We start from the raw sequence: 134974 nt of genomic DNA on the forward strand, positions 1-134974 counted from the left end.
AAATATCACATCAGTTCATTTTATTTCTACTGATAGGTAAAGGGAACTTAGAGATAGTTGTAACCTTAGATTCTACAGGCTTAGCTTGACTATGTCACACAATATGTCCTGAAATGTGACAAAAGCTCGGCAATACTCTTTTACTTAAATTACTTATCAAATCTGCATCACTCAAGCGAACGAAGATTTTCTGGATCGTTTCTAGGTAATCTTTCCAGAAATCGCTGTATATAATGACGTTGTAGATGTACGTATCACAGCCATCTATACCTGATGTTAGCGTGTTCTTTAAGCGCTGGAAATTTGAGAGAGAATTTGTTTCATACCAAATGGCGTCACTTTGTATTGGTATAGTCCATCTGGAGTTGCCGAAATTTATTTTGCCATGTCCTAAGACGAGTCTGCAGGAATCGTTTTAACATGTCAAACTTGATGACATATTTCACAATTCCAGTTCTGTAAATAAGTTCATCAATTCTTGGCATTGGAAATGAGTTTTGGTGACACTGTTCATTTTTCTTAGTAAGTAAACATACAGAAAGAATTATCTGGTTTCAGCACAAGAATGCACAGAGAACTCTGGTTACGTTTGCTTGGTTCAAGAAAGTCATTCTCCAACAAATATTCAATTTCCTTTTTCAAACATTCCTTTTTGAGAAGATTCATTCTGTAAAGGAGTTGCATACAACATCGTTGTAGATTTTATTTGTTTGAGATGGAACATCTGGGAATAAGTTCTCATATTCACATATTAGCTGTTTTAAATCATTCTTTTTCTGTGGCTAAAGATGATAAAGTTTATTGTCTAGACTCTTTAATATTTCAGAATTTTGCAGACTGGTTGAACCAAAGTCACTAAAATCCGGTTGTATGCCATCATTTAAATCATCACTGTCTGGGACAACTAAATTTACTGAATGATTTACAGAGCCATCGTGCTCAATATACTCCTTTATCATTTTTATAAGACTGGTGATGTAAGTATTTTTGTCTCTGCTTCTCAGGAGTGTTGATATTTAAATCACTTTCTTTTTAACTTTATAATGACCATAATACCTTAGCTGAAGAGGATTTTTAAGTATTGGCAAGAGAGACAGAACTTTTGTTTTTTACCAGGTTGAAAAGTTTTTGCCTTTGTAGTTTTACCTGCCTTAATTTTATTTTTGAATGAGTAGAATGATGATATCTTGCCACTTCACAATCAAAAATATAATCTGAAATTTGTCCAAAAACAATAGATCTACAATATTTGGAAACATCACTTTCTATTTCCACTGAACAGTCCAAACAAATCATTTTCCTCTCAGATAATATCTAAGTACACCATAAAACACTCTGCAGACTTGACTTTACCAATGGAACAAATGAAATAAGAATGACTACAAAATTAGAATGAAATTTGATTTCTCAGTTATACATATTCTATTATGACTATATTTCACGACATACTCCCAAGTTACATATCATATTACTCAATACATTTGAAGTACTTATTCATGTGACCTAGTCCATCCAATGGGAAATTACTTAAATCTTCTAGAACTGTCCAAACCCCACCAGCCCATAATTAATTAAGCCAAAGTCATCAAGAAGTCTTATAATTAAGATTATTATTAGTAACTCTCAGCACAAATGTAAGTGGGGCCCCGAGTGGCCAAGTGGTCTTAAGCACTCACCGACATCTCATCTCTGTCTGTGTGGGTTTGAGTCTCAGGCTTGACCAATGTTGGTATGTGAGAAAGCTTGCCAGTAGCTTCTCGTGGGTCAGTGGTTCTTTCTGGGATTTTCCTGGGTTCTTCCTCCACCATTTATACTGGCCACCAGTTATAGACTATCTTGTGCTGAAAAACTACATTAAACCCTACAAGAACAACACACGTAAGCATCTATTTACAGATCCTATGTAATTTACATTCTTAAAATTCCTAAAATAAGAAAAAATCAGGGCAAAATCTAACTAAATCTAATCACTACAATTTACAGTTATGAGCAAAACTTTACAAAAATTAGACAAGGAGATACAAAAAGATATAGATATAAATAACACGAGACTTTATTAAAACAAATATATTGTCTAACTGTAGTCTTAGCCTGTATTAGTGATATCTGTATTGTGTGATTAAATCTGGTTTGCTGTCTGAGTAAATGTTCATAGATGACATATGGATATACACAAAATTTGACTAGATTTACTGTTAGAAAAAGTAACATTATGTCTTCACAATATTTGTGGTGAGTTACATAAATATATGCTTGAGAACTCAAGGAATGAATAACTTTGTACTGATCTATGATTGCTTAGAATAAAACAACACAAACTCTGAAAAGTGAAATTAATTTATTGATCTTTTGAAACATGCATATAAACTTATGACAGAAGAAATATGAAAGAAGAAAAAAGCTGGTACAAATATCAAACAAAACTACCATGAAGGGTAAGTTATTTACCTGGTCTAGTTTCATAGTCCCCAATGCTGGTACTAGTTGGCCATGTCTGATTCCAGATATCGCTGACCACTGGGTCCAAAAAGAAACACTTGCTTTACAAAAACCTTTGCTTTCTTGCTGAATTACTATGACCTTGACCTCTGATCTTTTGACTCCAAAATCTAAAGATTTTGTTCTTACCCTAAACGTAAGCCACTGACAAACTTTGGTCAAGGAGCTTAATACTGAATAAAAATGTGAAAAACATAATGACCTTTAACCAATTTTAATTAATAATCATCTTTCTTCCCTTTACTGCAACCCTTACAAACTTTGATCAGTTTAGGTTGCCTAGAACTGAAGTTATGAAAAATTTCTTCTTTCAGTCAATGACCTTGATCTCTGTCCCTACAATCAACAGGTTTCTTTCTTACCCAATCAAAAAGCCATCTATAAGTTACAATCAAGGTGCATGGTTGAGAACTTGTGTTTTGTGCAGAAATCATTTTTCTGTTTGACTTTTTGATGCCAAAATCATTCATTTCTTTCTTACTAAAAGTGCAAGCTGTGTAGAAAATTTAATCCAAGTCTGTAATGTAGAACTTAAGTTACGGTGCAGAAACCTTTATTCTTTTGTTTCTTCTTTCAGTTAGTGACCTTGACATTTGATTTTTTGACTCCCAAATTAATAGGCTTTCTTACCCCAAGTGAAAGACATCCACGAAGTTTGGTAAAGGTTGATGGTGTAAAATTGTTATTGTGCAGAAACAAATAAAGAAAAGACAGACAGTCTGTGTCTCAACATTTTATGTTCCAAATTTTGGTGGGTGTAAAAGAAACTGTAATTAATTACTGAAAGAATGTTTCAGAAGTTTATACAAGATTGTGTAAAAAGGCAAAAATGATTACAACAAAGGGAATGTTATTACCTTCCAATGTTGCTGTGCATAAAAATACTAACACTTTAAAAATACTTAAAAATGTACAAGAAAGGTAAGTAAAATATCATACTCACTTCTTCAAGTTTATTCAGTGATATCTATTATCATAAAGGAAATTCTAAAGACAAAGATCTATAGAAGCTATGCATAATCATTAAAACAACTGACATATCAGGCATAAATTTAAAACATTTTTAAACTGCATAAAATAGTCAAAAATTCAGAAACAAATAGTATATGTATACATTGATGTTCCAGGTAAGGTAAACATAGGCAGTGACAAGTGATCAGAGAACACAATAAGTAATACCTTTATATTTGGGTGTTTTTATATAATTTCAACAGAGTTATCATTCAACTTGCCTGAGAAGAAATTGTCAAACCAACATGGTAGCATATTATTTGCCACAAAATTAAATAGATTCTCAAGAATATTTAAAACAACAAGAGGAAATGATTTCTTTTTCTCTTTTTCTATACAACAAGACATTCATGGAGATCAGAACCTGCATGTCAATAACAGCATTGCTGAAAATCTCAACCAAAACCCTACCTGCTGAAGACTGCTTGGCAGAAAAATGATTGATATGTCTCACTTCCAAATAACAAGGGTCTGACAAACATAAGTTAAACTGAGGGAAGTTTTTGTATTTGAAAAAGGTGATACCATATATTGCATTCAGTTATTAGTGTCTAACCATCCTGCACCAAGGTTATACATGTACAAGCACAACTCTCCATTTGTGATTACATGGCAACCATCACGCATTACGGTTATATATGCAAAGTATAGCTCTACATGTGTAATTACATGACCATACTACATCAAGGTTACACACGTACAAGCATTACACTTCATGTGTGACTACATGATAATCATCCTACACCAAAGTTACACATGTACAAGCATTACACTTCATGTGTGACTACATGATAATCATCCTACACCAAAGTTACACATGTACAAGCATTACACTTCATGTGTGACTACATGATAATCATCCTACACCAAAGTTACACATGTACAAGCATTACACTTCATGTGTGACTACATGATAATCATCCTACACCAAAGTTACACATGTACAAGCATTACACTTCATGTGTGACTACATGATAATCATCCTACACCAAAGTTACACATGTACAAGCATTACACTTCATGTGTGACTACATGATAACCATCCTACACCAAAATTATACATGTACAAGCATTACACTTCATGTGTGATTACATGGTAACAATCCTGCACCAAGATGTTAACAAGCATAGCTTACCATGTGTGACTACATGGTAACCATCCTACACCAAGGATATACACGTAACAACATAGATCTCAATTTAAGATTACACGATAACCATCCTACACCAACGTTATACATGTACAAGCTCTCTATGTGTGATTATATTACATCTATCATGCACCACGATTATACATATGTGTACATGCATAGGTCTCCATGTGTAATTACATGATAACCATCCCAGACCAAGGTTAAACATGTACTAACACATCTCTCTATATGTGATTACATGTTTTTCACACATACTACAATGCAATTACTGCACATAATCACTTTCAATTCATGAGTATTAAATTTAGTGGTTTGGTTACAAAATGTATATTTGTGGGTACATGTACTTCATTCTGTAGACTTGTCAATTTGAACACTAACATAATGATACAATAATTTGCAATTATGCACAAGTTGGTATGAAATTTTTTACCAACATTCAGTTCACCTGATTCACAAGTAAACAATCTCAACTGCAGTAATTTGAACAATTAGGCTGTTCAGTGCTAACATTTAGCATAAATGCAGAGATCCTTAAATAAATGTTGATATCATTTTACATCCATGTACATGTATAAGCAATAAAGTTGAATTCCACTGCTGTTACGGTAATAGATAGATATGAGGGTGTTTCAGTGTTATTACAGACTGATATATAAGCATAAAACTCCAATCAATTATGGATTATGCACTAAAACAAATCCAATTACATTCAACTTCATTTCTCAAAATGCTTTTTGCCATATATAAACAGTCCTATTATAATTCAGTTTCACTCTCTGATGTATCACAATGTCTATGAGTATTTAATGAGTTGAAGACAAAATAAAATGATATTGGCGCATGCCTCCATGATTCTAATATGTTCTCTAATAGGAGAGACTTCTTTCCATGAATAGTATAAATGCTGCTGTTGAAACTCAGGAAATTCCAGCTTTAGTGTCGATGAAAATGAAGCAAGTAATACATTGATCAAATTAGGATGAAATTGTGGGACACTTATTTGAAAATAGAGTTCTCAAAGCCAAAAAAAATATAGTGCTGAACTTGTGAGGTATGATCATTTATATTAAGCTCATGAAAGCCAGTAAATGGTTCAAATTTTGTTGGACTGCATGCGGTTGCAATGAGTATTCATTATTATCAAGAGATAAAAGTTTTGGAAAGTAAATGATACAAAATGTGGAGTTGATCTACATTTATTACAATAACATCTGATGGAGTCATTGCATTGGTACAAAGCTTCAATGGAGTCATTACACTGGTACAAAGCTTCTTCATTAAATTATGATAGAATCAAATTACACTCAATCAATTTCAATATTCATCATTATAGATAAACTTATTATGAGAACTACATACAGACATGGTATTACAAAAAAAATATCCAATACATTACCACTGAATATAGTACATGTATATGTGGGATTGGGATCTTCTATATGTGTTACATCACTACTGCATATGGTATATGGTGGGGATGGGGAATGTCAATAGGTGTTACATTATCAAGGTATATGGTGGTGATGGGGAATGTCAACAAGCAATATCTTACCACTGCATATGCTATATGGTGGAAATGGGGAATGTCAATAGGTGTTACATTATCAATGCATATGTTATATGGTGGAAATGGGGAATGTCAATAGGTGTTACATTATCAATGCATATGTTATATGGTGGGGATGGGGAATGTCAATAGGTGTTACATTATCAATGCGTATGCTATATAGTCAAAATGGGGAATGTCAATAGGTGTTACATAATGATAATCAATGCATATGGTGCATCATGGAAATGTGATTGTCAATAGGTGTTACATTATCACTGCATATGGCATATGGTGGTGATGGGGAATGTCAATAGGTGATATATTAACACTGCATATGGTATATGGTGGGATGTGAACTGTCAATAGGTGTTACCTTATCACTGCATATAGTATATGGTGGGAAAGGGGAATTTCAATAGGTGTTACCTTATCACTGCATATTTTATTATGGTAGTGGTGAGGACTGTCAACAGGTGATAACTCACCCCTGTATATAGTATATGCTGGGTATGGGAAATGTCAATAGGTGCTACCTTGCCATTGATTATGGTATATGGTGGGGGTGGGGACTGTCAATAGATGTTACCTCACCTCTGCATATAGTATTATAGTTGGGGTGGGAAAAATCAGTTTTGTTCATATTTTGTTATGGCTTTAAATTTGCAGCTTATCTCAAACACAAAACCACAAAAACTGGTACTCCATGAATTTAAAGTGATTCACAATAAACATCAGGCTATTAGAATACATTCAATAACTGAACGACAGCAGCTGAAACTGAAAACTTGTTACGTTCCATTTCTTCCATTTTACACCTCATCATCTAAAGTATGGTGATCATGTATATAAACAATGGAGACCTTTCCAACCTTAATAATCAGTGGTCATTTATGCAACACAAATTATCCATAGTATAACAAATGCACCTATGTGCTTCTTCTTCATGTGTTGGTTTCATTTACAAGATGCAAATAAAATCATATACAAATCTATGCATGCTTAAGGCTATCAGAATATAGTCTATGTAGGGGTTCACAATAAGAAAAGGAAATACCATCCATATTGTCACACTATCTATCTTCTGCAATGCTCTTCCAAAGAGAAGACATCGTAACTCTAAAACTGATTTCTCTGTTGCAGTGTCAACCCCTGCATAATTAATTTTTCTCATCCATCTGCTCTTCAAATGGGAAAACATTTCTCACCCATATTCCATCAAATCATTGAGACACATTACAAACAAGAAAGACATGTTGAACATGATGTCATGAAAGTGGGTACCATATCATGACATCATAAAACTGTCCTGGGATAATTTACTGAGGACAACCAGACCAACTCTCAAAGAAAAGCAAGTATCACAAGGCCTATCTGTCACATCAATGAGAAGGATTTGATTTATATACATATGTTCATCTATTTCCAAGAATGTGCAAGAAACTTTCTCTGATTATGATTTATATATCATTATTTACATGTATGAAATGTATGAACTGTTTGGAAAGTACTCATCGGAAAAGGCAACTCTTCTAGGTCTAAACTCCTTAATGTCACCAACAATTTCACAAAGGACACAACCACACTATACAAAGACTATAATTCAAGCAAGCCTGATAAACTCTGTACTCTAAAACAAATAATAAATGTTTTTATTCAAGTAAACAGTTCTTAAGTGATGAGCACCATTTAAAATGTAAAATATGGTAGGTAATAGCTAAATTATTGTAACAGTGAAAATTCTAAAACTCAAAGTTCCCCAAGCCTTCAGCATTTGCATGTTCCAGCTGTGAGGATGCAGGTAAGAAAAAGCCAAAAGGCAGAACTAACAGAGCCATGTAAGTGATCCAGAGTTACAGTCATTATTGTGTTATAACAAGTTACTTAGTTCCAACAATGAAATTAACTAAAGTTTAAGGAATGTGACTGACCCTGTCACCTCACATTTTATCATGAAGAGAAAGAAGAAGAAAAATCATTTTGAATTCAAAATCTTCTTTAAAATAAATGAACACTTATGAACAGCATTTTGTTCACAGCTTGGCAGTATTAACACAAAAATGTTGAGGACACAGTGATGGAATTATAGGCAAATAACATTCCGAAATACAAGAAAAGTAAATCATCTCTGACATAACAATGCCTTCATAAGTGCACATCCTGTTTTGGGATCAAAACTACACACGTCTCAATTCTGACATGCTTATTTGAATTGAAAGAGGCTGCAAAAATTCCATTAAAATACTGATTTTATAAAAAATCAACCACCATACATGCTTCATGTATCATCATCACTTTACTTTGTGGGTTAAATCCATGCCAAAAATGGATCTGATGTGTTTTATTTGGCACAACCATATTTAGAAAATTTAAAAACCTCCAGAATGGAGAGTTCCCAGACAAGTGGAGCAAACTCTTGTAGTATGTATGATAAAGACACTGTTTATGAAATCCTTGGTGTGCACTTATAATAAATTTTAGCCTCATGAAATGTAGCCAAATAAATACATTTGAAGCACAAAGTGTTCGTCAAATAGGTAATGGAAATAAGCATTATCTTACCTGTAAATTTATGATCATGTTTGATTTATTTTTCTTATGTAAAAAATGTACTACAAACATTTCCCACTCAACATGTTCACAATTAAATGTAAAACTACAAGTAAATAACATTAACATTAACAACATTAAGCTCAAATGAATATAAAAAAAGGACAAATGCATATATGTGGTGGTAGAAATAATTATCTTTTAATAAAATGGTTGGCAGAGACAGTAAATATGAATAGCAAACAAAAAATGTGCTTTAAATATATCAATGAGTGACCAATTCATATTATCAATTCCAATTAATTAAATTATGTAACACATTCATAAGTGGCATCTGACTTCATAATAAAAAATGATGTACAAACACAGTAACTTTTGGCAATGCAACAAGCCTGACTGTACTCGACCTCGAGAAAACCATGGGTTTGGATGAATGCAGTGTATCACACATGAACATTACTACAATGTAATGTCTGTAAATTATCTTCATTTACTTTATCAATATGAAATTAACGAATAGAATTTAATCTTTTAGATCAACTTCAACAGCCTTTAAATGAGGGTAAAACAATAACGTATTACACTTCTCCTTTGACAATTTGCAACTGATGTTATCAAAAAACCAGACAATTGCATAAATACAAGAGATAGCAAGGCCAAAGTTTGTTTAAGAGTTGGGTTGAAAGAGGATGAATGATAATTGTACATCCATCTGTCCTATATAGCTAGCTATCTAATGGATTTTACAATTTATACATCTTAAGTCAGAAAATGTAACATCAAGTCCAATAATTATTTCTTTATTTTTGTTTTAAAAGTTTTAAGAATAAAAATGGGATCTATTGGATGATGCTTTGAACAGGATTTTGAGTTATTTGGAAGAAAATTAACAAGAAAGTTGTGCAACTTGGAACAGTAATACTCTATCAGCAACAACTAATACAATTTAAAGAACTGCTATCTGTCAGTGAGCAATCTACTTTACAGTGCAATATCTCCAGCTGTAAAGTTCAAAGAAGTGAAGGACTGAAGGAGTAAAGATTGACAAGGTGATGGAGCGATAGTGATGGAGCTTTGCTGTATCTTTGCTGTGTTTACACTGTATTGAAGTTGTTTCAGTTATGGTGCTAATTTGGGGTGGTATATAACCAGTGTCCTGCTGTTGGTGGTGACGTTGGCCAGTGGGAAGATAGTGGTTATCTCGTGATGAAGGACCAAAGCTTTGGGACCAATGGGTCTGCAGGGAACAAAAAGGGTCCTAACTGGGACGGGCAGACCATTTGTGGAAGCTCCTAGACCATCCAGCAGAGAGGTGGGGCTGAAAGTTCCTTGCAGTTGTGAATAGATGCCACAAGATAGATGTCCCAATTTATATAAAATCGTTTATCACTATCTGAGTGAAAACTTATTGTTTGTTTGAAATTATTTATCACTATTTGAGTGAAAACTTATGGTTTGTTTGAAATCATTTATCACTATTTGAGTGGCAACTTATCACTGTTTAGAAAATCAATATTATCATTAGTTGTGTGGAAATCTATCACTGAGAAAGAATCGCCATTATTAGCTGAGTGAAAAAGTGATCTTATCGTTGTTTGAGTGATGAATCAGTTTCTTTTTTTTTGCATTTAATTTTCTGTTTAATTCATTCATTATTGCTGACTATTCATTTTAAGTTACATATTACAATTCATCCCAGTTAGGAATCACATCATTTGTTTGTTATATCAGTTATTTAGCTCAGTGCACATACTTTGTGTTAAAAATCCAAAGTTAGAATTTATGCGCATGAGTTTAGTGTAGGATTTTTCTGTCTTTAATCAAAAAAACATTATTTTCGTTATCATTCTTAGTGTCTTCATTGTATTAACCTGACCCCAACCTGATTGATCTTGTTACACTATTTCTGCATAATATTTAACCCTGAAAACTGTATTTATCAGGGCACTTGTGCTAGAATTAGCATCATATGTACAATCTAATAACAAATTAGGCCTAAAATTAATCTTATGGAAATCTTAATACTTACTCTCATCTGATAGGAATAAAATTGGAGGAAAAACTATGACAAGGATGTTAGCACACCAGTACAAGGAGGACTTACTGCCAGTTTCAATTTTCCCAATTTATGAATCCCAAAATCAAAGATAATCAGGCCTACTGAACATTTTACCACTTTATTTGAAAGCAACTTTTGGCATGCAGTAAAAATTGAATAAGTTGGCAAAAAACTGCAAAATTGCAACAGTCTGAATTTGTATATGATGTATACGACCAACATAGATGTTATCAGATTATCACACAGATGTTATCAGATAAAAGACCATCCACAGATGTTATCAGTTATTAAATCACAGATGTTATCAGTTAATAAATCACACAGATGTTATCATTAATAAATCACACAGATGTTATCAGTTAATAAATCACACAGATGTTATCAGTTAATAAATCACACAGGTGTTATCAGGTAATAAATCACACAGATGTTATCAGGTAATAGACCACCTACAGATGTTATCAGGTAATAAATCACACAGATGTTATCAGGTAATAAATCACACAGATGTTATCAGTTAATAAATCACACAGATGTTATCAGGTAATAAATCACACAGATGTTATCAGGTAATAAATCACACAGATGTTATCAGGTAATAAATCACACTGATGTTATCAGTTAATAAATCACACAGATGTTATCAGTTAATAAATCACACAGATGTTATCAGGTAATAAATCACACTGATGTTATCAGGTAATAAATCACACAGATGTTATCAGATAAAAGACCACTCACAAATTTTATCAGTGAATAAATCACACAGATGTTATCGGGTAACAGATCACACAAAGATACTCTAAGGTGGACTGCAGTTCATTGGAACTTTGAATAAACAGCAGCTGATAGGTAGGTCGAGCTTGGAGATTTGTCAGTTGACACAACCTGGTCTAAGTCACAAAAATTTAACCTCCCAAAGTCTCAGAACCTTATGGAAATATTTCCATGTTTATGACATTTACAACTCACTTTAAACCAAGTGTTTCTTCTGCTATCAAGGGCATCATAGCATGTCCCCACCCCCCCGAAAAAGACATTTTTCCTTAAGCACATTTTACTAAATTTCATGAAAAAAAGAATGATGTATTGTATATAAAGGATGAAAGCGTCTTTATAAGACAGGCTGGATGATCTGCTGCAATTTGACTACACTGAATAGTCATTTCAACAGTTTTACAGAATCAACATCAAACATCAGAAAAGACTGGATATTTCAAATTACAATGGTATTACTCTTTTCACTGTCTGCACTGAACCATGCATATCACTTATTCTACACCTCCTTAAAACCAAAAGCCCTAAATTTTAATTAGGCAAAAATGAAAAAGTATAAAGTCCAGGTTATGTTAAGACTTTTGCCAGGCAAGTCAAATTGTCTATAATTTGCTTTTAATCTTATATACAATGTGAAGAATGCTTTCAGGCAACTTTCCTGAAATTTGCATTTTAAGAACATAGAAAATTTTCATATTTTTCCTGACTTGGATCAGGTTTTCCAAAACCAGTCTTTCATAATTTTGATGCTGCTGTGACACCATGGTTTTCTTGAGTTGATACTCTTGTTGTCCTTTCAAAAACAAATCTGGGAAAATGTGCCATTAAAATTAGTGAATATGATTTTAAATACAATCAGGGTTTCCAGCATAAGATGATTCTTGAATTCTTAATTCAGAAACCTGTCACACTTGTAATGAGATGTAAAGATATAGTGGATAAATTAAACCCGATTCCAGCAGGTGAAATTTCTCCTATAAAAACCATTGTAAAGCTGCAAAAACTTATATGACTCAGATGTTGCTCAAAAAATGTTTTACAGTACTTATTATTTCCCATGTGAATTTCTTTTTATGAAAGCTGATACAGCCAAAATAGTAGGAATCTAATAATCCAGACCTAATTTGCAAAACAAGTAGCTGGCCATAGTGTGCATGTTAGGTGCACCCTACAGCTTTGGGTAAATTGGCATTGTAAACACCAAGATGTCTGTATCCATGTATCAAGTAACATGACCACATCAAACTTTGACCAAGGTGAGCTCAACTAAAATGGAAATGCAACACAAGTTGTCACTACAGAGTGACCTTGGGATTCATGTATTATCAGAAATTCAAAATCTTTTAATGTACTTGAATGCTTATGTAGCCATGTTTTAAAAAAGGCTTTAAACATTGTATCAGGATAATAATTACATGCTACATCATGTATTTGTCATATTTTGTCACAAGCACTGCAAAAATTCTCGATGCCCAAAGCTGTATATTTTGGTTGAGACGAAATTAGCATTTTATCACTTTTTCATACTTTACACATTTATTTTTATCAGAATAAATGAAGTATAAGAAGGATTTTACAGAATGCTGTTTCTTGCTTACCCCATAAAGCCATATTTAAAAATACCCAGCTAAGATACTGGCTCACGAAATGTAGGTGACTGTGGCCTTCTTTTGCATGTAATGAGCAGCACCCTACACAATGAACACAACTGTCTAATTTCATGACTATACATACTGAGTATTGTCAGAGAAATTGAATGATATGAAAAGCTTATGTTGCCACCTATGCCAACACCATCCAAAAGTGATACCCATATCTTGCTTATCATTTGATGGCAAGACAATCTGAGCTGCACAATCAACAATCATCTAAACAATCCTTATTTCAAAAGATACCGAACACATAAATACTATATATATATATATATATATATATATATATATATATATATATATATATATATATATATACCAATTTTTTGTAGTAAAATGATTCTTCAGTAATACTTACCCAATCATAATACCCTAGGAGAACTACTACAATATTACTGCCTTGCAAATTCAGCTACTCAGCACAAGCAGTGATAGTACCTGAAGTATTCACAGGACTTAGTGCCAATCCATGTATCACAGGAGATCACTCTGACACCTATGTGGGCAGATAACTTGTAACATTTTAGCTAAAAGGTTTTAGCCTGAAAGGGCAGGGTTTGTGAGGTAGTTTGAATTAGGCTTCATGATTAGGTAATGCATTTGAAGAAGAAAGAACACACTTTAACTGAATTTACATTTTCCCCAGAAAAATGTTTCCACACATACATACACTTTTACAGACCTGCTAAGCTGAAAAAGACCTCATCAGCAGGATACTCTGTATCTATATTTTTCCATAGGTGTAATCATATAATATATATGGTAAAAATATTGACTTGAAAAACATGCATCTGAAAAACTTTTGACATGTGGTCTGATGCAGGAAAGGCAACACTATTTTCAAATGGCACAATTTAGCTGTGATGTTCTCCAGTTCAGTTTCAGAAAATGTACTTCAAACCATTGATGTTAATGACATTTTACTAGTTCTCTCAACTCAATGCAAGCATTATGTTTGTTTGTTTCTTTGGTTTCCTTTTCTTTTTTGTTCAATTCATTTGCAGGTGGCCATCATCTCTCCTGCTGTGAGTGATTCCCAAATCTACTGTATATACTAAATTAGTCAACTCATTTTACTAAAAGTTTTATAAATGTAGAGATGGGGTCATCTTATATGTGAGACATAATTTTTTTTACAAAATCTAACCATACCCACTTAACTTGTAAAGAATCGGTGTCAGAAATTGAATTAGACCAGGAATCAGAATCTGATAATGTTTACAACAACTGTATGACAATTGTAACTCTGATGATGAAGATGAATTCTTGCGTTTGGATCTAATGATATTAGACAGTGACATTTATAGGATCATGTGAATTCTTTATTAGGAGACTTTAGGATAATATTACAAGATATTGTGAATTGCACGATTCTTGACTACCATTTATATACTTGTATATGTTCTATAATTCAATGCTTGGATTTATTATATAAATGGTTTCAAAATGTTAAAGGTCACTGGCCACATGTATTGCACAAATATATAATATTACTACTGTCATAAAAAAACACCTTTGTTATGTATGCACACCATAAAAAAGTTTAATCAGACTTTAAAATCTGCTTTTTTAAATGAAAAAATTATTCAGCAATCTCCATAAACAATCAGTATTTTTCGCGTGGCAAAAATGGCTATGCCATACATTTATCCCTTCTATTCAACCTAGCCATTCAAGTGTTTAATTTCCCCACGTAAATGTCTATGTGATATATCTTACGATTGTGCTTTTGTACAGCAAATATGGTGCACTGTGTTGCATTTGTATGTAACCAAAAGAGTAATGATGGGACAAAAGGGTTCTTTCTTTTTCTTAAAGATCCTGTTTACCAGAAACAAGTGGACTGAAGCTGTGGGATCGAATAGGGTGAGTGATGGGAAAGCTGTACGATTTATGCCAGCAACAACATCCCGTTTGTGCATACAGCATCTTGAGGATAGTTGCTTTTTACACCCTCCTTTGGTGATTAAATCCATCGATGTACAAATGAAACTGAATTTGTTAAAGACAGCAGTGCTTACAATTTTCACAGAGACTGTCAAATAAAAGAAAAAATCCCTTCTGAGATCCGAGAAATCTGGACTTCCTAAATCTCCATAGAAAGCTCTATGGTGCATATGAGAAGAGGGATAGAAGTGCCTATGTAAAAGATATCAAATAAAGATTACAGTAATGTTACTGCAGATGTAAAATATTAATGTTTAAAATAATTATACTTTTTGAACATGCAGAGTGTAGACTTTCATCCAACTCTTTATTATGCATTATTATAACCAATATGAACTCAAAAGGGATTAAAAAATGAAACATGAGGTATTACTCTGGTACGTTTATCATTTATAGGTGTACAAGCCTGTTTGAATATATATATATATATATATATATATATATATATATATATATATATATATATATATATATATATATATATATATATATATATATATATAACCTTATTTACCATATATATTGGGACACAATAAAAAACAATTTTGTTCCTGTCCCAGAACTTATAGTGAATCTTTTTATCATCAAGGTATATGTCCCAAGACCTAAGAAACAAAATAATTTTGTGTTGAATTTGTGCCCTCCCCCCCCCCACTGCACAGTATAATAAAATAGAAAACAAAACACTTATCTGGAAATTAAATGAAAGAAACTAACTTTGCATTGTTATCATTTATTCCTTCTTTTTATCATCAAGTGAAATTTATTAAAGAAAAAAATATATCCACGAACTGTGTATATATAGCCAGTGCCATCTGGTGTATGCGTCCTTACTGTAGTGTGCATTGCTTATGTCAGATAACAAAATCACAAAAGAGACAGGAATATCACCCGATTGTTTGAAGGCACCTGCCATTCACACATGATATGTTATAAGGTGAAAAATGACAAAGAATGTATTGTATCCAGGTTAACTATATATGATGGTATCTCACAAATAAAGGGGCTCCGAGTGGCCGAGTGGTCTAAAGCGCTCACCGTTACGTATCACTGCCATCTCATCTCTCTCTGCGTGAGTTCGAGTCTCAGGCTTGGCTTATGTTGGTACATGAGAAAGCCTGCCAGTAGCTTCTTGTGGGTCGGTGGTTCTTCCCAGGGTTTTCCAGGGTTATTCCTGCACCAATTATACTGGCTGCCATGTATAACCTATCTTGTGCTGAAAAATGGCGTTAAACCCTACAACAACAACACAAATAAAAATCATTATTTGAAAAAACACTGACTGTGAGTGCAAATGATAACTTTTCCACTAGCATGGGTTGTAAAAGTATTATTAAAGCAAGAAAGCAACACAAACTAGTGCATTGTGCACACACATCAATATAAGGCTGAACAGTAAATTAGTTTTCATTAGTTTCATATAAATGTTCCCTATCTGCAGTTTATAGTGTTTTATTTTTTGAAAACAAGAAGCATGTACTTTGTCTTGTGGGGATAAATGTACATCATTTCCGGCATCCTCTATAGGTGGAAAATTAAAGCTAAGGGGGAAGTAACATCATTGTATATTTCCATTTCAAGAAATTATTTCTTCTTTACGCTTGATAATTTTTTTACAATTTTTGTGTGGATATAACTACTTTTAATAATGTAATACAAATCTGATGTAAAAATAAAAATGTTAGAGTATGGCCGATAACCTTTAAGCATTATTGATTTCATTACATGAGGATGGACAAAATGTAAGTTGTCAACATACTCAACTCAATAATAAATACATACTTATTCTACATTGGTTTTATCTTTATTTGTCCTTTATCTCTATCTGCCTACATATCTATCTACTCTGACTTGTTTATTTTTCTGAAGTGCAACTCTAACTCACTAACAACATGTCACCCCTTGCAGATAGATCTAACTTGCAAAAACACTCCAACTTACTGGATGGTTGTAGGGAAATTAGCTTTTTGCAGCCTTAAAATGTGGTGTATTGCCTTACAGTTGAATTGACTCAAAAGTGAGTATACAGAGTATACAAATTTATGTTAATGTTGCCTTTCCTGCTTTTTCCCCCCAAGTATGGGCAAGTATCTAAACACTGATTTTTATGTGCCAATTGTTTGGACTCTTTAAATGGCAGATTCAACTTAATGTTCTCATTTTGTGGATGAAGACTATGCAAAAGCCTTAACATTTAGGTACTGAATATGTGTGGATTACAGCATCTAATGTCTGGTTCCCTGACCCAACCTGTTGAGTCTCAAATCCAGATCTGGACCCACACAAGTCAAGATCAGGGTTAGACTGAGACAATTATGTTTTCCTGTTTTTGGCTATTGCACCATTAATCCATAGCTAAAGGGTCATTTGAATGTAAACTGTAATGGTTAGCATGGCATAAATCCTTGATCATATTTATGAACCATTTTGGATTGCCATCAAGTTCTCTATATTACACAAAAAACATCAAACTTCAGTGTGTGAATACAAAGTGAATTATTCATGCTGAACTTTCAACTTTCAACTCGCTTTCTGCTTGATCACTTTCTGTTTTAGCTGCCACTGTGCCAGTCGAGCACAATGGAAAAAGCAATGAGATTAGCTCATGCCACTCCTCTTCATCCTTGGCCTGGAAAACAAGACATTTTTTCCCTCGCACTTTCAGGTACACTCTCTTCTTATGGGCTGAAGTTTGACCTTTAATGTCTTGCAATGGATTGATGGCTGAAATGTAAATAAACTGATGATGACAAGAACCCTTGCCTATAAAATCTGGAAGTTCAAAGTCTTCTTACTCTCATACAAAATTGATCTAAATTTGGCTCATGGAATGTGTGTGTGTGTGTGACTTTGATTTTTAACGTAGCTTTAACAATTTTTCAGTCATATCGCTACGATGTCTGCAGTGTGACAGTTTAAAGTGATGTCTAGCAATGGGGCATCATGCCGCTGACATGTAGCATGATGTCCCACCCAGTAACATTATTTTGACACCAGGTCAACCAGTCCTAACACTAACCTCTTAATGCTGAGCACCAAGTGAGGCAGCTGTTAGTATCATTTTTTAAGTCTTTGGTATGACTCAACTGGGGATCGCCCCACAACCTCCTGCATCCGAGGTGGACGCTCTAACCACTAGGCCATCGGAGCAGTCATTAACATTGTCAAAACTGTATCCAAAGCAGTTTACCATGAGATTGGCATGTTTCTATAGAGAGATTAATATATATCACATCTGCCTCCATTTGAAAAAAAAGAATATAAATCACATTTGGGACTGACCACTTCATTGGGGAAATGGAGGCAATACAATTTTAAAGTTTCATGAGGGCCTTCAGGTAATACAGCACAAATAAACACCTTGTCCTGTAGGGGTGTTAGTATTTTATCAACACAAATCGACTGTGCAAATATGAGCATATGCTTATTACTGTCTTTCAATTAGTCTATTTCATGGCTAAAATCATCCTGAAAAGCATGGGTCAATTAATAATTGGTATTTTAACAAGATTAAGATAACATAATAATAATAAAACGAACAAATCTGAATGGTCAAATCGGCATGTCGAATATGTTCTTTGTCTGTCTCAATGTTACATACTTATAGTGCTGCTATTTCAACTGGTGTCATACACTCCAGAATGAGGTAAATCAATAGTTTTTTTTACAGAATGTGCAAAATATTAAAATGCCCCCCCCCCTTCCTGCTGTGCTTCACAGTCAAACTCCATCAAACAGGTGTTCTGAAATTTAGTTTTCATGGGTGGTTTTTGCTTCCTAGGTAGCATGTTGCTTTCTTAATCACACTAAATGCATTAAAATTTAATCACACTCGAACACTATTCTGACTGAAATAATCATACTATGATTTAACACATGGAGTAATTTAACACATGGAGTAAAATCCGACTTTAAAGAAACAATGCTACAGTTAAGAGACTTGCCAATCATCAGTCTCAAATAAGGATGGCTTAAACATTCTCATTCAAGGCAATGATGTGCAACAGCTTTGTTCTTCAACACATATCTCTTTGATTTACCAATAACCTAAAATGAATTAGGCTGTTTCATTTTGTGAACTTTACCTCTGCAAATTAGCATAATGGGCTCCTCCACAAGAGTCTTCAAAGGACTCAAAATATCACCCTAGTAATTGTCAGCCAATTAAGTAATGTGTGAAATGGGGTGGATGTTTATAACTGACCACCTGGCCTTTTACCTTGCTACGTGTTTAGGCTCTAAAAAACAGTAACACAGAACGAGTGAAAACAAAAGCTTTTTTAAACTTAACAAATAATTTATTTCCTTGGAAAAATTCTGTAAAAATGAAAAAAGGAGAAAAACTTGTGGTTTCAAGATTCAAATCCAAAAATAATCCAAGAATAATCCCAAAAAATAATGGAAAATCCAAGATGGATGATGAAGACATATGCTGTAGTCTGTACTGTGTTATTTTTGACAATTCTTTGTTGAAATACAAATAATGACACTCCAGTGTTGGGAATCCAAATTAAATTTGTAAGCAATGTCTTTCCAAAATTTTTGTGTGAGCACTCCTCAAAATATTTCCAGAGAAAAAAGAATTAATCCTTTTGAAATCCAACTGAGCTGAAGAAAATTATAACTCAAAATCTGGCTATAACAAAATAACTTGACATCAGTGTAAGAAGCCCAAAACTGAGAAATCTCTCTCTATGCATCTCTATTAAAACTAACAAATGCACAGTAATGGAAAAACTGGAATTGCAAAACACAGGGCCACATGACCGTGTTTACATATAAAAAATTCACATACACAGAATATGGCCTTGATTAGATCAATGATTTTACTCCGAGAATAAAAAAAATAAAAATGTTTACATCTTAAATCATGACCTCGACAACAACCAATCATTTTAAAATAAAAATAGAACTTATTTACGTGGTTGCTACTAATTTTGAATCAAGGTCAGGATCTAGTCAACACCTGGTCTTTACGAAAGAATAATTCTGGTCAACTGATTTTCTGGAAAAATATCATCTCCAGTGAATAAATTTACATCTTAATAGCATATAATAGAATACAAAATTTAAAACTGACAAACAATTAAATTAAAATAAATATGAATTAAATCAGATATACGTAGCAAATTGCATACAAGCCAGACATAATAAAAACCCTTTCAGCAAAGACCCCATGTTGGTATGACTATCTATTCTGGAGGAGTAGCAATAACAATATTTTCAACATGGCAGTCACAATAGATGTCGGATTAGTACCATTTTCATATAGAAGCAACTTGACATCACAAGAACTCTTTCAGCAAAAACCCCCAGTTCATACGACCATCTGTAGTGGCCATACTGAATGTTAGATTGGCACCATTTTCACTTAGGACCAAATAGACATGACACGAAGTCTATTAGTGAAAATCTAATGTTGATATGACTTTCCTTTCAAGAGTGTAGCAATAGGAAGATTTTCAAGGTGTCTGCCAACACTGCCATATGATGAGTTAGACTGACACCTCTTTTGTTTAGGACCAACTAGACATCATCATATTTTACTGAAAACTAATGTTGATATAACCATCCATTCTGGAGGAATAGTAATAAAAGGATTTTCAAGATGACTGCTGTTGTGGCTATATTGGACATCTGAGCAACACCATTTTCATTTAGAACCTTCTAGACCATGGGATGAATGTGTTTGTAAAGTTTCATGGAAATCTTCCAATTAGTTTCAAAGGAGTACCAGTAACCAACTTTTGCTAATAGATGGAGTACCAGTACCCAACTTTTGCTAACAGATGGAGTACCAGTACACAACTTTTGCTAACAGATGGAGTACCAGTACCCAACTTTTGCTAACAGATGGAGTACCAGTACCCAACTTTTGCTAATAGATGGAGTACCAGTACCCAACTTTTGCTAACAGATGGAGTACCAGTACACAACTTTTGCTAACAGATGGAATACCAGTACCCAACTTTTGCTAACAGATGGAGTACTAGTAACCAACTTTTGCTAATAGATGGAGTACCAGTATCCAACTTTTGCTAACAGATAGAGTACCAGTATCCAACTTTTGCTAATAGATGGAGTACCAGTAACCAACTTTTGCTAATAGATGGAGTACCAGTAGACAACTTTTGCTAACAGATGGAGTACCAGTAACCAACTTTTGCTAATAGATGGAGTACCAGTACCCAACTTTTGCTAATAGATGGAGTACCGGTACCCAACTTTTGCTAATAGATGGAGTACCGGTAACCAACTTTTGCTAATAGATGGAGTACCAGTACCCAACTTTTGCTAATAGATGGAGTACCGGTACCCAACTTTTGCTAATAGATGGAGCACCGGTAACCAACTTTTGCTAACAGATGGAGTACCAGTAACCAACTTTTGCTAATAGATGGAGAAACAGACAATGGATAGAAGATGGATAACAGATTATCCCATAAGCTGTTCTGGTCTCTGACCAGTCAAACCTATAAAATACTTTTTCTAATGAAACTGTTTGCTTTTCTGTATAAATCACCATAATTTTCAAGATAGCCAAATATGGGCATGATTGTTAAAAACATACTCCAAGACATTTTGACACACATTACATGAACCTCCAAAAAGAATGTATATTAAAGTGACTGCATTTTGAATGTGAATGAGGATATTTTTAATAATTATTGCTGATTCACAACAAAACAAGATTTCTTTTTTCTTCAAAATTGGGATATTTAGTGCAGGAAATAAAAACCATCATATCACGATACATAGCCCAGATTCTTAATTCAGGATGGGTAGAAACTAAACACTGCTGTCACAAAATTATAACCTTGAATCTATAGTCAAGATGGGCAAGTACTACACACCGTTGTTACAAAAAGTATAGCCTAGAATCTATATTCAGGATAGGCAGGTACTACACACTACTGTTACAAAAAGTATAGCCTACAATCTATATTCAGGATGGGAGGTCCTACACACTGCTGTTACAATATGTATAGCCTAGAATGTATACTCAGGATGAGCAGGTCCTACACACCGCTGTTACAAAAAGTATAGCCTACAATCTATATTCAGGATGAGCAGGTCCTGCACACTACAGTTACAAAAAGTATAGTCTATAATCTATATTCAGGATGAGCAGGTCCTGCACACTACAGTTACAAAAAGTATAGCCTACAATCTATATTCAGGATGGGCAGGTACTACACACTGCTGTTACAACATGCATTTGAAGCCATGTTTATTTCTGGATGTCTTGTATTAATAGAATCTATCATACATAAAAGCAATAAATTCACAGTATTTTAAATCTACCTGTATTTCCTCTGCTGGAGCTAGTAAGGAAACAGCAGTTTAGGTTCCATATCTTACCCGGCACTGCTTCTGATGACGTTTCCTGAAGAAATGGTTGGTTTATTTAAATTGATGTATTGTTCAGTTCAACCTACAGACCATAACTTTAAAAAGAATTAAGGAATTTGACAGCATTTGGGACACTATATTCATTGACAGGACAGTGAATAGCAAACTCATTTGTACTTCAAAGGCAATATACATTTTTTCACAACCCGACATGGTCTATCTAACAGCTGTCCATTCTTATCTGCATTTTTAAAAAAAAGAAATTTCGGTTTTATTCCAATCACCAAGCACTAATGGCCACACATGTTTCACTCATTAAACTAAATTACTCATTTTTGTTGTATAATCAAAAATAAAATAGACTGTGTAATACAGTAAGCATCTGGGGTAAACGACCAAGGTCTTTCCACAAATTTTGTTCTAGTAATGAATCAGTCATTGCAAAGATCATGCCTTTAATTTAGCAGACTAACTTTCTCTGTCAACATAAATCTATTCTTTGGACCTAATATTACTTTTAATATCTGGTCCATATTTTCCAATATTTGAAACATGTTTCTAATCAAAATAAATAATAATTCTGGACACTATCAAATTCAAAAAAGGACATTCTATTATGGTGGCCAGCATATACAGCTAATAACAGTATTACAATATCCTTTATGAGTGTAACTGTATTACAACATCCTTTATGAGTGGGGGCCGGTTTAGGAAAGTCACATTGTGTTTCTTATTTTTTATGGGAGATATTATTTTACAGCACATTCCTGAATATAACAGATGTATGTATTATTTCATATTTATAAGCATGGCTGAAACTTACATGTCTAAAAGGATGATTATAAAACAATATTCCTTCAAGAATTAAACAAGTGATAAACTGCCCATAAAATAAAATCAACTTTGAAAGTGGAACAAAGATAGCTTTTGCTTACTTTGGCAAGTATGCTTTTAACGGCAGCATATTCCAGTGATGATGGGTTCTCTCTGGTACAAACCCTTACAACTCTCCAACCATTTCTAAGGGATTTCTGAAAAAGAAAATGATTCTGAACCTTAAAATCACTGTTGTTTTCCTTTTCCTTGTGAGTCTGTAGCTGAACTTTTAAGTGAAAACAAACTGAAGGTCTGCTATATGAACCAATGCTGCCAGTGAAATGAAAAGTAGGCATAACAAAGTCACATGGACATAAATTTTGTCAATTATATTTAAATTCTGTGCATGGTCAGCAAACCAACAAGAACAGGCTATAAAGAAACCCAACAGAGACTTACAGATTGAAATTAGATGATCAAATGTTAATTCTCCCACAAACATTTAATACTTTGACATAACGAGCTAAATTTATGGCAAATTATAAAACAAACAAATCTAGAGCTATTAGCAATGGGTGCAACAGAAACCCATGTCAAGAGAACAACAATCAGGGGTCATAAATTCAGTAAATGATGTCTTGGAAAGATGGCAATCATATAAAACCACATAAATCTGGTTGAAATCCAAAAAGCCCAGTAAAGTTTTTCCGCAGAAAATCATGAGGATTGTATGAGATGATCAGATGATTCCAGTCAAATGAAGTCCTGGAAAGCTTGAATTCAAATTCAATCAAGTCTCAACAATATAGAACTCCATGCCAAGTTCTGTAAAGTTCAACAATTCCTGACAAAGTTCAGCAATGGAAACTCAAATATTTTCTAGTAAAGTATGTTTCTTCAATAATACTTTCCACATCATAATACCTAAGGAGAACTACTACCTCGCAAATCCCTCCCTCCCAGATTAAAACTTTTTAGCTAAAAAGCTAGAGTCATCTGCCTACCTAAGTGCCTTGCAGCACTATGCATGTTAGGCTAATCCATGAGAGTACCTGTATAAACCATATGTAACAATAATAATAATAATAATAATAATAATAATAATGACCTTATTTAAAGAGGGTAACACAATTAGCTAAGAACTAATCTACCTTGAGGCCCTCATACAAAAGAATTTATTTATTTTAGCTGTATCTCTGAAGCCACTGGGTTTGGAAAAAGGAAATAGAGTGTGCATTTCTATTCTCAACTTCAATACTATTCCAGAGCAGAGTTCCAGAGTATTGGAAACTCTTTTTAAATAACTCCTTATTTGCTTTGAGAATTTTATACTGTTTGGTAGACATGGATTGCAGGTGGGGAGTATTACCAGGTAGCCTATACTGGAATAATAATAATAATAATAATGAGGACTTTGTATAGCGCCTAATCTTTAGAAGCTCTAAGTGCTTTACAACATTAGACAACACTTATAAGATAAGAAACATAATAATATTATTACAAAAACAAACAACATGAAATTAGAAAAACATTAAAAAAAATAAAAAAACATGCTAAGAATCTTTCAGGTCGGAAACATTATTAGGTCTTTAAGTTTGTTCTTGCAGTAAAAAAAAAATGAGTTTTGAGAGCACTCTTGAATGTGATCACTGTGTCTTTGTGTCTAAATTCAGTGGGCAATTCATTCCACGTTGCTAGGCCTTGGTATGCAAAAGAACGCTGTCCATATGACTTTGTTTTCATAGTGGGAATAATGAGTATATGATTGTCAGAAGAGGAGCATAAGTATCTTGCTGGTGTGTACACATGGGTGAGGTCAGATAGGCATGTTGGACTAGAGTCTGACAGTGAAATGTAGCACAGAGAACAAATTTTGTGTTTGATTCTGGATCGAATGGATAGCCAGTGTAGGGTACAGAGCAGCGGAGAGGTGTGCTCTGATCGTGGTACTCTAAGAATGATCCAAGCAGCTGTGTTTTGAACTTTTTGAAGTTTCTGGAGTAGATATTGAGATGAACAAGACAGAACTGAGTTACAATAGTCCAGTCTTAAAAGTACTAATAAACACACAAGTGTTTTAGTGGCATCAACTGAAAGATATTTGTGAATTGAGCTGATGCATCTCAGCTCAAGATATGCAGCCTTGCATATGTTCATGACATGTTGGTGCAATGTGAGAGTACTGTCCAGAGTAACACCTAGGTTTCTTACTGATTGTGTGAATGTAATGTTGGCGTTGCTGATATTTATTGTTTGAGGTAAAGGATGTGAATGGGAAAGTCTTTGTGTTGTGATCAGAATGGCCTCAGTTTTATCATCATTCATCTGCAGCTTGTTACAAGTCATCCATGATTTCACATCAGAAATGCACCTCTCTACACCTTGGATGGTAGCATCAACTTCAGTTGGGTGGCTAGATTTGTATACAGTGGAGCCTCGTTAATCCGGACACATTCGTTCCCAGCGAATATGTAAGGATTAACAAGTTTTCCGGATAATTGAATCATGCACATTTTTTATTTTACGATATCATCACACCGTATATATGTACATGTATATGCTAGCTTTAAATGTAATGTAGTGTATATTCAATAATGGTTGAAATAAATTAATGAATACATCTATTAATTTGTGTTTATTTCACATTATTATAACGTGCTTGTAAGTACATATACAGTAAATAGAAGTTTAGACAATTAACACATCGAACACATCACACTATGTTCATGTACATGTATGTACTGTACATACATTTATTATGTCAATTTTCCTGAAGAAGTCTGTAACCTTTGTTTGCCTGGATTCTTTGAAGCCCTATACTGTCCACAGCTTAAAAATGTCAACTGTATTTGCATAGCAAACAATAAACTGTGATTGTTACATACAATTGGTAAACAACAAAGAGGCTTAATGACACTTTTAATTTATTTACCATATGTTATGTCAAAAAGCGTGGACGATTTGATCCCAGTGTGTTTATTTAATTATTAACACCCCCGTCGGCGACTAGCTAAAACAGACATTGTTTATACAATCGCTGGTTACAATATGGTCATGCTACTTAGTTATTGATAGTGACCATAGATTCTCAAGGGCTTCACTACTGTGTTTTATGTTTATTCTTCTGATTGTATTTTCACATACGATTTTTCGAATTTTCTTATTTTTGGACAGATTATTTCCGGATTATCGAGACAAGTTTTAATGTAATTTTACACTTTGGTCCCCGATTTTGATTTCCAGATCCGGAACGCAGATTTCTTGATTAACGGAGCAAATTAACGTTTAGGAATTCCATTCCCGTTGAATTGTGTCCGGATAGCGAGGTTTCCAGATAAACGGAGTCCAGATTAACGAGGCTCCACTGTATTTGGGTGTCATCAGCGTACAATTGTTGAGACACTGGATGATGATCTATGACACTTGAGAGCAACTGAGTGTACCGAATGAAGATAACAGGTCCAAGAACAGACCCCTGTGGAATACCACAACATAGATAAACTGGGCTGGAGTGTATTCCATTTGCAGATAATATTTGTGTCCTGTTGACCAAGTAGGACTTGAACCACAGTAAGGCTAACAGTGATTGTAAATATTCAGGAGCACTATTATGGATATCCTGTACATTAATTTGGCTTTTCTCAAACCAATTCAGTCTTTAATAGGTAATATTTTTAACTTACCAGCTAAATTGTTGACTGCTTTCTTTCTGGATTGATATTAGCCCAATGCTCTTTTTTGAAGATGAGCCAGCTTTGCTATGTTTATGTCATTTGAATTACCCCATACTGTGTATTACAATAGTCTAAATAGGGTTGTATGTAACTGTTATAAAATAGTTTTCTGTGCCTTTCAGGGAGAAAAGGTCTTATCCTACTGAGAAGCCATAAACTTGAATTGACTCTTTTTCTGATATGTTTGATACGTTCAGTCCATGATAGGTTATTATCTACAGAACAACAACTAGTCTATCATGAAAGACCATTTGCAAATTTTTATCCTTCCATGTCAGACATAGTTCATCACTACCAAGATTTGTCCTTGCTTGTACGAACGAGTTTTGCAAGACCTGTCTATCCCTAATGATCATGCTACTCGGCAAAAGCACAAGTAGTAACTGCCACCTAGGTGGGCACAAAACTTTTAGCTATAATCTAAAAATCTTTGATCTGGGAGGAATGAATTTGCAAGGTAGTAGTAGTTATCCTAGTATGATTGGGTAATGTATTTGAAGAAGAAATAAAAGTAAGCATAATACGCATTCAGTGGTAATAACTCTTCTAAATTATTACAGAAGGCTGGAAAGAAATGGCACATTGAGACCACTAATGGCTGGAAACTCCATTCAGATCTCATCAATATAAAACCGCATACAGAATTAAGTTAAAATCCAACAAATAAATTTAAACTTGTCTTAAAAACATTTCAGTGCATGCAAACAGATGGACTGATGGATGCATGGATATTGTTATTAAAGGCTTCAATAAGCGAAGCTCTAATTAATACTGGGGTAAAAAACATACAGACAGACAATGCAGCTGAATGTAATCAAATAATAACATTTATTCATTAAAAATCTCCTCACAAACTTCAAGAAACCAGGAATCTGCTAAAAATCTTCAAAAATGTAAGCAATTTGTTAACTTGTTGTTACTGACAGAATGATTCAAAAACAAACATGAAGATCGAGTAATCTATATCACTGTACTTGTCAAATTGCATAATGGCAGACAGGTGGGATTTCTTGAAGATTTCTTATTTAGGAATTTCCCATTCACAAATTATACAGGAAGTGATAGACATCATGTGTGTGCCCTTGATTAATTTGAGTCAATGAAGATGGAGAAAAAATTCTGAAATTTAAGAATTTCGAAAAGCACAAATCTAATATGCATATAAACTTTCATTGGATATCTCCAGCACTTTTGTATTTTTCATTCAGAAAACAAAGTGTTTCTGATGGTCAGAGATAAAATAAGATGATGAAGGTAATGATTTTTCAACAGATTAGTCATCTATATTTACCTAGAGATCCAAACATTTACTGATCAGCTTATGAGTCTTGCTTCAAGAACAAAGTGTTAATAAGTTTGGTGGATCAACAGGTTTATGCACAAAAACAAAAGGCTATTTAAACTGAAGTATTCCTAACAGCAAATGGCACATCGAGACCACTAGTTAATATGTGTATAATGTTTACAGAGACATCCTGAATGATTTTTGCTCTAGAAATAATGAACTGTGAATATCAAAAGGCACACCTAGACCACTAGTCTAATGTGTTTTAAGTTTCTGAGAGATATCTTGAATGTATTTTCATTTTACTCTGCAAATAAAAACTTCAATGATCACCAGATGGAAGAAAACGCTAAAAATATAAAACTGATGAATTGTGAAAAGTAAATGAAATATCCAAATAAATAGTTTCATATATGTACCAAATTTCATACAGACATCTTAAACTGTTTGGTTTGTCTGGAGATGAAAGTGTGGATAATGGAGATTTCTTGTACAGTTTCGAGTCACACTTCAGAAATGAAAATGTGACACACAGACTGATGGGAGAAACCCATTTCTAAATCTCCTGACAATTTCATTAAGTTTGGGATAACATATGAACAGACATGTGTACAAGAAATAGTTTCTCTCAGTTTTGTTTCCGTCACTTAATTTAGACTGCTAAGTACAAAGATTATTGCAAAATACTAAACTTGAAGAACCTGCTTCATACAATTTGAAAAAGTCTATGATGCTGGTTGTCTTCAAAGAGTGTAACAATAAGAACAAAAGAAGTACTGGCATATGGATAAAGATACCAAAAATATTCCCACACCTCTGGGAAGAGGTGTACTGTATGAGTACTGGTAAAGTGACTTAAAACAACCTTGCTATAACCTCTCTCTCTCTCTCTCTCTCTCTCACACACACACACACACACACACACACCACACAGCCACACACACACACAGGCACAACAATTTTCTTTGACTTGCCTTGCAAAAGCTTTAAAATCTTCAAATGAAATCTCAACATTCACTCCCTTATATCTGCCCAAAGTGACACTGACACTCACTAACAGGACTGAGACAAGGTGATGAAATACACCCAGTAAATTCCTTCAATATATTGAGTGATTACAGAATTACTATTATTTTCTGCTAATCAAACAGGATCGCTAATTTTCTTTTCCTGTTTTGAGACTTTCCTAAAGCATGTATTGATAGACAACAAATACATGCAAAATATAAAACACTTTTTTAACAATCTTACTATACTACCTTTTTGAGAAGGAAACAGCATTTGATCATTTTTCCCTTCCTTAGTTTATCCTGCACAGTATTCTGTTCCCCATCATCAGAGATTGTGGAGTCACTGTCTGAGCTGTCAAAATAACTGTTCCTCTTCACTCCCAAATTGAGTGAGGTCTGACAATAGTAAGAAGACAATTTGTAGAGAACTATATTTTGCCTGAGAACTGCATTAAGATGCCTCTTCCACTGCTGTTATCATTGTCAGAAGGTAAAAGGCAAATAACAGTAAGACAAAAATAATGGTGACCAGTATGCTGATAATGACAGTCTCTAGTAAATGCACATTCTCCATGTTACATTAAAATACTTGCCAAAGTCTTCTTTATCTTTGAAAACAAAATTTCTCTAACTCTTAATTCTCTGCTTTATAAGGAAGCCATAATAGCACAGTTGGTAGGGCACTGGACTAGTAAATCCAAAAGCTGCAGGCTCAGTACCTATGATAAAATACTGAGTTCCCATGTCTCATGCATAATGTGCTCAAGGTACTGCTTAAGTCTGACCAACCAATTAACAAAATTTAACTTTGAGATAATTAGCTCTGTAAACCTGATATATACATTTAAACAATTTGCTGCCATCCACAAAGTTTTAAATTTATAATATACAAGCCACCAAACTCACATCTCGAATATGTTGTTTTTTAATCAATACATTAATAACATTATACAAATTTATCACATAAGATAACATTATTACCCCAAATTTATTAAAAAATTTCAAATTACTAATGTTAGTATAGTGTACAGGTTTCAACAGTTATTGAGTATCCAAGCCGGCAGAAGACATACTTGCAGTCAGTGATGGATTTGTATAAATGAAGATACAGCAATGATTTAAGATTTGAATGCTAATATGAAACAAAGCATTTCTACCAATCAACAAATGACACTATTATGTACAGCACATCTCAGTTTGGGATATCAATGAAGCCATGTTAATTTCACCTAATTATTCGCAATTATGAAACCAATTTCAACAAAGCAAATGCAGCAGTGAAACATGGAGGGGGGACAACTTACAACCCTTTCCTATCCCACAAAAATGTGTTCACTTCCATTCAGTATAAATCTGGTTTCCTTTAAAATGTCTGCAAGAGATGTTTTCTGCCATTTATTAGTTAGTGTTGGTACTGTCCATCAGAATGCATACTCCTTCAGCTAGCCTAAGTTTTTTTCTTCCCAAACTGCCTTTTAAACTGCCTCTCAATTTCAAATACTGACCTGACATAATTCTATAAACAAACAAATATCAAAGATAAGTATGGGAAAAACCCAATATATATATATATATATATATATATATATATATATATATATATATATATATAAAGAGAGAGAGAGAGAATTATAAGTATATACCAGACAGAATGGAAAGTGCTATCCCTGGATTCCAATAGAAGAATGCTTGATAATAGTAGGCAGAATTAATATTTTAATACATATAATACTATCAAACAGGTTAGAGAATTTTTATTTCGTACTCTACCTAATGCCTAGCCTAGCATAGCATATATGTGTGTGTTGACCAAAAATGCATTAAAAAAAATTAAAACAAAATTATGTTGCATTCAAGTTGGGTTTTTTTCCTATCACTCAATACAAGTTGTTGTTTTAGATTTCCAAGAACTGATGTACATTTGGCAAAAACCCATGAACATCATTTGAGAAATTCAGAATTTGAATTATCATTCATCCAGAAATGTGCAGCCTTTTCAACTGCTCAGTTTCTTTGGGTGTTGGAGACAAAAAGTATGTTCAAAGAATCCGATAACCAGAAATCCCTCTGATTTCAAGAAATCTCTAGAAATATAGTATACTGGGAACCAGAACTGTTCCAGCAGTCAATGGAAATGGTGCAATGGTGCATGGTTTACTAATCAGACTAAGGTTAACATGTATACAAAACTAGCTGCTAACTGATTACCTTTATGTCTGTAATCTGGAGACTTTACCTTTATGAGACTTTAAACTAAATGCACAGAAACGGGGGTGTTGTTTGACATGCTATAAGCAATAAAGAAATCACAGGTGGTCCATCATGGATTCTAAATCTTTGATTAGAAATTTGCATCCTTTGGTTGCAGTGAGATAAAAAGAGAAATGAAAGACTGGCCAAACATTTATTTCAGCAGGAGCACTTTAGTAAAATATTTCTGAACTACGTTTATTAGCATCACTGGCAAACACACTATATGACAAGAGAGATGACGTGATTTTATCTCAGATATAATGTAGGGTAATAATGTGCAAATGATCAACTTGGTAATTTCTTATAAAATCTTTGTGGAGAATTACTAAACATACTGTTGCCTGAGCAGCTCATGCTTCCTGGAAGATTCTTGCAAACTTTGTGGATTGCGTGGATAGTGTGTTTTGTGGATTTTGTGGATAGTGTGTTTTGAGTGTTTTGTGGATAGTGTGTTTTGAGTGTTTTGTGGATAGTGTGTTTTGTGGGTTTCATCAGAAGTATTTCAGGCATTGTGAGCTGCTTGCTGGATTCATCTCAGCAGCTTACAACTCATTCAGTCAAACTGACTTTTTAAAAAAAAAAAATTATTTTTTATTTTTGTTTAACTTGTGGAAAATTTACAAACTTTCAATTTTTTTCTTTAAAAGTTTATTTAAGCTCAAAGAAATATTTATTTAAAGGATCTTCCATACTTTCCTCTCTTCAAAATGATACAAATTCTATTAATTTCTAATGTATTTTATATGCAGACTATAGAATACTGGGCTCAGAATTATTGTTGATCAGCTATTCTGAGTTTAGTGACTTTTGTCAAGAGTCTTTGTGCATGTGAAACTAGCCTGGTTTACTGGTCCTGAACATTGATTTCTACACTGATGATAAGAAAAGATGCAGGATGTCAGGCTATAATTGGACAATTGAATAAATAATCCAAAGCATACTGAATAACATACTATAATACTGATATCGTTATTAACAAATATTGATATCCTTATAGACGAACACTCAATGCATTGTGCAGTAAAAACTGTAAAGCTGTGAATGTTTTTTGCAATGTGCACAGCTGCCACCAAATTGTGAGATCATGACTGCAAGTATGATCCAGAGGACAGAGTAAGAAAGTACCAGTAATTATGGAAAAAAGCATACGAATTAAGTATGACCCAGAAAGACTGTAATGTTGTGAACTTTCTCTGCTGATTATCTGATAAAATATGAAAGTGTGTGTGGTGCTTCATTTAATAATGTTTGTAAGAACTCTCATAAATTGTCAGTGAAATGACACTAATTTTGGGGCATCTTGTCTCATCATTGATGGTCATAGAGACTCCATCAAGCACTTGCATGTTGATTGACCAAGAAAAAGAAATCACGAGACTTTATAAGCTATATTTGATGATGACACAGAAAATTAATACAAACTTCAACTTTCAATTAATCTTATTTATGAAACACAGTCTCTGCTGTAATGAGGTGATATTAATAAACGATAAATAGAAACTTATTTCAATTTAATTTTAGCAAAGATCAGTGATAATTTTATTTTGGTGAAAACACTGAAAAAAATCTTTACTTTAAGCCCAGTGATTGTTACATTATTTGTTAAAAGAACTGAGCTGCATGGTCAAAATATGTGTTGCCCTCACTGATCAATGAGGATAAATAAGTTATTTTATTTGTTAATTTCTGTCTTTAGTTACATTTATGAAGCTTCATGCATCTTTATGATGTTATTCTATGCTGAATTATATCCATTTTAATTCCATTTCTGAGAATTTTTGTTATGACAAATAGATTATTTATTTCTTAAAGTATAAATTTAATGATTCCCATGACTGACACTGTATATCTTACTCCAGTTCAATTCAACAGTTTATGAACATAATTCTAGAATTTTCATATGAAGCTGGAATGTCCAAGTAACAGAATCCTCACTGATTTAACATTCTCAATAGAATTTTACCCAATAATTTCTCACTCTGACACTTCATAAACATGATTTCAGAACTTCATAAGAGGGTAGAATGTCCAAGTCACCGTGAACATCATTCTTGCTCGATTCAACTTAATATCAGATTAATTTCATCCTTCACACTAATTTATTTAATTTTTTCATAATTTCCAAATAAGTTTGTCCAAATCACTGTGTAATCTTCATGGACTTGTTAGATTTGTTTCTGCTTAATATCAATTAAAAAAGAGTACTTAAGTGAAATGTAAAGTCAAGTGAGTGTCCTACTTGCAGATTTTAAATTACAAATTACAATCAAGTTATATCTTCTCTTCTGTGGTAAACTTTGTCCCAAATGAAGTAAAGTCATAGTTAATTGTATACAATTTTTGCTCTTCAAAAGTGATATTAATATAACAAATTAATAATAAGGTTCTAATATTTCAGATGACCCTGAGAGAAATTATCACATACAGAAATGTATAGCAAGAAAATGATAATATTCTGGTCTTGTATAAATACATGAAGACTTTTATGTCAGATTATGATCTGCATCTTTATTGATGTGTTTGCTAATAAATGAATCACCCTGTATTCTGGTGGGGAAAAAAACAACAACAGTTCAAGTTTCCTACATTCTCCCCTCTTCAATCTTCAGATGAGAAGCAAGCTCATCCCTGATGTTGTACTGTGACATAATATTATCCGGCCCGAGGTTCACCATTACAATACAAATGAGGTAGAATTATTGGGACCAAGTTTGGCTGTTACAACACATATTGTGTGGTATTATAAGGCAGGACCAAGTTTAGCCACTACAGTACATAAAATAAAAAGCATACTCATCCCTGGTGCTGTACCATATAATATTATTATCAGGACCAAGGCTGACCATTTGTAGAATACATATGATATAGTATTATCAGGTAGGACCATGGTTGGCCATTATATTACATATTATGTAGTATTATCAGCACCATGATTGGCCATTACAATAGATATGACTGAGGCTTACTAGCAATAAGGTTCTTTTGTTTATTACGAAATTGTTAGCAATGTCTCGGTTTTCAATTTTTTGAAGAACAGGATCTTGTGGTATAAAATTTCATATAAAGACAACTAGATTTTACAATGAAATATATTAAAAAATTATCTTCATTTAGCTATTTCATTATGAAGAAGAAAAAGCTGTTGTGTCGGTAGCAGGGAAGTGGGGAAATATGAGCTCCCTGAAATTCCTGCACTGGGTAAATATAGCCATCAAGCTTCAAAACTGTACAAAACAACAACAATATATATATATATATATATATATATATATATATATATATATATATATATATATATATATATATATATGTATATATATATATATATATATATATATATATATATATTTTTATATATATATATATATCACATATATACAAAGACAGAGACAGACAGATGGAAAAACAGATAGACAGAAAGGGAAGGTGAATATAGTCATCATACTTCAAAACTGTACAAACAACAATATATATATATCACATATATACAAAGACAGAGACAGACAGATGGAAAAACAGACAGAAAGAGAACCATAAATGGTACATTACATGCCTGTCATTATTACAAGTTATTGTTTATTTTAGTCAGATACTCACATTATATATGTAGTATTCATTTAAACTGTTTACTGTGCCACTTTGCCGTCACCATGGTTTTGTACCTCTTGACCCTAAAATCAATAGGTTTTTATCTTTCCTCATATGCAACCAGCCAAAAATGTTGGCTAATAATTACTTTTGGAATAGATAATGGGCATAAATGTGATATATTGTGACTGTTTTTTAGTTCCACTCCCTGTTATTTTGGCTTGAGAACTTTAAAGCCTAAATTGATACATTTCTTTCCAAATGCAAGAACTCAATTTTACAAAAAAGGACCAGATGCACAAACTATGTTCTGACTTTTTGGACATATAAAAACAAAGTATTCACTACTTTGTAAAAGATAGGCTGCTGTAACATACTTCTGCTTGCTGTGAGTAGTACCCTTTTAGTTGAAAACCCCAACAAACAGAAACAGTTATATCAAGTTATCCCCTTGAAAACAATCTCTGAGGGTAGGGATTGACTCCCCGGGGATCAATGTCAGTTGCATACATAAAACTGTATTTTTATGCATAGATGTTGTTTTAGGATAGGTGTCTCACAGTTTTCAGCTGAAGACAAAGGGACTAAGTCCCTTGGGGTAGGGATAAATAAATATGCCTTTTCATGCCCTGTAATTATATATATTGTTATTGGCTGGAGATCTCATTAGTCTTCATATTACTATCCAGTGGCTCAATTCTTGGAGGCAGGAAAAGACCTCAGAGCATCACCAGTGACTAGACATACTGAATGTGTTGACACCTAAGTCACTGACTGCATTTGCCAATTCTATAACATTTGATACATACAGCTCCAGCATTATGTGAAATTTATATGGAATTACAACTATCTCTCTAGTCCCACTCTCCAGCCTGTGATCAAAACAGAAGCGCTGGTAAAATCTACACCTATAGAACCTTCAATAAGCTGTTTCATGTGTCTAGCTTAAATGATGTTGGAGAATTGTTTTTACTTCTATCTTATTGGGAAGGCATATACATTTCAGAACTCTTTTTTGATCAAAGGGTTCCAAAGGACATTGTGTGTTGCTTGCAACATATGTTATTATGAACACTGCATGAAACAGTGAAGGACAAAATATGTTTAATACCACCTCAAGAAAATGTGACGATTGTGTCTCACTCTGCAAATGAAAACAAAAAATTTCTCAAAACTTACAAATCGATAGAGTTTATCACCATCACTGAATCTCCAAGTCACTCCAGCTGTCCCATCTTCTAGATCAACCTCCTGAATGTGTCCAAGTAACAGAAGGGTCTGTCCCATGGCTTGTCCATCCTCACGTTTTCGTACAATGGACCAGCGTAAAAGCCACTCCACCAGATCACTGCCTGTTCATAAAAAATATAATATTTGTGCAAATTCAGTGTATTCATTATCTTTGCAACATGACTTTTTATCAATTTTCTAATTAACAATGTCTTAACTTGCTAATTTGTGACAATATAATGGTTGTGAAAATTGTATCAATTAATGTAGTTACTACAGTCTTATATTTGGTGCATAAAGGACACTTGGTTTAAAGCACTGCAAGAATCTTTCATATGCATCAGTGTGGGATAGGAAAATTCCACCCAAGAGGTCACAAGTTTTGTCAGTCATTAGCCTTTGCAGTGTCTGTCAGATACAAATTTTTTATCCTAAGAGTATAACCTTCCTATCCAACAATGAAGCATAACATCAAAATGTGTTTTTAACACTTTGAACAAAAAATAATAGTCCAAGACAAAATGTTAGCATACTGTAAACACTAATACAAGTGACATAAACTGACAAAATGTTGAATACTGCCAAAACTGATGTAGTGCAAATACTGGTACAGCTGATGTCTTGTGAATACAGATACATCTAATGTTTTATTTTGTTAATACAGTGGTCCCCCTCTTATATGGCCACCTCTTCTGCACTGGGAAAGTGGCCTTACAAGACGGGTGGCCTTTCCAGAAGGGGACTACATTTTTTGTGAGAAGTATAAGTAATGTACATAGTGAGAAAGCAACATACTTCAAAACATTTAATATCTTTATTAAATATCTTCATCTAAAAGTAACATTAATTATTAAAATGTTCTTCTTGTTATAATAATAGACTTATTTCAACTGAATATACTTTAATAGTTCTTATTCTTGGCTTAAGCGTGATATGCAAGCAGGTATTGTTGTCATGCACATTGCAAAACCATTCAAAAATGTCATTTAAATCTTGGTACATACATAATTCACTTTCCATTTGCTCCATTCTCCCACTGCTGCTGAATAACATCCTTATGGGTTACGATGTTTATTTGAGTCTTTTCAACATAAAATTATCTTATTCTAGGATTTTCTACGTAAAATTGTGCGGCAAGTCACCCTGTCCTACATCATCTTATGTTGTCGAGTAGAATAGCTGACTTATAGCTGACTTTCTTCTAAAATAATATGTCTCCGTTTATGTTACAACATGTTAATGTTTGATAATGATGTATTCAGATGTTGCAATTTAATTATGCAAACGAAACTTTTGTCGAGTGGACGAAATGTCTTCTTTGTAAAAAAAGAGATAAATGTGCTGTCACATGATTTTTTGGTCTTTGTCTGGTACCCTGTTTTGTGCAAGGTCAAGGTTAATTTCTGTGTGTGTGTGTGTGTTAATGAACAAAATCTATTTTTAGCCTATGATGACCCTGTTATGACTTGACAATTATGTCTGGTTGTAATCAACAAAGAGAAGAACTCAACAGATGTGTGAAGCCCAAAACTCTATCATAACATTGTTGAGACCATTTCCTGTAAACGTCAGCATTTAAAGACAATGACACGATACTAATCTTACTGTTACATGTACTTTAGTCAACACTTCTTTTAGTAACGGAAACATGATATTGGGACACACATATTGACGATACAGATAATCTGATTACTTACCTTACATCACGATATGAATTAATTATTGGTTCTGGATACATTTGAAGAAAAAATTGTCGATCGTGAGGGGAACATTTTACATTTTTGTACTAATATGCTGGCCACTGGTTGCGTTACAGGGGTGGCCATTTTTGAAGGGTACTTCTGAATACAAATTTGTTGGTGCCAAGGGATTCTGGCTGTAAGAAGGCCACTGGTCAGGGGGGCCGTTAAAGAGGAAGACTGCTGTACAGATACAATTTTAAAACCGCTAAAACCCACTAATAATGTATTAACCTTAAGATAAGAGCAAACAAGGTTGCTTTACAATAAAAGTATGTGTGTGTGTGTTTTGAATTTTTAACATAGCTTTAACAATTTTTCAGTCATATTGTTATGATGTCTGCAGTGTGGCAGTTTATAGTGATGTCTAGCAATGGGACATCATGTCCCACCAAGTCACATTATTCTGGCACAAGGTAGGCCAGTCCTAACACTAACCTTTAAATGCTGGGCACCTAGCAAGGCTGATGTTCAATAATAAAGTAAATTCTTTTAGTAAATTATGTTCTCAAATAACACTTACCTGATTACATTAACATTAGAAACTACCCTCTACTACGTCCAAATCTAAAGACAAATAACCGACTTTCCTTTTATATAGCGGGCCCCGAGTGGCCGAGTGGTCTAAAGCGCTCACTGTTACGGATCACTGCCATCTCACCTCTGTCTGCGTGGGTTCAAGTCTCGGATTTGGCCAATGTGGATATGTGAGAAAGCTTGCCAGTAGCTTCTCGAGGGTCGGTGGTACTTTCCGGGGATTTCCCGGTTTCTTCCTCCACCATTAATACTGGCCGCCATGTATAGCCTATTGCGTGCTGAAAAATGGCGTTAAACCCTACAACAACAACAACAACAACAAATCCTTTTATACAGCTGATAGACAAAGGGAAGTAACTCTTACAGATTAATTCCCCTGTTCCCACTAGCTGGCTGATCACCTATGTCCTGGTTATAAATAGTTTAAACTTAAGCAAAACATTTACCAGGATGCTCACAGTGCAGGGAAGGAGGAGGGGGTAGTTTTTAGCAATGTGGTCAGGTAAGTATTATTGGAGAAACATAATTTATATTATCCATCAAATACATTACTCAATCACATTAACATTTGGAAAATAGATACGAGGAGGAAATACCTGAGCATCCATCCTTTACCTGCATCACCTCATATGAGCACTATGACTGCTCTACTGAAAGGATGAATTTCTACCAATGTTAGTTTAGCACAACTGAAAAGAGTGTGTTTATGAATTTGGAATCCAGCACCTACTTCTTGTCTTACAATAAAACGTTTCCCAGGTGAATCAAGTGAAAGTTACAATGTCATGCCCAGAGCTGAGGCATGTGGTTGTGTGTGGTAACTGTCTGAGTGGCCTGAAAAGATTTAGCTTTCTTCACTATAAGGTCATGCCATGTAAAAAGAAGATGAAGAAAGGTGTCTGGGTTTGCCAGCCAAATGACTCCACTATTGTCTTGAATTGAGACATTAAATTCAATGGCCAGAATGATGAAAATTGCTTGTATTTCGTAAGCTGAAATCTGATCCTGGGATACATCAGTTGTTGTTGTGGAGTTTAACGCCATTTTTCAGCACATGATAGGCTATACATGGCGGCCAGTATTAATGGTGGAGGTAGAACCCGGGAAAACCCCGGAAAGAACCAGTGACCCACGAGAAGCTACTGGCAAGCTTTCTCACATACCCACACTGGCCGAATCCTAGACTCAAACCCATGCAGACAGAGGTGAGATGGCAGTGATCCGTAATGGAGAGCGCTTTAGACCACTCGGGGCCCATGGGAGACATCAGAAAACACTGACTGAATTACTACCTTTAGCCATGCACCTAGCGCCTGTTCGTTTATGTCTTGCTCTCCTGCCATAACCAACAAGGAATAGTCTTTTATGGCCATTGCAAACACTCTTGTTGTTGTTGTTGTTATAGGATTTAACGCCACTTTTCAGCACAATATAAGCTATACATGGCAGCCAGTATTAATAGTGGAAAGAACCCGGGAAAACCCCAGAAAGAACCACCGACCCACGAGAAGCTACCGGCAAGCTTTCCCACATATCCACATTGGCCGAATCCGAGACTCGAACCTATGCAAACAGAGGTGAGATGGCAGTGATCCATAACGGAGAGCACTTTAGACCACTCGGCCACTTGGGGCCCCCGGGAGACATCAGAGAACACTGACTGAATTACTACCTTTAGCCATACACCTAGCGCCTGTTCATTTATGTCTTACTCTCCTGCCTTAACCAACAAGGAATAGTCTTTTATGGCCATTGCAGACACTCTTGTTGTTGTTGTTATAGGATTTAACGCCACTTTTCAGCACAATATAGACTATAAATGACAGCCAGTATTAATGGTGGAAAGAACCCGGGAAAACCCCAGAAAGAACCACCGACCCACGAGAAGCTACCGGCAAGCTTTCCCACATATCCACATTGGCTAAGCCCGAGACTCGAACCCATGCAGACAGAGGTGAGATGGCAGTGATCCATGACAGACAGCGCTTTAGACCACTCGGGGCCCCATGCAGACACTCTCCATGTGCCTATGATAGCATATGAGAGAATGTAACAGGTCTGCGGTTTTGTCCTTCTTGATTGATCTATTTAAGAGAGAAAGAGAAAAAGAGAAAGGATAGTTACTTCTTAGTTTCTAAGTGATGGTAACCAGTTCTTTGAGACAAAACCAAAATGTTGCAACATTATAACAAATGAGCCATTAGAACAAAACTGCATGTAGTTAAAATCCATAGACGGTGCATGTAGTTTGCTCACCCTACAAATTGACCCTAGCATTGTCAGGAAGCAAGTTTTGCAGATAAGTGCTTCAGTGAGGTGGAAAACAGGAGTCTGAACATAGATGAGTTGACCTGCATCAAGACCCAGAAAAGGTTCCATTTTGGGAAGTTTGATCTGTTGAGATAGGGCATGATGTTGGAAAGGTCCTTGTTATCGCCAATTTCATCTCTTTCATGATGTCTGAATGTGTCTGAGATCATGGAATGATATTGCTTGATTGTAACATTTGCTAGAAAGTTTGCCAGTTGGGGAATGGAGACTGAGATAAGTATTATGTCAAGAACATGACACCAGTTATTGAAAAGCCACCACTTCCCCTCATATTCCTTCAAAATGGAGGGCTTTCTAACTGGTACACCTCCCCACAGTAGGAGAAATGGATGTATTTGTGTGATACCTTGTGGACAGGTATAAGGAAGAAACTTTACTGCAGAAAGGCAGATGGATCTTGCAATCCTCATCATGACCTTTAGGACAACCTGTGTTACAAGAGATGCCTATTAATTTCAGCAATCTTTGTTGACTGTGGCAGAATTCAAATGGACATGATGTTCATCATCATCATCTATGTCAACTAAGGCCTTGACTTTGTAGGTAGGATTTATTGCAGGAGGTCATTCTGATGCAGACAAATTTCCGTCTATTTCTTCAACTGCAACCTTAAAAATGGATTACATCTATTTGTTGGTTTGACTGGAATGTTCAGGAAAATCCATAATATTGCCACCTTTCATCAACAAGGAATATAGCATTCCATATGGCAATAATGATGCTGCAACATTACCACATGTCAACAACGTTCGACCAACCAGATATGTTATTTCTTCCAGCGGAGTCCAGCACAGAACTGGCCATTCAGCCAGCTGGCAGATCCATGACCACCACAACCGTACAATGTTTGTCAGTATGGCTGGACTGGTTGGTCAGTAACTGGAATGGCAAAAATTGGACAAAATATGACTAACAGGTTAGTTAGATGCCAAACCTGAAAGGTAATCCCACATACCTAGATTCAACGCTTTCCATTTCATGCAGAGCAGAGGACTGAGACTTTTATACCAGGTGGAATGTTGTTGTTGTTGTTGTTGTTGTAGGGTTTAACGCCATTTTTCAGCACACGATAGGCTATACATGGCGGCCAGTATTAATGGTGGAGGAAGAAACCGTGAAATCCCCGGAAAGAACCACCGACCCTCGAGAAGCTACTGGCAAGCTTTCTCACATACCCACATTGGCCGAATCCGAGACTCGAACCCATGCAGACAGAGGTGAGATGGCAGTGATCCGTAACGGAGAGCGCTTTAGACCACTCGGCCACTCGGGGCCCCCCAGGTGGAATGCCAATTGGTGTTTTTGTACAACTCTCTCATGGTCATGCTCGAAAACAGAGATTGCTGTAAAATACATATTATTCATGAATTCATGAATCCAATTAATGATCAGAATTGCTTGTTATGGCATCAAATGGTGAAGTCATCACTGCCACATCTTTGGGGGGGCGGGGTATATTGAAACCCACATAAAGCTAACTAAAATTTCTGAAACTGGATGAATACTAAGAATTTCATGCTTGGATGATTTGGGACATGCCCTTTCCTTTACAACCTTTCAATTGCTTTCTCAAAAAGTTGGATCACATATATGTCTATGTTGTATATGTGCCACATGTGTGTCAGATATGACTCTGAACAGAGAAGGCACATCTCCTAGTTATCCTCCAGGATTTTAAAGCATCAATACTTCTTGCACTTAACTGCCAAAAGAGAAGAGAAAACATGCAAGTGCATAGGAAAAATATAGCAAATACCGAAATTGGCAAACTCGTTACTGTTACAAACTAAAAAAATGTGAAATAACTTAAATTTAACAATGCAATACAATTACACCAGAGAAAATTTAATGTTACCAATCTATATCACATTTACAATATTGATTCATAAAAACAACTGCAAAAATATGTTCAAAATTAAATGTAAGATTCAACAGCTGCAAGCAAAGTTTAAACTGGTTACATTTATGACAGTAGCAGCCATCCAGTTGAAACAAAGGGAGTTAACTGTAAGAGTTACTTTCCTTCATTTACATATTACATATAGATGTAAAGATGGTTTCTTGTCTTTCAGCACTGGCTGGATTCAGAGACAGCAGAAATGTTAATATGATCAGGAAATGTATTTGACAAATTCTGTGTAAAATGGTAAATGACATTTAAACACAAACTGAACTGTGGTCATGACAATCATGATAATATCATGGTACTGAAGATAGCATCTGAAATGATACAAATGTCAACAGGTCAAAAAAATATGCCCCCGATTATCCCAAAGATTATACAAGACAGACAAAAAATTATTATACAATTATCACATCTTGTTTTGCAGAACATTACCTCCAACCTCTGTACTTTAGGTTATAACTCAGCTGCAATTAATTCTATTCCAAAACAAATCCGAGTTGTCTGTAAAATACATTGAATTGGAAAGATTTATATTTCATTCAACTTCGTGATTAATAAAAATATGAATATTGAACACTGCATATGTAATTAATGTCTGTAATTAACACTTACCCTGGAAACAGTTCTTGTGAACAATTCCATTTCTGACCTGGTTGGTCAATGCTACCCCTGCATCTTCGTCTTGTAATGCACCCAGGACCTCACTGAAACATGGTAGATTAAGATCTTCTATTCATCTCAATGTACTCATCATAGCATACTGGTGTTAATGAGAAAGGTACTCATACATATCCCTCCTGGTATGATACAGAAACAGTTTTGGAGTTTTAGGTGTTTTAACAGACTGACGTTCCTGATTGGATATAAATATCATTTACTGATTTTCAACCCACCTGACATGGAGGCTACACCACAAGCCACCAATGACCCAACTTTGACATAGCATGTCCTAAGATACAATTATACTTAGTGAAAACAGGTGTTCTACATATTTACTGTAAAAGCAACACCACTGCTATGGAGCCATAACATACACAATTTTGATAGAGTATGTCCTAATAAACACCCAATAAAATCTGATTGAATATGATTTGGCCATTTTAGAAGTCTACAATAGGTTTTTCACCTGGTTGCTAATGAATACAATCAAAAAAACGAAATGTGGCATAGCATGTCCTCAGCAACATTTATACCTAATTCTATCTGTTATGTATATCTATATTATGTGCTTAATTTTTGCAGGTTGAGGAACTAATGCCTACCTGAGATTCATGTCATTATTTTAAGAAGTAAACAAGACGTTTACTTGAATTTGAGTTCAGGACCTGCTCTGGTTTACAAGTTACACAAGGTTTTCCACTGAAAATCTACTGTGTCACAGGGCAAGTGAAATTAATATATATATATATATATATATATATATATATATATATATATATATATATATATATATAAAGAGAGAATGATAGATAAATATATAGAGATATATAGATATATATATATAGGATTTGGTAAACAAATATTAATTCTTGTTTTATGATCTGTCTGTGGAATTACTATAGGATTAAATGATCATGGTTGGGTATTTATCGATGTGTAAATTTTACCTAAAGGACTTTATGTTAACTTTGTGAGTGATTAGGTAAACTTTACACATCGATAAATACCCAACCATGATTATTTAATCCTTATAATTCCAATTTTGTCCTTTCTTTCATCAAATCAACTTATTCCATCAACAATGCATTCCAATTTAAGTAGTGTGTATGTCACATTGCATGCCCATGATTACCTAAGTCAAGAACAAAGGAATTGGTTAGAAGCCACGTATATGTCAGACCCCGTGGCTATAGTGGTCCTGTTCATAATTGTTATGAGAGCTAGCTTTGTTGAGTGTCAAAAATCACATGTGGACATTGAAAGCTTTGTTCAAGAACAAAGGACCCTTATTGGCATCTTAAATCTCACCATGTTGACAGACGGCCGGAGCATTGTCTGCTAAGTTGAACAGAACAGAGTAGAATCAATATCCAATCAGAATTGAGATTGAGCATGGTCACCATTTAAATCCAAATTTAATTGAGTAATTTAGACTCCAGTGATTTATTACACTGCATATGGCAACATTCTAAGGTGCAGCTTGATCAAAAACTTGTCATTATTTACCTCATTACCCTCTATTATTGCAGTGTAAATATTATCTTAAATGATGCACAGCTGAATGCATAAAATACCATCTTTCAAAAAGATTCCCACAGAAGATACCCATCAATAATTAAAATGCCCTGACAGGCAACCAGCATCCTGTCCTGACTAGGAGTCTAGGGGCAACACTGTGTACAAAGCTACATACAAGTTTCATAGCAAATAATGGGTTTGCATCCAAAGATGCTCATTTAGTTATTGAATAATCTGAATAATTTACTCTATTTGTTTTTAAATTGTGATCATTATTTTTCATCTATTATTATCATTTATCACATGCCTTCTTAAATGCCAACATTAAATTTACACAGTACATGATCTAGGTGTCACTTTCAACAATATGCTCTCATTACATTAACATACAATGAACATATGCAAAGCTGCATATCTGAATCTGAGACACATAAGCTCCATTCACAATTTTCTTTCATTTGATGCCACTAAAACTCTTGTGTGTTCCTTAGTGTTTTCAAGACTGGACTATTGTAATTCACTTCTATCTGATTCATCCTTATCACATTAACCCCTGGAGGTTTTTGTCATTTTTGCCTCAAATTTGAGTAGGAAACACATTTTGAAAGCTACTTCTGAAAAGATGCGAAAACACCAATTCCCAGGTGAGCTTTCAATAACATACTGTAGTTGTGTTAGAAACATTGTTTTTCATTGGCTATTTGGCTCACACATGAGCAGAAGGGTAAAAGTTGGATTTTTATTGTATTATTTTTTTGGTTGCTAAACAGAGCCATTATTTTTGTATCGAGACCATTCTTTATTCCAAATGCCCATCTTATCCGACTTTTTGCAAAGGTTCATCTGTCTGTTTGCAGTTCATACTAATTTGCCTTAGATCTGAGACCAAAAAGTCTAAAATCCAGACACAAAATTGGATTCTGACCACGGGCGAATTTTGGGTAGAAAAAAATCGGGACCAAAAAATGAGGTTTTTCCATCTGTATTTGTAGTGCAACTAGATATTCCAGATTATTTGGTATCATTGTAGAGCTACGTCTGTCTACCTTTCTATAATACCACCTACTTTAGTGTATCATGTATGACCATGATGCTACAGAGCTCAGCAGTAGGCTACTACCTCCTGCCATGTTAACTCGTCACCAGGGGTTAATGTGCTAACAAGGATTTTTAATTTTTTTTACAAATCGTCAAGGAATGACTAAATTTGTACTTTATGTGCAATGTCGATGCACAAGTGATTAAATATGCAAGGAATATTCAAATTTGGTGACGTCATCAAAATGCACCCATTAACACATTAACCCCTGGAGGTTTTTGTCATTTTCACCTGAAATTCAAGTAGGAAACACAAAGTCATATGGACAGCGTTCTTTGCATACCAGGGCCCAGCAACGTGGAATGAATTGCCCACTGAACTTAGACACAAAGACACAGTGATCACATTCAAGAGGGCTCTCAAAACTCACTTATTTCGAATGCAAGAACAAACTTAAAGACCTAATAATGTTTCCTACCTGAAATATTCTCAGCATGTTTTTTATTTTTTTAATATTTGTTTTTGTAATAATATTATTATATGTTTTTTTTTATCTTATAGGTGTTGTCTAATGTTGTAAAGCGCTTAGAGCTTCTAAAGAATAGGCGCTATACAAAGTCCTCATTATTATTATAAATAATTATTATTATTTTGAAAGCTATTTCTGAATAGATCTGAAATCACCAAACCCCAGGTGATCTTTCAATAACATACTGCCTAGTTGTGTTAAAAACATCATTTTTCATTGGCTATTTGGCTCGTGCATGAGAAGAAGGGTAAAAGATGGGGTTTTGGGGGGGGTTTTCCTCTGCTAAATGGAACCAGTATTTTTGTACTGAGACCACTCTTTATTCCAAATGCCCATCTTATCCTACTTTTTGCAAAGGTTCATCTGTCTGTTTGCAGTTCATACCAATTTGCCTTAGATATGAGACCAACAAGTCTAAAATCTAGACACAAAATCGATTCCAACCATGGGCGAAATTTGGGTAGAAAATAATCGGGACCAAAAAATGAGGTTTTTCCATCTGTATTTTGTAGTGCAACTAGATATTCCAGATTATTTGGTATCATTGTAGAGCTACGTCTGTCTACCTTTCTATAATACCACCCACTTTAGTGTATCTTGCATGACCATGATGCTACAGAGCTCGGCAGTAGGCTACTACCTCCTGCCATGTTAACTCGTCACTAGGGGTTAATGTGTTAACAAGGATTTTAAATTTTTTTTTTACAAATCGTCAAGGAATGGCTAAATTCATAATTTATGTGCAATGTCGATGCTTAAATATAAAAGGAATATTCAAATTTGGTGACGTCATCAAAATGCACCCATTAACACATTAACCCCTGGAGGTTTTTGTCATTTTCGCCTGAAATTCGAGTAGGAAACACATTTTGAAAGCTATTTCTGAATAGATCTGAAAACACCAAATCCCAGGTGATCTTTCAATAACTAGCTGCCTAGTTGTGTTAGAAACACCATTTTCATTGGCTATTTGGCTCGCGCATGAGCAGAAGGGTAAAAGCTGGAGTTCTTTTTCTTTTTCTTTCTTTTTTTTTTGCTAAGCAGAGCCATTATTTTTGTATCGAACCACTCTTTATTCCAAATGCCCAGCTTATCCTACTTTTTGCAAAGGTTCATCTGTCTGTTTGCAGTTCATACCGGTTCGCCTTATATCTGACACCAAAAGGTCTAAAATCCAGACACAAAATCAGATTCTGACCACGAGCGAATTTTGGGTAGAAAAAAATTGGGTCCAAAAAATGAGGTTTTTCCATCTGTATTTTGTAGTGCAACTAGATATTCCAGATTATTTAGTATCATTGTAGAGATACATCTGTCTACCTTTCTATAATACCACCCACTTTAGTCGCTAGGGGTTAATGTGTTTAAGTATGAAGAACTGAGCGCACCCTCCCCTGCTCTGTAACCTTCACTGGCAACCCATTGGATCCAGAATCAAACAAAAAAATCCATTCACTATGCTACATTTCATTGACTGGCTCCAGACCAACAGATATCTGACCTCAATATGTGTACACTCCATCTGGTAACGTATATTCCTCTTCCGACAGTTACATTCTTATTGTTCCCATTGTTAAAACAAAATCATCCAAAAAATGTTCTTTTGCTTACTCAGGGCCAAGGTATGTTTAATAAATTGCCCAAAGATCTTAGACACGAGGATAAAGTGTCCTCATTAAAGAATGCTCTTAAAACTCACCTGTTTTGACTACATGAACAGACATAAAGACTTAATAATGTTTACTTCTTTAATTACTGTTGGCATGTTTTTGCTTTGTAATTTCATGGCATTTTGTTTTTAAATCTTATAACTGTGTATGTTAAAATGTTTAATCTAATACTGAAGATTGCTTGAAGCTTCTAAGATTAGGCACTGTACTAAGTCCACATCATTATTACCCTAGGCCTGCATTTGTTTTGGGTTTTTTGTGTGTTGTTGACCTACTCTCACCTGACATTGGCAGTAACTCTGAAATGCTTGAACTGCACAGGATTTTTTGATACCTGAAATGGAAATGACACAAAGTGACTCTTTAACAAACAGAAAAACAAGAGACAAGAGATGGTCTGAGACTGCTCACCTACCCAACACCTGTCTAAATGTCTGGTACTTTGTGTTCTCTCAAACCTGGACAAACTAATCAGGATGTAGGATATGAACCTGGAAACTGTGCTATGAGGTGTAAAATGGAATTATTATTAATTATTTGATCCCTAACTGTATTTTTACACTGCATATGCCTCATATATCAATATTACATTGAAATGAGTTTAAATAAAGCTGAACTGAAATGAGTGGAGTTCAGTAAAAAATTTGTTTCCAGTGTTTTTAATTATTTTTGAATACATCCGATTGATTACTGATACCAATCCAGCCACTGAAAAAATTGCATAAATGAAATATATACTGCGAAGTCATGGACCAGCCAAGTGACTTTTTGCAGCAAGATTCCTGAGTACAAATGTGGAATACTTTCTAGAAAAAAAATTAATTAAGGACCTGAACATATTTTTAAATCTGATTAATGTGTAAAATAGCACAGCTGTTATGTGGAAGTAATATAATTCTTTGTAATGATAAAAACTACAAAATAAAGGAGGGGCTTTAAGTTCAATGTATTTAGTTCTTAATAACATAATTAGTATTTATTTATCCAGCCATCTTTTATTTTCAATATTTCAATATCTTCATCAACCTCTTTTCCTGTCATTCTGATTATGCTGTGCAAAGTATGAAAGTTTTCAAAGTATGTACAATTTTTTTTTAAATGTTCATTTTGAAATGAATTTTAAAATATAAACAAGTTCTAACAGAACGACAATTCAAATTGGTTTTGATCTTTTGCAAATCCATATAAATTCTGCTTGTCAGTTTTCATACACTTGAATATTTTAGGTTTCAGATATTATAATACATCTAAACGTTTATAAAAATCAAAAGCATTCGGACAAAGAGAATAAACACACACAGACCAGGGGTAAAGCTAGACTTGAATTTTAGTGAGAAGTGACTTCTCCTTTTGGACTGAAAAGGAAGAAGTGAGAGCTGGACAGGGAGAAGTGGGAGGACAGGGAGAAGTGGGAGGAAAGCTCTGTCTGTGTGTGTGTGTGTGTGTGTGTGTGTGTGTGTGTGTGTGTGTGTGTGAGAGAGAGAGAGAGAGAGAGAGGGAGAGAGAGAGAGTAGCTTTATATCTCCATTAAGGCATGATCAAACCCAACCAAATAGCAGATTTCTGATAAGGAGTCATTTAAAGTATCAATCTGTATTTGTTGGAATATCTGAATCATATGAAACACAATGAAAGGCCGCTGTACAAGGATGCAATCAGTTGATTTAGAGAAGTCATTGAGATTTTTCCAATTTTTTAAAATAGCTGCCATATTTGATTGTAGATTGGCACCAGTTGTAAAAACAATTATAAATCATCTATGCCAGAATGATATGGTCAAAGTCTGTTAAATAACTTTTGATTTGTTGAAAGGGTTTATTTTCTTTGTAACTATACATACTATATTTCAAGGCAGCCTGGCAATTTTTGAATAAATTTATGAACATTTCATTCAAGTATGTTTGCTGTCAAATATTGCGAAATTCTGCTCAGCATTCTTTGAGAAGTTGTAAACAGCAACTGTGAACAGATGATGCCAGCCAAAAAACAATGGCCTAAGGGCCCTTACAAATGATGCCAGCCAAAAAACAATGGCCTAAGGGCCCTTACAAATGCTCAGTTGGCATCATAATTAGGTGAGGTGAATGCTTAAATAAATTTACAATAGCAACAACAGTCAGCCGTAATTCAACTTAAACAACACCCATGGATCAATCTTCTCACTCATTTGTTAGTTCTGACTCATCAATTTGACAATTCATTAATTATGAAATGATAGCTACTAAAATCTAATTCACATCCTAGGCAAAAAAAAAATGTAATTACTGATATATATTTTAATCATTTTGTCAGATGAATTTAATGTGAACCAGATCTTAAAGAATGTACATTTCCTCACTAAATTTGTTAATAAATAGGATGTTTATTCACTTACCTGGGAGGAGGTAGAGAGGGATCGTATCACAGCCCCTATACCATGAGCCCACTGGTCCCTATCTCGACTGTCTGCACCCTGAAAATATAGTTCCTCTCCACCTGGAGTTTGTAGCTTGAAGGCACACTGAAATATAAAACAATACATGCAGTGTAAAGGCAGAATATGAAAACGCAACGAGACTACTGTTGTAGCAGATGACCAGAATAGTACTGTCAAGTTAGAAACAAATTCATTACAAATGTTGTGTTCAGTGTTAGAAGATATACATACAAAAGAATGTAGGTGAAACCCTTTTTACTTTATGTCTAGATTCTTACCAAATACTAATGTTTACACTCACTTATAAGTCAAATAAAACTGCAAACAACAAAGATCCTGATCTGCCATAGCATAATACACCTACAGACAACAAAGATCCTGATCTGCCATAGCATAATACACCTACAGACAACAAAGATCCTGATCTGCCATAGCATAATACACCTACAGACAACAAAGATCCTGATCTGCCATAGCATAATACACCTACAGACAACAAAGATCCTGATCTGCCATAGCATAATACACCTACAGACAACAAAGATCCTGATCTGCCATAGCATAATACACCTACAGACAACAAAGATCCTGATCTGCCATAGCATAATACACCTACAGACAACAAAGATGTTGTTAGGTCAACTGATTACTCTTAACTCTACAGACCCAAATCTGCCTATGCATTATGTGACAGCAGATCTGTCTGTGCAGTTTGCAGTTGGACTTGACTTATAACTGGGTATATACAGTATATTTGTATGTGAAAACTGAAAATGGATACACCTAGGTTGGATAAATGAAGACATTTTCTTAAAGACTGAAGTTAAATCTGATAAGAAGCAAAACTTTATGCTGATTTGGGAACAACAAGAACCATCAATTCCAGTTTAATTAACTCATTAACCTCTGGAGGTTTTTGTCGCTTTTGCCTGAAATGCACGTAGGAAAGACATTTGGGGGGCTATTTCTGAATACATCCTAACACATCAACTTCCAAGTGATTTTCCATTATCCTAATGCTTAGTTGTGTTAGGAACATTGTTTTTCATTGGCTATTTTGCTCCTGCAAGAGCAGAAGGGTAAAAGTTGTAGTTCTTTTTTTTTTTTGCTTAATGGACTCATCATTTTCGCATCAAGACCACTCTTTATTCCAAATGCCCATCTTATACTACCTTTTGCAAAGGCTCATCTGTTTGCAGTTCAGACTGGTCTGACTTAGATCTGAGACCAAAGAGTCTAAACTCCAGACACAAAATTGAATTTCGACCACAGACGAATTTTGGGGTGGAAAAAAAATCAGGTAAAAAAATTAGGTTTTTCCCTCTGTATTTTGTAGTGCAACTAGAACTTCCAGAATATCTGGTATCATTGCAGAGCTACAACTGTCAACCTTTCTATAATACCACCCATTTTAGTGTATCATACATGACCTTGATGCTACAGAGCTCAGCAGTAGGCTGCTACCTCCTGCCACGTAAACACGGTGCCAGGGGTTAATGAGTTAAAAACTTGTGTGTCATGATTCCAATGCACATATTTAATAGCATGATAAAGATTCAACTAGCTACAGTAATTGCCTCTGTATGTGTGTGTATGTGTGTGTGTGTGTGTTAAAGCCATAAATGCCAGAAAGATTTTGTCTACTGTCAAATATGGTTCAATGCTGTTAAAGTTTTTTTTTATAGAAGTTTAAAGTTTTTTTCTATTCTAGTAAAAGTTAACATATTTGTCTGAAGATCAGTCCCATTTATATAAAATCGAAATCCCTCAAATTCAAGGATGCATTCTGTTGTTCAAATTTTTATTTTAGTAAAAGCAGTTAGTTACATCTGATGACAAATGGAATATGAATAAATCTGAAAGTTGTTGTTGTTGTTGTATGGTTTAACGCCATTTTTCAGCACATGATAGGCTATACATGGCGGCCAGTATTAATGGTGGAGGAAGAACCTGGGAAAACCACAGAAAGAACCACCCACCCTCGAGAAGCTACTGGCAAGCTTTCTCACATACCCACATTGGCCGAATCCGAGACACAAACCTACGCAGACAGAGGTGAGATGGCAGTGATCCGTAACGGAGAGCGCTTTAGACCACTCGGCTAAATCTGAAAGACCTTCACGTCAGGAATATTTATGTCAAATATGGTAAAATTGTTTTTAGTGTTTATGAGGACATGTATAGTTTTTTTCTTCTAATTTTAGTAATGGCTGCCATACTGAATTACAGATTAGTATCGACAGAACAAATTTGAGGGACTACAAGTGGTCTAAAGCACCTGTCTTTAGTGATCACTCCATTTCACCTCTGTCCACATGCGTTCAAGTCTCAGGCTTGGCTAATGTGAATATTATATAAAAAAGCTGTCAAAAGCTTCCCATGGGTTCTTCCACCGCCAGTTACAATTGCCACCATGAACAGATCACACTACACAGAGAAATGGCATTAAACAAGCAGAAAAACTGCAGAATAAAGTGCCTTGCCCATGGACATACCATGGCAGGTTCATAGGTCAGAAAAATTGTGAATTCCTAATTTTCTTTCCTAAAAACATATTCAGTTGAGAGTTTTTACCAAATCTGCTTGACTTCAACAGTGGGTAAAACTGGTGCCTGTTCAGCTGCCCCAAACCATACATTCTCTAGTGCAGACAAGTAACTTGGAACCAATTTTGCTATTTACTTCATTAACTGCTACAGACCTTGAAATGGGTAATTTTAATAAATATGCATTCTGTTTGCATTTCATCAGCAATGTGTGTGTTCTTTTTGCAAACCATTCTCATCTGCATTGTATCTATACTCTATCATCTCATTCATTTTAATTTATCATAAATGAATTCAGATTTTGCGTTTATTGCTGCCATCATTTCCTTTCCTTTCCACTCATTTTGTAATGCAGTGGAAATGCATTAACTGAAGTAAAGTTTTCTATTTTTAAAGGTGTTAAACAGAGAGAACTATTGTTTTATTAAAAGTTTACTTCTCAACGAATAAATGCAAATGACAACAATGATAAAATATAACTGCAACTGCAAAGTGTTAAAATATAATTACAGAGTATTTGACTGCACATTTTATTTTTGATTTTGTTTCATTTAAATCAAGATTGTATAGATGCAGCCACCAGTGATGATGCCATTTCATCAATCAAGATTATATTTAAAGTCTGCATCAAAAGGTAAAATACCATGGCTATGTATCGTTTTGTATCAATTCTCCATTTCTTGCATTTTGGTGAAACGTTGTCTGTCAGTGTGTAAAGAACCTAATCCTGGATTATCATGCGAACAGGTTTTTCAATGGAAATTTAGTGGCAGCTTGAATATAATCAAATTTTCTATCTATCCTATGCATTTGTCAGAATACATTCATCACTCATTTGCAATCATTCTGCATTTCATTTTCATTATTGCTGCATTCCATTCACATTCATTCTGCATTCAATCTGTGCTCATTCTGAATTCTATTTTCAATGCATGGATAAAATTGGCCATTTAAAGGGCCTGTTGCTGGATGCTCATTTCAAAACACTGTACTTGGTCCTCATTTTAATGACTGTCAATACAAAAATTTGATTTCTTACGTCTGTATTGATGTCCGGCTCATGTAAGCATGGGCAGACAACTGAGGCTCCCTGAAGAGGAATGGTGTCAAGAAGGAGTGATCTGTCTTTCTTATCATGACATGTCAGTTTATCCTCCAGAAGAACAAACCAACAGATCTTCCATTTCTTATTCAAAATCTGAAAATAAAATGGTGATATTATTAAAAACAAAAAAACATTCAAATCCCATTACATAGCATTTGTATAGCAACAGTTTATCTAGTATCTAAAACAATTTAAAAACTAAACTGTTCTTGTCTCCTGACTTTACCTACTTGGGAGTTTTTCCCAGGTCATTTTCTCATCATATGACAGAGCCATGTCCTTCCATTTTTATCCAGTGCCAGGCCATTTTTCTCTCATCCCAGGTCATTCTTTGCATAGTGTAATTTTCCACAATAACATGCCATTCTTTCAGTTGCAAAATGCCTCTTTTCTTTTCTTACAAATGTACAGTCACTTGTGTGGTCAATTTCAAAATCAATTTATGACAATAAGCAGTGCTATACATGTGCCGAAAGATGAGTCTATTCATTGTGAAACAATATCAGGGTATGGTCAATTTTGTCTATTCCAACATGAGTTGTCGTTGCAGCTAATGACTGGGTATCGTCAATTTTGTTTATTCTAAATGACAATGTGATTACTGTCCAATTATCAGACAAGTTACAATAATTAATGTGACAAAACAATGCATTGATTCTAAACTAATCAGAAATACTGGTTTTTGTCAATAGCTGCACTTTTCTGTTAGTAATTTCATCACAATCCAGGAGTTTAAATAAAAGGTGAAAATCAAACAGGTAACCTCTGCTGTCATTTTATCCGTATGACTCCATTCTCGCGTGACAAAATCAAAGGATATACTAAATGTTACTGACTGGTTATAGCATTCTTTTAAAAGGTACATCTAATGAACTAGTAAGGGCAATCACCAATCGAATCTAAAGAATGCATGAAAGATAAAGAAATATAAGCCTAATAAAATTATGAATTTTTTGCATCTTGCCTATAGCTAGTGTAATTATTGATTATTATTACTAATGGTAGGATATTAACTGTGTGCACAGAACTGGCAATGCCTTCAGTTTCCTTTCAAAGCTATACTGCTACATAGTTCCACTGCTATGAAAAAAGACAATAAAAAAATACAGTTAATACAGAAAGATCATATTAAGAACTTTGCTCTTGCAACCTTTTGGGTGGAATACATATGAACCAGGATTCTTAGAATCCAAGAAGTCAACTACTCCCATAATTTAACAATTTTACAACAATAACAACAATAATAATTATCATCACCATGGTAATAAATATGAAATCAGATGCCTGTTTTGATCGTGATATACCTTTCAAAGTTCCCTTTCTGGATGATAATTACACTGCCCTTCTTAAATCCTGGTAGCGACACTAGTTAACAATAGTTTTGAAGTCATATAAAATGGGAAATCAGAATATGGCAGGTTTTGTAGAATAACACTGGACATGACCTTCATACTAATCTGAAACTATTATTAGGGATGTTCTGCATGATAGCTCCATTTTTCATTAGAAGCCCTGGAATCTTTATTTTAAAATAACCCAATTGAAAGTTACAAAATTCTGCTTTCAGGAACTTGTCCTTGTTTTATTTCTATCCATAACGCATGCTATGGGACTGAAACTGTAATTATTACCTTTTTGCTTGCTGAAAACAGATGATCAAACAAAAGCTTGCCTTTGCCTTTTTAAATGCATTTTAAACATACATTTAATATGTACTCTGATTCTTCCAAATATGTGGATTAGCAAAGAGCTTAAATGTGAACAGAAAGCTCTCATTTTCATAGCAGTAGTTACCATATACACTTGCTTATAAGTAGAGTCAAACCGCAAATAAAAAGATCCTGATTGGCCGTAGCAGATTCGGGTTGATGTCGTTTGTTCTACTGATTACTCCTAACAAACTGCACAGATCTAGATCTGCCAGCACATTATGTGATTGCCAATCAGGATCTTTTTATTTGCATATGGTATGTAATCCTCCTTAATTTGAACATTTTTGGATCTGCTGTTTAGACAGTTGAGAATACATACTAATAATGAATTGTCTAGTAAACAGAATAAAGAACTAGAAATTCCTCTGCCTAGGTCTGCTTGAGGTCATGTGGTCTGACATGAATGCTTACTTTTAATAAACCAAATCATTTTTGTTAACTTAATAACAATTTTTTTTATTACAGTGTTATTTGATGTTTATTACTTAAAAGGGAATGTATTTTTTAACAGTATTTAGTAGTTCAGTAGTTCACTTAGCAACTATGCTGCGCAATACTTGTATCTTTTTGAACAGAAAAGAACTTTTAATTTGATCTAAAACTAACTAATGGTAGCATATGATTACAAAACACTTTTATTCAAATGACACCTCTAAGTTAGAATTATTATACTGCAGTTTACATTTTATCACATGAATTAACAGATATATTGATTAGCTGTGTATCCTCATTCTAGTTTTTAAAGACTTGTTTTAAAAAAAGCTGATATCTTATAAAAATCACAACTTTAACTACTACCATATGTACTTGCTTATAAGCCAAGTCCAGCTGCAAACTGAATAGACCCAGATCTGCTGTTGCCTAATGCACCAGCAGATCTGGGTCTGTGCAGTTTGTTAAAGAGTACCGTATTTTCACGTATATAAGACGCGTCTTATATAAAATTTTACTTACTCCGCACCCTAAGAGCGTCTTATATTCGTGGGCGTCTTATCTAATTATTTTTTTAGACAAACGAAAACTCAGTCAACAATTTCTATAATAAACATTTACTAAAAATACTGTTTGTCTTGATTTAAAATCAATCTATTCATCTTCATCGTCATCAGTTTCTGCTTCAAATCCATCGAAACTTTCATCGAATTCACTCTCGTCGCCAAATACCTCCATAGCCGCTGCTAATCGATCCTCACTGGCGTCAGTGTTATCGGATGCAGCATAGTCGTCGTCCGAAGAACTGATATTGGTGGCCGGTTCTGGAATTATCCCACACTTTCTGAAGCCACTGATGATTGTTGCTGTTTTCACTTTCTCCCATGCCCGGAGAACCCAATTACACACTTCTACGTACGTTGCGCGACGTTGTCGACCAGCTGGCATGAAGGTGTGCTTAATTCTCTTTCAGCAGCTGTTGCCATGCTCCTTGGCAAACTTGATGACATCTAATTTAAAATCGGCCGTATATGATTTTCACTTCGTCATCGTGAAAATTTTATAAATTTTATAAATGTTCAAGAGATTGATCACTCATTTATTTATAACAAGAGATTGATCCCACGTATACCCTATATACCAGTATTAACCGGTATATACTAACCCCAGCCGCTGAAGCCTATGCATAGCGGCCATGGGGAAGATAAGATCAAATGAAACCCGTTGCGGCCCTGCCTCAAACAATTCTTTGAACTCCAGCCAAAATGGTCAATGAAGCCTTGTTTAAATCAGGTGAGTGATCGAAACATTGGAGATATTTGTGTTTATGACAAAGGAAAGTACCGGTAGCCACTTTGATGCAAGTGGTTTGAAAACGGATGTTTACCGGTATATATTTGAACAAAACAAAACAACACACAGAATTATTCAAAAGATTTTACTAACTTTATTGGAACAATACTGTAATAGTACTTAACAAAATAATATTAGATACAGATCAATACCGTAAGTAACTTATAAGTTATTAAAAAATCAACGCTATGTCATTTGCAGTCAATATAGGGTTTGCTCAGTTCGGCAGATGGCGAGGCAGAGTGCATCTTATATTCGTGGGCATCTTATTTAAAATATTTGTTACACAAATCGTCAAAACCCGCGTCTTATATATGGGTGCGTCTTATAATAGGATGCGTCTAATATACGCGAAAATACGGTAATCAGCAGAGCAAACAACATACACCCTGATCTTCATGCACATGATGCTACAGCAGATCAGCACCTTTGCTGTTTGTAGTTTGACTCAATTTATGAACAAAATTTTACGGCATTTTTTCTACATAAAAAGGGCAACTTCCCTACAAAACAAAAATAAAATTATATAACTATATACACAGAACGTTTCCATATAAAATCCTAAACTAGTTTAGATCATACCTAGGCCATAGGTCCCACTAAGTAATCACTGGCATTATTACCTCATAAATTCTCAACAATGATTCAGAGTTCCCTCAAGGCTGTTTTAGAACGCTCTTAATTACCTAACTGATCTTTCATTAACAAAATATATTCACAAATTCAGATTTGTTTGCTGATGATGCAACTTTGTATACATCTGGATCTGATACTGATGTTATCAATTATTATGTTATTGTTGGGTTTAATGCCATTTTTCAGCACACGATAAGCTATACATGGTGGCCAGTATTAATGGTGTCCTCCACCCGGGAAAACCCCAGAAAGAACCACCAACCCATGAGAAGCTACTGGCAAGCTTTCTCACATACCCACATTGGCTGAATCCGAGACTCAAACCCACGCAGACAGAGGTGAGATGGCAGGGATACGTAACATAGAGCGCTTTAGACCACTCAGCCACTCGGGGCCCCTGATGTTATCAAAACAAGATTCAACTGAACTCCAACTTCAATTGTTTCAAAATTGATTACAACAAAAGAAGCTGGTAATTACTAAAGGTAAAGCAAACTGTATGATATTGGGGAAATCACAAAAAGTACATAAATTAGGGAACCCAAAATTATCTCTTCCAATAAATGTCAGTTAGAAAATGTCAAACATGAAACACTTGTAGTTGTATTTATAGATAATAATTTACAATATTGACTTGTTTGTAAAGCACTGTCATCTAAAATTGCCCTACTCAAAAGAATCAAGAAATATTGACCAACAGAAACTTACATTCTCTGTTACGGTTCATATTTTCTTCCAACAATGGATTATTGTGCAACTGTGTTGGGAAATTTGCCAAATCTCAGCTTAATGGCATTTAGTGATTACTCATCAAAAGCATTGTTCACAGACCTAAAATGGCTTACAATGTATAAGAACAGATTTTCAAAAGTCAGTTCTTGCATATATCTTTAAGATGAGTAAAACTGCAAACAGCAAAGATCCTGATCTGCCATAGCACACTGCACCTGCTGATTAGGGTCTATGTTCTTTGTTCTAATGAGTGTGTATGTGTGTAGCTTTAACAAATTTTCAGTCATATCACTACAATGTCTGCAGTATGGCAGTTCATAGTGATATCTAGCACTGGGGCATCATGCTGCAGACATGCAGCATGATGTCCCACCCAGTCACGTTATCCTAACACCAGGCCAACCAGTCCTAACACTAATCTCTTAAGTTAATGCTGAGTGCCAAGCAAGGCAGCTGTCAGTACCATTTTTGTAAGTCTTTGGAATGACTCGACCCACATCTGAGGCAGACAACCTAACCACCCTGCCATCGGAGCAGTGTTCTAATGATTACTCCTAACAAACTGCACAGATCCATACCTGCCAGTACAATATGCAACAGCAGATCAGGGTCAGTGCATTTTGCAGTAGGACTCACCTTAAAGGTGAGTTTATATAGTAATCACCTTATCTGCGAATGACTGAAAGACATTTGAGAGACTATAATGCTTAAAATAGAAAGTAAGCATGAAGGCATAATGGTAACAGAATTAAATTACAACAAAGTAGAATGAGTATTCAAACCGTATTGGCATTCAAATGTCATTGCCTGAGCGTTACTTGGAGAATAGTGATTACATAAAGTCTATTCGCTCAGAATTATAATAATGACACAATTTATTATACAAATTCATTCAATGCATGAAATATAAAGAAACATTTGACAAATATGTTGTATACATACTTGAAATCACTCAGGCATGGTTCTTATGTAGACATCAAAGGAACAATGGTAAAATTCATCAACAATCAGACAGACAACATTACTGATATCACATTAATTATGAACCAACAGGATCTGCCTTTAAAACAGTTTTGATATGAATACAGGCTCAAAATCGAAAATAGAAATGAGGTATAACCGAAAGAAACAGGCATGCCATGGGTGATGAACTCTGAGGCTTGAACTCAACCTTTGAACTTTGTTAAGTGCATGCAAGTGTGATCTGATATACTGACCTATTATGTGATAGTTTTAACCAATCAAAACACAAGGTATTATTCAGTAATAATATAGCATGAAACATGACTGACATGCAAAACATTTGTGATTATTCACGTTCAGGTCACTGATGATTAGGGGTGAAATGATTCATCGATATATCGATGCATCGATAGTTTTGCTGTAACGATACACATATCAATACAAGAGATGGAGAATTGATACAAAATGATACTTATTATTTTTTTATTTTAGTTATTTTAGTCTTCTCCAGTCATAAATAATTATTACAAGTTATTATTCTTTAAATACAGAATTCATCTGAAACAGCATTTGCTATCCTACGCACTAATTTTTATTAGTAAAAACAAATAAAGACGTTTGTGAATAGTCGCTCTCTGTCTGCAAATTAATAATAATAATAATAATAATGAGGACTTTGTATAGCGCCTAATCTTTAGAAGCTCTAAACACTTTACAACATTAGACAACACTTATAAGATAAGAAACATAATCATATTATTACAAAAACAAACAACACGAAATTAGAAAAACATTAAAAAATAAAAAACATGCTGAGAATATTTAAGGTAGGAAACATTATTAGGTCTTTTAGTTTGTTCTTGCAGTCGAAATAAGTGATCTTTAAGAGCCCTCTTGAATGTGATCACTGTGTCTTTGTGTCTAAGTTCAGTAGGCAATTCATTCCATGTTGCTGGGCCCTGGTATGCAAAAGAACGCTGTCCATATGACTTTGTTTTCATAGTGGGAATAATGAGTATACGATTGTCAGAAGAGGAGCGTAAGTATCTTGCTGGTGTTGACACATGGGTGAGGTCAGATAGGTATGTTGGACTGGAGTCTGACAGTGAAATGTAGCACAGAGAACACATTTTGTGTTTGATTCTGGATCGAATGGATAGCCAGTTTAGGGTACAGAGCAGTGGGGAGGTTTGCTCTGATCGTGGTACTCTAAGTATGATCCGAGCAGCTGTGTTTTGAACTTTTTGAAGTTTCTGGAGTAGATATTGAGATGAACAAGACAGAATTGAGTTACAATAGTCCAGTCTTAAAAGTACTAATGAACACACAAGTGTTTTAGTGGCATCAACTGAAAGATATTTGCGAACTGAGCTTATGCGTCTCAGCTCAAGATATGCAACCTTGCATATGTTCGTGACATGTTGGTGCAATGTGAGAGTACTGTCCAGAGTAACACCTAGGTTTCGTACTGATTGTGTGAATTTAATGTTGGTGTTGCTGATATTTATTGTTTGAGATAAAGGATGTGAATGAGAAAGTCTTTGTGTTGTGATCAGAATGGCTTCAGTTTTATCATCATTCACCTGCACCTTGTTACAAGTCATCCATGATTTCACATCAGAAATGCACCTCTCAACACCTTGGATGGTAGCATCAACTTCAGTTGGGTGGCTAGATTTGTATATTTGGGTGTCATCAGCATACAATTGGTGAGACACTGGATGATGATCTATGACACTTGAGAGTCCAAGAACAGACCCCTGTGGAACACCACAACATAGATCAGCTGGGCTGGAGTGTATTCCAATTGCAGATACAATTTGTGTCCTGTTGACCACATAGGACTTGAACCACAGTAAGGCTGTATCATGAATGCCAAATACATGCTGGAGACGGTGATTTCACATCAGAAATGCACCTCTCTACACCTTGGATGGTAGCATCAACTTGGCTAGATTTGTATGGGTGTCATCAGCATACAATTGGTGAGACACTGGATGATGATCTATGACACTTGAGAGTGACTGCGTGTACAGAATGAAGAGAACAGGTCTCAGAATAGACCCCTGTGGAACACCACAACATAGATCAACTGGGCTGGAGTGTATTCCATTTGCAGATACAATTTGTGTCCTGTTGACCAAGTAGGACTTGAACCACAGTAAGTCTGTGCCAAATACATGCTGGAGACGGTGAAGTAATATATCATGGTATATTGTGTCAAATGCTGCAGACAAATCAAGGAGGGTGAGGACTGTAATCTTTCCGCTATCCAATGCAGAGAGAATGTCATTAACTACTTTTAGCAGAGTAGTTTCAGTACTGTGGCAAGGGCGATATGTAGATTGTACATTGCTAAAAAGACTATTTGAATTTAGATGAGATACAAGCTGGGAGAGAACAACCTTTTCTAAGATTTTTGAAATGAATGGGAGATTAGAAACTGGGCGGTAGTTCTCTAAATCGTTATGGTCTAGTGTTGGTTTCTTCAGCAGAGGCTTTACAATGGCAGTTTTGAAAAATGTTGGGAATTTCCCAGATGAGAGAGAGGTATTAATAACATCAGTTAGTGAAGGCAATACTGGATCTAAGCACTCATGCAGCAGTGATGTTGGAATTGGATCAAGTTCACATGACTTTGGTGCACTTTTCATCACAACTGTATTAACATGGTGACATGTTTTGTAATTTGCCCCCCACCCCCATTCCATGCCAATTAGTTTAACCCAGCAGCAAATTCATCATGTAGAAAAAATCCAAGCGTGTTCCACATGTATAATGAAGGACTTTACTCATTTAATAACCACTTCTACTTGAAATTTCTACCTAGAATTTCATCTCATCTACTTTGGTCAATTTGAAAGCTACACTACCGGTGTGTCACATGGTGAAACATATTACATTGAAATCTCATTGGTGGTTATTGCTTGTTACAGTCCAGGTTACATAATAACTACCAATCAAGAATTATGGCCAATACCCTGCATGACAAACAGAAGTACTAGGAGAGCAACAAATTTCACGCAAAAGTCATTGATATCTAGTATTTAAACAAAGAGGCAATTGTGTGAAACATGCAAAATTTGTATGAATTTGCATACTTGGAGAACAGTGATGCGCAAGAACTCTCACATACTAGCTTAAAGTCCCACATATGGAAACGTGCTTGGCAAAGTATACAATTTATTTATACGTTCTTGCTGCAACATCAGTTTTTCAGGTAGGCTGCTATTTACACATCTGGGTTCTTCAAGCATGACATGACTGGCTGTTAAACTAAATTTGATTGGACACTGTGCCCTGGAATAAGCATTATGAAATAGTTTAAACCTTCCATGAAGAATGTTTTAAAATGCGTGTTTAAAATACGGGCTACATAGTAAACCCAAAATATCTGATTCTCAGCATGGTTCATTATGTGTTCGTTCTGCAAATACTGGCTGGTAACGGAGATGATGCCAATAATTTTTAAAGCTATGAAGTATATTGGATTATTGGAGCTGGGAAATTGTTAATGGAGACATCAGTGAGTGATTTAGAGCCCAAAAATGTGAGTCAGCTGTACACGGTCAATATACAAAAAACAGACGGCATGACGGTCAATCACCCTTTCAGCAGTATCTTAATCTGAATCTGAATGTGTACAGTGCAGGGCCAGTTATGGCATCAACTTGAATGTGTACAGTGCAGGGCCAGTTATGGCATAAACTTGAATGTGTACAGTGCAGGGCCAGTTATGGCATAAATCTGATTGTGTACAGTACAGGGCCAGTTATGGCATAAACTTGAATGTGTACAGTGCTGGGCCAGTTATGACATAAATCTGATTGTGTACAGTGCAGGGCCAGTTACGGCATAAATCTGAATGTGTACAGTGCAGGGCCAGTTATGGCATAAACTTGAATGTGTACAGTGCAGGGCCAGTTATGGCATAAATCTGATTGTGTACAGTACAGGGCCAGTTATGGCATAAACTTGAATGTGTACAGTGCTGGGCCAGTTATGACATAAATCTGATTGTGTACAGTGCAGGGCCAGTTACGGCATAAATCTGAATGTGTACAGTGCAGGGCCAGTTATGGCATAAACCTGAATGTGTACAGTGCAGGGCCAGTTATGGCATAAATCTGAATGTATACAGTGCAGAGCCAGTTACAGCATAAACCTGAATGTGTACAGTGCAGGGCCAGTTACGGTAAAAATCTGAATGAGTACAGTGCATGGCCAGTTACAGCAAAAATCTGAATGTGTACAGTGCTGTGCCATTATGGCATAAACCTGAATGTGTACAATGCAGGGCCAGTTATAGCATAAATCTGAATGCACACAAGGTATGGCCAGTTACGGCATAAACCTGAATGTGCACATTGCAGGGCCAGTGATGGCATAAATCTGAATGTGTACAGTGCAGGGCCAGTTATGACATAAATCTGAATGTGTACAGTGCAGGGCCAGTGATGACATAAATCTGATTGTGTACAGTGCAGGGCCAGTGATGGCATAAACCTGAATGTGCACATTGCAGGGCCAGTGATGGCATAAATCTGAATGTGCACAGTGCAGGGCCAGTGATGGCATAAACCTGAATGTGCACATTGCAGGGCCAGTGATGGCATAAATCTGAATGTGTATAGTGCAGGGCCAGTTATGACATAAATCTGATTGTGTACAGTGCAGGGCCAGTTACGGCATAAATATGAATGTGTACAGTGCAGGGCCAGTTACAGCATAAACCTGAATGTGTACAGTGCAGGGCCAGTTTTGGCATAAATCTGAATGTATCCAGTGCAGAGCCAGTTACGGCATAAACCTGAATGTGTACAGTGCAGGGCCAGTTACAGTAAAAATCTGAATAAGTACAGTGCATGGCCAGTTACAGCAAAAATCTGAATGTGTACAGTGCTGTGCCATTATGGCATAAACCTGAATGTGTACAGTGCAGGACCAGTTAAGGCATAAATCTGAATGTATACAAGGTATGGCCAGTTACGGCATAAACCTGAATGTGCACATTGCAGGGCCAGTGATGGCATAAATCTGAATGTGTACAGTGCAGGGCCAGTGATGGCATAAACCTGAATGTGCACATTGCAGGGCCAGTGATGGCATAAATCTGAATGTGTACAGTGCAGGGCCAGTGATGGCATAAATCTGAATGTGTGCAGAGCAGGGCCAGTGATGGTATAAATCTGAATGTGTACAGTACAGGGCCAGTTATGGCATAAACCTGAATGTGCACATTGCAGGGCCAGTGATGGCATAAATCTGAATGTGTACAGTGCAGGGCCAGTGATGGCATAAATCTGAATGTGTGCAGAGCAGGGCCAGTGATGGCATAAATCTGAATGTGTACAGTACAGGGCCAGTTATGGCATAAACCTGAATGTGCACATTGCAGGGCCAGTGATGGCATAAATCTGAATGTGTACAGTGCAGGGCCAGTTATGGCATAAATATGAACGTGTACAGTGCAGGGCCAGTTATGGCATAAACCTGAATGTGCACATTGCAGGGTCAGTGATGGAATAAACCTGAATGTGTACAGTGCAGGGCCAGTAACGACATAAATCTGAATGTGTACAGTGCAGGGCCAGTTATGGCATAAATCTGAATGTGTACAGTGCAGGGCCAGTTACAGCATAGATTTTCACTGGAAAGAGAGAGCTAACTAGAAAGTTAGTAGTGTTTTTCAAGAGCTGGCACTAACCCCTTCGAAATTAAATGTAAAAAGGGTAGAATACTGAGCATATTCAAAATACAGACAATTTAAAAGTAGAATGCAACTTTCATTTTTTTCATCAATCAATTTAACCCTGTGGATCATTTGCAACAAAACCCTATATCCATATCAAATTTAAGATAAACTAAATAAATAAGGATGAAAAAAATGAAATTAAAGAAGTAAAGATATTTATTTGAATATCCCTGTCTGCACAAGCAGCCTATGACATTGATGGACTAAAAATTCTAATACAGCATTATGGAATAGATAAGAAATCTGGCATGGTAATCAGTAAACCACTGAGTCAAGACAGGAAAGTAAGTTTATGTTAATGAAAAATCCTAATTTGGAATAGATGTAATGAAAATATAATATATGTGAGGTCTGGAGAATTGCAAATAACAGCCACAAAGATCAGTTCCTCAACATCTTTAAGCTGTCAAAGCTATCAATGCATATGCCCTTCAAAAGGAAGCACAGAAAAATATTCATACAATAAGGAACTGAGTATGCTCAGAAATAATTAACACATTAATACTTGTACAACTAGAGGTGACATCTTTTAAAGATGTTGATCTCAGTAGAGCTCTAAAATAGTGGAGCAGGAAATAAGAGACAGATATTAAAGTGTTAGATAAATATTGAACTTTGACCGTTTCCTCCTCCTTTAAAATTTCTACTCTCCCCTTCTTTTGGTGACAAAGGATGAAGTCCTCCTCAAGATAAAAACCTGGCAGCAACTCAACTTAAATTGTACATGGGGAACAAATTTGGAATTTCTCTTTTCTTGCAGAGATAATTATCCAGTTAATAAAGTTATTGATGAGATAAATAAAATTAGCACAGAATCAGCAAAGGGACAGATTTTAAACCACAAGTTTGTCACCTTGTGTAAAAATTTTAAAAAGATATAGAATAGGACTGGGTGTTGAAAATAGGTTTCCGACTGCTTCTAGTAGCCTAGTTGTTAGAGCATCCACCTCAGATGTGGGAGGTGGTGTGTTGGATCCACGTCTGAGTCATACCAAAGACTTTAAAAATGGTACTAACAGCTGCCTCGCTAGGCACTCAGCATTAACTTAAGAGGTTAGTGTTAGGACTGGTTGGTCTGGTATCAAGATAATGTGACTGGGTGGGACATCATGCTACATGTCTGCGGCATGATGTCCCAGTGCTAGACATCACTATAAACTGTCACACTGCAGACGTCGTAACGATAGGACTGAAAATTGTTTAAAGCTATGTTTAAAATCCAAATCACACACACATTCAATAGTTTTCCTTCTTCACTAACAAATATAAGTACCTGTGGCCACAGCAGTCTTTTGCATCTACAGGAAGTACAATATGATAGATTTGTTGGTATTCATCCTCATTCCCATGCCAGATTTGTTCTAGATATATTTTCTTTTCATAAGAAAATTGCTTCATTTCTTCTGTTTTGAAGATAACATCATAATGTCTTCCAAGTTGAAGTGAGACATGAAATTGGTAACAAGATGTTTTCAAAGCATTCATGCCATACAAAACAAAGGGCCTGTTGGCCTAAGTGATTTAAATGAGGCCACCATTAAATGGCCTAAAACGATGAATAAAACTCACTGACATCCAAAGGTAGTCTGTTTGTCATTGATTAGAATTACATATAAATATATGTTAACTATACATCTATATATAATATGCATACTGGAAATACAACCAGTATGTCAACATACATAAAAGGGAACCACCTACCTTCAAAGATGGAAAGACTATCAAATTCATATGTATCGATATGTATCATATTGCAGACTGTGTATCATGAATCATACTGATACATGACACAGGTGCGTCGTTTCACCACAACTAATAATGTTTGAATATACATGTATGTATGTGTATATACATATACATGTATGTATATATAGGCTTTAATTGTTGGCACCAGATTTTGTATTCTGATATATCCAAATTTGATCAAGGCCATGCTGTCTGAAACAAAAACATGTTTTCACAATCTGTCATCCTCATGAAAGGCCACTCCAAGAGAGAAATCCCTACATTGTGCTTTCAGTGTTCAATTATTCTCTCAGTATCCATTAAAGACAGCAGAGACTTTTGTTGTTGTTGTTGTTGTAGGGTTTAACGCCATTTTCCAGCACAAGATTGGCTATACATGGCGGCCAGTATAACTGGTGGAGGAAGAACCCTGGAAAACCCAGGGAAGAACCACCGACCCACGAGAAGCTACTGGCAGGCTTTCCCACGTACCCACGCTAGCCGAGACTTGGACTCGAACCCACGCAGACAGAGGTGAGATGGCAGTGATCCGCAACGGTGAGCGCTTTAGACCATTCGGCCACTCGGGGCCCCCAGAGACTTTTGTAAAATAGATGTGTGTACATGGTCCGTGATTTTTGAAAATGCCAAGAAATTATTGTTGCATGTTAAGTACCAATACAATCTTCACAATGGACATTTAAAATGTTGTTAGTAAATTCTAGTAAAAAGTTTATAAAACTATTCCTTATTACTACAAGATCTATAACCTGAGCCACAAAACAGAACAAATGACAATGAGACCCACCATATGTGCTAAGGCTAACAATTTAATGCACTGTATTAAAGTAGGGAATTACTGTATGTATACAAGCTTTGTTGTTGTTTTTATTATCATTATTATTATTACAGAGAACAGTGCAAGTGGTGCTGAGCTCTTATGAAATGCTTATCTTGTGCACAGTAAATAAGCTGAAAAAGGTTAGATTTCTGTTTGCTATTTCTGGTTTGATTTTGGTGTTTCGTGTCACAGCAAAATATTTAGTGCCTAGGCACTTGCAGTAAAATGCAGATCCAATGGATAGGATTTAAATACACACTTTTCCAGCCATGAGACACTGCAGATCCATTTCCAATTCCTGTTTCTTTACAGTGTACAAAACAATAATTCAAAACAAAATGACCATGCCAAAAAAATGTATAATTGTTTGTTCTCCCACAAAATGTAGGCTGGCCCCCCGTTATTTTTGAAGCTAAAGTGGTACCTATAGATGAGCCTTGAACCAGACTACCTCAATGGTAACAAATGGATGTACTGAACATTTCCAACTACTCCACTGGGAAAATGACTATTTTATGAGCTACTGGTACTATGGAAACCTGTATATCCTGGTGAAGCAAGCCAGCAATACAAAGAAAAATATCTTTCAATCTGATGAAACGAAATATTCCTCTGGATGTGCATGTGCCATATTGCAACCAATCTCCATGATCTGTGATGCTTATCAGTACATTCATGTCCAAATACATGTATTTCCATATATATATATATATATATATATATATATATATATATATATATATATATATATATATATATTACTACTGTATGTACTCACAAGTTGAGTGAAAGTGCAAACAACAAAGATCCTGATCTGCTGAAGCATAATGCACCTGCAGATCTGGATTAATGCTCTTTGTTCCACTGATTACTCCTAACAAACTGCACAACCCAGATCTGCTGGTGCATTATGCGATGGCAGATCTTGGTCCATGCAGTTAGCAATCACTCATCTTATAAGCAAGTATACATGGTACCTGAAACCTTAAAAGACTTGACAAAAAAAGACCCCTCTGAGTTAAAGAATGTTCCATGGCATGGAATTAAATATAATGATTATAATGATTCTTGCTATGTGGCATGGGGAAATATTTTCAAAATATCCTCAATCAACAAACAACTTGATCAAACAAACCCAAAAACATTCCCATTGTTCTATCATTGAAGATTTCCATTGATGAGAGCAAATAAATGTAGTCTTAGATTATAATAAATGAGCTTCTGCTAAATAGCAAAAACACTTTTCCTGTTGTACATGTATATTTGTTTTCAATTATATGCTCATTTTCTGTTTGCTATTCACTGTCAGAATTGTGCAGTGTTTTTCCATACTACATGGCTTTATACTGCATGACACATGTTTAAAATAGTATAGTGTATACAGAAACTACTTTGTAAACAATACACACTTATGTATTACATGGTTTAGCTTTTGGTTTATTAGATTTGTTTGTACATGAACTGTAAAAACGCTGTTTCATCCATTTGAAAGTAGATATAATAAAGCTAAGGATGTGGATGAGTACATTAAGTCTCAAATGAAACTTTCAAACATGCAACAGAATGAATGCGATATTTGGATTGCCAACAACAAATGAGAGACACAGTAATTGAAAATATGATTTTGATCACTTAAACAGTTATTTAGGAGAAATATTCATAAGTTTTTGCAAACAGAATGGTTCAGATTGTGACCAGTGCTCTCTAGGGTCTATAAAAATAGCACAGAAAAGCAAATTGAGTCCAAGGGTTTATGCATATTTATCAGAAATGTACTATGTTACAAGTCAGTCAAAACACTAAACTAATCTGATTTTTTTAAAAAAAAACAACTGAAGATTTTGGTTGGAAACTAAGAGCCACAGCACCAATAAACCAAGACAAAAAAGGTATTATTTATGCTGGCTGAATGGTCCGTCACACAACAGCTGCATTTCAATTTTCTCCATTTAACTATATTGATACAATGTTGGGCTACTCATAGCTAGAATCCCTCTAAGCATGCAAGTGATAGGGCATAAACATGTCTTCTTTATCAGGTAATAAGAAAGGCAATAAATATACATACATTTATGCATCTTGAATTTCCTCGAAATATATTCCCAAGTTTCCTATTTCTTACACAGTGGGTTTGTAACATTGGGAGAAAGTTTAAGTTTTGACATCTTGACATGAATTGAACTAAAACATGTATCAACTTCCCTTAAATATTCCTCTATAAACATCTTGAGCAAGTACAATTCAACAATGCAAAAAAAGAAAATCAAAGTTCACCCAGTTTTTTATAAAAAGAACTATAACACATTAAAGACCAGCTTTGATCACTTTATTACTTGTAACACCTCATAAAGCATTGCACATCTGACCTTAAACTCTCCAGAATACAACAGTAAGGTAATCAATTAACAGCTTGTAGTGTACATTTATACATGTCAGCCATCATAACCTTATTACCACATATTGCATCTGTATCATATTCCTGTCTCTTGGGTGCAAGAGACATTTTTTATGCACAAATCTGATGTTGCATACACCTGCCTAATAAAAAAAATTCTTTAAAAAAATAAAATATAAGAGTGAGGTCAAAAAGGTCCATATTTCTGGATATCATTCACTTGACCTGACAAGTATGTGGGAATTCACAAAATAAAAAGTAGATGTACCCCACCCCCAAATTTATACATGCATTTTTCATTTCCAAAGGCCATTTTTGAGAACACGTGATGCTCACAGTGCAAACACAAGCCATTTCCCTAGGTGATAATTTTGAAAAACACTGTGTACTTAATATCTTAATGCAATTCAAAATAGTTGTCATCCAGTCAGTTTTTGAGATATTCTACTGGCCTTGAACCATCCTGTCTACTGCTATAAGACGTTAGCTCTGCTTCCTAGCTGACTACTGGTATTTAACTGGCTACATACTGTGCAGTGACTACATGAGGTGTATACCTCATATTACTTTCAAGAACAACATAAGCCCAAAAGACCAAGTTCATAAATATAACCATATTTTTAATTATTACAAAATAATAACTCAAAAAGTTACACAATAGCCTTAAGTTAAGAAATTTGCCAGGAGCAAATTTATGAAACTGTCCCCTGCCACCCTAGCAGACTGGTTTCCACTGGTTACTGTAATCTGGAGAGGATATGCACAAATATAAAGATTTTTTGCAAAAGCAATATATTGTAACTGCAAAATGGTGAGTGTGTTAGACATCCTCTAAAATGGTATTTCTGTACTACTGCAGGTAGAATCACATGAATGTTGATGTGAAGCTAACCTATCTCTTAAACTCAACAAAAATGACAGTTTGAAGAGTGAAGAACTGTAATGATTTACAGGTATTACTTTAAACAAAGACATAGCTTTAAAACAAGAATTACAGAATGCAATTGGCAAATACTTACTGGAATTGTGAAATAAGTGTCTTCTTTCATTCCATAACATACTAGGAAAAACTTATATAACACTTCCATTCTATAAAGTATAAATTATTGTTTTAATATTTCTGACTAATCTGCCAAAGACTTCATTGATAGATTCCAAAAACACAAAATTACAACATGTGAATAATTTTCAACTGCTATTACTGCACTCACACTGTTGATAAGTTCAACCAGCTCAGTTTTCTAAGAATTTCAGTACAGATTATAGTAAAACATGCATTATTCAAACATCAGTTTAGACATGTACCTTAAATTCTGTACTTTTGTACAATGAACATGTAACTAAAGTTTAAACAATACTTACTGTCCAATGACCATGCCAATGCAGAAAAGAGTAACAGAAATCAGAAACAAAAGCAATGTAATATATTTTCACATAATTATAATTACAATGGTGTTACCAATAAATGTACGATCATGCAAGTAAAAATAAATATAATTACAACTAAAGAAGATACAATGAGAGGAAGTTTATTCTTCAACCCATCCATCACTCAATGAGTCCTACTAGGGCAATATATGTATCTAATTCGTCCTATAGAAATCCCATGCTAATTGTTATGTACAACACTCAATGAGTGCTACTAGGGCAATATATCATTTATGTATCTAATTTGTCCCATAGAAATCCCATGCTAATTGTTATGTACATCACTCAATGACTGCTACTAGTGCAATATATCATTTATGTATCTAATTCGTCCTATAGAAATCCCATGCTAATTGTTATGTACAACACTCAATGAGTGCTACTAGGGCAATATATCATTTATGTATCTAATTCGTCCCATAGAAATCCCATGCTAATTGTTATGTACATCACTCAATGACTGCTACTAGGGCAATATATCATTTATGTATCTAATTCGTCCTATAGAAATCCCATGTTAATTGTTATGTACAACACTCAATGAGTGCTACTAGGGCACTATATGTATCTAATTCATCCTATAGAAATCCCATGCTAATTGTTATGTACATCACTCAATGACTGCTACTAGGGCAATATATCATTTAAGTATCTAATTCGTCCTATAGAAATGCCATGCTAATTGTTATGTACATCACTCAATGAGTGCTAATATATCATTTATGTATCTAATTTGTCCTATAGAAATCCCATGCTAATTGTTATGTACATCACTCAATGAGTGCTAATATATCATTTATGTATCTAATTCATCCTATAGAAATCCCATGCTAATTGTTATGTACAACAGTCAATGAGTGCTACTAGGGCAATATATCATTTAAGTATCTAATTTGTCCTATAGAAATCCCATGCTAATTGTTATGTACAATTGTTTTAACTCCTTGTACATGATTTTATTTCATGTTTGTAATTTTATTCATGGTTGTAAATTGTAAAGAATATCTTTCATTATATTTTGCCTACATGACCCAGTCTGTTAAGAGCGAAAATTACATGGATCTTTCTACAGATGTTGATAATTATTAATGATAATCTTAACAATAAGATTCAATGGCATCTTTGCATTAATTTCTCGTTGGCTGATGGAGTTTCGACGCTTCTAAAAGAATTCAGTAACTTCCTTTTGGATGGGCTCAGTCACATAAATGAGCAAATTTGAGGCATAATGAGTAAGTAGTAAGATCCATGATGTGGGGTCCATTGTGAAATTTAGTCACAATAGAAGGTGTATATAACAAAAGAACTGAGCAATCTGATTGATTCCAGTTTTGGAGCCATCCTTATTTCTTATGTTCCTTTTGCAAGTCGGTAGACGTGTTTTACAATAAAGTGTATACTTATATATTGTTCGATAGGTATAACATTTGTTTGGGCTGTTCAGTGAAAACTGAAAGCACTCATCATTTGGACTATAGTATTATTTTGGAACTGTTGTTAATTATTCAGAAGAGATATGGGCAACACCATCTTTACAATGTCATGATTCTTGGCCGACCAGTATATTTCCAGTTTTTAAATTTATGCATAACTTTTAATTCTGATAGGACTTTCATAGAACTTTATCAGGATTATTCTGGATTCACTTCATAATACTGTAAGTTCCTCGAATATTTTCATTATAACTTTGATAATTAAATTCTTTGTTCAGTTTTACAAAACATGTATTGTCGGTTTTGTTTCTTTCTGTTACTCCATTTATGACCATGCAGTCATAATATAATCAAGCATAATGAAAGACCGATAACAGTTCAATTTACGGCAGTGTGTAACTGCAGAAGTATATAAATCATGAATTCACAGTAAGCAAAGCTTTCTCTCAGTTTCAACTGGACAATACAGCAAAATCATTCATATGCAAAAATGATAATAAAAACAACTGCTACTTCAGTACATGTGATTTAGACTAAGGACACAACAGTATCAGCTAACACTTATTAAAAGAATGCAGAAAAGTACCCTTAAAAATAGGTCAGCAAAATCTGTTTTAATTTTTATTAAAAAAATAACACTAATGCTAATTAAAGGCAGAAAACAGATGAAAGTGAGAGAACTCGGAATGCGCATTTAATGTTGACTGTTTCAACTACAGTGAAGGATGATGATAAAAATGACATTAGAATGGTGAATGTAATAACTTAGAAGCCTGAGCAGAAAAGCAGTTCTCTTGCTTTAAAATATCTGAAAACAATTTGTGAGTGGTACAAAACTGCATGAAAGCAATTTTTTTTCCACTGAAATGGAAATAAAGTAAAAACTGTTAGTGAGACCACCCCTTCTGCCAAAAATAAAGTCTCTCAAGGCAGGTTGTCTCTCATATCATATTTCAAGGTAAAAATAAACCAGGTTTAAGATGGGAAAAGATCCATAATTGTAGTACATGCATTTTACTCATTATGTTCAGTTCTTGCAAAAATACTATAATCATTTTATCTCAAATTAATTTTATATAGCAATAAAGATATATATAAAGAGAATATAAATAGACCTTTTTCAGAAAGTCAAATATGGGCTTTTCCACTCCAATATTTAATGCATGTGCAATCAACGTAGGGCAACTTTTAAGCGATTGTCATTAACATAGTGTATGTTCATGAAGAAAGTTTCAATTTTTTTTAAATGTTTGACATCTGTACACCCTTCACAGAAATAGTCTGTTTAAAAATCATGAGTGAATAGTTCAGTAACCTGCCTAAAACAGAAAAGCAGATTTCAGGACAAAAGGCATGAGAGGACCAGGGTAGCAAACAGGATTTGTGGGCCCTAGGAAAAATTATCCAATAGACCCCAGTGAATCACAAACTGAAACAACGGTGGACCCCACTGACCGTTGTGTTCCCGAGGAATTTGTCCTACTCTGTCAGCAGTCCTGGATAGGACTTACAAAGTTGTATGATCCATTTCTGAAAGGAAAGGGGTGGGTGGATGATTTTCCTATGTGACCGGAATTACAATTTGTACAAATCAATGTGTATTTAGATGACTCTTTAAGATCTATAATGACAAACAGTCTAATCATGTAAGAAGTGTAGGTCACTGAGTTGCCCTACGTCAAATGTGTATGACTGTACTGGATGCAGCTATGGGATAGGTTAGCCCAGCTATAAATAGTATCTAAAAATGATCTATAGAGATCATAAAACATGTGCAATTACAGTTTGAAGATAACGTGCACATGTAGGTTACCATATGAGGGGCAAGAATGGTACGGTAATATTTATTTATCTTGTCCACAAGTTTAACTTTCCATTACTGTATTTGTTTTCAATATATACACTGTACAAAAAATGCTCACTTTTTGGAGAATTCTCTTCTTCTTTTTTGCAGGCAATAAAATAGGTTGTTTGTACTTGCTATGAGCAAAAAAAATGAAAAGGAGTATACTTTATTTGCTAATTTGTTATTTCTGATGCTTTGACCTTCTCAAAAATACAATATTTATTAACCTGAGACGAAATTTTAATTTTGGCACGTTATCCTTACATGTCGGTCGTGCGAATTGACACTTCCTACTCAGCAGATAAAATAATCAAACGTTGTCATTCGTGCTTTGCTGCAGTTTTCTTGTTTTAAGTGAGAAATATATGACAATTACATCTTAAGACAAATGAAAAATCGTCCAACGGAAAAGAGTAATGAATCGTTTCTGTTAAAATATTGCCATTTGACGTTCACCTATCATCGAATAGCATTTTGACCGATGGTTCCTGAGGTTTCCCATATTTACGGCTGCCACCCATTGGAAAATAAATTAACCAGGACAAAACAAAACAAAAAATAAACATTTTAAAAATAAATTTTACATTTTGTTATCAAACTTATTAAACCTTTTTATATAAAAATCCACTCTTTAAACACGGGTTATCATTTTCCATCTTCCTCCTCCGAAAGAACAAAGCACAGAGGAAGTTTTGGGAGTAACGTCCCTTTAAAAACATAACGGTGTCAACAGGCTCGTGTCAAAGGTCAATGTTGGGCGACAACTTGGAATAAGGCATTTATCGCGAAATTGCTTGAAAAACTTGGAACCCCATTTTGTTGCGCTCTTTCTCTAGAAAATGCATGGTTTGGTTTACTGTTTTTAAGGTCAGACTTTATCAGAAGTTTTCTTTTGAGGTTTTCATCGTAAGAGGCGGGTGTATGTATGTACGTATGTATGTATGCATGTATGTTTGTTTGTAAGGTTTCCGTCATCGATACTGGCGCAAAACGCATACCAAATTTGACAGATTTAAGAAAATAAATTACTGCAATGCTTGCCATTTGAAAAGCGGCAGTTGTCACAAGAAAATTGTGTTCAAAATAATACTAATTTGGACACACGGGATACCACCCCTGTGTTTTCATGACTCGCGATATGTCGGTCTATTCTGCACATGGCTTTGAAAAGACGAGATCTTACTGCATTGGGCTATGGAAATGAAACAAACTCCTTTGGACTCTTTCTATTAGCATTTCGGCTGATGAACTACGTCAAATTTATAGCTGGTTTTACAAAATTCACTAAATAATGGCAAGAGATATTAAGCAAACTAAACAGATTTTGTAAATAAAATTAGTATCAGTTCTACATTTATAAAAACAAATAAGCTATTATGCTGAAGAGGAATAGTAATAAATAGGATACAATGAGTTTACAACGTCTCGTGTATGGAAAATAAATTATTAAAGAACTTAGAAACAGCAGCAGAGAGGGTGAACAGGCCTTTCGCTGAAACGTAATTTTTGAAAACATAAAGACCTACGAAAATGAAAAATATAAGCGTAATAAGCCAAACCGAAGCCTTTAACTTACCGAGAGTTTCTCTATTTGTTCGTGTGTGTGTGTGTGTTACTTTATCTTTATCGTTTGTCTTTTTCTAAATTTGTATGTGTGTTTTGTTTACCCGCCAGACGTTTCATTGAGGTCGCACCCTCTCTGCTGCTATAATTAAATCATTAGTACAGCAGTCTCTCGACCAAAGATTTTATCAAGTCGTATAGGATATTTTGTTCTGGGATGGTGTAAATTTATTGTTATAAATCCGTGTGGAGTAGATTGTGCATTCGAGCCATCTCATTATCAAATCAAGTAGACATATAATAAATAATATAGATCTATATTGTGTTAGATGTAGAGCTTTTACGTATACAAGTGGATTAAGAACAATAATTTAAAAAAATAAAAAGCGTGCAATTACAGGTAAATGTGTAAAATGTGGTACAAATAAATATAAATTTATTTCTAATGATAAAATTGGTGGTGATATCGCTACTTTATTAGGAAAATTACCAGAAACTCCATGGGCTAAATACTCAGGAGAAAGACATCTTCATGGATATAATTATCGTGGTCGTGGAACCAGACTTGAGATCCGACTTGATGAGGGAGATCAACCAAGACCTGGTGACTATCCAATAAATTATATTCATCAAGCATATCATGTTCATAATGTAGCTTATAAAATTAAAGATCTGCAACAACGACAAATTGCAGATGTGAAGCTGATTCACTCGTTAAATTCCATTAAAAAAATAGATCTTTCAGAGAATCATTAACTAATTGGTTGGTAAGATCTGCGATGAAAGGTAAACTAGTATTAGGAGCCGGTAATTAATCAACCGACTATTGAAATAATGGAATCGATTTATTATAGCCCAAGAGGATATTGGAAAGGTAGTGCAGCGATTAGTAAACTCACTGATGCAGCAAATGTATCTACCACCACCTACAAAAATTCAGCATGCACATTTTGATGTCAGCGCTCCTAATGAAGTTCATCAAGCAGATATTGTATTTTACCACATGATACTATTAAAATTGGTAAACGTCAATTAACATACAAATACGCGTTGACTGTCGTTGACGTTGCAAGTAGATATAAGGAAGCAGAGCCGTTATCAACTATAACAGCAACTGAAGTTTCTTCTGCTTTTGAACGAATTTATCAACGATGACCATTACGATGGCCACAACTATTACAGGTTGATCTTGGGAAGGAATTACTAGGTGCAGTACCATCTCTGATGAAACAAAAACATAATGTCACAATTAAACGAGGATATACCGCAATTCATCGTGATCAGGTTATTCTTGAACGATTTAATCGAACATTTCCTGAGCAGTTATTTGGATATCAATATGCAAAGGAAGTAATTCAGAAAGATATGAGATCTCGCGAGATTGCAAGATTACCTAGTGCAATAAATACATTAAATAATGAAATTACTCGAACAACTGCCATGGAACCTAGTAATGCTATTACAAATAAACGTACCAATGCAACGACATGACTTTTCAAAACAACTAGTATTAGGTAATTTGACTGTCAGGTATTTATATGAACCCGGTGAACTTGAAGGTGGTTTTTTTAAAAAAAGAGCCACTTATCCTATTTGGAGTATTACGACACATACAAATTCTAACGTGGTAAGGTCCACAGTTAGACATGCAATCTACAGATTAGATTCTACGGCTCCTCAACGTGGATTTGTACGTGAACAATTACAAGTAGTTCCTGGAGACACACACTTACCACTATATTCACGTTTGTAAACTATCACCTCGACGTCCATTACATTCAAGACAGGTCAGCATCACATTTTCACGTGTATGACCAAAATTGCTATTAATTCTGTCTACGGTAAATTGTCTTCGATTATTTTTTCAATATTGCCACAACATAACTGTGTTACAGCTCGCACAATGATTATTCTGTTGTTGTTTTAATGTCATGATAAATTCGGCATCGAGATCGCTTTTATTTTTCTTGTCACACTGTTTATAACTAAGTAATTTCTTTGTTTCCTGAATTTGATTATTGTTTTATGTGAAGTCTATGACTATTTTCCGCAGCTGAGATATTCTTCTGACTCGAGACACAGCGAGATAAACTAAGTTTGACCATTCGATACGATCATCGACGATCCAAACATTTGTATCAGAGATGGTTAATCCTTGTGATGAATGAATTGTCATTGCGTATCATAGCGTCCATGGAGTGTTTTCAATAGTTAAAGCGCTCTCAACAGCACCGACAGGAACTAAAGCAATATCATTTAATACAAGATTTTGTTTCTCTGATTATCCTGGTATATCAACGAAGATATTCTGTCGTCGCGTATCTGCTGGACGATAACACAATGGTACGGGTATATTTGAAACGTTTTCTTTATGTAACATTGATAATTGGTGTTGAAGTGTATCAAGAACTATATTTCTACTTGCAACTATCAAATCATCTGGTCTCCATAAATTCCAAAAGTTGTTAATAGGAATTTCTGATATTATTTCACGCAATATTTCACATCGAATTTTATTCGGTTCTAGTCTGATTAATTTCTTAAACTCTATTAATTCTGGATCAAGTTCTATATGATCATTAGTTATTTCTTCATAATAATCTACAAAATTCGTTAACCATTCGTGTGTTGACAATCCAACAAAAGGCGGTGGTTGACCATGATCGCCGCATATGATTACAACAGTATTATTTGTCAATAACCAATCAAGAAATATTTCTAACCTTTCTAATGAAACAGTGCATATTTCATCCCAAACGATAATCCTTGTAACATATTTCACTCGCATTCGTTCAGGAGTCCATTTATCTCCCTTCCATCGAAAGAATTTACGAGAAGTGCGTGATTTAATATTTCTTTCTCTCATTCCTCTTGCGAGTCTATCTATAGGTGTTAATACAGCTATTTCTGAACAACTGTTCAAGAATAATTCAGTCACACTAGCTGTTTTATGTCTAGCTACAGGATCATATACAGATGGTGCAGATAATGCAGATGACAACTTTGATATTTGACTTTTTTGGTAATATATATCCTTAATTTCAACGTCGGCGGATTCAGAATAATGAAGTATATTTTCTTGTTTTATTCTCTATTCACCCCATGATGCAAAAGTGCCGACATATAGTAGTTCCTTGCAATCCTGTATTTTTTATTGATATAACATGAATCCGTAGGAACTCTAACCGCGGTATCAGGAAATCTGTTTATCATCGATAAGATATTTATCGAAACGTACACTAGCGTTGAAGATCTTAAATGAGTAAACTGCCGTGACTCACCATCAATATAACTCACAACTGTACCTAATTTAGTTCCGTCTGATAAATTATAATTACTTCGACTTATAAACGTATTTCTTTTCGTTGTGTCAGCAATTATAAAATCTAGTTCAGCATCATCTATAATCAATATTGTAGAATGCCATTTATGATGATATGATCATTCTTGGGTGAATTTACCGATTATTTTTCTGCCAAGATCTTTTGAGATTGTATTCTCAAAATCAGTGATATCAGGATTTTCATCATCGGAATATGTCTTTTGTTGTGGTAACCAAACTTCTTTATGCGGACGATACGATACGATTGCACCACTTACTGTTAACAATAATATTATTTTTTACGTCGAGCATATACCGTAATAATACTGTTGGTGCCCACACTTTTTTTGAAAAAAGTTTCTCAAACCAAACATAACAAATCGGATGAAGATTTTCAAATTACCTTTGTCATAAATTTTTATACGAATGTTTCGGGGGTTGGGGTATTCGAAGACGGTCTTGTTATCGATCATATTGATGGAGAAAAACTGAATAACCCTTTAAATAATTTACGAGCTATTACACAGAACCAAAAATGTAGAACTGGTAATAATGATAGGTGTAAAACAATTGCCAGAAAAGGCGGTTAAATCTATAAATACAGAGACTGGTGAAGAAATGATTTTTCAATCAATAAACGCAGCTGGAAAATATTTCGATATTTGCAAGTCTTCAATACAGTCTGTCGCAAATAATATTACCAGATCTGCTTTCTCTAAGTAATATAAACAAAATATAACTTTTCGTTATTGTTGAAGGAAGATAACTATGTCAAGTTAAAGCTCTCTTTGGTACAGTAAGTCAGTAATTACCTTCTTTGTTAGTAAGTAATATTTATTCGACTAATTAATATATTTTTTGTGTGTATTATCGTAATTAATTATATATATTAATTTAACCATCTGTTTGATAATTAACACAACATAATTCAAGAAAATATTTCATTTACCTTTCTTCACTTCCGATGTACTTCCAGACAGAAACACAATGAGTCTGGCCGTCTTTCATAGTCAAATAAACCCACGCAGCTTGACGTTATTTCCAGAATATTTCACTCACGTGGTCTTCTGCAACATTCAACCAAGCAGAATGACGTAGTTTCCAGAATAATCACGTGATCTTCCAGAATATTCACCCACGCTATTGCTCTAGAAATGACGGAATTTCCAGCGTATTTTCTAGAACACTTGCGAGGGCTTCTTTGACTATAAAAAACAGCCAGACTTATTGTGTCTCTCTCAGTGTGTAAATACATTGGAAGTGAATAAAGGTAAGTGAAATATTTATTCAGTAATCTAGAGAATGTGTTTGCGTTATATTGCACAATTGTAGTATACCGTCTTGGTTGAGGAATACACTATATATCATCATCATTGGCGACTCAGTCTCGAAAGACCATGCGAATAGCGCCCTTGGGGTGTTGTCTATCTCTGTTGGCATTGTCTGCTGTGGCTGTGCAGGCCTATACGTGAGTGACAGTCCCTATTGCAGTTGGTGCAGACATACTGGGAAGTCTGCGTTACTGTGGTTGCTGCCGCGTTCTTCTTTCTCTTACGTTTCTCTGCCTCTAACTGGCCTCTCCTCGCATCAGCGACTGATGTGCCATTGTTTACCGTCAGTCTCCAGGTGCCTCGGTTTTCGGCCAGCTCTTCCCAGCCATCGGGTGAAAAGTTGCATGCCTTCATGTCCCTCTTGCATACATCCTTGAAACGGAGCGAGGGGCGGCGGACTCTTCTCATGCCAGTGGCCAGCTGTCCATATAGGATGTCCTTTGGCAGCCTTCCATCCTCCATGCGTCGGACGTGTCCCAGCCATCAAAAGCGGCGTTTGCTCAGCAGGGAGTACATGCTGGGGGTACTTGCACGCTGCAGGATCTCGCTGTGTGGAACACGGTCTTGCCAGCTGATTTTCAGGATGCGTTTTAGGCACCGTATATGGAAGGAGTTGAGCCGGCGTTCTTGCCTCATGTAGGTATTCCAGGTCTCCGGGTCTCACTTCCATATAGAAGGGTGCTGAGAACGCAGGCATGGTAGACTTGAACCTTGGTGTGCTCTGTCAGCGCATTGGTTTCCCACACTCTCTTCGTTAATCGAGCCATGATGGTGTTTGCCTTTCCAAGCCTTCTGTCCAGCTCCATATCAATCGAGAGAGTGTTGCTGATGGTTGACCCCAGGTAGGTAAAGTTGTTGACTGCTTCCAGGGTGACACCGTTGATTTTGATGGAAGGGGCAATGGTGGTATCTTGCACGCTGACATTTGTTTTTTCCAAGCTGATGGTGAGACAAAACTGCATACAGGCATGAGCAAAACGGTATCCCAGTCTCTGGAGGGCTTCCTCAGAGTGGGTCACAAGAGCTGCGTCATCTGCAAAAAGCATCTCCCTGATGAGCACAGCTCTCACTTTGGTCTTTCAGCGCAGTCGTGCCAGGTTGAACAGCCTCCCGTCGGACCTGGTGTGTAGATATATGCCATCTGTGGACGTGTCGAAGGCGTATATATATAATGAATTACGAAAATATTAATGATATTCTTTCTGCAATAAAATAATCAAAAAAAGAAGGCATAAAAATTCAACTTGATCTATAAAAAATTATTTGTGATTTAGAATCACTGCAAACGCGTAAATTTGAAGATAGATATACACTACCAGCAGAGTACAGATTCTTAAAGATTATCCAACAAACTATGGTCCAATCTTTTTCCACTGTAAAAAATACGGAAGTTAAACATTTCGTATCTCTCACAAACGTGATTGAAAAAATCAGATTCGAATTAGCTCACGAATACGAATCGAATAAAATTATTAACAAGCGTGTAAGGCAGTTAAAAACGTATATGTCAGATAGTTAAAATGAAAATAATAAAGAAGATTTTGAAAGTAGTGACGAAAGTGAAAATAGTAAAGAGAATTTAGAAAGTGAAAGTATTAATAACGTCACCGATGAAAATGAAAGTTAGGAAATGTCGTGGTTAATTATCCTCTGACTTTTATTCTACATGAGAAATAAAACAAATAAATTGACTTTACTTGTACAATTTTTTATGAGATTTTTAGCTTAGTTTATGGTAATATACCCATCAATCTGAAGAATTAGACATTATTTTTTAAGCTGATCTAATTCAATACAAGAATGTGCATAATTCATAATCTGATCTCTATCGCATGTGTCATAATAATATGTTCTCGCGGCAGTTCATTTAATTGTTTCTGCGTCAACAAAAACTTTTAATTGCCGTATTCATCAATAATTATATTAACACTAAATTGTTCTGTATTGGTCTGGGGTGGTGTCATTATTATTCTGATGGCGTTTTCAAGTACCTCTTTGTCGTGTATGAAAACTCTCACATGCTGGTACATTATATAATACCTCTTGATTACATAATTCATTGTAAAACAATCTACATGATTAAAAATCGTTAAGATTTTAAGTATAGATTTATATTCAAATTTCGATTTCTTAAACCAATTAAGTGTCCGGATTGGTCAGTAAGTTTGAAATGTATTCTTAATAATAACGGATTATGACAACGCAGGTATACAGGATTAATAGGCTCTTGTACAAACAAATATCCAGGAGGTACTTGAGGTGTAAATGCATATAAAATATATCCTTGTTTAGCTTGACTAGGTTTTTCAAGATCGTTTTGATAGCTGAAAAAAATCAACTGCTTCACATACAAGATTGACTGAGATTGTTGAAGTTATATTTACAATTCCTGGTGAAATATTTCTGCCGCAACCATATGGATCATTGGTATATTTGACAAGAGATGCCGGTGTTGCTATTTTTTCCATGATTCAAGCATTTTAGGAAAAATTTTGTTGATAAAATCGTTGACTGATTTTTTTAGTTCGTCAGTTCTAAATTCTGGTATTACAAACGTTGTTAATTGTTCTTTAGTTATTTTATACTGATTGAGAAATATCGTCGACTTATTTAAAAAAAATTATGATTTGCTGATTAATAAACTCAAGATCGGATATAATCTGATTTAAATGTTGTATTGTTTCATTAATCTGTTGTTTTACATCATTGTCATAATATTGTATAATACTGGAAAATAAATAGATTTTAATCATATTCGTGAACTAAAAATCTGATATTTTTCCATCACTAAGACTTGTTGATAATAACGAGGATAATGTGGAGTATGCTAACGTCGATGTATATAATTTCATTATATAATCATGCAATTTTGTGTTTGTACACGTGCATATTTTTTTCAATGATATTAAGAATACCCTCAATTGTTGTTGCAGCTGAAACACAAATTGTTACAACTGCTGGTGCCATCACTAGCGATGGTGTTATTGTTGATAATAATACACCGGTTACAGCAATAACAGCAGACGCTGAATAAACAAATATGGCAATGACAACTACACGTCTACGATATCTTTTTACTTTTACTGTATATTCGTCAACGATATTTTTAGTTTTGTTTTCCATTCACGTGCTTGATTGCATCTAAATCGTTGAACGTTGAACGGAATACTCATTATATTTTATTTAGTAATCGATTGAGGTTTTTCAGCGACAAATTCCAGACACCACCAATAAGATGCTGCGGTTAATTTTTTATCAAATGATTCCAGCATAAATGTTTCTTCGTTTCCTTTATTTAACACAATAGACATGGTTCCAGAAAAAATATCGGTTAAATGACGCCAAGGATACGTTGTAAATATACTAAATTTTGCACCGCTGAATACGGACTGCCTACACACACCAGTGACTTCTGCAGTATGTTTGATAGTGTTATTTTGCTGTGACCATGTTGAGAATCCTGATGACACTGTGTATACCACGTTGATAATCTGCTTGTGGGGAATTTTAATCAGATTACATTTTTTAACGATATCAGGAATTCCACTTATAACATCTTCTAGTTTTTTTTTCCTAATATCATCGATATTACTCTGCGCTATCGTGATTAACTCTGAAAGTGATTTAGGATCTCCGATAACACGTAATCGTTTATTAATCGTTTCCATGTCTGACATAGTGGTTTTAATATCGCCGAGTTTTATGTTAATTTCAGAGAGTTTTACGTCAACAGTCAACGGACTTCCAAAGATTTCCTCTGCGATTTCATAGAGGTTTCGAACATTTCTACGAATATTTGAAAACGTATTTACATGAACGTCATACTCAGCTCGCAGTTTGGTTAATTTAGTATCTACTGTATTGTAGTTATTGTCAACGTATTTGTTTTGTTGCGACATCTTCATCAGATGTTGAATCTCTTAAAACAACTATTTTATTTTGATTCATGCTGAGTTAACCTGTCATTGTATCAACGGTAGATCGTAAACGATTAGCAACAGTTTTTGCAACTTCATTTCTAGTTGCGATTGATATATTTGAGTCTCTGATTTTACCGCCGTCAGTAAATACTGGAATATTATCCGTAGTAGCACCGAGAACTCTACGAACTATGTCATTTGATTTGATATTACTGGGCTTTAAAACGCCGTATTTATCCTGGAAAATAACAACTTCATTTCGGTCAACTCCAGGGAGGTTCATAATATCGGCAAGTTCATCTTTAATCGCGTAATATGATAAATCTCTATCATCTTTTTTTCTTGTCTTTGATAGAAGAATATCTTCCGTAAATATCAACCATTATATTTACTGCTAGTGTATAAATTAACAATTTTAGTTGGAGGAAGATCATATCTTGAAACAGCATTTAATACATTAATTACTTCAAGACCATATATTGGCGGATCAGTTAGTGTTTGTGTTGACAATGATCAATACCAAAATGTAATGCTTTTTGGCGTATTTTAAAAATTCTACTGGCGGAGGAAGCCCATATGAATCAAAATAAACAGAACCACGCGGATCAAATGCGTATGCAACCCAATGAGTACCAGGCCCAGAATTATTATCAAGATTATTAATTCCTGTTTCAATAGGATTTGGTTGTGTTGAAAATTGATCGCGCATAAAAACTCCTCTAAAAAAAAATATTTTCAGTTTATTGGCTAAATTGATTAAATCATAGTTAGATATTGGAAAAATTAACGGAGTGTTCCTGGAAGCCTCAGATCTTTTCCGTATCGATAAGGAGTTCCTGGAAGTCTCAGGCCTCTTCCTCTTTTTTAAATCCTTGTCCTGTTGCTTTGTTTAATGGCATTCCAGCAGCAATTCCAACAGCACCAAGTGCAGCTGCTTTTGCCACAGCTGGAGCTGCAGCAGCTATTAATGCTGGTATAGCTGCAAGAAGTGTAATTATACCGCCTGTTTTAAATGACTTTTTAATAGCACCGACAGAAAGACTGAGTTTAACGCCTGTTTTCGATTGTTTGGCGTTATTAAAATGTTTAAATTGATGTTCATTTAACGATAATTTATTTTGAACACCTGTGATTTGATCTATTTTTAATGATATTCTTAATCCGCAATTCTTTGCTGAACTTGATTGAAGTTTTTTTTAATCTGACCAGGAGTCAGAGTAACGTTAACATGATGATATGACCTTTATGAATATTGTGAGTGATTTAATTACATATTTTCAACTGAAGCATCAATAACACTCATTCTTCCACCAACACCTAGTAACATTGATTTGTCTCTAAGTACGACTGCAATTGCTCTGTAACTACCAGCAGGTAATCTAGCTACACGAGCTCGAAAATGAATATTAACAACGGATTGCCTGAATAAATCTAAATGCTCCAACGAAAAGTAATAAATTGGATATAATGTTGTAAACTCCAGCTGAGATATTTGCAAACCAGTGTCAACATTTTGATCACTTCGCGTAAATGTCATCAACCGATGATAAACACGTGCAACATGATTGCGTTCAAAATTTAATAAAACTTCTTCAGAAGGTTCCTGATGTCCGTTTATCCACAAAGCAACTTCACAAACTCCAAGTGTGTCAAATACCATGGGATTTCGTTCCTATGAATCTATTCTAGCATTTATCTGAAATGCGATAAATATATGTCGTGGTGCAGAAACTCCTTGATATCATGATAGTTGCCATGTAAATAAACCAGCCGCATTACTTTGAACACTATCTGTAGTCATTGTCAACCATGATAAGAATGATTTACCACCTGAATTCATGAAAGAAATTAATTTTTGTTCTTCAGCAAACGATGGAGTCATAACTGGCATCCACAGTGAAAGTTTTCTTAGTATTACTTTACCAGCAGCAACAGCGTTGGGTCGCCAGATTGCATCATTGTCAGTGGCTTTTCTCACAAGTACCACAGTATGTTTAGCTACAAATATATCCTTTCATACATTTCTACAGAATCCTAAAAATATCTCAATAAAGATGTTCTATAATCTGAGGAAGTACAAACTAATCAATATTTGGTGTTTTCTCAGTAACCCCTTAACCATGTGGTTATAAGTGTTATCCCTTCATCAACTTGTGTGCATCTTCCTTTGGTACCCTCTTTTCGACTGGATATCTATCAGACTGAAATGTATTTATATATGTTAGTATCCTTCTTGCATAACTGCATATCAATTATGTTTTCTTGAAAGACTCTCTGCATGAGTGACGTAAACATATTTGTACCGAAATCTTTTTCTCACTTGTTTGTCAAGTGTATACAAAGGCTAATGAATTAACCATTATTTCAATTCGCACCGTTTGATCTTGCTGCCATTGATTAGGTAAGATAAGAATTCTTTATTTGACAATGCATAGTCCACACATCTAAATTGAAATATAAATATATAATAAAGTATTTTAAAATAAAAGAACATATATATCTTATGTACAAAACTACAGTCACTTTTACAGCAATGGACAGTGTCCAGCTTTGTTGACTGTGTCCAGCATCGTTAAGAACGAAATTATGCAAGAAATTTAAAGAGTAATTTGTTCCATTTATCTATATTACGAGAATTAAAACGAATGTCATAGTTCCACAGAGATTTAAAGATGCATTTCTTGCTATTAAATATTTTCATGGAGAACACACAATTCCCATTACTTCTTCAAAAAAAAGAATAAGTTAATATTTACAAACATGTCAGAGGTACTGTTCCATCTTGGAAGGCTTAATAACCAATAAATAGTTTTCTTTCAAGGTTTGTCCATAGAGGAGCGCAATACATTGTGCAGAAAAAAAGATTTGAATTATCTAATTTTGATTTTCAAATAACAATTTCTAAATTTACGCAGAAGCACGTTTGGTTGACTACACAAAAATATGTAATGTCCCATCATATCTTCATCATCGGACCGATTGCATTGTAAAATATGACCCAAATACGTATAACTGCTGTCATAAGAGAGCATGAGCGTTAATATGTATATGGGGGAGGAGATGGTTGTTTAGTGGCGTACTAAAGGTAAATAGCACCCGGGGCGACGATTAAGGTCTAAAGGGGTTTTAGTGCTCCAAGACCTCTGGCACCGGGGGCCCGTCCGCCCTACATTCCCCCCACCCCTTTATGCGCTACTGTGGTAATTTGAAATAAGTTGATTGAAACATCATGCGTACCGATTTTTGTGTATTGGTAATTTGAAATAAGTTGATTGAAGCATCATGCGTACCGATTTTTGTGTATTGGTAATTTGAAATAAGTTGATTGAAACATCATGCGTACCGATTTTTGTGTATTGGTAATTTGAAATAAGTTGATTGAAGCATCATGCGTACCGATTTTTGTGTATTGGTAATTTGAAATAAGTTGATTGAAACATCATGCGTACCGATTTTTGTGTATTGGTAATTTGAAATAAGTTGATTGAAGCATCATGCGTACCGATTTTTGTGTATTGGTAATTTGAAATAAGTTGATTGAAACATCATGCGTACCGATTTTTGTGTATTGGTAATTTGAAATAAGTTGATTGAAACATCATGCGTACCGATTTTTGTGTATTATAGATGATATTCTCATACGAGTAATGTTCACATATATTTAATAATTTCTTTACACCTGAGGACCGCACCGGTGGTCTAGGGGCTTGACGCCTCAGATGGAGGAGATCACTGGTTCGAACCCGGGCCGAGTCATACAAAGACTTATAAAAATGGTAGCGCTTAGCATTAAGAGGTTAGTGTTAGGACAGGTCTGCCTGTTGTCAGAATAATGTGACTGGGGTGGGAGACGATGCTACATGTCTGCGGCATGGAATCCCAGTGTTATTTATCACTATCAACTGTTACACTGCAGACATCATAGCGATATGACTGAAAAATTGTTGAAGCTACGCTAAAATTAAACACACACACACACACGCACACGCACTTAATCCTGCGATAGAATGACTTATCAATGACATATCATCAGCAAAACTATAATCGTTAAGAAATAACACATTTGGTCTATAATGTAACCCCACGTGACACTAACCCAGCTACGATTTAACATGTATATGCATATATTAAAAAACAAAGGGGAAAGAATAGAATTGTATGTCATGGCCCTTTTATGATAATGATAAAAATACTTAAGACATATCAATTCTGTCATTTATTTTAAACTTAAATTCGCTCCTTTATAATAAATTCCTTGTTTGTTTTGTTTTTTGGGTTTTTTTTTTTTTTTGTTGTCTTTTTTAAAGATGTTATATATGCTGTTTTATAAAAGTGGGGTCTTTGAGTTTCTGATTTGGATTGGTAACTATAAGAATCTAACATAGTTGCTACAAATAAAACCATTAATTTGCTTAGAGACATTGAAATCAGTACCTCTTTTTATTTTAATTTTATTAGATTTGAACTTGACATACCTTTAACGAGACACCCACCTGGACTTGCGCAATTGGTTGCAAAGGAAGGCTAATTGACCAAAATGGTTTTTTTTGGTTACAAATTGATTTATAAGGTTAGGTAAGCTGGTTGAATCTACTTAATCTATAATAATAATTATGTAACTGAGATGCAATTATGAAGTTATGCGACGGCATATCTGGGTCCGCGCAGTCTGCAATAGGACTCGTCTTATACGAGTTTAAACAGTACTTGAGAATCTATACGATTATCAAAACAACAAATAAAATTTCAATGGGCTTTATTAAAAAAGATATATTCGATTCAGATTGCTTGTAAGTGTGAATGTTATGAGATTATTTGTAAAGATGCATGTTAATATTTAAAAAGTTGTAAAAAAGTACGATATCTAAAGATCACACTTACCTAAAGTACAAAAACAGATAATGAATTAATGACGAATGATTTGATGAATGAGTGAATGAATTCATGATAGCAACTATTTACTCGAAATAGACGCAGGTCTCACGAAAACAAACGATTTCAGGTTAATGCCGATCAAAGTGCACACACGATTTGACTGCATCATGTTGATATGTAAGAATAAGTTCATTTGACTGAAATGGGGTCTCCATCTATTCACATCCACTGTGTTCCGTTACTGTTCCTGTACCAGGTATTCACTATTCGCACCGCTTCGACATTGACTAAAGTCCTGTATAAAACTATATAAACTTCTAACATTCTAAGATTGAAAATAATTTTAGTCTGGTAAGTGCTACATAACTTGCGACAGAATATAAAATAGTGGCAAAACCGGAAAAATTATAACAAATAGATCATGCCGAATATGAACAGCAGTATGAACATCAAAACATAAGGGCATCATTTGCATCAACTTTAAAACATAATAAGAATTATATCACATTTCTTGCAAAACACGTGCATAAGAATTCATTAAAATATAGTAATTTGCAAATCGAAATTTAATTTACAAATGGCTATTTGTATGTTAATACTCTGTAATTATTTAAAGATAAACGTTGAAAACCTCGAACAATCTGATTACAAACACTTAAATATAAACAAAAGCCTACACGTACACGAAAAATCATATGATTTACCATTTCAAGGGAATGTAAAATTTATACAAAGCGAGACTGTTTAGTAAGCGGAAGGGTATTGAAGGGCATTGTATGACGGGTGTTTTGCTAGTGCAACGTTTCGCTATTATGAAAATGTTATCAAGAAAATGTAATCTTTCGCAAACGTTACACACACACACACACACATATACATACATATATATATATATATATATATATATATATATATATATATATATATATATATATATATGCAATAAACTGACAATGAACAATGAGAAACTAGTATCTTATTAGCCTGAGCGCCTCCGACTCTTTAAGGAGTCTTTTCAAAGGCAAATATAACACATAGACAAGACAAACAAATAAAATAGAAAAACGGTTATGTTTGCGAAATTGTACATAGCTGTTTCTACAGGAATTAAACCTTTTAACTTTATTATATTTCAACTAGTTTCTTTCAGCTTGTTGCTCATACTGGAAAATAACTGTATTGACCTAGAAATTGATGAGCCATAACGACATCTGTTATTTTATGTAAATTTATGTAAGCGCAAATTATATCCCGGATATTTCATTGTTATAGGAGTCATAGGCTATTAACCAAATTTAAAGAATTAAGAGAAATTGTGTCGGCTGCAGAAGATTATTTTGTTTGTGCATGGTTGTCTTTTTCTAGTCTTCTTGGTTTAAACCGCCTGGTTTCAATGTTCTAAGGCGGCGTATCCAGTAAGATTCCTTTCTTCCTGATTTGGGGAACTCCAGTTGGGGTTGTGAGCAATTGCAATAAGTGTTATATCACTGAAAGTATGGCATGGGGAGGAGAAAGGAGGAAAAGTGTTCTGCGACTGGGATTCTGTATGGCTTCTTTGTCATCCAATCAAATCTATGAAGGATGATCATTTTGTGTAGCTTTTCAGTTTTTCCGACATACTGAAGTCTAAAGATCTTACATATGCTGATATAAATGACATTCTCTGTTTTGCACGTTTTGTTTGGACTATATGTTGCAAAACCTGTCAACATATGATAGAGGCCAGGACATTTTCTACCACAGTGACTAGAGAAAAACTAAACATACTTTGGTCCAAACAAACAGTTTCGCACTGTTCGTTGTCAGTTTAATGCATTTATCTTAATCAATCCCTGACACACGTGATCCCTTGCATGATTCAGTGCACTTGAAAGGACTGTTATTCGCCATTTGATTTGTATTCTTTATGTATATATACGTAAGGTCAAAAGATCTGGAGAACTAGAATTTAGCAGCCATACAATGCATAAAACCATAAAATTAACTATATACATATCATACCATTCTCTCTCTCTCTCACACACACACACACACACACACACATATATATATATATATATATATATATATATATATATATATATATATATATATATATATATATATATATATATATATATATATATATATATATATATATAATTAGTAATTAAGTTTTATTCATTTATCAAAACGTTTGTGGCCTGTGGAGAGGCTTCAAGGTGTCACATATAGGTGACAGCGGATAAAAGGGACAGATGCCATTTTTACCATTTTCATGAGAGAGAAATTTATAATCCGTTTTCTGTTATGCTAAACTTACACATCAATCCCTATCCACCAAAATGAGGCTTATCACGCAACAATATCGGTTATCCTGTAAAGTTTTCTTTTTAAAATTAGGATAGAACATGCCTGTCTCAGGTTTGATATTACATGCTTTTGTTGTTGTAAATACTCCCAAACAGTAACATGAGTACTACTTCACCTATAACAATGATAATCGTGGATCCGGTCTTGGTATACAACAATATTCTACAATGGGACAGTTGCGGTCCAACAATTCCTTAGTTTTTGCCGCCCTGTAAAGATACACCGTGATCTAATCGGTGACGTAGCCAGCAAAGCACGGAAACCAGAGAAATCCTAGGCAGCATGAGTAACTAGGCTTACATTTCATCCAATCAGATTGTCAGATTCTAGATGTATGATCAGATCCGGACTTTCACTTTGTTGGTAGAACGAAAGTGAGAACAAATACCATAAACGTCTCTCTCTCTCTCTCTCTCTCTCTGTATTTTTACGTAGCAGAGACTAATATTGGTATTTTACTACGGGGGAGTTCGCATCTTAGCAGGTCTTGTGGACTGTTGACTTGAAAGCTTACACTGACTTCGCGATCACAATACTCCCATCTAGGTGGTCTCACTGCACCACATATATTATAAAGAAAGGGTTTCTAAAATGTTCAGTACTCGAGCTTTAAACAACACATGTATAATTGTTAGTGACATGATTTTCTACATAATGTATATTTTCAAAGTCAGCATTAGATTTAGATTTTTTGCGTCTATTTGGTTTAAGTCTAAGTAATCAGAGGTCTCTGTGGATGGTACCATACCCCTCACTATTTTGAATAGGTAAATGACTGTTGAAGGCTACTGAGTTCCAGAACTTGTAGAATCCTGGATACACAACCTTCATCACAAGATCTATGATCATTTTGAACAAATCGTGCTGCTTGGAGCTGAATAATTTCGATGGATTTGTGTATCTTTAGCGAGGTAGGAAGCCCATATACATGAGCCATGTTCGAGTGTTTATCGAACCAAAGATCTCTATGCAGTCCTCCTACTATCGTTGGGGCATGTCTTTAATTTCCCTTTTAAGAACCTCATTGTAGAGATTGCTTTACGGCAAATGTTGTAAATATGTGTGCAGTGGCACATGCACAATTGTGCGTACGTCACTATAATTAAACTCAACAACAAAAGTATGTGTGCTCCATTGAAAATCCTCTGAGATGAAAACCCATAGGTATGGACTAGTCGGTACCTGTTGTAGAATAGTACTATTTATTTGGTAGAATTTCAAAGATTGGTTTCTAAGCCTGAGTATATAACATGTCTTAGCATTAAACTGCATGCCCTATGTTGAAGCCCACTTTTCTTAGGCTATACACGAGTGTCGTCATGAGAAATTTCAGCTTCTAACAAGCGTATTGATCGACAATAATAGCCTGTCCATTGACCCAATCAATCGAATAAATAGGGCCTAGTCCACTGGAGGAAAAGGCACAGTTCGATAGATGCCGTGTGCGTGGCGGGTGTCCATATATGTCAAGTGGACTATGCCTCCATGAATATTCCACACAAAGTTTTAGTGCACGTGTCATTCTTATTAAACTTCAATAAATTAGTTCAGTCATATAAGAATTTAGAAGAAGATGAAAAATAGAACCATGTGCCGGGTTGTCTTCAATCAAAAACTTTCTTTTAGGTGCATGTGCTAGCAGAAATGACAGCGTACCAGACAAGAATAAATGTTCACCTATGTCAGCAAAACCATGTTAAATGCGCTAAGAAAGGTCGTCAGTACAGTACTGTATTTAATATGAACACAGCCTGATGGTCGCACGAAACACGAAAAATGGCCGCTATGCCTGGATTCTAATATGCCTTGTCCACTAATTTCCATTAACGATAACAATTAATTTCTTAAGTAAAATTAATACAATAATGCGTTTGCTAGGCTAATATACAATAAACATAATATTGATACAACGATTCGACATATTTCTACCTGTGCTCATCCATCATTTATATATTTAACTATGAGATTTCGAATACATTTGCGTTATCAGATTTCTCATACTCTGGATATTTTTTCAAGGGACCCAGAGACTGGAATGAGACCTGTTGGCGAAGTCCCTATCGAAGAACCATTATTGAATGCGGTCTTCCTACTCCTGTTTGGGATATGCCCATTTCCTGACGGCGGTGACCACTCTGTATTACTTGATTGGTTAGAATGTACTCTATCTTTTTTCTTTCGTTCACTGTTTATTGAAACTGAATTAAGTTCACTTGGAAAACTCGTAGGTCTTGTAGCACCATTCATTTGAAAATCTTGAGACGTCCTAGATGGTAACTCTGGTCTATTTGATGGAGGGACTGCTAGCTGAGTTCTTGGTTGTTTTTTTATATGTGCAAGATGCCCGCCGTGTGGAGAGAGGTCATGTGGCTTTTTAAAGCTATTTGAAGCATTGAGGCTATACCCTGTAGATCTTGAATAATCTGATGATTCGGTGTGCGATGTTCCTAAATTGCCTGCATCATCAACAGCCGACTGGTTTCTTTCTCGTGTGCTTATGGGATAGTCATCAGTTTCAGGTCTTGAAGAATTAGACTGATCGTGGGAATCTCCAATAGTCTGGAGATACGAGCTGCTTCCAATGAAACCTCTATTGACTAAACCTCCATTAGGAGAACGTCCGTCCGTTTGTTGTCGGTAACCTAAATGAGTATTTGTTTCATTCCAATCCTTCATGTGCTGGTTACTGTCTACATTATAAAAAGTAATTCCTGAGGAACGATTTTCGCCATTTGAGAGCCCTGTTCCGCTGGAATGCGTGTTCACGTATGGTTTTATGTAGTCAGACCTTTCATATAGCTGCAATTTTAAAGCTGAAATAAAGAGAATGTAATACTTCTTGAGGAAAGGTACATCTAAGTTTAAATCAGGTAGACCAGCATATGCTTCTACATTTGATCCTAAAGGGTTTGAGTTGCATTCCCTAAAAAGGAAGCCCTGGTTTATGTTATCGGCTTGTTACTAACATTTGTTTTCAGATTATTATTCGATGACTATTTTTGTAGACATATATTCATGTAAAAAGTTCTGTAGAGGTTCCATGGGGAAACGATTCTTGACATAGCATAAAAACTGCTGAAAAATACGCTAAATACGACCATTTTTAATAGATACCTCTGCAATCAGCAAATATACAAATGTGTAATATTTTATCATGACAGGTGGTAGCACTTTGGTTATAAAATGTACAAATCTATTTTGGGATACATTACTCTTTACAAGCATACATATAAGAGGATGCACTTTTTCTAGATTGCTTTGCTTTCTAAAGAAAAACTTTGTAAGAATATATTCTGGAGGTAGTCCGATACCCTCAATTGATTTGGTCTGAAAGTATTTGAAAAATGAGTCAGCATGGCTTGATATTGTTCTTTACATGCAGCTATTAAACCTCTGTTTGCAAAGTCGTCGGAAATATGTTTAAAGGATCTTAAGGTCTATGGAATCTTTTGATTTTCTCTTAAAATGGAATGGATCCTTTACAGCAGACAAACAAGAAGAGCAAATCAGAGGAAAATATGAACTGGAAAAGAAGATTTCTATTGGAAGAAACGTACTTAGCATCCTTATTCCTAAATTTCAAATATATGTGCCATACTGTATATGTTAACTGGATTGGACATTATATATTCGTTAAAAGTACCTTTCTGAGTGGTAGAATATAATGAAATGCTGTAAAATGTTCTGAAGGTAATATAAACTGTATTTCCAGGTAACATATTAAAGCAGACGGACAACGATATTTTGATGCAACACAATCACTAACTTAAACAGCTATTCTTCTGAAAAGTTCTGTTTGATTATTGCCACGAGAAAAGCTAGCGAAACAAGATTGAGCAGAAATTCGTCGATTTCATCTGGATGTATTTTGTGTGGAAAACGCTGTTGAGGGAGACTTTAATATGTGTTAGCGAAATACTCTTGACTGTTTCGTATTTCCACCACGAATGCGTGCAAAATCTAAACTTAAAAGTTATTAATGGCGATATGCCTCTGCGAAATTCTTAAATTAATCCCCAATCATTTTTCCAGACGCACCACATAACTGAAGCACAATGTAAAACAAACTTCCCATCTTGCAATTATACTGCGGGAAGGAGAAAGAAGTATGGGAAAACAGGGAGATTCGTGTGACATTAAATTACAAATGTATAATCCAAATGCGCTCTTTCCCATAAAAACTTCTGTAAGACAAATTCGAAGAGATGGAGATGAGTCCATGCCTTCAGTGTGTCACATTTTCCCTATTTCAAACTATGACCATGCCTTTGTTGTGTCACATTTTCCCTATTTCAGACTATGACTCACCAGTATGGAGATGAGTCCATGCCTTCGTTGTGTCACATTTTCATTATTTCAGACTATGACTCACCAGTATGGAGATGAGTCCATGCCTTTGTTGTGTCACATTTTCATTATTTCAGACGATGACTCACCAGTATGGAGACGAGTCCATGCCTTCGTTGTGTCACATTTTCCATATTTCAGACTATGACTCACCAATATTCACGCTGAATACATACCATGAATTTGTTTCCTCGTGCAAAAAATAATAATAACCAATGAGACGATTATCAGGACGAAGACGGAGATTACGATTCCAATTAGTACATAGTCGGCAGGTCTAAAAGCATCACTTGTGACGACTTGGGGCGTTGTATTCTCAGGGTTGACTGGCTGTTGCTTTGTACAGTGGTCACATGAGTCGCCTGAGCATTTTGCGCTGAGTGTGGAAGAGACGATGTCATTTGTAATGGCATAAAATTTGAAGCCAGAAAAGAAGGTTGGAAAGTCATCCTTATAGTAGCCTACCTTTAAGAAGAAAAGAAAGAACAATGTGAGTGAATTAATATATAAAAATGTATTTTAAGAAATCTTTAATTCTCAATTAAATAATCTACTTTGCATGCATATTTACGCAAGTCGTTGGATGCTTAATCTTTTATAGAGACTGCCGAAAACGGGATGGTATTTCGGGATTGGATGATGTTTGTAACAGAAACTGCCAAAGAGGAATGGATATAGCAAATCTTTGGACGATGTTTGTGACAGACACTACTAAAGAAGGAAGGTTATAGCAAGTTTTTGGATGATGTTTATGACAGAAACCGCCAAAGAGGGAGGTGTATCGCAGACCTTTGGGTGATGTTAATGACAGAAACTGCTAAAGATGGTGAGTTTTCGCAAAATGTCCAATCTTCCTCAGGTTTTTTTAAAATAGTTTTAATCAGGTACGTAAGCATAATGTAAGATAAACGGCTAGGTACTGGGCAAAACATCTTGGTATACAATCACATAAAATCTGTTTCGCTTCATAAACTAAGAGAAACAACAACCTATGACTCCAACAAACGACTAATATTGGCGTTAAGATTTGTTCTTTCATGACCCGGTTTTCGCGAGTTTAACTGTAAAATTAAACATCTTTCAAATCGTTTTTTTTTAAAATAAAATCTCAGGTAAAACTACGCAAAGATAAAACATTAAAAATAATTTTATTTGTGTATGCAATAGAAAAAGCGAATTTTCGTTAGATGTCTTTCCGGCGCTGAGGTGTATTTGCAATACATGTGTCTGGACCTGAACGAAAGCGCGGAAAGCATTAATATATACTAAGTGATTTCATATATATATATATATATATATATATATATATATATATATATATATATATATATATATATATATATACAACCAAATGGATTTTAAGCATAGTACTTTGTGACATAGCATACAGCATATGACATTTTGTCATGTACCTGAATATATGTTGGCCTTCCATCCACAACACTTTTCTGAACGTTTAAAATATCAAATCCGATATTGCCATTCCCATCTTCACGGAAAATGCGTGTTTCTTCTTTACCCCTCATAAGTGTGACAGTCCTTATCTGATTTATTACCTCATCGGGAAACTGAAAAAATCTGTCACATGGATAGTTTTGGGGAGGCATTCCGAGACATATAGATTCCAAGGCTTTCTTTACACCAATCCCTGTTGCCGATACGGCATCCATTGCCTGAATAATTCGCTGATCATTTGATGTGGATTGGATGAAAGTGTCGTCGAATGCGAGATTTATTTTACAGGTGTTTCTATATTTTACATTGAATGTATTTTGGAAATCGCACTGAAAGTATCCATTCCAAAACTCCCGAAACCATGGATTTCTGGTGTTGGATTCTGGTCTCAGGTTTTTGATGTAATTGGCAAACGCACTGTTGTCCGGCCGCGCATGACTTTCAAACTTCATTATAATGGAACCAAGTGTCACAGTTCCTCCAATTTGTAGGATCTGTTCTTTATTGCCCCAGTCTTCGCTAGCAAGAAAGATAAAGTTTTCAGTGCTCCCTTTCATCAAAGCTAATAGCTCCATGATTTTTGTGTCCGTGCCAAAATATACAACAACTTTGCTCTTTTGATTTCTCAACTGGAACAAGATATTACTTAGCTCTCCAGTGTCCTTGCTATTTTCTGCAATACCCAGAGGAAACTTTGCAACACAGATGTTGCTTTGATTTGCAAATTGTAAGAAAGCCTCCTTTCCCTTGCTCCCATAATTGTTGGCTACGTAAAGAACACTGACGAATTCCCAGCCCATTCTCTTAATTATAGCAATCATTGCTTTTGCCTGTTCCTTGTCGCTTGGTACTGTGCGAAGAAAGTAGGGAAAATTAATCCTGTCATCCAAATCGGGCGATGATGAAGCTGAAGATATGAAAGGTATATTTAGCCTCGAAAGAAGCAACCCAGTTAATAGAGCACTTCCACTAGAGGTTGAACCGACAACAGCAACAACCTTTTTGGGATTAATAACTTCAGTGCTATTTGGTTTAGTAAGTGTCATTGCCCCTGACATGAACTGAGTGATAATGAGAGAAATTCTTGCTGGGCTATAGCAGTCGTCGAAAACTATTGCCCCAAAATTTATTCTAGTAATGTTCCGAAGCTCCTCCGTCACATAAAGAAAGCTTTCAATGGATATTAAATCGTAAGAATTACTTCTAAGTCTTCCACACCTGAAAGCATCATATAGATCCGTCTCATGTATATTGATGACTCCAATTATGTAGATATCTCCATCAAGAAAAGCAAACGGTACAGAAGGTGATGAAGTACAAATAGAGCAGTTTCCATTACATACTGAGACTGGATAATCCTTCAGTAGTTCTCTTTTCGATATAGTAAGATTGACCTTTGAATATTCTCCCAACTGTAAGTAAAATATAAAAGATAGTCTTATTAGAAACATGTAAGGAGCATCAGATGAAGCATACTGATCTGTTAAAAAGTATTCTTATTGTAGAAACGACATATCATCGTTTGACTGACTGACTGAATGAAGCCTATTTCAGACCCCATCAAGACTATATGAAACTGCACACACACACACACACATACATACATACATACATACATACATACATACATACATACATACATATATATATATATATATATATATATATATATATATATATATATATATATATATATATATATATATATATATATATATATATAGTGACGGAAAGTACTATTCCTGGATTCTACAGAAGAATGCTTGATAATACCAAAAAGAGTAGTATACTCTACCATCTCGACCATGCACACATCACCACAAATGATGCTATAAAGTCTGTGATATTGGCATACGTGCGTAGAAGACATACCCACATGTCGAACCAGAAGAAATTACTAGGTCGGGTCGACATATAGGTGCGTCTGCAACGCCTGGATGCCTGTACTACAGACCCTGTAACATCATTTTTGGTGATGTGTGCATAGTCAAGACAATATAGAGGTTGGTTCAAGCGTCCGCCTCGGATGCGGGAGGTCGCGGGTTCAATCCCCGGCCGAGTCATGCCAAAGACTTATAAAAATGGCACTACCAGCTGCCTCGCTATGCGCTCGGCATTAAGAGTTTAGTGTTAGGAACTATCGGCCTGGTGTCAGGATAATGTGACTGGGTGGGACATGATGCTACAGTGCTAGACATCACTACCAACTTCCACACTGCAAGAATCGAAAATATGAGACTAAAATTTTTTTAAAGCTGCGTTAAAAATCCAAATCACTCACATATATACGGATGTACATAAAAACAAATTAATAAAATAATTGAAGGATCTGTTTGGGGTTAATTAATTTGTACTTTTCAAATCAGGATTAATAAAGAATATTTAAGTTTTATTTTTAATGACAGTTACTAAACATTATATATATATAGATGAGAGAGAGAGAGAGAGAGAGAGAGAGAGAGAGAGAGAGAGTGGAATGTATGTATGTATGTATGCATGCATGTATGTATGTATGTATGTATGTATGTATGTATGTGTGTGTGTGTGTGTGTGTATATGTATGTATGTATATATGTATGTATGTAGCAGCTTTTTGAGGCTGTCTTGTTTCGAGTACAAAAAGTTGCAGAAATTGGAAGTCTTGTTTTCAAGTTGAGCTTGCTTTAAAGTCTGGTTGAGTTTCGAATTTCTAGTGTTTATATGTAAAGACGTAGGTATGCATACTAAACCGGGTATTCTGCTTCTTGTGATGGTTATCGGGGGGGGGGGGGGCATTTACTTTAACCGCCGGAAAATTAGTTCTTCGTGACTTAAATGCAATGCTCAAGTGTGATTCTTGTACAAGATGGCCGATATCTGATTTTCCTGACCTGTTAAAATTTATACTGGCCATCACACCTGTTCGTCTTAGACTGTATTTGCCACTTTAACCTTTTATTCAAAACCAATCAAAAATAACATAAAATTAAGTCTTAATGTTTTTTTAAGGACTGAAAACCAAGTTTCATGCAAACATCTTACGCGAAAGAAATCAGCAGGAAGTCTGCAAAAGTGAATGCATCATCAGAATACGGCCTTATACGGATGAACACCGTTTGCTTTGCAACAGCATGCGACGGGCAAATTTCTTTGTTCGAACAACTGTGCGTGTTGTATTGTATTATTATTGAGCTAAGGATTCCTTAAATTGGATTTTAGGGCGTGGGGCGAATACGAGAGAGAGAGAGAGAGAGAGAGAGAATACTGACCGTTTCGAAACTGCCTTTATCCTTCACATTTGTATAGTAATTAACAATGTAAAGAGGACTGTCATCATTAGTGTCAATCTCTCCGTCTTGACCAAAAGATAACGTCCTATTTGGTTCAGAGACGTTTATAGATACGTCACTTTCCAAATCTGAGTACCTCAAAGTTATCATCCTAATTGAAGTTACCCATTCTCTTGGCTCCAAGTGGAAATTTTTACAAAGTCCAGATTCGTTAGGACAGATGAAGTTATGTTTCTGCCGAAGAGCTTCTGCAAATACATATACTGCATCGACTACTGGCGTGGTGTAATCACTCATCCAAACTGGAGTCTGTTGTGTGTTTGTGCAGCGCATCAACTCTCCGATTGTGTCACTTACATTGTTGTTCACTGCTGCATTCCACTTTTTCATGTAAAAATTTTGGATATCATTTATGACATACGAAGCTGGTGATATTGTTATTGTCCTGTTGGCTATTTCCTGCAGATCACTGAAAATGTCCAAGTCAGTTCCTACGAAATCGGACATTATCCAATGTATGTTATTCAGCTTTTTGCTTATTGATGGCGAATCAAGAACGTTATGCATTCGCACTAAAAGGCCTTTGAGTACATTTTTTTGTCCGAAATATACTACGCCAAGGTGTGTGTCCTTTGCTAATGATTGTCTCTTCTGCAATAGCATAATGACATTGTCAAAGGTTGTAGTGTTGAATGGATCCTGAAAAAGGACGATTAATTTTAGACTCATTTTATTTATCAAAATGAAAATGCGAAATTAGTTTTCAATATTGAATACATAAATAAGGAATCACATTCACAGAGACATACATGGTTATATGCTACTACCGGACCGCTCCGGTAGCCTAGTGGTTAGAGCGTCCGCCTCGGATGCGGGAGGTCGCCGGCTCGAACCCCAGCCGAGTCATACAAAAGACTTACAAAAATGGTACTAACAGCTGTCTCGCTAGGCGCTCAACATTAAGAGGCTAGTGTTAGGACTGATCGGCATGGTGTCAGGATAATGTGACTGGGTGGGACAGTAGCCTACACTGCAGACATCGTAGAGATATGACTGAAAAATTGTTAAACTTACGTAAAAAATCCAAATCACACATACACGCACATACACACACATACACACATGCTACTACCGAATTTCAGCAAGCGTCGATAACTGAATGGTTGTGACTGTGGAGGTGGTATTTTTTGCATTATGTTTGTGGTGTTTTTTATTTTTTAAAGCATACAGTTTTGAAAATAAAGGACTCCTTTCTATTGAGAAAAATTGTTTTGTGCGTTATCCCATATCTTTTGAACATTTTTATATATTTGGTACCCTTTCAAAATCGTAACAAATGAGAAAACCAGAAAGTTAAGTCTGAAAAACCCAATCAAAATAAACGGCTCAGTGCAAAGCACAATGGTAAATCCCTCACAAAGATGGTTAATATTTAAGGAGTATTCAAACCGCTATTACAATGAGCATGTTCCGATTTAATTCTATTAATAGATACGCATTTGATCCTGGAAGTTTAAGTCTATCGTAATATCAGGCGCGTTTCATTGATTTTATATATATATATATATATATATATATATATATATATATATATATATATATATATATATATATATATATATATATATATATATATATATATATAATGAAATTAATAGTCTTATATAGTTGTATAAATGAAACTGAATATTCTCACTTACGGTCAAGTTCTCTTCGATAACATCTATGCATATTCCCTCTTGTTTTGCAAACTCTTTTACCATCGTCATTCCTTTGATTCCGTAGTTGTCGTTTGTGTTCAGTCCAGAAAGGTATGTCCAACCCAGTTCCTTTAAAATCGAAACAATCGCCTGGAAGCAAAGAACGAAAAATAGTCTGATATGAAACTATAATACTTCCAGGTGTATTCGATGGCACTTTGAAGAATTCAAAATAAAAAAGATAATAATTAACATATGGACCAAAACCTTTAAAGCTCTTGGAAGATGTAGCAAAGCAACCTGACTTAAAGGCAATTAACGCAAACGGGCATTCCAATTAACACTTGCATCTACTCAACGCGGCACAAGTTTCTTATCATTTAGCTTGTAAGTAAAAAAAAAATCGCTGGATTGTTCACTTTATTTAATATTTAATGTCAGCCTCTCCTTAAAAACGCTTGCATTCATCTTATATTATCATTGTTCATTATTAATAAATTAACGATTTAAATTAACGATTAAGATCGTCACTGGCTCGAAACCCGGCCGAGTCAAACCAAAGACTTATACAAATGATACTAAGAGCTGCCTCGCTAGGCGGTCAGCATTAAGAGGTTAGTGTTAGGACTGGTCGGCCTGGTGTCAGGATAATGTGACTGTGTGGGACATCATGCTGTATGTCTGGAGCACGATGCCCCAGTGCTAGACATCACTATAAACTGCCAAACTACAGACACGATAACGAAATGACTGAAAAATAGTTAAAGCTACATTAAAAATCCAGATAACACACAAACGATTAAGATCTGCGAAACGAAATGTGTGCGATCAACCGACACAAAGCTTTGAGGATTAAAGATACAACGGGTGCCTCTTAATTACGGAGTATCTTGGCACACCCCCACCCCCAACAAAACTTTTATTTGAGAGATGGAATGAACAAGGAGCTAGAACATAATTCACATCTACCCATTTATTTTCATTGTTATGTATATAGTACATGATTAGGACATGTCTGTAAGAGGTATACTTTTTCCCCTCGAACGGGTCAGGAATTAGTGAAGCTTAATATTTTGATCATGAAAAAACTACAGCATAAATCATTCAACAACAGTAGGTTAATTTGGTGCTTTTATGTCCGAGAAATATGTTATATTACTTAAATATCGGAACATCAAAAATAGAGAGGCTTGTACTGTACGGCTGTGGAGTTCTATTTTCGACCTTATAAAATAAAGACAGTATTTCGAGTCTAACACGCAGCTTGTACTTTCTATTAGTAAGATTCACAACGGAACGAAAACCAAGCTCACGTGTGGCATTTTTCAGTACTCGCAATGGAAAGAGATAAAAACTGAATTATAATCATAAAAACCTCTTTTACTCCGAATTTGATGATACAATGGCATGAACCACGTGCATTATTTTAGTCGTGAAAACCTAATGAGCAAAGTGCAGTTTATTAGCTTACAGAAAGTGGCATTTTTTCCTTAATTTTCACGAAAAGCAAACGTAAATTGTTCACAAATGAAAATGATAAAATCGATAATTCCGAATATTCATCGGTCTCCTATCTGCACTAACTCATCGTCTTTCTCAGCAAGAGAATTACCTGGTGATAAAAGTAAATATCTACATTTTATCGTACAAAATAGATTATGTCAGAAGTTGCTACACGTGACATTCAAGAAAGGTTCCAAGCTAGTGCTTTCTGTTTATTTATTTGTGGAAATTGTGTTTTCATGTGTCACAATAACATTTGTATAACACAGCAGCAAGTTCTATTTTCAGGTGTAACATTAAAATGGTGATAATACAACCGCTGTAAAAAGCATATTTGCTTCTTATTTATCAAAAAGTAGTTCAAAATAATCAGCCATACATCGCCCTCGGAAATGTAGTTACTTTAGCATTCGTTTAATACTTTATAACAATCTGCACTATATTTAGATTGATTAATCGATTTGGTTTGACGGCCCTTACGCACATGAATAACAATTGTAACACACACACACACACACACACACACACACACACACACACACACTAGATATAAACATCCTATCCCGAAGACTCACGATGATGACCGATCTGGGCAGGCTTTGAACTGGAAATAGCTAAAAACGGTTTTGGCTCTGTACTTTCTTTTAAATCTAATTGAATGAAGTATGATTGAAACAAAGATGCAGCATTACAAAATTATTGGCTCTGTGTTGATTTTAAGTGAATTTTAGGATTTTCTCTGTGTTTACTTATTGTTATTTATTGTTAAACTAATGGAACTCAAATTCTTCACTTTCATAACGAAGACTATACGTTGTCCTCCATTAGCGATACGGAATCATCAAGCTGTCTTTCTTTGTATAGAAACTGAACCAGAGGACATAAAAGGCCAGAGAAGTTCCGAGTTCATTTACCTAGCTGATTGTATACATAAAATCCGAATACAATCAGTTAATTTGATGCCTTCTTAAGTTTAAATAATTTGTTTGGTTTTTTTTTTGTTTGCTTTCTTCATTTTATAATGAATTCATATTAAGTGATAGATCAGTATCACTGGTACAAACTTGAAAAACCTTATACCAGAATTCTTTATGCAAAATTAGATCAACTTATTTTTATCAGTATTTTCAGAAGAAGTTATTACAAGTTTGTATTTCAAATTTTTAGTAATGATAACCATACAGACCATTGGATCGGTACCATCTGTGAAAAACAGAAAGACCTCTGTGCTAGAATGCTTCCTGTCAAAGTTTGCCAAATATCTTTTAACAGTTTTTGAGACAGAGTTGTTTCGAGGCAGATATGCATTATTTACGCAAACTTAAAAAGTCTTTTGCCATAACAAGATGTCGTAAAAAAACATGTTTTCTACTGAAACCAACGGGGATCATATTTGATGACGATTCGATTCGAGGGGAATTTATATCAGGATGCTCTCTTTAAAAGTTTTTCGAGTTCATTTTCGCGGGTGTTAAGAGGAGGTCGTGGTTTTTCTATTATTAGTAACGGCGGAAATACCTGATGCTAGAAGGTATATTTTGTAAAAACACAAAATGCCTTTATGCCAAAATTCTTTCTTTGAAATTTACTTAAAGTCGCTTAAGTGGTTTAAATGAATGTGTGATATATTATTTTACTTTTTTAACTTTCCTACTTTTGTAAGGATGGCTATATTTAATGGCGGATTAGCGTGAATTTCTTAAAATTGTAAAGACCATAATGCATCACTGTTTTCAGTCAAATGTTTTAGGTCAAATTCTGTTGACATTCTTTAAGAAGAAGTTATTCAAGGCTTTTAATTTAGGAAATGGCGGCCACGTAGGCATACTTTTTAAATTTGAAAGGTCATAATACCAGAAAAGTTTCATTCAAATTTTGCATAACTTTATTCTTCGGCTTTTATAAAGAATTGGTTTTATGATTTTAATAATTTTATTATTTTATAGCGGATTGGCGTTTTTGGCACAAACAAGAACAATCTTTAAAGTGAAAATGTTTTCTGTCAATCCTGGTTAAATCCTGAATATGTGACAATAGAAACGAAAGTGTTAAAATGCTGTCATAAGTTTAATAACGGCGACCATAGTTGATGACGGATGGGTCAGCAATGGCGGCAAAGTCGCTATCATGCTCGAACTCAGATTCAAGGCAAAATTCAGGAATCAAATTTTTCATTGATTTGACACTAGCAAATCAGAAGCAAACGTTAGAGCTCAGTCTTCGTGTGGGTATAGATATTTTTTGGCGAACATAGATCATGATTTTTTTCATGAAACATTTTGAACTCAAACTGAAACCCATATCATTCTGTAACTTTAAATGACATAAAGTCAGCAAAATATAACTTAAAGTATTGTCTTCACTGTGGCCACACTATACATATGCAGAATTATATAAACATGAATAAATTCTAAATTCCTTTCTCATATTGAGGCAGCTAACTTAAACTCAATTTCGTATTTTAAAAAAAATTCGAAAACATGGATCAATGATAATACAGCTATGAGTAGTACTTTAAGACCTTGTTGACCATTCAACCGATCGACAGTAACTTTACAAAAGTAAGCTACTTTTTGATTGTTTGACAAAAATCTCAAGTCTAAAAACAAGCGCAAAAATGGTCTGATCTCAAGGCGAGATATGTACGCCATCGAGAAGTCTCATCAAAAAGAACCCTTACCTTAGCCTGGCTTTTATCTGAATGGGTAGTTCTCAAAAAGTTGGAATAGTTGGAGAGATCTGGATATGTAGCGAATGGACTTATCACCGGAATGTCCATTCCAGCCAATGCTTTAAGAACACCCTCCGTCGTTTGACTCCTGGACGGTCCAAAAATTCCTTCAATGAATCAAAGACACTTGGAAAACCATGAAATATATATGAGACCATATCATGTCAAGTTGGATGATAATATCGTACAAATGCATAAGGACTCTACTGTTGGAAAGTGTAGATACTCAAGTCACGAGATACAACCGAAAGGCTTATCACTAAACTGACCTTTTATCTAATGCTTCAAATCTCTTTTTATTACTTTGACATCAGGATGACAGAACTCCTAAAAAAACATAGCTGACTTTGCAAGATTTTTAAAACTGTGAAACAAAATAAATCCCTAATTAATTAGACAAATGGCACAGGCATAAACTGTATTATGTTCTGAGTGAAAGAAGAATTGTTCAAACCATATAAAAAAACACACGATAGGGTTAGCTTTGGAAAGTCGATTTTATCTCATAAATATAGAACAGCCTCGTATCGTTTGACTCTAGATGACTTTAGAATTCCTATTAAAAGCGGAACTCCAAAGACTCTTTAAACCTAGTTAAATATATACTTCTTGAAGAATATTTAAGAATTATTCAGTGTTAGGGTCAGACATTCTTACTGATATCTATCAGTCTCATCCTACTGTTCAAACTACTGATTCAAAATTAATTTTAAAAAATGTATGTATAAAAGAATCATATGCTATTTGATGTGTGTAAGCGTTTGTCGAAGCATATGGAAAGGGTCTGAGCCCAGGGCTCAACCAGTCAATGGTTGCACATACTGAACATAAACTAAACCATTCATAATCAATACTCTTACACGATCAATTACTAAGTATATAACGTGTATGTCGTGCAGTCTTCGAACATGAAAACATTCAACCCTTAGACACGACACGTTTTAAGCACAAAACTGAACCTGTACCATAATCACAATATCTTGAAAACGCCGAGCATCCAAAATTTGCCACATCCTCCATACAACCATGATTTAGTTCCATGTGATTTTTGGCTTAATCACGTTATTAAACAGTCACGAAGAGCGGGTGATTTCAAGACGAAATGCGTTGGAAGTGAAGTTTTCCGGTGTGTGAACCACATATAAAAAAAACAGTCTCATTAGAATCAGATCTCTAATGTCCTACGTGAAGATCTGACAGCGACCGCTTAGGGGTCATGTCCAGGTGACCTATGTTATTACCATAATCGCTAATTTTATCAGCCAATCAAATAGAGGCTTATAATATTTCGGTCGGAGACTGAACAGTATGGCTGAAGGGCACAAATATGTGCCGAATGATTTGATTCGCCTTCAAATTTCTAAGAGCTGCATATCCACTATTCAATTCAAAGGTCAACTGAGCATGACCCCTAAGTCGTCGCTTTCAGTTCTTCATCAAGAACAGTGGAGATCTGATTTTAAACAGATTGATCAGAAAGCAAATGTAAAATGGCACTTGAATAATCAGACTGAGAAAATGTGTAGAGGTGTATGGGGAGTATTTTGATGAGATACACTGCTATACTGGTCAATAATAAAGAATTGTGTCGTACAGTGCAGTAATATTCAGAGGTTTTTAAACACCCCTCATATGTTCATTATTTCAATACAATCAAGCGTTGTCTATATTATTTTAATGCACGTATTTTGTGTTATTAAGGAATAATCTTCATATTTACCAAGATGGAGAGGAGAGCTTGCGTTCTGAGAGGCATAACACGTGTCTCCGTGGAATGGGAAGATTCCAACTGCATCGAGCGCGCCTGCTACACTTCTGTTCACAACGCCACAGTCGTCATAGACGTCAAATCCTAAAACGACAGGTTGAGAATAGTTGAATTTATCGTTTACATCATCATTTTATTTGTTATATGTATTTTTTTATGTCATGATCCTTCTCCCTCTTTCGTTCTATCTCTCTGCCTCTCTCTTTCTGTCTTTGTCTCTCTCTCTCTCTCTCTCTCTCTCAATCGATCGAACAAAGAAACATACACAATAAAATAACAGCTACATGTCCATATTCAAACTGAAAATGAAATCGAAAACATGCCTATAAAACGTTACAGTCATCAGATAATGTTTGCATCTGGTGTGTCATCTGAAAACAAAATTCAAGTATTTTACGGTCTACGTAACATTGTATCGTTTTAGTGATGCGAAAAGATGACAACCTTTAAATTAGCTTAGTTTACTTACAGTAGCAACACACAATGTCATTTTGCAAGGAAGACAATAACATATCCGTGTGATGTTTCTAATAACGTTAGATGGTGTCCACTGTTAAAGAAATGCGTATTACCTTGTGTTTGATCTGTGTGATTTGGACTTTTAACGTAACTTGAACACTTATTCGGTTATATCGCTACGATGTCTGCAATGTGGCAGTTTATAGTAATGTCTAGCACTGGGGGATCATGCCGCAGACATGTAGTATCATGTCCCACCCAGTCACATTATCCTGACACCAGGCCGACCAATCCTAACACTAACCTGCTAATGCTGAGCGCCAAGGGAGGCAGCTGCGAGTACCATTTTTATTGCTTTGGTATGACTCAGCCGGGGTTCGAACCCGCGACCTTCCGCATCCGAGGTGGACCGTCTACCTCTTAGGACACCGGAGCGGTCACATATTACCTTGCAATACTGACAACGGTCATATGAGACATCTCTCTTTTCTTCCAGTTCAGAATTTAAAACAGGTAAGTGACATTCAACGAGTATATCTCTCAGCGTTATTGGCTAGGAATATAGAACGGGCCGAGACGGGCCATGAAGTTGGCAAATAATCATTTTTAGAGACGGTGTTGGTTGGGTGGGTGATATTAAAGAGAAATGGAGTGAACGGCGATTTTATTTTTGTTTTAAAAATATGATGCATGTTTTCTAGACAAACGAAGGAGATGAAGTGATGGGAGGGCGTTCGTCTTACTTTCTTGTAAGTGTAGCTTAGGGTGGGATGGGCGGTTAATAACAATTATTCCTAAGCTAATTTTTTCCAGTAAAACTTTCTTAGCATTAGTTGAACACGAAAACTGAATGGCTTTTTTTTAACACAAATTATGTGCAAATGCTAAGCTATAAACGTAAGTGTTCTATGCATACAACTCCCTTCATAAACAAGGCCTTAAAGTTTACACTTAGCTATTCGTCCATTAATTCATTCCCGAGATTTTCAGGTACATACATTACACACAATAGAAGAGAACAGAATAATTAAATCCAAACAAGATATACCGCCATGTCGGCCAATTCTGCGCGTCGGGTAATTCTGGGCAACGATACGTCATTTCTGTAAACATTGGATCACGTGTCATTCTGGGTCAAAAATCCATTTTGTATCAAGAAAGATCGATCTTACTTTAATTAAGAAAGTGATATTCATAACGTGTACAAATATATCCCACATTTCCACTCGAAATGCATGTGAAAATGTGATTTCTAAATGTCAACACGAAGACCGATTCCAATACCTTCTTGAACCTGTAACCCAGAAAATCCTATTTACAATGTATCTTTTAGAATCATACAAATAAATACATAATATAAAAGATGGAAATGTATACTTTAAACAATTCTGCATCTTAATCCAAGTTTCCAGTCTTGCAAAAAGTTGTTCCAAACGTACAAAATCGTCTGCTACCCAACGTATCAACTTCCCGCTAGAACGGGATTCTCAAGAAATTCTCCGGCGTATAATCTGTTCCTAAATTTTGTTAGTAATTTTTCCCCATAAACAAGACGTTGTAAAAACATTACATCCTATTCATTGTTGTTTCTCTTACACATAATATCTTATTTTTTTTATAAAACGTTGAACTTGAGTACATTTTTTTTACAAGATCGGTTTAGTTTACTTAATATCTCTTGATATTTATTGGCATTGTTACGTTGAATTTTGTAAGCCTAGCTAATAACCTAACCTAATTACTCGACTGAACTGCTGACAGAAACAGTCCAAAGTAATGTATTTCATTTCTACAGCCGATAGATAAATATTACATCTGTTCAAAGTTGTGCGCAGAATAGGCCGACATATGCGAGTCATGAAAACATGTGGTATCCCGTGGTCCAAAAATAATATTATTCTGAAAAGAATATTTTGATGACAATTGTCTAATTTCAAATGGTAAACATTTCAGTGTTTTATTTTCGTCAATTGGTTGAATTCGGTATGCGTTTTGCTTCAGTATTGGAGACGAAAACCTTAGGTGAGCAGAAATGCTTAAACAAATATACAGTAAAATAAGATCTGAAAGCAGAATGAACAATCGTATCTAAGTGACAATTCGATAGAAATGCACATATGATCAAATTTATAAACATGGTTATGGGCAAATATAATGTGCATGCACGTCATTACGTTCATAATAAGATTTCACTGTGATCACGTGTCTTAAGCAATGTTTCTTATCTTAAGATGACCCACAATTCCCACTGCCTGCATTATAGTGTGATAAAAATAGAATATCAGTTGTACAAGGAAGAATAAACTCTCGATATCCGAATAACAAACCTGGACTAAACTTAAGTTTTCTCTAGAGAAGTATTATAGAATAAGACCGAATAGTTTGAGCAGACTAACTTAACGCTACTTTGGGTTAGTTGTATTGCCGTTAGGAAAAGTGGGCTCCAGGCCAAATTGATCAAATTATATACCTGTAAAAACCACTGGCGACTTTTCTCGTATAAACACTGATGTCACACCATGTGGAAAGTAGGTACACTAGTTGCATCATTTTCGCTTTATCGCAGAACCTATTACAATGCTAAGCCTTTGAAAACGTATATATCTAAAAATAAACGTTTACTTGGCACGCTTATCACACAGTGATCATTGGGAATCGCAGTCTACTCGCTTATATGGCGAATCCAACTGCAAACTGCACAGACCCAGAATTGCTGTCGTATTATGTGCCGCCAGATCTGGGTCTGTGCAGTTTGTAAGATTTATCAGCAAAAATAAACAACAGCGACCCAGATCTGCCATCGCATTATCTGCTTGCAGTTAGACTCGACCTATAAGCGAGTACAGAATGCGCGTATTCATGTCAGTGCGCGACATCCCAAGGTCGTAATGCTCTGAAGCTAATGGAAATGCTAATATTCCTTGTCTATAAAAAAAAAAATATTACCGAAAATTGTTTTAAGAAAATCTTTAAGGCTGCTATTTTGATATTTTAATGCATTTTTCTGTGATGGACTTAAATGTACAGCCTTAATAAGTTTATCAGAAATTTAGATGTTCTAGATAGCTAATTGTTCACTAAATATCTAGAAAACTTGCGGTCTAGTAATGCAGCTCTTGACGGATATAGGCTTAGGTTGATAGCTATATTAAAATCGACCTAAAATAATAGGTTGATAGCTATATTAAATCGACCTAAAACAATAGGTTGATAGCTATATTAAAATCTACCTAAACACTAGGTTGATAGCTATATTAAATTGACCTAAAAAAGGGTTGATAGCTATATTAAATCGACCTAAAACAAGAGGTTGACAGCTATATTATTTCGACCTAAAACAATAGGCTGATAGCTATATTAAAATCGACCTAAAACAATAGGTTGATAGCTATATTAAATCGACCTAAAATAATAGGTTGATAGCTATATTAAATCGACCTACAATAGGCTGATAACTATATTAAATCGACCTAAAACAATAGGTTGATAGCTATATTAAATCGACCTAAAACAAGAGGTTGACAGCTATATTATTTCGACCTAAAACAATAGGTTGATAGCTATATTAAAATCGACCTAAACAATAGGTTGATAGCTATATTAAATCGACCTAAAATAATAGGTTGATAGCTATATTAAATCGACCTACAATAGGCTGATAACTATATTAAATCGACCTAAAACAATAGGTTGATAGCTATATTAAATCGACCTAAAACAATGAATTGATAGCTATATTAAATCGACCTAAAACAATAGATTGATAGCTATATTAAATCGACCTAAAACAAGAGGTTGACAGCTATATTATTTCGACCTAAAACAATAGGTTGATAGCTATATTAAAATCGACCTAAAACAATAGGTTGATAGCTATATTAAATCGACCTAAAATAATAGGTTGATAGCTACATTAAATCGACCTACAACAATAGGCTGATAGCTATATTAAATCGACCAAAAACAATAAATTGATAGTTATATTAAATCGACCTAAAACAATAGATTGATAGCTATATTAAATCGACCTAAAATAATAGGTTGATATCTATATTAAAATCGACCTAAAACAATAGGCTGATAGCATTTAAAATCGACCTAAAACAATAGGTTGATAGCTATATTAAATCGACCTAAAACAATAGGTTGATGGCTATATTAAAATCGACCTAAAACAATAGTTTGATGGCTATATTAAATCGAACTAAAATATTAGGTTGATAGCTATATTAAATCGACCTAAAACAATAGGCTGATAGCTATATTAAATCGACCTAAAACAATAGGTTGATAGCTATATTAAAATCGACCTAAAACAATAGGTTGATAGCTATATTAAATCGACCTAAAACAATAGGTTGATGGCTATATTAAAATCGACCTAAAACAATAGTTTGATGGCTATATTAAATCGAACTAAAATATTAGGTTGATAGCTATATTAAATCGACCTAAAACAATAGGCTGATAGCTATATTAAATCGACCTAAAACAATAGGTTGATAGCTATATTAAAATCGACCTAAAACAATAGGTTGATAGCTATATTAAATCGACCTAAAACAATAGGTTGAAAGCTTTATTAAATCGCCTTAAAATAATAATGTTGAGCGCTTTGAATCAGTTAACTTAATTAAACTCATTGTGCCCAAGTTACAATTTTTATACTTTTGCGCTACTGGAAAAATCGGGAACAATTATACAGAAGTGTAAGGCATCCGGTACACAAAGAAGTTGTTAACCGTATGCGTGTCAGGTATTTAAGGACGACGGCAGGAGTGTCCACCGACGCTTTCCCTGTTTTGTTGTTTGTTTGCACATATCCTGAAACAGTATACTTTTTGACGGATATGAGACGATGCCGCAACTATCAGCCGATTTTTATCCATATATTTCTTTAAAAACATAATTGGTATAACTTTATCCTGAGTGTCCTATACAATGTAATGTATATTGTTGTCAATTTTTTTTAAACAGGTATGCCAATTTAGGAGGCTTATGTTGTGGCAGTTAAAGAGATGATTAATTGCCGTATGTACATGAGTAGTTATGACAATGATACATTATAGCAGGTTTGTCTTTATATCTGGAATCCTGGGGCACGTTGGTTAAATTGAAACAATGTCCACTTTATTGCCCGGGCAGTAAGGTGTATTGGGTATAATACAACATCATGTCAGTGCCTTACACATTCTTAGCCCGAATACACCCTGTTTGCTCCTTCATAAAGCCACAAAAAGCTCTCATGCACAGTAAAATGTTGTGAAGTGAAAAACCATGAGCGGGGCATTTCAAATATGTGTGAGTGTGATCCAAAATCCAAACGGAACAGTTACATGTGCATCTTAAATGTTGTTGTTGTTGTAGGATTTAACGCATTTTTCAGCACACGATAGGCTATACATGGCGGCCAGTATTAATGGTGGAGGAAGAACCCGGGAAAACCCCGAAAAGAACCACCGACCCACGAGAAGCTACTGGCAATCCGAGACTCGAACCCACGCAGACAGAGGTGAGATGGCAGTGACCCGTAACGGAGAGCGCTTTAGACCACTCGGCCACTCGGGGCCCCTGCATCTTAAATAGACATCCCTCTAGTTTCGATTAGTTAGTTGATTGTCCGATTTTTAACGACACTTTCAACACATTACTTGCTATATCACGCAGGGCAAATGGGAGTTAAGTGCCATCCCCAAGGACAGACATACTGAGGCAACTGAACCGGATTAGCAAGTTAGCAGGTGCCATTCAAGCAACCATTACGAGACCGACACTCTCCTAACGTGGCTTCCCCATCAACGTTGCTAAACTGCCGTTTTGTTCCTAAAATAAAATCCTATCTGACTCAATATGCTAGTTTAGACGACAGACACAGCCAACAAATCGTCCATAAGCTACCACATATCGTTTTACTTCAAGAGAAATCTTAACATTTAGGCGTGTGTTTCCATGAAAGCAAAGAAAAGGGATGTGTGGATCAGGTCGAATGATATTCAAGCTGAACGTCCGTTTCACTTGTGTGATTTGTCACGATTACACGTAATCAACAGGTCCAATTTCCTATTTTCTCGTCCTGACATTTTGTACTGAATCGGTGAGATTGTGGCTGTGAAAAAGACCGCTCCGGTGGCCTAAGTGGTTACAACGTCCACCTCGGATGCGGGAGGTCACTGGTTCCAACCCCAACTGAGTCATACCAAAGACTTATGTTTTAAAAAAATTGGTACCATCAGCTGCCATGCTTGGCGCTCAGCATTACGATGTTAGTGTTAGGACTGGCTGGCCTGGTGTCAGGATAATGTGACTGGGTGGGACATGATATTAAATGTCTGCGGCATGATGCACCAGTGTTAGACATCACTATAAACTGCCACACTGCAGAGTGCAGAAATCGTAGCGACATGACTAAAGTTGTTAAACCTACGTTAAAAATCTAAATCAAACACACACGTTCCATCATACCAATTAATTTAATCTTGACCAACGAAACCACTTTCATTCAAAGTAAACAGGCGCTTATCGCCATTTCCGAGAGCATACAGAGTGATTGTATGAATATCACTGATGTGGTAAATTATTTACTTTGACATGGTCAGCTGTTTGAACTTTTATTGTCTCACTTTCAAACATTTCTAAGGTAATTTCTGCACTAGCTACTGTATATAATACTTGCTTATAAGACAAGTCCAACTGTAAACGGCACAGACCCAAATCTGCCGTAGCATAATGCGCCGACAGATCTAGATCTGTGCAGTTTGTTAGGAATAATCAGTATAACAAACGGCATAGACCCTGACCTGCATGCGCACTATGCGACGGCAAATCAGGACATTTCTTGTTTGTAGTTTGACTCGACTAACAAACGAGAACAAAGGGTACATATAACATAGAGAAAAGGGTTATCAGAGTACTGGGTCAGAATTAATTCAGATGCATATATTAAACTGATATGCACATACAAATATTTTTCTTACTGCTAAATTTTGGTAACTGAAAATGTGTCAAAAAACGTTTGTTTATACCAATCCAATTCACCACCACATACGCAGACTCTCTCTCTCTCTCTCTCTCTCTCTCTCTCCTGCATGTGTATGTTTGTCAACAAAATAACTGGAGAACCATTCAACAGAAATATATTAAGGATGCCGAAAGTCTTCGAGTAATAGAAAAATAAGAATGAAGGAAATATGTGTATCGCTTCAATCGATTTTTTCTGGTCTTTTGTCTCTCTTATGTTATATAAGTTTTCCTATTTCCTTCACAACTTATGCAGAGAATTTCTAGTTCAGACAAGGAGAGGAGAACACGTCCGATCAGGACATGGAAGTCAGCCATAAAACACCAGTTCCTTAACAAGGAAACTTCGTCTGTTGGACGAATTTGGAATAGTCAGAATTTACCTTTAAAGAATGAAAGAAAGAAGGCAAACACGTTCATCCTGATACATGTGTGTCGAGGACAGGTCACCGAACCTAAAAGATCACGACCTTTACCAAGTCATACAAATTTATCAAAACACCAATTAAACTCGCCGTCTTCGTGAACGCGTTGTATGTACGCTTGTGCTAAAATGTATCTTACAGCAGACGGAATATATCTACCCAATCTGTTAACAAAAGGTCGTAGGTAATCTGAGTAGCTATAATTATATAAATGGGGTTATATTTTCTGCATTGGCTTAGGAAAAATAATTACTGTCCCCATGTACGTATTCATGCTTGCCGTTTATGCAATTATCTAAAGGTACACATACTTTAATTCTCCTAGCAATGAAATATATGGTCTCTTCTTGTTCCTTCCCCACTGAAGTTGGCATGTTCATTTATCGATCAGTTTTCGTGTAACTTTTGGCATAAAGCATGAGCAAAAGTGTGCAAACTTTGTCAGTTTTTGTGACTTATGTTTGATCAAATTATACTCAGAATTTCTGCATATTCTTCGTTTTTGGCGTTCGGTGTAGTGTCGGTATAACTAGTTCAGAGGGTGCTCTATGTTGTGGTGGTAGGGCTAGTTTATCTTCACTTTCTGAGTTAACTTTCACTTTACAGTGAAAAAGAGAACACGCCACTTTATTGAACAAAAAAGCAAAAATTCTCTTCTGAAAATTGCATAACATCCTAGAATAATCCCACCCCTCCCCATCTATATGTCTGTCTGTATGTCTCTCCCTCTCATGTGTGTCTTCTTCAGAGACTCTTCCAAGTCACGATCATATCTTTTTGCCATTTTTATACAAGAATCTGCTGAATACTAGTTCACTTTTTTGTGATACACCTGTAATGTGGGCCTTGTATAAAGGCAAAATCATAACCATGTCAAAGATGTATATCATTTTACAGGTATAACCATAGATAACGCGTTTGTATACATGTGCACATAAAATTTGAATACTTTTGTCACACGGATCTACTATAATTATCATGTAACACTATCATATCATATAAACATCTGTCACTGTACTGAATCAAACGTTAATGTATGCCTATGGCAAAAATATCAAACCAGTGTGGAAAAACAGAAATGTGTTAATCCGTACTGGAAAGCCCCCCCCCCCCCTCTCTCTCTCTCTCTCTCTCTCTCTCACACACACACACACACACAGAACAAATCAAATATACAAGTAGCCATTTGACTGGACTAACGGTAGGAAGATTCGGTGAACGGACATACAGAGATTGTACACAGACGTTGCGCTGATGGATGGATGGATGAATGAACGGACGGACGGACAAACAGACAGGCGGATAGATAGATAGATAGATAGATAGTTAGTTGTTTCATTAAACGCTCTGGATATCGATTTTCGTGGTTTCCAAAATGTGACCCTTTTGTTGGTACCTCATTTCATCGATGTGTAATGGGAGTGGTACTGTTTTTACTAAAGAGTCTATGTTCATTGAGTTTTTAATTCAGCGTATAGCTGAGACAGGAACGCAGGTTATATAGTCCCTGTCAATAGCAATTGCGAAATCCACGAAAATTGGTATCATACAAAATTAGTGAACTCACAATATTACGTGCAAAGCTCACCTAATTTAATTCCAGAGATGAAATTTGCACGATTCAATCGATCCACAGCCCACTGAATCGTAGAGAGAATCTGTATACCAATTATCGATAGTTTGCCGCAACCCTCGGTCGATCCTCCAGGACGCAAGCTGATTATTACAGAGAATTTGGCAGCGGCGTCTGCGTTAATGCTAAATTTCTGTGTATCACATATTTCCTTTTGAGTCCTAATAAGTCTAATGTTGACAACACAAAGTATACAGAAAAGCACCTGTATGAAGTACACGGCCCACCTCATTTTAACCGTCTCTGAATACACAACAACAATACACTGGCATTATGTGTGAATCACGGCTGTGACGGTGCTTCTCCATTGTCAGTAATGAAAACGGGACCATAATTAAATCCCCATTTCATAACCTTTGCGCCTTAGAAAGGAAAAGCATATGGTTTGCGACAAGGGGGAACTAATTAATTTCCCCCAGTGTCATTAGATACCGTCTTGTACATTCCGCAATGCAGGTCTACTGCTGTGTCCCGCAGCCAAAATATGTCAACGCCCCAACACTGGTCGTCCTTAATGATAACTATAACCATTAAATCTGATTCTATACCCCCTTCCAACAGCACAGAAAACACTGTAGTCCTGAAATAAGCACTGACTGCTTTTGAAACAGCTACGGCATTAAGTGCGTCTCAATTTTCGGTTCGCTGACTTCAACTATACTGGTCAGCATTAGAAAGACTCGTGTAGGCGCAATTTCCTAGAGTGAGGTTGAAAGTACGATTTTGTTTTTGGGGACAAACACCAAAGACCCATCGTTTATTTCTACTTGTACAGGGGAATTCCCACCCTTCGATGAATCAGCTTTGCCACCTGTACTTTCGAATACATATATCCAGTGTACACGGTCGAGCTACCTTGCTCGTATACAAACGTTCATGGATAGCTAATAATGTACATTTGTTTACCTGTGATCTACTTCTACTTGGACACTTAACAGGGCCTTCTTGGTATCACGTTCAAGAGGTATCAAAGGCGTTCAAGGGTAACGAATCTATTGAAATAAGGATTCGATAAATATGAATTTCATTCAAGATAAGGCCGCAATTTGTCTTGCAAGCCTTCCAAGATTATTAACTAGTCGATCGTCTGTCAAAGCCCGAAACGTGCCTATACCCATGGACGATCGACCAATAATATCGCTGTCAAATTTACAAAGATAGACCCAGACCTGAGGCCTTTCACACATCTGACTGTCACGTTATTTCATCATGGATCTGAAAGAATGATTCGGGATGCAGTGCGAAAGCTACTGTAAAGTTATTAAAATCCGAGTGACACTTGTTTATCTATGGTAGTTTCAAGAAACGGAGGTGGCGCTTCTTTCAAATAATTTTAAAATCAATTAGATACTGCCGTTTGTAAGTGATGGTCCAATACAGAATACTAGTATTCAGAACAATGATAACTATGCATTTGGATTTAGATCAAAATTATTTTTCCTGTATGGTCTGAGCATTTGTCTCTTAGTACAATATTAATCTAAAACACTTTCAAAGATGAACTCACAGTTAAATTCTTGTAAAAAGTTATCTGTAATTTTTTCGAGAGGATGAACTGTAAACAAAGCACGGTACAATGGGTCACATGTTTCACTTCCGGATCAGCATAAATGCCTCATTACTCACTGTACACTGTCGCCGAAAGACACATAGACAATCACACATTAACGTACAAATTCTAAAGAATAAACAACTACCTTTAAATAAATACCAGGAATGCCTAAATCTAACTTTTGTATCACCACCAAAATGAGAGGACAATTGCTCTAAAAATAGACAAGGACTAAATTCATGGGTTCTGAACCTGAAGTAATAATTGCGACCCGAGTCTCATTAGGCTAAATTATTTATAGCCTATTAAGCTAAATTATGTATTGCCTGCCACACCTTGACACACGAAGTCCTTTTGAATTTCATAGCAAACAAAGTGTGTGACAGCTGTCAGAAAGCGTGAAGTGCAGATGTTCCACAGGGTGCAAGTTTCTCGCCAAGTGCTCTTGAGAAACCAAAGACAAATTTGCTATAGGTTCCTTAGTTACAGGAAGTTTTCAATGCAGTAAAGACTTAATTGTAATACAAGACAGGTTCTAACTGAAAATATGTTTGAAATTCAAACATTGATAAGTTAAATTTAATAGAAATTTAAATTAGCAAATAAGTTTATAAAACTAAATTTTAATGAAAATTAAGTTTTCATACAAGTCTTAAAATTTAAACTGACACATTTTAGAAAGCAAATTTGACTAATAAATGGTATTTAAAACAGGTGTTAGCTTGTGTCTGTGCAACTTAGAACATTTTGTCAAGAGGTAGTGAAACAAGATAGCTCACGGTGATTTTTGCAGCAAATTTCAATATGCCTGTTCAAATGCATATAGGTGTGGACACTAAAAAAAAAAATGTCAAGTGCTATAATGCACATTTATTGTGTCCGGTACTCAGCCAGTTGTTAGTATAAATAATAGCACATTAAAAGTTCCCATTTTGATGGAACCAGTCCTGTTTTATCCCCCATGCGACAGAGAAATCTAGCTGATTGCTAAGGTTACTTTTCTTATCCCAGTCTGGCTGTCTTAGTCATGGTGTCAATATGCTAGGAACTACATTTCAAGGGAAGAAACCCTTGTTGTCTTCTACTGTGCCGGACTGAGTTGTTATAAATTCAAACAACAACTACAGATATATAACAAAAAAGAACTTCCATCATAAAGCAAGTTAAGGTCTCTCCACCTTTGATAACACACCATACAAAACATTTTGAGATAGACAGACACACACACGCACACGAAATCTAACCTGTTTGCTAGAGCTCGTAAATGAAAGCGTATAATGTGACCCAAAGCGGCTAAGCGTATCATATTACTATTGATATGAATCAACTATTTGAAACCTCGCTGTTGGGTCCTAACAGAACATCAACTTCATGGAACGTCCCAGTGATTTTTGTGACCTGATAATACATTCTACCTCGCCCATGTAGCCCACGTGCATGCACCTAGGCGAAATGAGCAATGGATTTTTAAGGGCACCAGTTGGGACAAGAAAGTTGAATAGCTTCATGAGAAAGAAAAAAAAAACGCTTCGAAAACAAACTTGTCCGACTTGACTTCTAACATATCACATAAACTCAAGCGTGAGAAAATATTTATGCTTGAAGTTATGTAACAGAAGATTACAGTCACAGACAATTAGGTTATACGCATCACTGACTTTAAAAAAAATAAAAACAATCCCTCAATAACAACCTCAAAGCCGGCAACTACCAGAAATATGTTTCGGCAAACCTGTTTTCTTTAATCTTTGTCAAAAACCCCCAAGTCGCCCCAGTTTAATAAACCATAAGAATGCAATTGCAAATGAAAACTCTTTCACTTACCAGTCAGAGTAGTTCATTCATCAGTCCACACGATATTCCACAACATGATTTCCATGTAGCGTATCATTCAACTAGTAACGTTAACACTTGCCTTATTTCCAGGACAGAAAATATACATTTCCAAGAAAATAACAAAATCTTCTCACATTGTTTACCTGGGTATTGTATTTGAAGGGTTTTAAGTCAATGTGGTAATTTTACAACCAATATCAATTACAACACCACTATGTCATCATCAATATGTATTTCCTCTTTTCAGCGATACGTTTAATGATAGAAACATAGTAAAATGGATACAAACATAGGAAAAAGTAAGAGAGAGAGAGAGAGAGAGAGAGAATGCATTAGTTATATATAACTAGCAAGAGAGAAGACGCTTGGAAGCACAGTTTCCATTTGAGCAGTCTCATACGAGAGCACTATATTTTGTTGTAAAGTAAGGCGTACTCCTGAGAAACCTTCTAATTCCATAATTATTGTGAACAACATCATTAAATGTGTACAATAAATCATGTTTTATGTATTATGTCATAAATAGTGAGCAAGAAGGTACAACTATCACGTTTTCTACGATCACATGTCTCCTAAATCTTGATAATTTGAAAATCGATGTTATTAAGAAAAGAACCCATGTAATGTATATGCAGAGAACACTGAAGCAGATAAGTTCGTAGTATTTCGTGATCGTCTAAGCCGATACCATCGAAAAAGTCCCTACCCAAAAGATGTTGAATAAATCCTTCATCTGACGTATTAAAAAGGAACACTTCAAGACGAATGTCAAAATTCGCGATGTGTCCAACACGTTTCTGTTCGTCTCACAGTGCTTTGACACAAATAAATGCATGGATTGTTACATTGGTCTAAGAATTATGCAGTGCATCTAAATTTGTGTGGCATTAGTTGGAACAGTGATCATAACATTTGTTTGCAAGGGATGTAATTAACTAATTAGTAGCATAGAGGAAATGAGGTATGGTCCTACTTTGCGATATTACCAGGTGACCGTACCAGATTGCATTCAATGCAGAATTACCATCTGAGATGGCGTTATCGTCTTTAAGTATACAATCAAATTAATGACCAGGGGAGATCACTTTGTGGGTTATTACCTCACAAGCCCTATGCTACTGTACCTGACAATGCTTGCTTGTATATTACATAACAATGCGATGGTATAATGGGTATAATCACAGGGGAAATGTCATTAGAACAACAATTAGAAGGATTTATGAGTCGTTATAATACCTAGCAGAGAACTAATGAATGGTATTAACTCATGGAAACCACCATCGGAGGCCCATAATTAACTTCCGTGATGGGTTTTTGTCCTTTTCCCAATGTGAATGATATAGTTAATTTAAATAAAATAAAAAAAAAAAAAGGAATTCCCATCGACGTTATCATGCTGTTGGGGTTGTCTTTTCGAACCTGGGATCCGACGATATACGTAGCGTACACTCGAAGGAAATACTAGTGGATAATGACTCCCCTGATTGTTATCTTATTACCGATAACAAAATTATATTATTGGAATTTAAATGTCCTTTTCGCCGTTGTGTGAGTAAGCTGGCAGAATATTATTTGCCTCAGGTGCTATCCAGATTAGGAGTCTACGCGGTGGCTCATCATTATTTTTATTTTTTTTATCGATGCGGTTTTTCGTGAATGCTCAATGACTCGGCATGGAATTAACTTTTTGTACGATAAAATGTTTCACAGCTCTCAGTATGGCCGTTATTAAGATCCGATCGATAGGAATCATATCATTCTTGGGTCCGGATTAAATGATCCTGCCTACTGATTTGGGACAATTGATTTTTCTTTGTTTTTACGTCAAGATACCATGCTAATGTATGGGGTTGTTTTCACCGACGTCACGATTGTGTATTCATATACCCACAATGCAACGCGCGCGCACCTTGCGCCGCCATTTTGAGTCCCTAACTAACCTTTGTGAACATTAGTCATCATGTATATTCAAGATAATAATCTGATTTAATTGTTGATACGGATATTTACTTAATCTAAATGATACATATATTATATTTGAAAGAAAGTGCCCTTATAGCACGAAAATAAAAATAAAACTTTAAGTTATCTGGCTTATTTTGAAAGAATAGTGAAGTTGAACCCGAATCGTGCATACTGTTATCACATTGAAATAGTTATTTTTTTTTTTTTAACAAACAGACAATATTGGCATTAAAAAATGTTTTGTATGATTTATCTACGCGTGTCATCTTGAAAGAGTATTTCCGGACAAATGCTCTTCAGGAAGCAAGATCAGTTACGGAATTAAACTGTCATAGCATGTGTATTATGCCAGAACTTTTATGTACAAATGTTTTTCGCGAAAACATGTGCTTGTACTAAAGACAGCTGTCAAACCAATTTTAATTAGTGTGGTCAATTATTGTATTTGTGGTGGAGATGATGGACGTAGGATGATAATGAATGAAAGCGATTACCGTTCAAAGAAATTGTATTAGATTGAAACGTGCGTAACGGAACTTGACATTGTACTGAATGTATAAAAAAAACGGATTATTCTTTAAACGCTTTTTTAAATATGAACTTACATATTAACGATTGACTTTTTAACTTGAAAGACTGCAAAATAATTGATTTCAGCCAGTGAAAATTGAAAATCTTTATATGTTTCTTCTTTTTGTGTATCAATTCGTTTATGCATCTGTTTATTGATGGATCTCTTTGTTTATGAAAGAATAACCAAATTTCAATGTTTTACTTGGAGAGAAAAGAGGAAAAGTCACACTTTCGGTTTTGTGCGATTGACATGCACAACAGAATGTGGTGTATTATTATATCCATACGCCCAAATTAAGACGTGCCTTCATAATCACGTGGAAATAACAATATTGTTAAGTGCTGGTTGGCGTCGCTAGAGAATCAAAATGGCGGATATGGAAGTATACACGTTTTGTGACATAACGTAAAAACAACCCTTAAGACCTATATAAATCAGATTCGATCATATTCAAATCTAAAAGTGTGTGTTATCTTACAGGCATAACACTATACCCATAAATACTGTGCTTACATGTGCATATGAAACTGAAATAGTTTTGTGCCATGGACCAGCTGTGGTATAGGTAGATCTACTCATGTGAAACTCTCATGCAAACTTTTGCCGTGGTATGATATCGTATGCAAATGTATCACAAGGGCATCTATGTCGAAATCACTGAAGGAACATACAGATGATTTATATGTACATGCAAAGTAAATGTAAAGTAAATTGAAACAACCAGGTTTTGTGTTGTCAGCAAACGGCAATGATATGAATTATTTCATTTAAGGCATTTTAACTCTGTAGTGCGCATCAGTCTGAAGGTTGAATGGCCGAATTTTCACAGAATATAAGTAATGGGGCATCCCTATCTCATTATAGTTTCTTGTACAATAATATTGTCTTTACAGTGAGAAATTTATTGTGAATGCTGATTGGGATTTGAAATTATTTTTCATCATGCAGGGATGATACAGTTGGTTGCCATGGCAACCAAATCCAGCATATTATTTGTATAAATCATGTCAAAATTTAAAAAAATAAGTAAAATATTCATTTATATTCAGCTTTATCTATTCTTGGCAAATCATTCATACGTTTAATGTGCTCAATTTATGATTAAGGACACCTCTATTGTCTGAATCTTTGGCTTAAATTGCGGAAGTTTTATTTAACATATCTTGTGTTTTTAGGGTCAAGATGGAACACTTCAAATCAGTGAATTCAGCGTTTATGCTTTCTTTAATATACCCAGATGGTCTTAAACATATACTGCCAAGGGGCCAGTTACCGCCACTTTATCCAAGTTTCTCAACGCGTTCTTAATAATCAGAAATATTTGAAAGTTATAATTCTATCCAATCAATCTCTACATATTTTACGAATATTTCAAAAGAAAAATGTAATGAAAAACTTACAGTCATGCCTTACAGAATACCGTAAAGTAACCATGATAACGAGTCCCTTCTTTCGCAATGACAGTACCAGTTACCGCCAGTGCCGTTATTGACGATTAGAAATTGAGATATGATTTATTTCTGCGTAATAACAACAAAACATTCATATTTCATGCCGCAGAATTCACTTTCTTCAAAAGGAAAATTCTACTTCACGTACAATTAGCAACCAACGCAACCGATAGTCAGCATCTCGGTAGTTTTGACGGAAACCAACATTACGAGTCGCGCATGCGTCACAATGACGACCAGCATCATAATAGGGTTTGTATCAAAACCTTATTTTATTTAAAACTTAAAGTCGATATCATATACACCACTTACACTTACAGTAATTATTTGCTTTGTATGTATAACTTCTTAAAAACTTAATCTTTTCTTCATTATTTAAGAATTACATCTTCATTATCAGTGATTGTAAAGCTTAAAACAGCTTTATATATATATATATATATATATATATATATATATATATATATATATATAGAGAGAGAGAGAGAGAGAGAGAGAGAGAGGGTTGTATACATTTGTAGGTTGCACATACCGATAAATTCTATATTCCAAAGGCTCCCTCTCTTTCCTCCAGTAGTTTACAAACAAGTTAACAAAAAGTAACAAATGAACATTAAAATGAACATTTAAATTGTCAATTGAAACATGTATTAAATGTGCATTTCCTTCAATTTAATTTGATTTTGTAGAGCAATAGGTAAAAATAAAGTAAGTTTCATCAACATTTTCCTCATCTGTTAAACCAACACAGGCCAGGTGGTACCATTTCTCACATAAGTCACAGCAAATCCAATTTACATTTGACTCATCATCAATAGTAGGTGGTTCGGCCTTGTTACATATCCCACATACATCGTTCTTTTTTTTCTTGCTTGATGATTTTCCCCCCTTTCCATAGTATTTTCCTTTATATTCTTTCTCTACTTCTCTCTGTTTCTTTCTTTCCTCTCTTTGTATTTTCCTGCATTCAATCTCTTTTCTTCTTCTTTCTTCTTCTTCAGTTTTGTTAAGAAGATGCTGATAAAATTTATCACTAGTTATCACTCTTGCCTCAGTGATGCATCTTCTTTTTGCTGTTTGGGGCTTTGCAGGTACTGGGCGGAAAAGATCAGATAAAGCTTCGGGAATAATGCCTTCCTTCACTAATGGATTACCACCTAAGTAAGATCCACACTTGTCACAAGAATAATTGGATGCAGATGATGAAGTTGTAATCAAAGATGTTGAAGGTTTTGCTTCTATACATGTGGAACTATTCAGATCTGGATATTTTAATGCGACAGTTTGGGATGATGTCAATGGGAACTGGCTAGAGTTGACTTTGTAGATGAACTGTGATGGCATAACTTGCGTTTTGTCAATTGCATCTGGATTCAGAGGATAAAGGCCAGACTTCTTAAAACTATCCTTAATTTTGGCTGGAGAGCACACATTATCAATTGCATACGACAAAATTAATGGAAACTTAGCTTTGTTGATAGTTTGATGCTGATTGATGAATCCAAGATTCAGAGCAATGGAATTGAATTTCATCTTCAGAGGCCCCATGATTCCAACATCTAAAGGTTGCAAAATGTGTGTACTGTGTGGAGGAAGTCCAATCAGCTCAATATGGTTTTCTCTGGCCAGTTTAACTACATCCAGGTTGATATGGCTGTCATGGTTATCCATAACCAGCAACACTGGGCGATCTTTCCCACAATTTGGAATGAACAGGTCTTTAAACCATGTCAGAAAAAGATAGCTGTCCATGTATCCAGACTCTGATGTTCCAAACAGCCAGTTACCTGGAACACCATCTTTATAGGCTGTATGGGGGAAAGATTTTTCAAAAATTAGAAACGTGGGAAGGACTCTACCATCTGCAGCAATACAAATGTGGGCAGTGATATGTCCAGATGATAACAGAGCTTGCTGATATGTGTGATGGCCCTTCACGCCAATGACTTTTTGTCGTGGCTTCTCCTTTCCGCTCCAACCAGTCTCATCGCAATTAAATATTCTGCCTGGGTCCTTTTCTAAGCCAAGTTTCTTTGTGGTGTCCATCAAAATGGCAAAATAACTGTTCATGACATTTTCATTGGACATGCGTGACCTCCCCCTATCAAGTCGTTCTGGTTCTCTCTCTCTGAGTTCTGGATGTCGGCTGAAAAACTTTCTAAACCATTTATTTGAGGGACCTTTCTCGGAGCTGAATAGAGATGTTCTTTCATTTTTCTTCATAATGGATATGATATACCCTCTAGCAATAGCCCTTGTCATTGGGAAACCTTGCTGTAGCATATACTTCATGTATGATACTAACGCATCTTCTTCTGTTGCATCCAGCATTCTGTTTGGTCCAGGGACATGTTTCAAATATCGACCTTTCAGAGCATCTTCGATTGTCTTCCTTGGAATATTGTATTCCCTGGAGGCCTGACTACAGGTGAGCTGTAACTTCTTCACAGACGAGACGGCAGACAATAGATCTTCTTGGAGATACTTTAAACGCTTTGCCATTTTTCTACAATAAATTATTAATTAATTCAATGTAGTGTTTCATTTGTTGTTGTTGTTGTTGTTGGGTTTAACGCCATATTTCAGCACACGATAGGCTATGCATGGCGGCCAGTATTAATGGTGGAGGAAGAACCCGGGAAAACCCCGGGAAGAACCACCGACCCACGAGAAGCTACTGGCAAGCTTTCTCACATACCCACATTGGCTGAATCCTAGACTCGAACCCACGCAGACAGAGGTGAGATGGCAATGATCCGTAACGGAGGGCGCTTTAGACCACTCGGCCACGTTTCATTTGTAAATCACATTATATATATATATATATATATATATATATATATATATATATATATATATATATATATATATATATAGAGAGAGAGAGAGAGAGAGAGAGAGAGAGAGAGAGAATAAATGGGAAGCAAAAATTAATAAGCTGATGTTTTGTTACGGTTACATCCCTTTTAAAATAGATGGTTTTGAGATGACCCCTATACTAGGAATAACTCATGACGAGTTACATTCGTATAGGAACGCTGTGCTACTACATCATTTGTTGGTGCGGTCATAGTAGTGTAAGTTCGAGAGATCCTTTGGTGTGTATATTATAAACAATGACTTTTAAGTGGATATTTTATTCTTGGAGGATACATTTATGGATGAATAAAAGTTTTTAAAACGTTTCAATAGAAATGTCGTCTGCATGGATCTGAGGTCCCATATCCAATTGTTTTGTCATAGAGCTTACGTACGTACTAAGTGACATTTATGGAAAAAAATTACCCCCCCCCCCCATGATGTTTACATAATCGAATTTAGGTCACTGGAGTTCACCAGTAATATTTTTCTTACCTTTATAGCTGGAAATTATTTTTCTTCACTGGAATGAAGGAAACTGGCCTTGCAAAATTATCTTTATGCAGGAACGTAAAAAAAGCGCACGTGAGCGCGAGAAATATGACGTTGGCGGTAAGTGGTCGCTGGCGATATCTGGTCCCCATGCAGTATACAATATAAAACGTAGTTGGTCCAATATTTCATTTGTTACAATTTATAGCATCAGCTTGGTTATAAGGTGTAAATTGAAAATGCATAGATAATATTAAGACAGTGAAGCTGATCTGATAACATATCTTCAAAATATAAACTAAAGTTAAAAAGAAATTTAACGAAAGCCGAAGAACGATAATCAGCTCGTAAAATACATATAGATACAAGTACTAGAATCAGTCATATGAATATTTATTAACATATATAGATACATATTTACTTAGGTTATTTTGATCCAGACAATTATAATATATCATGACGATTACAGTTAAGAAACCAAAATCTTTTATCAAAAGATTACAATTTTATTCAAAGAAATTGATAAACTCAGTTTTAAAATGTGTTACACAATTTTCCTGTGGATGCAAATTTTAAATAATTGGGAATTATTGTATTGATGTATTGTCTCGTGACATGACAGCAAATATATTTGATGGTGGATGCCTGAAGTTTATCACAGGAAAAAAGAAACGATTAAATCCACACAACAGTTATCAAAATCCAAGTGTGCTCCTCTTTAAGATCTGTTGAACATTTTTATACAAAAATAATAACATGATATAACTCAGGTCATCAAATCTAAAGCGAAAATTTTCTTACTATTATATGTGTATTTAATTTATATTATGTATTTTACCTTGCTCACGAAATAGTGAAATTCTTCCATAAGAAATCATCAATTTTTCTGAACATTCTGTTTGCGTCAAAATTCAGGTGACAGTTTGTATAAAGGGGTTTTAGTGAACAATTCGTCATTCCTTTTTCATATCAGTTTTTGAAGATCTGTGATCGGAATGTCTTGTTGCATTCAGATATAATTTGAGATATGGTCTGAGAGGAATCGCTTATTTAAATTATTAGTTGGAATTACAAAGTGCTCTTTAACCAAACCAATACTTTGGGATTATTGCGAATTCATTTAAAGACATTCTGGATAATATTGTGATGTTAAGACTGTTTGTACATCAACATATTCACGATAATTGCTACATCAGCCCATTCAAAACAATTAGTGCAGCAAGATTTGTAAGACTATATGAGAGCAATACAAATGATTGGAATTCGTTCGAAATATCCTATACTTTTGTATCTGTAAAAGAACATTCAGGAGTATCTGGGATTTAGTTCCGTAAGTGTCTTTTGAATTTTACCTTGCATTATATATACATAAATTGTTTGTGGAATGCATGTTGGTTTCACTTCTTTCTGTTACTTTAGGATTATAGAGTCGTAACAACTGAACACAAATACCCTTTAAGTATGTCATTCGATCGGATCATCCTGTATGCATTATCTGACAAGGCTGATCCTTTGTAATTACAACGTTAAAAATAAACCATATAAATGAAGGTGTACACAGCTTTTCAGAAAGCAGAGCAACTACACAAGTTCTGAAATGCAGTACTCATTAATAGCAATTAGCAAAGCATTTAAATAGATCAATTTACCAAATTTTAAGTGAAGGAATAGAAAGCTCCAAATAAAAATATTTTTCACTTAAACTTGGAACATAGCTTTTGAAATAGCTTGGCAGCTGGACTGAACTGTGAATTTAGTGTTAATATATTTGCGATTATAAAATACATCATGGGAAATGTGTTTCTGTAGTTTGTTTAGTAGTACACGATTTTTAGTATTTGTGCAGGAGAACTTCATCAGCAAATAAAGTTGCTTTTGAAATAGCTTGGACCCGATGTGTGTCTCTATTTTCAGTTCATTGACTTTACATATGTTAACGATACTGAATAGCATTAGAAGGACTTCTATAGATGAACCCAGTTCCCGAGAAGGTGGGAACATATACACTACACTTTTTTTTATTTAAACCTGTACAGCTGGATGCCCATTCTTCGATCGATGAACCTCACTGCCTGAAGTTTCTGAATACTAGACCAACAAGTTGTTCTCCACCTTTCTTTTTCGTTTGTTTGACTGGGATCGGAATCGAACTTTATTTATAATGAGACAACAATTAATCTTGCAAGCATTTCATGTCTACTAATCAAATGAGTCGTATTTCAGTCAAACCCCTATTATTTGACTGATGCATTAAAGAACGGGACTTTAACCGATCAATTGCTTCCTTAGTTACGCGTATTTCCGATTGCGCTGGTATATTTCAGAGGAAATGTTTGTGGCAAAAGTTCTTACTAGAATTTGTTCAGACAAGTTGATGTATTATTATTCTTGAGTTTTGTCTATTCTGATTTGTGCCAAATGATGGCCCCAGAATTTTAGAAGAAAACGAATTCTTGTCCATTGCGACAACATATCCACTGTTTCAGTTTTAAATTCAGATAGAAGAAGAAACAATGTTGATAACGAGAAATTGTCTCGGAGAGGTGTGAATTCAAGTTGCAGTCAATGAATTTGAACTCAAAGTCAAATATATTAAGGGTGATTAATCAGGCAAGCTGATTTTGTTTATCCAGGTGGAACCAGAACAAACAATTTCAAAATGAGTTTTTAGGTCATCAGCATGCAGTAATTTTAGGCTTGCTTTTGTTCTGGTCGACAATACCGTTTCTGTGCATTTACTAATCCCTTGCAATTCATTTAAATAATAATATTCTGATGCACAAAATGGTTTAGATTCAGAGCGTCTTCAGAGATTCCTTCAAATCAGCCTTTGCTGAAGGAAAAAGAGGAAGCTTTGTTTGTACATAGTTTGGTTTCAAACCCTTTCTTGCTTGCGATAATGTAATTCTTTCATAAGTGCTGTTTGAGTAGATCTTTCCAGAATCAGAATTCTAGCCAGAATTAGAATTCTAGCCAGAAGTGTGTTGTTGGATTGAAAATATTTCATTGGATGATTGGCTATAATTTTGATGGAGTTAATATGTACAAAGTCAGTTTTGACATAAATGGAATATCTTGACGAAATCAGAATTGCATTAAAAAGGCCCTTCCAATCACCCCTCGGCAATATCTAGACAAAATCTCAATTGCATTACAGAGGCCCTTCCAATCACCCCTCAGGAAGATCTAGACAAAATCCCAATTGCATTACAGAGGCCCTTCCAATCACTCACAGGAATATCTTGAAAAAATCCCAATTGCATTACACAGGCGTTTCCAATCACTCCTCAGGAATATCTAGACAAAATCCCAATTGCATTACTGAGGCCCTTCCAATCAGGAATAACTAGATATAATTTCCATTGCATTAAGAAATAACTAACCAGAATACCCATTGCATTAAAGAGGCCCTTCCAATTCCTCCTTATGAATATTTAGACAAAATCCCAATTACATTAAAGAGGCATTTCCCACCACTCTTCAGGAATATCTAAACAAAATCCCAATTATATTAAAGAGGCCTTTCCCAGCACTCCTCATAAATATCTAGACAAAATCCAAATTGCATTGAAGAGGCCTTCCAATCACTCATCAGGAATATCTAGACAAAATCCCAATTGCATTAAAGAGGCCATTCCAATCACAACTCGGATTCTGCTTGCGATATATAATTATCTCAATTGAAATAAATATATATTGGCATTTATTTCTTTTTTATCTCATTTCGTTGGCCAGAAAATGCAATCTTGTATCTGTTACAAAAACAATCACTTCGCAAAGATATCATTCAGATGATGATGTGTTATTGCTCTTTTATATCTGTTACAGTACAATTGCTTCAGCAAAGATATCATTTCAGATGACGATTGTAATATTGCTCTTTTCAAATGGTCAGAAACTATTCAGCTTGGTGAACGTGTTTAAAAACTCCATCTCATAGCCACCCATGATCAGAATAATGTGTAGTCTAACTAAAAAGAATTAAGGTTAACTAGAGTTTCAGATCAGTTCACATCCAGGGGTTAAGATTATCATATACAAGGGTTAAGACTATCACATCCAGGGGTTAACACTATCATATACCGCAATTTTCACATAACATTAGAACTTACTGGGGCTTCAGGTAGAGACCCCTCTCTCATTTCGTCGCATAGGTTTAGACAATGGGGGGCTGTTTCACCTTTTCGGTCCAATATTTCGGGATAATTAATTCAGTTGCAAGAAGAATGGTCAAACAATTCTTATAAAATACACCTGAAGTATTCTTGGGCAAATAATGTTAATGTTTCATTTAGAAGGGCCACACACATTCTGGATACGTCTAACCATATGTACTCGCTTATAAGACTTGTACAACTGCAAACTGTACAGGCTCAGATCTGCCATCGCATAAAGCATCGTCAGATCTGGGTCTGTGCAGTTTGTTAGGAGTAATCACTGGAACAAACAACATAGACCATGATCCGCGGGAGCATTAGGCCACGATAGATCTTTGTTGTTTGCAGTTTGGCTCGACCAATAAGCGAGTACTGACCGTTGGTGAGAGGCATTTGTGCGCAGTTTCTATTCCTCACAAACATTATAGATGTTGAACCCATTTTTTTTATTATGAATTCTGTATTTTCTGATCAAAGGTCCGTCGCATATATAAGTGAATCATTCCATAAAAACATTCAAGATATTTTGTACACAACCCGGCCAAATTTTCGACAATCATACTATTTTACACAACAATCCTGCAAGTACTGATTGATGTCTATTCACATGTTATTTATCATCTATACAATATTGATGTGGAATCCAAGAGCTATGAATCAAATATCGTCTAACTTGCCATATTTGGGTTGAACTACTCAAGGAA

The 134974-nt window shown here is 35.2% G+C and overlaps 3 protein-coding genes across 3 annotated transcripts; all 3 read right to left on the reverse strand.

The window, feature by feature from the left end:
• Positions 1 to 2321: 2321 nt before the first annotated feature.
• Positions 2322 to 76394, reverse strand: LOC149802246 (pleckstrin-like). The gene is made up of 10 exons (XM_089956673.1): positions 76323 to 76394; positions 54398 to 54556; positions 50771 to 50896; positions 48678 to 48730; positions 43593 to 43684; positions 36417 to 36589; positions 29646 to 29792; positions 23487 to 23582; positions 22504 to 22585; positions 2322 to 17922 (listed from the first exon to the last, which is right to left on the reverse strand). Exons 1-10 carry the CDS (start codon positions 76368 to 76370, stop codon positions 17699 to 17701), a joined length of 1200 nt encoding a protein of 399 aa, XP_089812799.1. The 5' UTR covers positions 76371 to 76394; the 3' UTR covers positions 2322 to 17698.
• A 14195-nt stretch (positions 76395 to 90589) lies between these two features.
• Positions 90590 to 120367, reverse strand: LOC149802247 (uncharacterized). Its single transcript, XM_089956674.1, has 8 exons — positions 119340 to 120367; positions 109803 to 109934; positions 108032 to 108189; positions 103849 to 103998; positions 102128 to 102847; positions 98837 to 100291; positions 97601 to 97889; positions 90590 to 95890 (listed from the first exon to the last, which is right to left on the reverse strand). The coding sequence occupies exons 1-8, from the start codon at positions 119614 to 119616 to the stop codon at positions 95073 to 95075; spliced, it is 3999 nt and encodes a 1332-aa protein (XP_089812800.1). The 5' UTR covers positions 119617 to 120367; the 3' UTR covers positions 90590 to 95072.
• A 7067-nt stretch (positions 120368 to 127434) lies between these two features.
• On the reverse strand, positions 127435 to 130246 carry LOC149802248 (uncharacterized). The gene is made up of 3 exons (XM_089956908.1): positions 130117 to 130246; positions 128044 to 129268; positions 127435 to 127935 (listed from the first exon to the last, which is right to left on the reverse strand). Exons 2-3 carry the CDS (start codon positions 129262 to 129264, stop codon positions 127435 to 127437), a joined length of 1722 nt encoding a protein of 573 aa, XP_089813034.1. The 5' UTR covers positions 129265 to 129268; positions 130117 to 130246.
• Between the last annotated feature and the right edge of the window lie 4728 nt (positions 130247 to 134974).

The sequence above is a fragment of the Sinohyriopsis cumingii genome, chromosome 4, assembly GCF_028554795.1.
Source record: "Sinohyriopsis cumingii isolate HCF-2022 chromosome 4, ASM2855479v2, whole genome shotgun sequence".
Lineage (NCBI taxonomy): Eukaryota > Metazoa > Mollusca > Bivalvia > Unionida > Unionidae > Sinohyriopsis > Sinohyriopsis cumingii.

What these genes read in the sequence shown, in the direction of transcription:
- LOC149802246 (XM_089956673.1), bottom strand. Translation starts at nt 76,370, where the DNA reads ATGGAAAATGATAACCCGTGTTTAAAGAGTGGATTTTTATATAAAAAG. An exon ending in AGAGTTACTGCCAATGTCAG is followed by an intron (nt 43,685 to 48,677) that starts GTGAGAGTAGGT and finishes ACCATGTTTCAG; the next exon opens with TGAGGTCCTGGGTGCATTAC. An exon ending in GCTGTTTCCTTCTCAAAAAG is followed by an intron (nt 23,583 to 29,645) that starts GTAGTATAGTAA and finishes TTTCTTTTTCAG; the next exon opens with AAATCCCTTAGAAATGGTTG.
- LOC149802247 (XM_089956674.1), bottom strand. Translation starts at nt 119,616, where the DNA reads ATGAGGTGGGCCGTGTACTTCATACAGGTGCTTTTCTGTATACTTTGT. An exon ending in TTATCGAAGAGAACTTGACC is followed by an intron (nt 102,848 to 103,848) that starts GTAAGTGAGAAT and finishes GTCCTTTTTCAG; the next exon opens with GATCCATTCAACACTACAAC. An exon ending in GAAGGCCAACATATATTCAG is followed by an intron (nt 97,890 to 98,836) that starts GTACATGACAAA and finishes TTCTTCTTAAAG; the next exon opens with GTAGGCTACTATAAGGATGA.
- LOC149802248 (XM_089956908.1), bottom strand. Translation starts at nt 129,264, where the DNA reads ATGGCAAAGCGTTTAAAGTATCTCCAAGAAGATCTATTGTCTGCCGTC. An exon ending in CATTGACATCATCCCAAACT is followed by an intron (nt 127,936 to 128,043) that starts GTCGCATTAAAA and finishes TCTTGTGACAAG; the next exon opens with TGTGGATCTTACTTAGGTGG.